Raw genomic sequence first — 144,179 nt, 5'->3', positions numbered from 1 at the left:
GACTAATGGAAAAACACAATGACACAAAAGTTTATTTTAAAAGACATCAATCAGGTCACTTCCAGATTAGCCCAGATTGAATTTTCCTCATATTTTGTGAAAGTCTTCAGTGGATTCTGTGAAGCATTCCACCATTTGCTGCAAAAAAAGCAAAATCTACTGTATAGAGTTTGCATATGCAAAAGCCTGAATGCCTCATTGTAGAAAATACCAACGTACAATAACACATCTTTTTGCTATTCACAAGAGAATCACTGAGTATTGCAAAACTTGATAATTACTGATTCATGTCAGATTTAGGAAAAACATCATCTTAAGTAATCAGGTCAGGGCACTGCTGTTGACCACAGTGTTGGCAAGAGAAGCAGTTTCTTTCCTCATGTCTTTCATTAATGTTTAACATGTCGTAGAATTTAGCGTTTAGCACTTCATTGGTCCAGTCCAATAAACAATTGATAGCTTGAAACTTCCAAATTACCTGTGAGTAAACATCTATATTTGGTATTAGTGATAAATTCAATCACAACATTCAAAGACTCTTGAATTAGAATGATTGCAATTATTGAGAATATCTAATAGTTCTGGGATGAGCTGCTTTTAGAAAATTACTATTGGGAAATTTATAAAATTTGTAACCCTTCAAATGCTCTGTAACACAAGATGCACTGTGTCACATATTAACTAGCGATAAATATTTCGTTCAGGTTTTTAAGATGTTCATATGGCAAATAAAACTACATTCCAGTGAAGGAAATGTGTGTTTGATCTTCATTTTTTTCTGGAAAAGTCAGCAGCTTTCTTCTAGTGAAAGTTATTCCAAATAAATCCAGTTTATACTCTTCCCTGTCCACATGATTTTCTTTGACTGCCTTACTGCCTTTGCATAACAATTTCTTAATGTCAATTAAAGAAGATTCTCCTGACTCTGAGATAAATCTTGTGGTATCTACTCAGCTAGAAGAGTCAGACACTAAGGCCTTGTCTACACTACGGGGGGGGGGGGGGGTAAATCGACCAAAGTTATGCAACTCCAGCTATGTGAATAATGTACCTGGAGTCAACGTACCTTAGGTCAACTTACTGCCGTGTCTACACCATGCTGGGTCGACGAGAGACACTCTCCCGCTGACTTACCTTACACTTCTCATTCCAGTAGAGTACCGGAGTTGACGGGAGAGCAATCTGCGGTCGATTTAGAGGGTGTGACCCGCTAAATCGACCCTCGGTGCATCGATCGCAGCAGCATTGATCCCCAGTAAATGTAGACATGCCCTAAGAATGATCTCCTGAAGTTGAAGTTGGGGCAGTTGTTGATTTGCCCCACATAATTAAGTTGGGGCAGTTGTTGATTTGCCCCACATAATTAATTGTTGTTTTTACCAGGGAGGTAATAATGCACTAGTCATAACCGTAATGTCTGCATTATTCTATTCAAATGTGTCTTATGCCACAAATAAAGTGTGTTTAATTAATTAAATTCAACCTTAGGGATAACTTTTAAGAACCACAAAACCACTATGCACTAGAACTAGAGCTGTACAAATAACTTGGGGGGGAGGTGTTTGTTTGTTTTTTATTTGCTGGCCAAACCAAAAACTTGGGGGGAGGAATTAATTTTGGGTCAACCCAAGACATCAATTTTTTGAATAACCAAAAAAAGTTTAAAAAAAAAAACAGTTTTGGGTCAAACGAAACCTTATGTTTCATTTTCAAGGGGGGGATACCTTTTAAAAAAATAAAGCAAAATTCAGAACAAAAAGTTATGAATCAAAAATCAAAATGTTTCATTTCTAAAATGTTGAAACAAAACATTTTGATATTTTCACATTTTGTTTGTTTGTTTTGATTGGAACAAATTAACAAATGTGACATGAATTCATGAAATGTTTCAATTGACCCAAATCTGCATTTTTTGGAGAAAAAAGATTTGTCCATGGGCACTAACATTTACCTAAGCCAGGAGAAATAATGTTCTTGTATGTAAAATGATATGATATTTACATACATAGGTTTTAACACAAATGCTATGGCACTGTGTTTATAATTTCCATCACTGTTAGCTCTATAGGAATATTTTAAAATTACTCAGCCCTTGTCAGAGGGTTCACTCACCACTAACAGCGCCTCCTCCTGGCCATCCTGTGTATTAGCTCTACCAAGCATTGTGCCCTCCAGTAACTGCAGCCTCCTTTTAGTGACTCGGCCCTCCAGCTTGGTCACCATATATGTTTCCCCCTTCTGGGGTAAGTGTAACATAGTCTTTCCAGGACTCCCAGGCAGGGAGGATAGGATAGGATAGGATAGGCCCTATAGGATAGGATAGGATAGGACTCCTATCCTCCGCCTGGACTGTGCCACTTCCCCAATGGCTGGTAGAGGAACCCGAGTCCACCCACTACTCCAGGTTCCAGCTTAAGATCCCTCTGGTCAGCAGCCAAGGCCTGAATTGGCCTACTTTCCTCTGAGGCTCCTCCTGGCTTCCTCTCCTCTCTGGGTTCACCAGCCTCCCAACTCCCTCCTCTCAGGGACTGACTGCAGCCTACTTCCCTCCAGCTCCTTCTGTTGCCAGTTTCCTGGCTTATAAAAGCCCTGCCTCTTCCTGCCCAGCTGAGCATCCTCTAATTAAATCCCTGCTCCCTGTCTCCTTCTCCAGGTGCAGCCTGGGTAGTTAATTTGTCATTTTAACCCTTCTAGGCCTTGTGTGGGTGGACACCCCATCACAGGTCCATTTCCCTCCCCTAAACTAAGGATTGCCAACTGTCTAATCACAGAAACCCAAACACCCTTGCCCCGCCCCTGCCCCAAGCCCCCATCCCACCCCTTCTCTGAGGCCCCTCCCCCTGCTCACTCCATCCCCCTCTCTCCATCACTCATTCTCCCCTACTCTCACTCACTTTCACTGGTCTGAGATAGGGGATTGATGTGTGGGAGGGGTTGGGGAGTGGGGCTGAGAGGTTCGGAGTGTGGGAGGGGGCTCTGGGCTGGGGCGGGGGTTGGGGTGCTGGAGGGGGTGCAGGCTCTGGGAAGGAGTTTGGGTGAAGGAGGGGGCTCAGGGCTGAGGTAGGGGTTTGGGGTGCAGGAGGGGGTGAGGAGAGTGGGCGGCACTTACCTCGGGCCGCTCCCGGAATCGACCGGCATGTCCCTCAGGCTTCTAGGCTCAGGTGCAGCCAGACAGCTCTGCATGCTGTCCCTGGCTGCAGGCACTGCCCCCACAGCTCCCATTGGCCATGGGTTCCAGCATTCAAGGCGGAGCCAGCATATAGAGACCCCCCTGGCCACCCCTGTGCCTAGGAGCCAGAGGGACATGCCGGTTGCTTCCAGGAGCCGTGCAGAGCCAGGACAGGTAAAGAGCCTGCCTTAGCCCTGCTGTGCCATTGGACTTTTAGTGGCCTATTAAAATCTCCCAGGTTGTTTTTAATAGCTTCCGGGAGATCGAGGCCAATTCTGGGAGACTCCCAGCCAATCCAGGAGGGTTGGCAACCTTACCTAAACTGTAGTCTCAGAGGGATAGATTTATGTATTTTCTTGTTAAAATTTCTAATAGTTAAAGAAAAAGAAAACACGATTTGTGGCTTCAATAGCCCAAACACAGGATGTGGTCTCACTGAGGTGAGCAGGGCTGTGTTTATATGTTAACAGACATGTTCAACCACACAGACCACTTCTCTAGTCTGCCTGCTGACCCAGGTTCTAACATAGGAATATGAGGTTCAGGAAGTGTAGTCCTTTGGTACCTGTGAGGGAATATATTGCCAGCTGAGTTGCTTTGAAGAGGAGTCCAATACCCATCAAGGTTGTGGCCATCATTCCAGGTAGAGGGATTGGATAAACCTTTGCTGTCAGGAAAACATTTCCCTTACAGGAGTGAGTGGTAAGCACATGCCAGAAGGCTGTTCCTGAGATGGAGGAATAAGACTCTGAAGTCCTGCACTCAACACCATCCCAAAGACAGCTTCTCCCAGGGGAGAGGCCTATGGAGCAACCCTGTTGAAAGGTACATGAGAAGGTTTAGAGGAGCTTATCTGGATACAGGAGGAAGAGAAACCCTGGGGAGAGAGAAAAAGAGATAAGTGGGCAAGAATGGGGAGAAACACAAGGAAAAAGGACAGAAAATAATAAACAGGTAATAGATTATAATAAAATGGAGTAAGAACTGTTTCCAGCACGAAAGAGAGATTGGAATGCCTACTATAGTAATGTGTCCCTGGGCAGTGTTTTGAAAGCTTTCTAGTGGTCTGTCTAATTACAGTACTGTTCACTGCAGGAGACACCTTCCGGATTACACTATCCAGAATCCTTCACAGGAAACTGGGCATGTCTGTGAAAAATAAAGCATATGGGATTGTTAGCAGCGAGCGTGCGTTTTTCCTTTCAATAAATACATAAAAACGGCTACACCCACAGATACTGAAACAAAAGCAAGATATGCAAAGAGAAAAAGCAAGAAAGAAGTGCTGGAAATAGGGAAGGGAACGGAAAAATTAAGAATCAGGCAACTCTGGGGAAATAATTGTATTTATTTTTATTTATGTGCCCAAACGTTGCTATATATGATAACAGGGCCTCATGCTGTAACACCTATGTATCCCCATTCTTGCTGAAGAATTGGTCTATGTCTGGTCTAAGGAGGGCCAGAGAGGAATATCCATTTAGCTTTGGGCCAGCGTTAGGCTCTGAATCCATGTCTATGTGGCTGCAGTAGCCCTACTGCCCTGTGCAATCAATATGAAAGGGCTGCAACTTCTCTTCCTCTTCTATGCCAAAAGGCTCATGTTACAGTCATTATGGGGGCTATGCAGCAGACCCATACCCTGGCCCTAGATTGGGAAGGAGGTATTTTCACCTTCCCCACACAGAGTCCAGTCACTTGGGCTTTTTATGGGTGGAGCTGAATTTCACCCTGTGGGAACAAAACTGATGAGTTAAAGAACAAACTCTGTCTAAAGCAAGTGAGGATAATGCTGCATTTGGAAGATGAATAGCAAGGCAAGATTCAAAAAAATTCTTTCCACAATAAGTTGTGGAAGAACTGAGAATGGAATATTTAAATACCTTCTAAAATGTCGCATGATGACTGATACCCCTTGGAAAAACCATTCAGGTATAGTCCTGTGTAGGGTGACCAGATGTCCCGATTTTATAGGGACAGTCCCGATTTTGGGGGCTTTTTGTTACATAGGCACCTATTACCCCCGACCCCATCCCAATTTTTCACATTTGCTATCTGGTCACCCAAGTCCTGTGATGTGATCCTGTGATAGTTATACAGCTCCTTAAGGGACTAATTCTGTAATTTTGACTCATATTTAGTAGTACCTCAACTGGTGACTAGTCACATTGATTTCACTAGAACTATTTGAGGCATAAGTACTACTCAACATATGTAAGAATAGCAGAAGCTGGCTCTAGATGAGGACTCAAATTTGAACATGAGCACATTTGCCCCTAATCAGCAGTCCATCCCTATTCAGCAAAGCCCATAGGGTTTGAGCACATAGAATCATAGAATATCAGGGTTAGAAGGTATCTCAGGAGGTCATCTAGTCCAACCCCCTGCTCAAAGCAGGACCAATCTCCAGCTAAATCATCCCAGCCAGGGCTTTGTCAAGCCTGACCTTAAAAACTTCTAAGGAAGGAGATTCCACCACCTCCCTAGGTAACACATTCCAGTATTTCATCACCCTCCTAGTGAAAAAGTTTTTCCTAATATCCAACCTAAACCTCCCCCACTGCAACTTGAGACCATTACTCCTTCTTCTGTCATCTGCTACCACTGACAACAGGCTAGATCCATCCTCTTTGGAACCCCCTTTCAGGTAGTTGAAAGCAGCTATCAAATCCCCCCTCATTCTTCTCTTCCGCAGACTAAACAATCCCAGTTCCCTCAGCCTCTCCTCATAAGTCGTGTGTTCCAGTCCCCTAATCATTTTTGTTGCCCTCCGCTGGACGTTTTCCAATTTTTCCACATCCTTCTTGCAGTGTGGGGCCCAAAACTGAACACAGTACTCCAGATGAGGCCTCACCAATGTCGAATAAAGGGGAATGATCATGTTCCTCGATCTGCTGGCAATGCCCCTACATATACATCCCAAAATACCATTGGCCTTCTTGGCAACAAGGGCACACTGTTGACTCATATCCAGCTTCTCGTCCACTGTAACCCCTAGGTCCTTTTCTGCAGAACTGCTGCCGAGGCATTCGGTCCCTAGTCTGTAGCGGAGCATGGGATTCTTCCATCCTAAGTGCAGGACTCTGCACTTGTCCTTCTTGAACCTCATCAGATTTCTTTTGGCGCAATCCTCTAATTTGTCTAGGGCCCTCTGTATCCTATCCCTACCCTCCAGTGTATCTACCTCTCCTCCCAGTTTAGTGTCATCTGCAAACTTGCTGAGGGTGCAATTCACACCATCCTCCAGATCATTTATGAAGATATTGAACAAAACCGGCCCCAGGACCGACCCTTGGGGCACTCCACTTGATACCGCCTGCCAACTAGACATGGAGCCATTGATCACTACCCGTTGAGCCCAACAATCTAGCCAACTTTCTATCCACCTTATAGTCCATTCATCCAGCCCATACTTCTTTAACTTACTGGCAAGAATACTGTAGGAGACTGTGCCAAAAGCTTTGCTAAAGACAGGAACAACACGTCCACTGCTTTCCCCTCATCCACAGAGCCAGTTATCTCGTCATAGAAAGCAATTAGATTAGTCAGGCATGACTTGCCCTTGGTGAATCCATGCTGACTGTTCCTGATCACTTTCCTCTCCTCTAAGTGCTTCAGAATTGATTCCTTGAGGACCTGCTCCATGATTTTTCCAGGGACTGAGGTGAGGCTGACTGGCCTATAGTTCCCAGGATCCTCCTTCTTCCCTTTTTTAAAGATGGGTACAACATTAGCCTTTTTCTAGTCATCCGGGACTTCCCCCGATCACCATGAGTTTTCAAAGATAATGGCCAATGGCTCTGCAATCACATCCGCCAACTCCTTTAGCACTCTCAGATGCAGCGCATCCGGCCCCATGGACTTGTGCTCGTCCAGCTTTTCTAAATAGTCCCAAACCACTTCTTTCTCCACAGAGGGCTGATCACCTCCTCCCCATGCGGTGCTGCCCAGTGCAGTAGTCTGGGAGCTGACCTTGTTTGTGAAGACAGAGGCAAAAAAAGCATTGAGTACATTAGCTTTTTCCACATCCTCTGTCACTAGGTTGCCTCCCTCATTCAGTAAGGGCCCCACACTTTCCTTGATTTTCTTCTTGTTGCTAACATACCTGAAGAAACCCTTCTTGTTACTCTTGACATCTCTTGCTAGCTGCAACTCCAGGTGTGATTTGGCCTTCCTGATTTCACTCCTGCATGTCTGAGCAATATTTTTATACTCTTCCCTGGTCATTTGTCCAATCTTCCACTTCTTGTAAGCTTCTTTTTTGTGTTTAAGATCAGCAAGGATTTCACTGTTAAGCCAAGCTGGTTGCATGCTTAACTTTAAGCCTGTGTGTAAGTCCCATTGACTTCAGCACATGATTAAATGTTTTGCTGAATAGGGATTTAAGCTTAAATGTGCTTAAATGTTTTGATGAACTGGGGCCATAAACCTGAGTGTATGTTTCAGATATATGAATCCAGGTCCCCAGATTGTCTGGAATTAATAAAAACAAAATAATAAATTTGAGCTGACTTTTTTGAACAGCAAAAAAATAGTTTGTAATCTGTTAGGTTAGAGTCAGTGCAAAAGTTTGAGCCACTTCACACTGTAATCAAATGGGCTGTACCCCTAGCTCCACATTAGATTCAGACTCCTGTGCTTGATGACAGCTGTGGTTTTCTGGGGAAAGGAAGAATAATGGCTACATTTACTTCACAGCACCTTGCTGTCACCTAAGCCATACAACTGCATTGGTGCAAGTTTCACAAACTGGTGTTTTTCCTACCAACCAGCAGAAAAAAAGCTGAGACAGTGAAAGGATTGTCTGAAGCACAGCTCCATACCTTATGAGGTCACTAATCATTTTAATAACCTGAGATGGACCAGTCTCATGCTAGAAAGCTGCATACGTTTTTCTGTCTTTACAGTTTTGGCGATATCAATGTATAATGCAAGTTGGCAAAGAAGGAACTAAATGGATTTATATGCAGCAGAAGGATAAGTGGCATGATTTAAAGGTTATGCCTAGAAAATGCGCATCTGGAGTGTTTTGCGTCTTTTTATAACAACTGTTTGCATGCTTTATCCCTCTTAGAGAAACGTTTATTTCAAAACTCATCATTTTATGTAGTTCTGTTTCCTAATATTTAGGTATTGCCATCTCAAAACCACTGCTACAAGTGGCACTAATTGCCATCTTTGTTGGCCGTCTCAGTAGAGAGGCCAGATTGGTCATGGAGATTAAACTACCCTTTCACCTGTAGAAGAGTTCCTGAAGACTAGGGTTAGGATCAGGTAGGGTGACCAGATAGCAAGTGTGAAAAATCGGGACCGGGTGGGGGATAATAGGCGCCTATATAAGACAAAGCCCCAAATATCAGCACTATCCCTATAAAATCGGGACATCTGGTCACCCTAGTATCAGGACACATTAACAGGGCAGCAATGGGTACTTAACACCACCAATGTAGCTGCTTGGTAAAAAAATAGAGGACTTTTGTCTACAGATGTGGCTCTAAATTCTCTCTCTCACACACACGCATGTGCACACAAATTATAGTATGTCTTATTTCCAGAGCTAATCAGGACAACATGAGAATAATCCTTGTCAAGGTCAGGAATCTTAGCACTTTCCTAAAAATATTATTTATAAATTATTCTACTAAATTATAGTATAACTCAACAGTCAGCTATTCACTTTGGGCAAATCCTCAGCACCAGTAATGCCACTGGGATATATGTGGGGGAAAGCAGGGGAAGAATCCTTCCCCAAAGGCAGCAGAGCTCTGACTCCAGTCTGGAGAAGACTCTGGTCTCAGGACTGGAGTAACCTCTGTGGCCTTTGTGCCCTACTCTTTACTGTGCACAGGCTGGTGGATCATTCAGCAGCAGGTCCACCTGCCCTACCCTCAAAATCCACTATGTGTAAGGGGACTGTTGTCCCCTTAGTAAAACTCAGTGGGGGTGTTTTGGTTGGCTAGCTCCCAGGACCAAAAGAAAGGGGAACGATCGATGGGAAATCAGGACCCTGAGACTGACAGTCCCCAGGAACAATGGGGAGAGGCCAATGCTCCAGGTCAGCCTGATTGGCAGGGCGGGCAGGCTAATCAGGGAGTCAGGAGGCCAGGGCAGTCCAGTCCTCCGTGTGACCTGGAATTGCCTGGGTCAGACAGAGTGGGGCCGAGCTAAGGAGAAAGCAGGGGCCCAAGCTGAGCTGGGGAGTAGAGCCGTGCCAGCCAGAGAGGCCAGAGAAGCAGCCCAGGAAGCAGGTCAGTGCTGGGAGCAGAGTCACAGAGCAGACCTGTCCTGGGAGGAGAGCAGCAGCCACAGAGCCAGAGGGGCCAGAGAATCAGCCGAGGGAGCTGGAGGCAGAGCAGCAGCAGCAGCTGTGCTGAGGCAGAGTGGAGCTGGAGCTGACGCAGAGTGGTGGAGCTGGAGCTGGAGCAGTCCAGAGCTGGGTGCGGTGAGCAGCTGTGGAGAGCAAGGGGCACCCTGGGCAGCGGGCCCAGCACAGGAAGATGCCCCCGGCCAAGACGCCTGGCAGGCCAGACTTGGAGGGGGATCGTAACCTCGACGGGGCGGGGGCGATGCTGGGAAGAAGGGTCCTGCCACCTAGAGCCTGAGAGTGTATGGCCACCACCAGAGCAAGTGTCTGACCCGCAGCATCCCTGCAGCACAGAGAGGGCCTGAGAAAGAGGTCTGGGACTTGTGAGGAACAGACTGAACTCCTCTTACATTCCAGAGATGCTGGTTGTGATGTCCCCGTGCCACAGAGCGGGGTTATGTGTTTTCCTTTAACCTTTCCTGTTTTTTCATTATTTTTTCAATTGATTGCTGTTTAATAAATTGTATTTACTTTGAACTGTATGTAATGATCAGTGGGTCAGGGAAGCATCCAGTGCAGAGAGAGCACCCTGGAGTGGGGACATCCTAGCCCCTGCCCTAAGTGACCACGACAAGGTTAGGGGGTCGAGTCCCAAGGAATCCTAGGCCCAGCCTTGTTTGGGTTATGAGGACTCTGCCACACAGGAGAGTGGAAGGGGAGCCCTTGAGGTCAGGCAGGCCTCTGGGTAAAGGAAGTGGGAGCGAGGGCTCAGATCCTTTCACTAGCCCACTTCACCAGGGTAGTGTATAAGCCAGGAAAGTTCCCCACAATAGCGGGACCATTCCCCCACTTACATATGTACATTCACCCAGGAAGCTCTCAGACTCACTTAGCCCATTTTACACATTAGTGCCAATGTGTATGGGGTTCCCTGCACCTGGGGAGGACGCGGAGGAGAATTTGACCCTCAGTCCCATAGAAAGAAGAACCAAGGAAAGCCATTATACTACCAAGCAATCTAGCAATTAACATTCTTAATTTCCAAGATGACATGTTTCAAACTGAGTGCACACAGACTTCAGTCAAGAGCTCAAGTAATGAGCTCTTTCCCCCCAAAATTTCATAATTTCCTGTCAGATAATTAATAACTGAGCCACTACTTGCTGACAAAAAGTTGAGCTTTACATTTGAAGAGAGAACAGCCAATCCTAATCAGTAATGCCTCTCTGGCTCTCGTGTTCTCCTTCAGAGGTTGAATTTATATGATGAGGCATGTTCTTTCTTACAGATATGTCTTTAAACAATGATTGATTAATGCAACCCGAGATGGCCAGGGCCTCAAAATCTGACAAGTCAGATTACTCCTTCTAGAGGTCAAATTTCCTGCTGAATATAGTTCACAAATTTAAAATGCCATAAAATAAGATACATTTTGGGAAATGGGGGGCAAAAAGGAGTCGGAAAAATAAATATTCTTTACACAAAAAAGGTTAAAAGGGTTCCTTAAGCAATAAAAAGTTGCAGAGCCGAGCGGAACAGTTGTAAATAAAACACATTCCTCCTTTTGGACCACAACATGCAATTCTTCCGAATGCCCTTTCTGACTTTCTGTTATTTCCTTATAAATCCGGAGAAAGGGGCATAGCTTTGGGATTTGGACTGCATGGAGGATTTGATGACCCATTTATAACCTGTTCTATCCAAAAGGGTTTATATTTTCAAAGGCAAATGACTCTCCTTTATTTATATAAATTGTGTTCATGTACACCAGACAAACTGTTCTACCAGCTTTATGGTGACTTAGAGGAGAAGAAGGCACAACTCCAGCATACAAAACACTCCCTGGCTGACATAAGAAATGGTGGATTTATCAGTGAGGGAAGAACTAACCCTCATGTTAAGTCCTCTTTGAGTATGCTCCATATGGTCACCTGAAATCATTGGGAGTTACCAGATTGCCTTACAAGCAGGGTGGAATCCCTAATGTGCTGTTCTGCAGCCACGAAAAAGGGACATTTTAATATTTTAATCTCCTGAACTGTATTTACGATCTGCAGCTGTGGGGCCAAAGAGGCCCACAGTCCAGCACACACTGAGTCTATTATTGGCAGAGCAGAGCTCTGGGTCTTTTGGAGTGACATCAGCAATTTAACTCAACTATGCTAGGCTGCTCATGGCTGGGGGTTGTTTGTGTTTCTTTGAAGCAATCGGTTTATTTTGGGCCTTTATCTTTTTTGGTATAGCAATAATTTTTTTAAAGTTTTAATGGACCTTAACATGTGCTAACTATTTTCTGGGGTGACCGAATAAGAACTGATCTCTGTATGGCTTCAGGCTTTCATGAAAAGAGCCATTAAATGTTTAAGAAGAATGCCTATATTGAACATAATGAAAAGTTCTAATTCAGCTATAAAAAAGGAATATATATTATACATCAAATGTTATTTACTATTAAAGTACATAGCTTGAAGCAAAGATACTCTACAGGTTTCCTTAGAGTTAAAACTTAGCAAAACATAAAGAATTTTTTGCCTTTTTAAAATTTTGTTCTGTCTTGCACATCACAGTTCTCCAGTGTCATCTTCTACATCAATGTATTTACTAGCATCTGGTAAAACTAAGGAGTACTAGAAAAACAGAACTTTTAGGTTCCTTATGCTAGCAACAGCATCTTATTTGGCAAAGCCTGTTTCAAAAATCAAATTTCTTCAATTTCAAGTATCAATACCATGGGTTTCTTCAAATTTTATCTTCTTATAAAGGAACATCCACTTATCTGATTTTTAAAATCAACCATTGTCTGTTTTATTATTATTTAATAAGGGTGTATTCTTAAAAGCACTCAGTGTTGGCCTCTCTTTGTTTACCCTTGGCAACCAGAATTAGGCTAATGCTGAGTGCTTTTGAAGAGCTCATCCTAAATGTTTTTGGAAAGCAGAAGAGCACAATATAGAACATTGCATAAAAACATTAGCAAACAATGCAATAAATAAAACCAACAGACAAATAAATTAAAAAAGAAAGTTGGTTTTAACGATCCAAGTCTGAAAATGCTCAAATGAATCGGCAGTTTAATGATAGATTTCCACCATAAGGAAACAACATAGGAAAAGGCCTGGTATTCACAACTGGGAATATGGGGAAATGAGAGACACGTCAAAAAAAGGAAGGAGATTCCAAGCAAGTGTATAAACAGAAATTAAGTAATTTTAAATAAGGCAACACACCAGAATGGGCTTGATCCTGCTTTCACTGAAATCAATGGCAAAACTCCCATTGCAGTATCTCTAGGTATTTTCATGGTTCCTATCCTCATAGACTGAGATTTTCAAATAAGCCAAACCATCCAAATTCCACTGATTTTGAATGGGACTTGGACATTTATCTCTGTGAGACACCTTTGAAAATCCCAAATATCTGAGCACTCCCAAATATTTATTAATTTATTCTCACCACACCCTTATGAAGCAGGGATGTATTAGCTGCCACATTTTACACATTGGGAATGCAGGCAGAGAGAGATTAAATGACTTGCCCAAGGTCACATGGGAAGTCAGTGTTAGAGCTGGGAATTGAATCCAAATCTCCTGCGTCCTTCTGGTATTTCTATTTCCTGGACAGAACCGGGCATTGCATAAGAACATAAGAAACATAATATTAAAACAAAACAATATAATAAATTCAAGTAGACTTTATTCAACATCCAAAAATAGTTTGTATTCTGTTAGGTTAGAGTTGTGTGTAAAAATTTGAGCCACTTCACACTGTAATCAAACAGGTTGTACCCTTAGCTCCGCCTTAGATTCAAGTTCCTGTGCTTGCTGACACCTGTGGTTTTCTGGGGGAAAGGACAGGAAGAATAATGGCTACATTTACTTCACAGTACCTTGCTGTCACCTAAGCCATACAACTGCATTGGTGCAGTTTTCACAAACTGGTGTTTTTTTCTACCAGCTACCAAAAAAAAAGCTGAGACAGTGGAAGGAAAAAAGGAATGCAGTAGGCAGTGATAATAGAAAGACCTTCTCAGGAAAAGATAATGAATGAATGGACCAGAAATACCAATATAAATAAAAGTTTTTAAAATACAGAAAAACTGTGAGAATTACAGAGAGACTGATTAGGGAGAAAGAAATATCAGAACAAAAGCAATTTAATTTAGGGCCTGAGAACCTGCCAGTCCTTACTCCTATGTGTAGTCCTTACTAACATGATTGCTATGTGTACTCATATGAGTTAGGATTGTTTATGTGAGTAAGGGTGTGTAAGGTCAGGTCCCAACGTTTTATCCTTTTCAAATGCTGAGAATGCATCTGTAACCCATATCCTCTCTTTCCTCAGAGGCATAAGTAAGCCTGGAATCAGCTTCTTGATATCAATCAGGACCAAGCTATGGTATGGAAAATACAAGCTATACAAGACACAGGCATAGGTGTACTGCACTGGCAGTGGGGGACGGAGGTGAGAAAAGGGAGGAAAGGTGGATATGTCCCATCTACTACCAAACCTTCATTTTGTATGCTGTTTACATGCCCTCCCACCAGCTTTATGACTAATTCCTGCAAGCCCTCCAACATCGTAATTCTTTATGGTTGAACAAATGGACCCAGGCAGAAAGGAAGGCTCATACAGAGGACAGCTAATTTCTGAACTCTCTCTCTCACTCACACACACACACACTCCTGTTGATTGGAGGAGTTCTCCATGGGGGCCCAATCCTGCATTACCATAGCATTCAAAACTCCCACGGGAGCTTTGGGTGCACAAGGACCTTATCCTAAGTAACATTCACATAGAAGAACAAAACGCATGGCTGATGCATCACTTTTGACTTTTAAAGAAGGCCAACATCACTATACTTTATTAACTGGAAAGCATCACTAGTCTTTCACATGCTAAGGTAGCCAGAGGCAAAGCAGGTATCAGCCCAGTAAAATGGGATACCTCAACTCCCATTTAGTTCATATCTTTAGCAAACAGTTAAATTAAAAACCTGCATCTGGCCCGTGCCAGCTGACCGGGCTCACGCTAAGGGGCTGTTTAATTGTAATGTAGATGTTCAGGCTTGGACTGGAGCCCAGGCTTTAGTACCCTGCAAGAGATGGGAGGGTCCCAGAGCCTGGGCTTCAGCCCGAGCCTGAACTTCCACACCACAGTTAAACAGCCCCTTAGCCCGAGCCCCGTGATCCCAAGTCAGCTGGCACCGGCCAGCTGGCACCGGTTTTTAATTGCAGTGTAGACATACCCTGTGGGTAAAATCCTGGCCCCACTGAAGTCAATGGGAATTTTTCCTTTGTCTGTTTTGTCTAGTTAGATTGCAAGGTTCATGGGGCAAGGACTGTTTCTTACTGTGGGTTTGTGCAGTGCCTAGTACAGTGCCTGATTTTGACCTCTAGTAATTACTGTAACACAAATGAATAAATATCAACAACAGTAAAAATATGCAATGCATTTCAACGTGAGGCCAAAAGGAGAAAGAGAGAGAATATCTCTATGTTCCCCACTATCAACTTCCTGATCCTCACTGACTTATTTATAATCCTGGCATCAATGACCAGAAATTTTCTAGAAAAATTCTTCCATTTTACCATTCCCTGGCTTTCTACTGAAATCAAGAGTGATTTGCCATTAAAATTCTTCTTTTTTAAATTTGATTTACAATAAAGCAAGCAATCTGTAATCCTCATGTTGTATGCAATACACTCACAATTCCTCTCTTCAAGATAAACTTGTAATCTCTTACCTGAAATAAAAGTTCAACATTTGTCATGTTTAATCAGCAATAAATTCAGAAATGTAATTCCTCAGAATATATCCTTCATCAACATGCTGTAAATTCCAAGTTGAAATGTGGAAAATGTTTAATATTTCCATTTACTACTGCAAACAAGCAGCATGCCATCTTATCAAATAATTTATGTTCTAAAATTCCTGTGAATCCAACATGAAAATAAAACCTCCATTCCAGCACTTAGTATAGACAACTCTATTGTTACATGATACATGACCAGGAAAAGAAATCCTCCTAAATGGACTCCTAAGCCAGTGTGCTCTGCAGGCATGGATTCGAATCCTATACTCTTCAAAAGATGTTTGGCAGGGGGAGGGATAGCTCAGTGGTTTGAGCATTGGCCTGCTAAACCCAGGGTTGTGAGTTCAATCCTTGAGGGGGCCATTTAGGGATCTGGGGCAAAAATTGGGGATTGGTCCTGCTTTGAGCAGTGGGTTGGACTAGGTGACCTCCTGAGGTCCTCTAATGCTGATATTCTATGACACTGAGAGCCCCCCTGAGCTAATAGTACCGATTACTTACATTCATTGTGTGCTTCATTTTTTGTTCAGATGACCTACATTTGGCTCAGAAAAGGGGAACAGGGAGTGGGAGACAGAGGAGATTAAAACACTATCCTGTTTTTCGTATTCTTGGACCAATCTCTCTAGGGTCAGTCTCAGGGCTACTCTACATTATGCCCGGCTGCCTGTTGCCCCAAGGGGTAATTTCAGCAGCGAGGACTAGCTGCAGTACACATTCCTTCTTCAGCCATTCCCACCTCCTACCTGCCAGGCTTGTGAGGGAGGGTGGCATAGAGCTATTAGCAACATGTACATTGAAAAAAAAAAATTACTCCTCCCCCTTCCCAAAACAAAATATCAAAACAAAATATGCACTGCACACACCATTCTCCCCCGGGGACAGAATAAGAGAAAGAACTAACTATACATAATAAATGTTAGTCATGTTGCTTAATGCACTACTGGAAGGCATTCGAACAGTACAGCTGTGAGGGCAGTGTAAGCACCTATAGAGAACAGAACAGAATTATGCTAGTTCTACACCACCCATGGATCGCACCATGCCAGGGGAACTCTCCAGTGGCTAGATTCGCCTTATTTAATGCCCTTTGAATCAGGAGAGCAGCATAGAGGGGCCATAACACAATGGAGAATCAGGCTCCTTAGATCTATAAGTGACAGGCCTGAGCTGCAGAGTCCAGAACTGAGCCTCAAAGTTTGAGGGTTTGTTCAGATTCATCTCTGATATAATCCAGCATGATTCTGTTAGGTGTCTGTATGCCTTTCACTCCCTTTGATTTAGTTCAATCCCACATGTTGTCAGTGAGATATAATCATAGAATAGAATCATAGAATATCAGGCTTGGAAGGGACCTCAGGAGGTCATCTAGTCCAACCCCCTGCTCAAAGCAGGACCAATCCCCAACTAAATCATCCCAGCCAGAGCTTTGTCAAGCCTGATCTTAAAAACCTCTAAGGAAGGAGATTCTACTACCTCCCTAGGTAACCCATTCCAGTGCTTCGCCACCCTCCTAGTGAAAAAAATTTTCCTAATAGCCAACCTAAACCTCCTCCACTGCAACTTGAGACCATTACTCCTTCTTCTGTCATCTGCTACCACTGACAACAGGCTAGATCCATCCTCTTTGGAACCACCTTTCAGATAGTTGAAAGCAGCTATCAAATCCCCCCTCATTATTCTCTTCTGCAGACTAAATAATCCCAGTTCCCTCAGCCTCTCCTCATAAATCATGTGCTCCAACCCCCTAATCATTTTTGTTGCCCTCCGCTGGACTCTTTCCAATTTTTCCACATCCTTCTTGTAGTGTGAAGCCCCAAACTGGACACAGTACTCCAGATGAGCCTTCACCAATGCCGAATAGAGAGGAACGATCACGTCCCTCGATCTGCTGGCAACGCTCCTAATTATACAGCCCAAAATGCCGTTAGCCTTCTTGGCAACAAGAGCACACTGTGCTTCAAATCCAGCTTCTCATCCACCATAACCCTTGGTCCTTTTCTGCGGAACTGCTGCCTAGCCACTCAGTCCCTAGACTGTAGCGGTGCATGGGATTCTTCCATCCTAAGTGCAGGACTCTGCACCTGTCCTTCTTGAACCTCATCAGATTTCTTTTGGCCCAATCCTCTAATATGTCTACGTTCCTCTGTATCCTATCCCTACCCTCCAGCGTATCTACCACTCCTCCCAGTTTAGTGTCATCTGCAAACTTGCTGAGAGTGCAGTCCACACCATCCTCCAGATCATTAATGAAGATATTGAACAAAACTGGCCCCAGGACCGACCCTTGGGGCACTCCACTTGATACCGCCTGCCAACTAGACATGGAGCCATTGATCACTACCCAAAAAGAAAAGGTGTACTTGTGGCACCTTAGAGACTAACCAATTTATTTGAGCATAAGCTTTCGTGAGCTACAGCTCACTTCATCGGATGCATACTGTGGAAAATACAGAAGATGTTTGTTTTTATACACACAAATCATGAAAAAATGGGTGTTTATCACTACAAAAGGCTTTCTCTCTCCCCACCCCACTCTCCTGCTGGTAATACCCGTTGAGCCCGATGATCTAGCCAGTTTTCTATCCACCTTATAGTCCATTCATCCAGCCCATACTTCTTTAACTTGCTGGCAAGAATACTGTGGGAGACCGTATCAAAAGCTTTGCTAAAGTCAAGGAATAACATGTCATAAATCATAGAATCATAGAATATCAGGGTTGGAAGGGACCTCAGGAGGTCATCTAGTCCAACCCCTTGCTCAAAGCAGGGCCAAACCCCAACTAAATCATCCCAGCCAGGGCGTTGTCAAGCCTGACCTTAAAAATATCTAAGGAAGGAGATTCCACCACCTCCCTAGGTAACCCATTCCAGTGTTTCACCACCCTCCTAGTGAAAAAGTTTTTCCTAATAGCCAACCTAAACCTCCCCCACTGCAACTTGAGACCATTACTCCTTCTTCTGTCATCTGCTACCACTGACAACAGGCTAGATCCATCCTCTTTGGAACCCCCTTTCAGGTAGTTGAAAGCAGCTATCAAATCCCCCCTCATTCTTCTCTTCCGCAGACTAAACAATCCCAGTTCCCTCAGCCTCTCCTCATAACTCATGTGTTCCAGACCCCTAATCATTTTTGTTGCCCTCCGCTGGACTCTTTCCAATCTTTCCACATCCTTCTTGTAGTGTGGGGCCCAAAACTGGACACAGTACTCCAGGTAAGGCCTCACCAATGTCAAATAGAGAGGAACGATCACGTCCCTCAATCTGCTAGCAATGCCCCAACATATATATCCCAAAATGCCATTGGCCTCATTATGGATGAGGGCAAAATGTTCTGAAAAGGCTCATTGCCATTGTGAGAATGCTTGCTACCCAAAACCTAGCACTGCATGGCACTTCAGATCAGCTGTATGTGCCAAACAATGGAAACTTCCTTAGAATTTTGGAGCTGATGGCTGAGTTTGATGTTGTACTCCAGGAGCATCTAAGAAGAGTCACCACTCAAGAAATGCACATACACCACTACCTTGAAAAAACAATTCAAAATGAGATCATACAGTTACTGGCAACAAAAGTCAAACAGAAGATTGTGGCAGATCTGAAGTCAGCAAGATATTACTCTGTTATTCTGAACTGCACACCTTGACATCAGCCATACGGAACAAATTACTTTAATGGTGTGTTTTGTAACAACAGAACCTAGTGAAAATGTCCCTGCAATGGTGACTGTCAGAGAGCATTTTCTAAAATTTATTGACATTGATGGTACTGCGGGAGCTGGTATGACAAATGTGCTTCTTAAAAAGATGGAAGATACGGGAATTGTGATAGCTGACATGAGAGGTCAGGGATACAATAATGGTGCCATCATGAGAGGAAAGAACAGAGGAGTGCAGACACGGATCCTAGAGTTAAACCCTCCATCTTTTTTTGTCCCATGCGGTTCTCATTCATTGAACTTGGTGGTCAGTGATGCAACATCAGCTTCTAGTGAGGCTGCTGAATTTTTTAATGTAATTCAAAGCATCTATGTATTTTTCTCTGCATCAACTCATTGATGGCAAATTTTGAAGCAACATCTAGGAACATCCTCTCTGACACTGAAACCACTGAGTGCCACACGATGGGAAAGTCGAGTGAAGGCGATAAAGCCTATCAAACACCAAATTGGGAAGATAGATGATGCCATAGTTGCCATTATGGAGGATAATGCTATGACAGGAACTGTTCGTGGGAGAACAGTGGCAGAGGGAAATGGAATCACCAGAAACATAGATAACTTCAAATTTCTGTGTGGCTTAGTGTTGTGGCATGACATACTCTTTGAAATAAATGTAGTAAGCAAGAGATATATCTGGAGCAATGGAATAACTGGACAAAGCAAAGTCAGACCTACAGTCTTACCGATCAGATGAGGGATTTCAAAATGTTCTGAAGAGTGCACAGAAGTTGGCAGAGAAACTACACACTGAAGCTATTTTCCCACCCATTCAAGAATACAAGAGTCACCGAAGAAGAAGACATTTTGATTACGAGGCATGGTATAATCCCATAAGAGATCCCAAACAACAATTCAAAGTTGAATTCTTTAACCAGGTGCTAGATTGGGCAATACAATCAGTTGAAGAACGTTTCATGCAGCTCAAGGAACACAGCAGTATATTTGGGATGTTGTATGATATTCCAAAACTCCTCACTATACCTGAAGAAGACCTACACCAGCAATGCAGGGCACTAGAGACAGTGTTGACACATGATGACATGCACAATATTGATGCGAGTGATTTAGGTGATGAACTGAAAACCTTTCAAGATACATTTCAGCAGGATCAACTCCAAAGGGTGTTCTGGAATACATGTGCGCAAATAAGATGACCACCCTCTTTCTAAATGCTTTTGTTGCTCTGCACATACTTCTAACACTTCCTGTAACAGTTGCCAGTGGAGAACGCAGCTTCTCCAAGCTGAAGTTTATAAAAACACATCTACGCTCCACAATGACACAGGAGAAGCTGATCGGCCTTGCAACCATCTCAATAGAGCATGAGCTGGCCCAGATTGTGGACCTTCAGGAAGCAGTTCAAATCTTTGCAACCAAGAAGGCACGGAAAGCACCGCTTTGATTATTCAAACAGATAAAAATGCCAGTGTTTACTATGCAGACAAGAAAAGTTACATTTGCTGTTAAGGCATTTGAAAGTTAAGTGTTACTTAAAATTTTTGAACAAGGCATTTTAAGTTGTTTGTTCTCCTTTATTGGGGTAGGCAGCAGAGCAGTACCATGAGAGAAGTAGAACAGGAAGAAGGCAGAATTGAGACCTTTAAAAGTTTTGGCCCAAACGAGAAGGCATGGGGGCATCATTTGAGCTCCCCGCCTCAGGTACCAAAATGTTGTGGGCCGGCCCTGCCCATACACGCCCTGATGAGGTGTGAACTGCCTCTCAGCTCTTGGAGAGTTTTTGCCTGAGCTTATTTTAAACCATGAGAATACATTTTCAGCCTCATAACTATATACATGAAATTATAACCTATAACATTACTATTACAATTACTGTAACAATTACTATAACATCACTATAACAACAATGCTCAGTGCATCATGAGCCTTCCGAAGACACCCAACATGACAAACTTTGCATTGGATACCACACAATCATTTTATAAAGATGAACATGGGGGTGTAGGGTGTTCTCCCAAGGTGCAGAGCGTCACACCAACACGCTTACTCAGCCCTCTCAAATACTTCTTCAAATTGTCAAGGGTCTGGATCCTGCTGTCCTTTAAAGCCCCACTAAAGTCAGTGGAAACCTCCAGACTACAGGACTATGGTATGGACCTATTATCTCTATTTTTAAAAGATATTATTGTTATTAATATAAAAGGGGAAATAATATTTCTTCGGATATTGTGGAGGTGTATTTCAGTGAATGTATAGCACTGTCTACAGGCTGGTACAGGGTACATACTCTGCCAGTGTTCCTCAATCCCACACTGCAATGTTTTTGTTGTTCTCTTTTTAGGCTTTTCCAGAGCAGGGACTATCTGAGATAGTTTTGTGATACAGATAACATTTTCCTTAAGTGCTAGGTTAAGCCAAACTGTTTTTTTTATTTCTTTTTGACTTAATCTAGGTTTGAATCCAGATCTCCTGAGATGAAAGACTTACACATTCAAAATTCATTGACCCCCTGCTTTTATCACATCTGTATCCTATATATTATTATTTTGCATCCATCGGATTACTGGGAATACTTTTTTTGAGGCAAGGATGAAATTGTTTTCTCCTAATGTCTATGCTGCTGGATATAAGCACTGGCTAGTACATTTCCAAAGCACTGTGTAGGGTGTTAGCCACATGAATCCAATTGACATGAGTCCAATCCAGCAGTCATGCAGTTAAAACCTATGCAGCACTTTGAACTTTTGTTTCTAGGAGCTTTATATATACTTTGAGGAAAAGAAACGGCTTTTATCAAATCATAGCTTGTTAAATTGCCAGTTTCATGACGATATGTGCCAAATGCCCTTAAAAACTTGATTTGAACATACTTTTCTTATACCACACTTTGTTGCTACTGCTATGCTGTAATTATCAATAAACTGTATGAACTGCAAATCCTGAATTTTTAGAGGGAGCCTCACTCACCTGTAATCATAGAAACTGCAGTGAAGAAAGAAACAAGGCAATATACTGTGCTTCTAAAGCCACTTTGGAAGATGCTAACATGGCTCTTCCTAAAGCAAGTGAGAAGAGACTTAAATTTGGTTCACTGAATAAGAATGAATGCAGTATATGGAGGTCAAACAAAGAGTTAATGTTTGGAATAGGCAAGGCATGTTTTAAAACAGGGGAGTTAGTAGATTACTTAAAGAGTCATGCTCTTGACCAGCTGCAGCAGAGTATTTGTTCCCTACCAGGCCGTGCAAATTTCTGAAGGCCTCTACAAGCTCACCTGGAAAGACCAGCCTGCCACGGAAGGTCAAAAAATCCCAGCCTTCTCTGATCTGTGTTAGGGATTCATAAGATACTGCAGAGGAGATGAGAGCTCTTGTTAGTGAAGTGCATGCCTCCACAACTCCCTATGGACTCAGCGGTGGCTAGGGAGCCATGCAGGGCTGCACTACCCCAGCAGGAGGCTCAGGTGGCTTTATGCAACAGGCAGGCACAATCTCTGCAGGAGCACATCTGTTGAGCTATCCATTGGCCCGTACCATCCATATGTAGAGGGGAGTCCTTTTGCATGCGTATCTCCTCCTCCTACATCAACAGGATGCTCAACCACTTCCTCCACATTCCCCCACCCTCCAAGCTCCACAGAGAATTCTCACTGGCTGCATGAGGGGAGGAGGTGAAAAGCAGGACGGATGGGAGAAGAAATGTCTGAGACAGGGATGATGCCCATTGTTCCCACTTCTGCATTATGGGGATTCCCCCTAAACAATAATACAGCCCAGGACAGTATTATCTTTTCCATATATGTAGCCCCAAGCATAGGTGCTGGAATTAGGGTTTGGAGGTGTGGCAACACCCCCGGCTTGATGTGGTTTCCATCATATACAGGGTTTACACTTTGGTTCAATGGCTCTCAGCACCCCCACTATACACATTGTTCCAGCATCCCTGCCTCTAAGGGCAGCCTGGAGGATCCCAGGGAGCAGAGCACCATTAGATTTGAATGGTCCTTGAGTTCAGAGAAGCAGTTGGATTACCAGTGTGCCAGCCCCTGCACAGAGATAAGGAGGAGGAGGAGAGAGAGAGATAAAAAGAGTGCACAGAATCCTGTGAGTTGAACCTATTCCTCTCTCCTCTCATGGGAACCACACAGCCTATGAGAGTTTCTATATATCTGCGGAGACCCCCTAAGAGACTTCCTACTGTCTAAAGGCAAAGCAGCAAGGCATTCATATGTACAGGTGCCCCATGCCTGAAGGCCTCTGAAGGCCTAACACCTCACACACCAGATATCATAAACTAATGATTCCTGAGCTTACCTGGGCACTAAAGGAGTCTTTTGAGCCTCCCCATTAATAGTCTTCTGTTGATACCAAAGAGAGAAAGGGCCTCCCTGTCTTAACTACTGTAACATCTTCCTCTCTGGCCTTGACCACTGCAACCTTGCTCCCCTCAAGTCTGTTCAAAGTGCTGCTGCTAAAATCATCTTCCGGGCTCATCACTTGGACTCTACCATTCCCCTGTTTGAGTCCTCCCACTGTCTCTCCCTTCAGCTCTGCATCAACCACAAGTTTTCTAGATAGGAGTTTCAAAAGCACCTCAGTGACTTTGGAGAACAAGTTCCATTGACTTTCAGAGGGACTTGTGCTCCTAAATTCTTTGGGCCCTTTTGATAATCCCCCCTTTACTTTACCTTTAAGGCCCTTTACAACTTAGCTCTGCTTTACTCATCTGATCTAGTAATGCATTGCAACATCAACCCCTGCCTTCATTCCAATGTTCCCGGCCTTTACCACCCACCAGTCAGCTTCATCCATAAATACCTCTGTGCTTTTTCCCATCTGCCTCTTATGAATGATAAAATCCATATAAACTTCTCCCTTATCCTCCTTCAAATCCCCCTGTAAGACTCATCTCTGTCGTGATGCCTTCTGATCATGGCTGGCAGGTGCTGAGCTGTGAGCATCCTTCTTCACTTCCCTTCCCTTTCTCATGTCCTAACTCTTACTGACTTCTCCATTTCTCACCCTACCAGTACCCCAATTAAACATATTAAAACACAAAACAAAACCACCAACAAAATGTCACTCTGCCAGTTCTTCACCATATACATTGACTTTGTAACATTATATCCCCAAACCCTACGCTCTTCTGTTCTAAATAGGTTCTTTATACTGAGCTCATCACCACATTATCTGAGCACCTTCCAGTTGTGCATTAAGCAATGTGATTATATATCTGTCCTATTTGTCCAGTGGAATGTTTTGTTTGGGAATTTTTATATTTATATATAAAAATACATCTACACACCTTCCTTTGGGTTTATGTTAGAGAAGGCAAGGTCAAAGAAAGGCACCTTGCACTTAAAGCTGAGAATGGTGAGGTGTGTGATGAACCTTAGTTCCTGTGGGAGTACATTCCACAGTCTTGGACTGGCCCCCAAGAAAGCCCCCTATCCTCCATCTCTTTTATCTTTGTACAGCAAAAGCCCTCACTGCACTTATATCTTTGTACAGCACTCTTCACAACTGGACTCCAGTCACAATTAGGGCCTTTGAGTCTTTATCATAATACAAACATTTACAACTACTACTAATAATAATCATGCTCTTCTGGCAGGCTATCCAGCTGGAGGTCTGATATGTTGTTTCACTTTCTTCTTGTTTACTGATTCATGATTGTTTTTTACCCAATTCACCCATGCTTTTTCAAATTCAAAATGGATTGGCTGTAAGGAAAACTACTCAATGCTTGAAGAGTCTTAAACTGGATTAAGTTTTCAAAAGTGAACTAATTTATTTTGTTTAAATATACTTTTGCTTGTTTCACCCAAATCATTTTCCAAAAAGAATTGCACAATGCCCCATGAAAACAAGGGATGGACATTGTAATAATTCTTAAACACATTTTACATTAGAAAAAGTCTTATGAGAAGATTTGAATACATCTGTCTTTTTAGGATTTTTTTTTTAACACTCTAAAAGCTCGGCCCCAATCCTGCAAATACTTAAACTCGTGCTTAACTCTACACATGAGTAGTCCCAATGGAACACCTCAGGTGCATAAAGTTAAGTATATGTACAAGCACTTATCTACAAACAAAAGTTGTACCATTTTAACTACCCCAGTATATTGAAAGCAGTACAATCCCCTAGAGTTGAAAAAATTATACCAATGTAAAGGTTCTTTAGATTGGTGCACTATTCCTGTATTGGAAGGGGAATAAGCTGTACTGGGGAGTATAAGGCACTTTTATCCCAGTTTAACTGCATCCACACTAGGGACTGTATGAATATACGTATTTGGTTTAAAAAATAATAATAATAGCCCTAACTAAAATAGTTATACCAGTATTAAACTGTGTTTGTGGGATAGAGGCCCTTGTCCCTATTTCAATTCTATAAAATATAATGTGATATAAAGCCTCATCCTGCAAGGCTCTGAACACCTCTTGTAATGTACTGAACACGCTCGAGCCCCATTAAATTCAGGCATAGTGCATATTAGTGTACATGTAGCCCCAGTGAGTTCACTGATGTAGCCCCAATGAGTCCAATGAGTTCACAGTAGTAAGCTCTATCCCTGGTATAAGAGTCTGCAAAGTCAGGCCCTAGATTTCCTAGTTATATTTCATGACATTGAATGCCTGCACTGATGAAGCTGTGAATGCAGGGAAGGGTTTATTTTTTCTTATTTCTAAATGTTCCTGTTACTTGCTTTCATCTATACCAACTCCGTCATACATATATAGCAATGTCCACTGACACATAGAACCCTGCTTGTCACCGTCCTGTGGTTTCACCTTAAGCTTAAGCATGAAACATGCAGTGTTAGGACTCAGATGTGTTGAGGGGCTACACCTTCTGTGATAGCAAAAACTATTGTGATGGTTGCAAGGCATCTCGTTCTCTCTCTCTCTCATCTCATCTCTATCAAGCATTCTTACAACTACAATACCCACCTGCGGAAGTGAAGAAACAGATTGATAGAGCCAGAAGAGTTCCCAGAAGTCACCTACTACAGGACAGGCCTAACAAAGAAAATAACAGAACGCCACTAGCCGTCACCTTCAGCCCCCAACTAAAACCCCTCCAATGCATTATTAAGGATCTACAACCTATCCTGAAGGATGACCCAACACTCTCACAAATCTTGGGAGACAGGCCAGTCCTTGCCTACTGACAGCCCCCCAACCTGAAGCAAATACTCACCAGCAACCACATACCACACAACAGAACCACTAACCCAGGAACCTATCCTTGCAACAAAGCCCGTTGCCAACTGTGCCCACATATCTATTCAGGGGACACCATCACAGGGCCTAATAACATCAGCCACACTATCAGAGGCTCGTTCACCTGCACATCCACCAATGTGATATATGCCATCATGTGCCAGCAATGCCCCTCTGCCATGTACATTGGTCAAACTGGACAGTCTCTACGTAAAAGAATAAATGGACACAAATCAGATGTCAAGAATTATAACATTCATAAACCAGTCGGAGAACACTTCAATCTCTCTGGTCACGCGATTACAGACATGAAAGTTGCGATATTACAACAAAAAAACTTCAGAACCAGACTCCAGCGAGAGACTGTTGAATTGGAATTCATTTGCAAATTGGATACAATTAACTTAGGCTTGAATAGAGACTGGGAGTGGCTAAGTCATTATGCAAGGTAACTTATTTCCCCTTGTTTTTTCCTACCCCCCCCCCCCCCAGACGTTCTTGTTAAACCCTGGATTTGTGCTGGAAATGGCCCAACTTGATTATCATACACATTGTAAGGAGAGTGGTCACTTGAGATAAGCTATTACCAGCAGGAGAGTGGGGTGGGGGGAGAGAAAACCTTTTGAAGTGGTAAACACCCATTTTTTCATGCTTTGTGTGTATAAAAAGATCTTGTGTACTTTCCACAGTATGCATCCGATGAAGTGAGCTGTAGCTCACGAAAGCTTATGCTCAAATAAATTGGTTAGTCTCTAAGGTGCCACAAGTACTCCTTTTCTTTTTGCGAATACAGACTAACACGGCTGTTACTCTGAAACCTCTCATTCTAATGTTGTCTTCATTCACAGCTATCCAAAAAATCTCCTTTCCATGTTTGGCCTCAACCCAATGGTGTATTTTAAAAAACAAGGCTGAGGAAAATCTCTTCATCTCTTTTTTCTTATTTGTTCAGAAATGCAAATATAATTTTTCCATTAATTTGGACCCCAATGTTGCAGTGGGTTCAGCATGGATGGATCCTGGTGGTTGGGCAGTTCCCTTGAAGTCAGTTACAAAGATCCACCCATGCTGAACTCATGGCAGGATCAGGTCCAAGCCCAGAAAACCTCACATAGTAGTTCCATTGGCCTCAGTGGGTGGTTAAGGTATTCACACAGGAAACAAAAATTGCCATGATCCATCAAGTCCAATACCATGTCTCTGACAGTGGTCAACACCAGATGCTTCAAAGGAGAGTGCAAGCAACTTTAGACAAATGTAGTTTAATCTGCCCCCCACATTATGTCTCCTCCTAATCCCTAATAATTAGACTTTATCTTAAACCCTGAATTATAAGGTTTACTACATCTTCCAAAATGCATATTAGCATTCACTATAGCAATGCTGGTTGTTACTGTTAGCCATATCAATATCCAATCCAGTGTTAAATCTTGCTGAGTTTTTGACCTCAACAGCATCCTGTGGCAATGAGTTCCACAGTTCAATTATACATTGTGTGAAAAAAAAAGTATCTTGACTGGTTTGAATTTGCCACCTCTCAATTCATTAAACACCCTCTTGTTCTTGTGTTCTGAGACAGAGAGAATGGAAACTTCTGATCTACCTTCTCTAGATCATTCATAGTGTTATATACTTTTATCATGTTCCCTTTGATTCATCTCCTTTCTAAAGTAAATAACCTTAAACTTTTCAGCCTTCATATGAGTTTTCCCAAGCCCTTCATCATTCTCATCACACTATTCTTCATTCCCTCTAATTCTGCATTTTTTTCTGTTAACTAGGATAACCAGTACAGCACACCGTATTCCAGGTGAGGCTGCACCATTTATTTATATAATGGCATTATAATGTTTTCCATATTAATCTCCATCCTAGACACAATGCACCCTGTGTCCTTTTGACCACAGCAGCTAATGCAGATGTGCCTGACTTCCAATGACAAACTCTCTGGGGCAAGGACCTGCCTTTTATAGCCCCCAACTCCGGGAAGCACTTACATTTGTGAGGAACTTTACACACAGTGGTCTGACTCCTGAAGGCACTCCGGCACATGCTCAACTTGAACAGCAAGAGCAGTCCCACTGCCACCAAATTGGCCCACTGAGTGCTGAAGTCTCTGGCTCTTCACATTTTGCCTGGAAGGGGACAGCCCGCCCCCCGGAGCTACCGAAATAACGACGCGTTCACATTATTCTCGCTTAGCCTCGGAACAGCCCCGTGCAGCCTGGTGCAAGGGGCGGAGGGGCAGCGGCTGGGGTTTCTTAACAAAGGTGACACGCTCCCCTGTGGGTGGCACCGCTGGGCATGGGGAGACCGCTCCCTAACCCCCTGTCTGTCTCTCCTCCCCCGCAGCGTGCGCCCTAGCCGAAGGGGTTAACTCACTGAGCACGGGGCCGGGAGGGGGCGTTCAATAGACACCACCGGAGCGGGCCCTTGTCACTGAATGCCAGGCCGGCGGGGGGAGCAGGAGCGCCAGGCAGCCTTGCGAGCGCTACCCCGGCGGCGAGCGGAGAGGACGGGCTGGGAGCCGAGCGCGGGGCCAACCTGCTGCGGAAACTCGCTCTCCTCCCCGGCGGCGCTTGCCAGGCTAGCCCAGCTCCTAGGTGCCCTCAGAGGAGCCCTGCTCTGCGCTCAGGTAAGGCGCCACCTGAGCAGCCCACGCGGGAGACGAGGAGCTGGGGGCGCACTGCGCACGGCTCGCCGGGGGCTGGTGGGGTGAGTGCGTGCGTGGGGCACAGTCCTGCGGGGGCTGCTGGTGAATTGCTCTGTGGGCGCCAGAGGCCGGGCAGACCGGGAGAGGGGATGGGATCACTGGGCTCAGGGCAGAACACGACTCTCGCGGGTTCGGGGCGCTGGGTTTCCCCGCTCCCCCTCTTCCGTGCGCAGGACATGGGGGACTGCTTCAGTCTACCTGTTTTGCTTGGAAGCTGTCCGACGTTGGCAACGTTAATCAGAGCATGGGGGGAAGGTTGAGCAGAGAACTTTTCTGAGTTAATTGAAATACGAAGTAACCCGAACTGAAGTTGACTAGATGGGTTTATTTTTAAAAACCTTCTGAGAATGGAATACATTGGAACTTCCCACGCTTAGTTTATAAACTGGTTCTGCCAGGGGCTTGGGGAAAAGTTGAATCCTGCCATATTTTGGCCCCAGGCACATCATGGCACAACAGTGTCACCAACGCTGGATCCGAAGCCTGGATCCTGCCGGATCTCCCATTTTTTGACCCAAATCTGAACACCCAGAGAACATGTTTAGCTGCTCCTAGCTACCTTAAAAACTCTGACCCTGTTGCACCCCAGTGCAGCAGCACCACAAAAGCATTTTTGTGGCCACAATATGTTGGTAAACATAAATGAATTCCTTGCAATGAAGGGTCAAATACAGTTGGGTGGTAATAGTGTGATTGGGAAGTTCATGGCCAAAACTCAGCCAGCTTTAGTCACTGGATACATGTTTTTGCAGCACTGTTGCACTATGATACATTGGGATCCGGATGATTGTGGTGGACTAAGAGAAACTGCATACACTTAGATGGTAAATTGGGGGGAGTAGGCAGCCAGCAGTTAGCCAGATCCAGCAGAGTACATATGAGTTGTTGGTAGCTTCCTTGTACCTGCGTGAGTGAAGGTCCAGATTGTTTTGGTGGAATAATGGAAGGTGGTACAGTTTCTGGGTTTGTGGAAAAATTGGGCCAGACCCAGCAGCATCCAGATTTCAGATCAGAGTTTTTGTGGGACTGTTGCATTCGGATACATCAGGTCTGGATTTTTAAGTTGCAGTCAGAACAGCTTCACCTGTTATCTGTTTAGATGATGCGGTTTGGGGGACTAGGGCCAAAAATTGTCAGGATGCAGGTGCTAGGTCTGTCATTTTGCAGTGCTGTTTCATCAGGGTCTGAGATTTTTTGGTGCGGTAGATAGGGCTACACTTAGTCTCTATTTTGATAATACAATATGGGGGTTGTTTACAAAAACTGGCAGGATCCAGGTAAATCCCATTTTTATCTTTTTTCCCTGGTTCTTTTACCTGTTAGATCTCTCTCACAGATATTTCTGGTGGGACATGAAGTCATTTGAAAATTAATTTTAAAACCAAATCAGATAATTGCAAGAATGTTGGTACTTGGGCTATGTTATTTTAGAGAACAGACGCTTGAGTGTGATGCAGTGTTAATTGTTACATTATTTTAATGTCTGTTACTTCAGCTGGGGAAAGATAAAACTGATTAAGACATTGCTAAATCTCAGCCACTTCCTCATAATCTAACAAGGGCTCCATCTTGCCTTCCTTATTCTTCAGTGGAAGTCTTACCCTAGTAAGGAGTGTGGGATATGCCCCCATAGCTGGTTATTCTTAGCTTTTTAACAGTAAAAGGTGCTAAACATTGGGTTTCTTTATTTCTTTCAAGATTCATGATGTTGACAGTTATGTTCTTGGCTGCTTTCACTCTTACTACAATAAATTCACAGGAAACTGAAGAAACTATAACATACACGGTAAGGTTTAATAGACTTTGAGATATTTATTGCTTAGCAGGGATTCTTTTCTAAATAACCCTCAACAGAGAAACCATAGTTCTTTGCCAATATAGAATGTTCAGTTCAAAGTTCTTTGACTTTGTATTTTAATTTTAGACTAAGGTGCTTCTCAAGTGAAACCAAGTTTCAGACTTTGAACTTGTTGGTGATACCTTCTGTTTTGAAAGGTTTATTTAGGTACTGAATTAGACGAATTGAACAAAATTATAAGATGAGGCTTTTTCCCTACCTTTCAGAAAGATTTGAACCCTCCGGAAGCATTTTTGTTTTGTTTTATGGATGCAAAAAATAGACTGGAAAATCATAAATGTACAAAGTAAATGTTATCCATAACAGAAAAGGGTATGACATATTGTTATATGCAATTCCAAGTTCTGTGAAATAAGATGCCCAAGCATCTTCAAAATTACAGAAATACTGTATATGACTTATTTAAAACAAATGTATTACATTAATTATAAATATATGAAACATCATATATGTCAGCTACTAGTCAAAATGTGTTGCTCCATTTCTTCTAGGAGATTTCAAGGTGTTTTAACAAAATATAAGTATTTTGTAACTGTAGTCTTAAAATTTAATGCTGTGTGTAAATTATGACATTTTCTAGCTGGTAAATCGTCAGTGTCAAGAATAGTTTTGAACAATTATTTGTGTGGCTATGACCAGCTGCTAATAAAATATTGGAAATATGTTCTACTCACACCCTAAAATGGATGTGATAAGAATAGAGGGGCAGGGCTGTCTCCTTTATGTAAGTTACTTTTTCATCTATGTTTGCTCATTTACTTTTGTAATGAATATCACTGGCAGAGTAATGTTTACATTGGCTTGGATCATGAAAAAAAAAAACATTTTCATATTTGACCCCTATTACAAACACAGGCTCTGATCCTGAAACTTGTTTTATGTAGGTGGACTGCTGTTCCTGCACCTAGCCCCACTGAAATCAGTGGGATTCCACACAAGCAAAGAAGGTTGTCCTTGTGGGACAAATTGTAGGATTTTGGCCAAAGGGCCTGATATGCAATTGTTGCTCACATAAGTAGTCTCACTGAAGTCAAGGGACTGCTCACTTGAGTAAGTGCTGCAGAATCAGTCTATATGTTATAATTACTTATGTTACAGCAAAAAGCAATTTATAAAATGTTTTAACATAGGGCCTTAAAAGTGAGATTATGCCTAGTACACAGGCTCATTTTCCATTTTTTATTATGTATTCCCTAAAAAAAAAAATCTAGCATTCTTCCAGTAACTTGCCTAGTTTCGTTTAGACCTACCATAAAATTTTCAAAAGCCTCTAAGTGATGTAGGCTGCTAAGTGCTATTTTCCAAAGTGGCTTTAGAACTTAGAAGCCCAAACCTCATAGAATGTCAGTGGAACTTAGGCTTTAAGTGCCTAACTCACTTTTAAAAACAGGATTTAGTTGCTTTTGAAAATTGTACCCCTATTACACTAATATTTTTGATACATGTACTATATGCATTTAGGGCCAAATCTTGGTTCCACTGAAGTCAATGGCAAAATTCCCATTGACTTTGATGGGAGCGGATTTGGCTCATTAGTATTAAGTGCACATTACTTCTGTTGTGCATTAGCAGGAATTGGGTGATTCAGTAAATACATGAATTTGCTTGTTTTCCTTTGGGCTTGGGTTTTCATAGCTACAGTAACTTTTGTGGTGTCAACTCAGCATGCAGTCATTCCTTTAGAGAGCTAGAATTATATTACAATTAGCTGTCCTCTTACCCCCTCCTAACACTAGAGGCTTTTCCCTCCAGCTCACTGCTACATTTGGCAGATCACTGATGTCACCTGTGAATAAACAAAATGTTGTTGTTTCTACTGCTGATTCAATCTCTATTAGTAACAAGTTTCTCAGAACAACTTCAGCATAATACATTGAGCAATATGGATATCAACACTCTGGGTCAAATTTATCCCTGATGTAGCTCCACTAAAGCCAAGGAGATACAGCAAGAACTAATTTGGCTCACTGTGACTAGCTGATTTATTGAGTCAACTCCTTTTCTGCAACACTATGAGAAATAATATATCAAACAGGACAGACAACACGTACTATATCTTAGTTTATCTATTGATGTTTTACATCTGTATTCTTGTGCACTTCAACAGCACTATGGTGCTCAGTCAGTTTCCACTAATTGTCATTTGAGATGATAATTAAGCCTCTCAAAAATTAGATCGTGTGTTCTAGAAAATGAATACTTTGGGGCAGAGGGAAGGTGAAGATGCCCTTCTAAAAAGTCTGGAACCTTATCCCTCAAACGCTTTCTCACTTTTGTGGTCCATACTGATGTGAATAGATACATGGATTTCATGTTTTGTCTCATTTGAACCCTGCAAAGTCTTACTCACATGAGTAGTCCCAGTGTTGCAACTCACAATTTTATCATGAGTCTCACAATACCTGCTGTTTTTCCTAAAGCCCAAGCTCCTGGATTCATATGATTATGTGAGAATCTCAACTTTCTTCTTTAAAAAAAGAAAGTAAGTTTCTAGCCCTCCTGGCTGTAGAGAAAAGCTTAAGAATGTAAACCTTAATGGCTTAAAAATCAAGAAGGCAAATAAAAAAGAGCCCACAATTTATTATTTTTTAAAATCTCATGATTTGGGGCATGACTCATTATTTTTAAGATGGCAATACTCTAGTGACATTGACATCCACAGGACTACTCATGTGAATAAGGCTTGGCAGGATCAGGGTCTTGAACTGGAGTGTCATCTACACCAGTGCTTTTCAAGCTATCTGATGTGGGGAACCAGCAATTTTTGTTTCCAATGTGCGCACAGACAATGTGGCTTGCAGACCAGCACCAGTCCACGGACCACCACTTTGAGTAGCACTGATCTACACTTTATGAGTCAAAGAACTTAGGGTCTGGTCCTGCGAGATCTTGAGAGCCTTCTGCAATTATTGACTTCTCTGGGAACAGAGGATGCTCATCTCTCTGGAGGCACTGAGCGCCTTAAAAGATCAGGCCCTAAATTTGTCAATTTAGAATAGACATTAGGCCAACATTTAGGAAAGGATTATTCATTTCCTGTTATAAACTACTTCTTAGTTTTGTTACACAGTAGTATTGCACTGAGATCTATTTTCCTGATATTATGAAAATTATATAACCACCCTGGTTATTGTTTGTTCAGAACACAATTTTCCGTAGCAACAACAAATGCATGAAGTATTTAAAAATATTAATTCATCAGTCATTTTTCTGCATCTCTTTTCTACATAGCAATGTACAGATGGCTATGAATGGGATCCTGTCAGGCAACGGTGCAAAGGTATAGTAAATCTTTATAAGTGAAAGACTTATTAATGGTATTTTTAGTCCTTTCTCTTAAGTTATCTTCTACATCCGTGTTTTGATGTTTTGGACAATACATGTGTACTTGCATGCCTTGTTACATTACTTGTGTTAATGTCTGTTAAGGTCCCATTTTAAAACATGACTTGTGTTGTTGCTAACCACAGATATTGATGAATGTGAAATTGTCCCAGATGCATGCAAAGGTGGGATGAAATGTGTTAACCACTATGGAGGATACCTCTGTCTACCTAGAACAGCTCAAATTATTGTAAATAATGGACGAGAAGACACAGCTGCTGAATCCACTGGTGGACGAAACAATGTCATTCGACGGACCCCTGCTGATCCACATCGACCACCTCCAAATCCAACTCACCAAATACAGTGTGCAACTGGGTATGAGCAAAGCGAGCAAAATGTATGCCAAGGTAAGCAACTGCCTTCTGTTAAGCTTTACAATCATGCTCAAAGTGAATGACAGAAAATCATACGTATGCAGAATGACAGCAGGGGAGTTTTGTCCTTGCCAGCAATTCCATTGCTGCATCCTAGTATAGTACACATATATAAATGACAAATTTTAAAGAACATCCTAAGGAAATATATTTCACTGTCATAGCTCAAGGTAACAATATTTGTGATTTCCTGCAGCTTTACCAACTCTGGTCCTGCTTCTGCTCCCACTGATGTGAATGAGCAGAATCAGTCCTACTGTTTATACATCTTCATGTAAAACTTAGATAAATTCAGTTGTATTAAGCATTTGGGGTTACATTAAATGTGTCTGAGATACACTGCATTGAAGAAAGTAGGAAACATAGTACCTGAAAAAGTAAGGGGTATTCTTCCAGTTTCAGAGATAACCTTAAACTATATATTTTCTCTAATTAAAATTTGAATGCATGAAAGATTAATTGCACTATGAACTTTACCTTAGACTCAAACTATAATATAGAATGTTTAGATCACATATATTTAGATCACATTTGCATACAGTCTCTATCTGAAAGACTAGGAAACAAACAGCTGAACAACTTGTGCTCTTCTGATTTTAGAGGAGTAGATCTGCTGAGAGTCTGCCAGCTTACTTCCAATATGAAGGTTATCTAGCCTGTGAAACTATGGCAATGAACAAAATCCATATGAGTGCACATACACCATGCACAGTGCCACAATTCTCAGAGTATTAGCAATGTTAATGTTAATTCAAGAGTCAGACTTGCAACACTATTCTAAACTGAGATGGCTTCTCATTTGTTATTTGTTTAAATAGTTTACTTGAACATCTGTTATTTTTAGAAAGTATACGTTTATGAAAGAAAAGATGTTGGGATAAATTCTGCCCTTGATTCATAAGCATGGTTTTCAAGCAAGTCAATAGGAAACTTGTGGAGAACTCAAAGTGCCCACTGAAACTTGGCCTGTTCATTTTTTCCATCCTCTGGCTTCAAAATCAATGTAATCATATAAAATAGTAGTAAAGTGGCTATAATCAGGGCAAGCTGTGTTACACAGCTTAGTTCCTTTCTTCTTAGTATTCATTTATACAGTACCAATATCATTTACTTACTAATAAGCAGAAGCATAGTTATTGTAATGGAAACTGGTTTTAGTTAGTACCATAAATCAGTATTTCAACAATCATGCTTCATCTGCCTGACCACTGTATTTTATGTCTTTAATTTCAGAATTATGGTACATGGCACTGAACTTAATGTGACATTTGTTAACATTCATTTTGTTGAATTTCAATAAGTTATTTCAATTTAATGGATTATTTAATATATTTTATATATTATAGTGTTCATAAGTAACTCTAAAATGTTTTAAATAGAAGTGTGTTTCCTGCTACATTCTTTTTAGGTTTACAATTATTTAAGGTGCCAGTAGGGAAGTGCTTAATTTTATGTAGTATTAATGCCTTACTGTGTTCTGAATATTTTGAATTTTGAACTGAATTTATAAAATTCATGGTATAATGAAGGATTAATTTCCTAGGGTTGAACAAAACATTCTAATTTCTTATACCAGCATTTTTTGAGAGGAAGGGTGCTTGTGGTATTAAAGCTTCTTTGGCTTCCAGAAAGCTTTTCAATTAAAGATAAAATCAGTTTTGTAAAGGCTTTGGTTAACTATAACAATAATTAACTAACTGTGGCTAAAATCTTAACTTTGGCTAATCATGTTGGAGAAGCAGAATGTATGAACTAAGGATGAAATCTTAGCTCCATTAAAGTCAGTGGATGAATGAATGAATGAATCCCAGTTGCAAAATGGTTAATAGTCACTATGTTTGAAAGAAAGGTTAAGAGGTTTTGGAGGATTTAAAGTACACACACAACTTGGATACTTTCATGCATTGCAATGCTGAAAAGATCTTATAAATGATATTGTTGATCACCAGTGGCCCCATTGAAGATTTACTTGTTGTTAAAAGTTCTTATTTCATATGACAACCGCAGGAAGGGGAATCTGACTTCCGTACATACAGGGCTTGTCTACATGGCATAGAAAAGTGCTCTACGGGGCAGGACATTAACTTGAATGCAGTACCTTTTAGAGCACACCAGCAGGGTCTACATGGGGAAGTTAGAGAACAACCCATTAGAGCTTTCTACAAAAAGTACCCTTGTAGCGTGCTTTGCCACACTGTGTAGATAAGCCCACAGTCACACTTAAGGATGTTTTATTGTTTAATTAATAAAAAAAATAGTCCAACTCCTTCTAATTGTTTGCAGATGTATGACATTTTCCTTCCAGTCCAACAACACTAAATAATATTTTACAACCAATGTGAAAGTTTGGGGACCTCTGTTTAAAACAATAGCATGCTCTGAGGAGCTGTATTACTGACATCATGTTGGAGTAAGAAGGGCCTTCTGTTTTAATACAAATGTCCACTCCCTTTTTAAACATTGCATAGCTATGGTATGATCATCCAAATACATTCACTTTGGTCTATAAATTTGGAATAAATGAGTATCTAAAGATTAATCACATTTGCATTCAATTTACTTCAATTTTCAACAAATCTTAGTCAACGGGTAAAGTTTAAAGATACACAATGGGCCCAGATTCTGTTTCTACTGACATGAAAGGCAAAAGTTTCATTGACTTCAAGCTCTTCCTACAATAATGCTGCGACTAATGTGACTTGCAAAAAAGAGAAATTTAGCTATTCATCTGTAATATTTCAGCCATTTTTGTTATTTAAAAGAAAAGACATGAAAATTATTAAGATATTTCACTTTGATTAGTATCTACTGTCCATATATGGTATAGTAAGTACTTCTCAGGTGGTTTTTGCAACATACAATCTACCATATTTATCCAAAAACCAAATCTCTATTCATAATGCATCCTACATCAGATACATAATACAAAATTGAAAAATAGTATGAATATATACTTATATGATAGGAAAGATTAGTCTTTTGCCTTAAGTCATATATTGCAAAGCAAAGACCTTTATATAAAATGCATACAGTAAAATTAGGTGTCTGATTTAAATTCAAAAACTCAGAAAATTCAGTTTAAAAATAATCAATTAGGTTTAAAATATGCCCTTAATTTGCTCCATTTTGTCTGATTCATATAGACAACTTCCACTGACAAAACTGAGTTCACATTACTTCTAAAACAGCTCTCCCTGTTGCATTCAAATTGTTACTGAATTCCTGAGCTAAGTAGACAAACCTTTATTTAGCACGATGACTGGTTTCTAAACTGCTCAGCTCTTCTCACACTGGTAAATGTGAGGGTTAGTGGGAGAACATCACCCAAAGAGGGAAGAAGCAGCAAGATTACTGAACAGAAATAGCAGAGGAAATAAATTTTTAAATAAACTTTGAGTTAACTAACGGCCACCGACATTTATTTATGATACGGGGGGAGAAACACATTAAAGTTTTCCCATTGATGTCAATGGGAGTTTTGCCATTAACTTTAGTAGGGCCAGGATTTCACCTCTACTGTATACAAGGAGTATACATATTTTACTTTTACTATATTGTTCAGATCACTGAGGACCTGATCTCATTGAATTCAATGGCAAAACTCCCAATGACTTTGATGGTGCAGGATCTGGCCTATACATAACTACTAGTTTTGGCTGGAATGGCGTGATGATCAAAATGTACCTTAACGCACAAATGCACTGCTATGTTTGAGAAGGAAAAAATACATTTTGTACCATCCTATCATGAAAGCTCCACAAGCAGCTCAGTAAACAAACTATTATTTTGCTCTCCAACCTGCCTGTAACCTTTGGTATTATGTACAAAATGTGTTTTTGTAGTAGTGTGGAACAAGCCCTGATTATATGAAAGAGTACCGTGTGTGTTCAAAATACTTATATTTCATCGCTAAAAGTATCCTCTATAGCATGCAAGTATTTTATGTGTTCCATCATTATTTGCAGCCTAGTATACAATTGGTCTTGTAAAAGGTGCATTTGAGTTTGTGCATTTTGTTTTTTTCTAAACTGATACAGTTAGCTTCTATTTTCTGCATAGCCTCTTTTTGTGTTTTTTCTGGTAACAGCCTACACAATTATCTACCACATTCAATCCAGGATTTTACCTAGAGAAGTAGAATTAGTGCTAATTAATGTCACAATCCCTGGGCCAATTTGTTTGTTGTTTTTTCCACACAGAGATTAGTTTACATTATGGACATTAATTACACATTATGGTCTTGACTCAGCAAAGCACTTAACCAGTTGCTTAGCTTTGGCTTCAGTGGAACTTAAGCATGTGTTTACTGAATTAGGGCCTATGTTAAGACACCTTTGTGATGCTCTGGTGTTCAAGCCAGACCAGTAAGGGGTTGTGTCACTGCCTGTGCTACTGTGGCTTACAACCCTAACACCAACAGCCAGCATATAAACATGCAGGTCACACCCTGGCTTCCACCCCCCAGTTACTCTTTGCAGGGTGACCCCAACGCCCACATAGTCCCAAATTTCCCCAAACCATCTGCCCTGTAGTGTCCAGCCCTCTTGCTGAACACTTACGGATGTTATTAGGTTCGCTGCTTCTTTAAAGAGACAGTGCCCAGCAGCTTATTACCTTAACTGGAGTTAACAAACACTCCATTTTAATCAAAGTATTGGATTGTTTTCTAGTAAAAGTAAAACAAGTTTATTAAACAAAAAGTCATTGGTTTAAGTGATACCAAGTATAAGGAATAAAGGTAGAAAGGGTTACAAGCAAACAAAAATAAAAATATGCTTCTAAGTCTCTAAAACCTAATTTAACAAACTACAGTCTCTTTTTTCAAAGTGTTTCTCACCAAGTGTCTTCTCCAGAATCTCTGGCCAGGACCCTTCCCAGAGCTCAAAGTGGTCAGTCCCTTGTCTTCTCAGGTGAAGGGGTTCTGTCCCCCTCTCTCTATAGTAGTAAATTTTCAAAATGTATTCTTCTGAAGGGTATCCCCAGATAAAGTTCTGTTTCCCTCCTGGTTGTAGACACCATGTTGTCTGGTGTAGACTCTATGCTGGTTCCTCCCCTTCTGGTGCTTTTTCCAATGCAAATGATGTCTTCCTGCAACCTCCAATACAAATGAGTATCACATAGACTTTGGTCATACCTGGTTTGAGGTGTTGGCCTCTTTCTTCTGTCTGGGGAAAAACAGTTTATCAAAGTCCCTGACACTCCTGGTTTAAACACACACATTTTAGTCTCATGTTTCCAACACCGCTATAAAGTTCTTTGTGGGTTTGCCATACATACGTGACACAAGAATATTAATGATCAGTGAGTTACTAGTTTTCTAATGGTATATTACATGCCACTTTTGAGGTAAATATCATGACAACCGTGTGCCAGCTGGCAATGGGGTGGATCTAGGAGTCATAAACTTCTTGTTCCCCTTAGCCCATCCTCTGGGGTCGGGTCATCCTGCAAGCATCTTGCTATCTTTGTCTGCCCAAGGCAGACCTAAGGTCCATCCATTGCTTCCTAGGCTTTCTTCAGGGTCTCTTTCCTGCCAACATCTCCTTCCATGCTGTCTTCACCAGGCCCTCTTCATTCATCCTCAGTATGTGTCTGAACCAGCGAAATCACACTTCCTGGATTTTGTCAGTCACGGAATGACTTTGACTTCTATCCTAATGCTTTCATTTCAAAACCTGTCTCTTTGTGTAACTTGCATTGTGTGAAGATATCTTGAACACCTGTAGGCCATCTCTCTACCAGCCATGCTTTTACACCATACAGCATTTTGGGGTGCACCATTGTATTATACGGTTGGGCTTTCAGTGTCATACACAACACCTGAGGTGTTATTCAGCACTATTCCAGCACTCCCCAGTCTGGACTGTCTCACATTCAAGCTCACTATCTTCCATAAACCAGCCACCAGAGTACTTGAACAGATCAGTTTGGTGTAGACATGCTCCATTAATCTCTACATCCAGCTTCCCTGTGGAACTTCTGCTGACCCACATTACCTCACTCTTAGTCATGTTCATCCCATGCCTGTTTAGCTGGCCATACCACTGGTATAATTTTTCCTATATTAAGAAGCCATTTATGAAATATTTTATTATTTATTAAAGGGGCACTATCAAGCAGTTAAAGATTAACATTTGACCATTGTTACATGAATAAAGCATTCATACTGACCTCTTAATTGGAAAAGTTGACAACCTTAACTGTAATGCTGTTGTTGTTCTAGTAAGAGTTATTACACTTTTCTGCTGACATCAGTAAAAGACTATACTTGCTCACTTACATGGTGAAAAGGTAATAAAAATTGTTGTAATACCCTTTTATTGACATCAGTGAACAGGGATGGCCTTTTAATGACAGTAGAGATCTAGCATTTCTAAAGCATGTTCAAAGCATCTTTGGAGAATCCTCCTCCCTTTGCTGTGAAATTAATATACCATCATGGTATAATCTTCTACCCTCCAGCAAGGAACTACAATAACTTCTTCATAGAGCCAAAACAAATATTTTTATTTGGTTCACTTCAAATGGTTCCTTTTTGCCTCCATTTCTATAAAAGCTCTACATGCGGAACTCCCAATTGACTAAACTGAGTTCCAGCTGAAGGAGGGCTTGCAGATTTAGACCACTGATTATTTTGAAATACTAAACAAATTATACTTTTTCGTATTTATAGATACAGGGTAACATTTTCAAAAGTGCTTAAGATACTTAAGATACTAAATCCCATTTTCAGAAGTGACTTGAGTGCATGGAAGCCTAAGTCTCACTGGAAGCCAAAGCTATGTCAGTATGGGCCAATCTTCCAGCTGTAATTGGCCTGTCACAACAGCCTCTTGTAAGGATTACTTCTGCTAAGGGCAGGAATAATCTTGCAAGAAATGAGGTAACTTGAGAAATGGGGCCAAGAGGCCCATATTTTAAAAAGAACTGACTATGGTCAAGCTCAGTTCTAAAGTCCTTCCAACCAACAAAGACCTTTTTTGGTAAAGAAAAAAACTTTTTAGAAAAAAGGCCTGGTTATTGATTTTAGAGACACAGTACAAAGTAAAGTCCCTTCATAAATGCCTTCAGTTCCTCAAACTGCTTATTCAGTCAAATTCATGATTAAAAATAAGCAAACAAAAGTACAGGAATTCGTAGCAATCCATTAGGGAGAGGAAAAGTAGTTTTCCCCTAGCAGCAGATTTCCTAAGAGGCTGTGTGCCTTCATTATATGTGACAGTTGAAAATCAGATGTATGGAAAACCTGCAAATCAGGAACTGTGCAGACCTGAGAGAATCCACAGAAGGGTGCAACATTTTTGCCCCACTTGGACACATCTTCCCCCTTCCCACCAAGTACACATACATGACATAGGTGGCCTGAATTTGGGGCAGCAATATACAGCCCACACATAGGATGAATAGTCATGAAGTTATTGTTGTCAAGAAGAGCTTAAGTGGCTGTCGTATAGTCACTCTGAGATCATCTATTATATATTTTCTTTCCCTATTAACCAGAAAATCATTGCTTTGGAAAGAAAACAAAGAAAAATATTTGCCATAATTTGGTAATAAATGTCAACCTGAGCAAACACCTTACATGCTTAAGAGTCATGCTGTACCTTTTAGTTTATATTTTAACCTAACTAAAAATACAGTAGGGATTTTCAAATTATGGAGTTAAAAAATAATTAAGTATACCTGTAGTTATTATAAAATAGCTTTTGTACTCATTCATAGTTTTGTGTTTTGTTGCCATGTTGTTGATCTCAACTCATGTTAAAGGTGGTTCTGTTGTAAGTATAGTGGGGAAGTGTTTAATTTTTGTTATGTATGATTATATGGTAAAATGTGTACATTTGAAGCTGAAAAAAGATACTAAAAAAAATGTGTTACAGATTTATCTTGTAAAGTTATAGTGCCAACGAAAGAAAAGATTCTTGAGACATACAAGAGAATTAGGCCTTCCCTGGCATAATGCATTCCAAGGAGCTTTTAATTAAGTATTTTTTAGTACTAAAAGTTCACTAGAGCTGTTTTTATTGCTGTTTTGAATAAGTAACCTTACCCCATAGGAAATGTCATCATATTCAGCAAACTACAAGTACTTGGAAATATGGTCTGATAACTAAGTTTTGTGGCTGGAAATTAGCTGTTTGGCATTCTCTTCTTTTACATTTATTTTTCCTCATTTTCAAATCTATATAGGGTTTTTGGAAGGGACATCCAGTATTTGTTTGCCCAAGTATGACAGTGTGGCCATAGACTGCCCTCAGTATACACCGAAAATTCTCATTAATAATGGGAATTAAATGTGGGAGTAAGAAAAGTGTGTGCCCCTTAGACAAAAAATGTTAAAACAGTTGCTTTGCATTTCAGGGCTTCCCAAAGTTATCTGTATTACAGCAGAAGGCTCCCTGAATGAGTGAAATTCAGCCTGTACAGCGATACCATCTGAGCCTTTTGCACTACTTAAGACACATATAATGCAGGTCTCAAGTGCAAAGGACCTTGCAGGGGCCTTCTTTAGTAGGTGAATTTCATGTCTAATTCATGGCGTGGTAATATATGATTTTAGCATGTCTGACACTACACTTGATGGTGTTATCCAGTGACTGAACAGATGCTGTTTGCAGTATCCTGAATACAGACTGAGCTTATTCAAGGTTTTTTGTGTGGGTGATGTGCATGCCTGGGTCAGAGGAGAATTCCTGTTAAAACTAGTTAACTGTTAATGTGTTCAGTCAAGTTTCAATGGATAGTAGCAGCAGTGAGGAGTATCTTGAAGTGAAAGTTGTAAGCTTGGATGATCTCAGGAATGTGCACTGTAGTCTGTAACCAAAGTCTTTAATCTGCGTTTTCAAAAGTAGTCAACAAGTGACCACCCGTACATTTATTGAAGGCCACCTCCTCAAAAACAGGAACTGAACTGTCTGTTTATTATATTTGAATAAACAAATTAGTCCTTAATACACAGTGATACAATTTATTTTTTAAATTAATTAACATATTTCTTTTGCCTGTCAGCAGCTATAAATCAGATTCATACAAAAAAGCTCAATAAGATTGATGGAAACACTATTGCAGAACAACTGGTGTTAATATAAAGAGCATTTTAGCCCCATTTGCAGGTTCCAGTCCAATAGTTCAAAACTAGAAGACTTACAGAAGTCTAAAAAAATTGGAGGGGAGAAATGGAAGGCACAATGCCAAAAAACTAAGCGGCAGAATGAATAGCTAATTGCTGCAGATTCCATACCACTAACAATTAACATGCCGTAGAGTCATTAGTGAGTCAATCTCATATTGGTCTATACTGACAGCAGTAGCATAACCTTAGAATGGAAAAGTTGATAGTTTTTTTTAAACTAATCTTTTTTTTTAGATGTTCTCAAATAAGCCAATATTTAATAAAGGACACATGGAGGGAAAAGAAGACAGAGTGAGTGGACGCTATTAAGTGGGGTTTTCAATTGAGATAAAATAGCTCAAGCAAGCTAATTTGATGGGAAAAGGCACCTTTTCCCTAGTCTAAACAAGTCTTTGGGGGCAATTTGAACCTCTGGATGCTAAGAAGAAGCAATCAGAATGGAATATATTGATAGAAAGTAAATTATAGTTCATACACTAGATTTTTTTCTGCAACTCCTTTGATATGGTATCTTCCTGTGTTTAACTGCCTGAAAACAGTAAATAGGATGATAAAGCTACCATATCTTGGCACATTTTATCCACCACATTTTTAAAAAATTGATAAGCATTTATTTTCACCAAGTGTCTTAAAATACAGTGTGGCAAATTGCCAGCACTACTATGATGGGTCTTGCTCTTTGTCTTCTTGTGGGTGGGGTTCAGGGCACCGTTTCTTGCCCCTGAACTGGGGTATTAACTGCCCCACTAGTGTCCTGGAGGAGGGGAGTGGAGAGGGAGGGACCCGGGCCCGCCCTGTACTCCGGGTCCCAGCCCAGGGGCCCTAGGGATAGCAGTAAACTGCTTGAACTAGCGGTTCCTTCCCCTGGACTATTTCCCTCTCCTGCCCTTCAGCTTGCGGGGCTTCCTGCCCTCCCTCTGCACAAACCAGGTGTCCCTTTACCTAGGGTCTTGGTCTTCTTAGCCCACCGCAGCACTTATCCAAACTCTCCTCTGCTTCCCTCCAAACTGCTCTCTGCTCCAACACCAAACCACTCTGCTTCAACTCCTCCTCTTATCTGATTGAAGCAGGGGGGTTTTATCAGGTGACTGGCTTCAGGTGCTCTAATTGGCTTCAGGTGCTTTAATTAAGCTATAGCAAACTTTCTTACCTCTACAGGGAACAAGGCTCCCTTCTGACACTCTCCTGTTGCCCTCTGGCCATGCTGTATCACATATCTTCCCCCCCTCCCCCCACCCCCGCTCAACACCATGGGGTTGGGCTACTTGGGACGAGAGGCAGTGCTGTTGTGATAGGTCATCAGCATTGCCATGTTGGCTTCCGGGCCTATGCTGTACCCGGAAATGGAAGAGCTGCAGGGATAGGAACCACCTAGTCACGCTTGTGTTCTTCTCCTTGTTTCTGTGCATCCACTGGAGAGGGGTGTGGTCTGTCACGAGGGTAAACCACCTCCCCAGTAGGTAGTAGCAGAGAGTCTCCATAGCCTATTTTACTACCAGACATTCCTTTTCAACGACGGCGTACTTTTGTTCCCTGGGGAGGAGTTTCAGGCTGAGGTACAAGATTGGGTGTTCCTCCTCCCTTACCATCTGCGAAAGGATGGCTCCTAGCCCTACCTCCAAGGCATCTGTTTGTCGGACGAATTCCTTCTCGAAGTCTGGGGCTATGAGAACTGGATGGCAGCAAAGGGCTGTCTTTAAATCTGCAAATGCTCCTTCTGCCGCATCAGTCCACTTTATTATCTCGGGGCCCCGAGCCTTTATCAAATCCATCAATGGCCCTGCTCTTGTGGCTAAATGAGGGATGAATCTCTGATAGTATCCTGCTATCACTTGACATGCTCTGACCTGCTTTTTGCGGACTGGTCGAGGCCAACCTTGTATTGCCTCCACTTTGTTCCATTGGGGTTTCACCAAACCCCTCCCAACTACATACCCGAGGTATCTGGCCTCAGCTAGTCCTATCACGCACTTGAGAGGGTTGGCAGTGAGGGTGGCCTTCCGCAGGGCATCTAGCACTGCTTCTACTTTTCCTAGGTGCATTTCCCAGTCAGGGGTATGGATGACTATGTCATCTAGATAGGCGGCAGCATACTTGGCATGGGGTGGCAGCAATTTGTCCATAAGTCATTGGAATATTGCAGGGGGCCATGGAGTCCAAAAGGGAGGACAGTGTATTGGAACAGGCCATCGGATGTAGAGAAGGCAGTCTTTTCCTTGGCATTCTTGGCCAGGGGAATTTGCCAATATCCTTTGGTCAGGTCCAGAGTGGTTAGGTATCGGGCCTTGCCTAACTGATCAACTAGCTCGTCAATGCATGGTATCAGATAGGCATCGAATTGGGATACTTCATTCAACTTCCCGAAGTCATTGCACAACCTCAGAGTGCTGTCAGGCTTGGGGACTCGGACAATAGGCCTGGACCATTGGCTGTGGGATTCTTAAATAACCCCAAGTTCCAGCATCTTCTTCACTTCTGTCCTAATTTCTTCCCTTTTAGCTTCCAGTATTCGGTACGGTCTTATCATCACCCTTACTCCGGGACTGGTGACAATATGATGTTGGACCAGTGTCGTACGGCCCAGCTGTGTACAGAACACGTCCTGGTTCCATTAGATCATATCAATGACTTCTGTTCATTGTTCTGGAGTTAACTCAGGAGATATCTTCACCTGCCCCTGTGGGTCGTCTGTCTGGGGTGGAGCTCCCCGAATGACCAGGCACGTCTCTCGGTCACACCAGGGCTTCAGTAGGTTGATGTGGTAGATTTGCTCTGGCCTTCGGTGGTCTGGTTGTCTGACCTTATAGTCCACCTCCCCAATGGCTTCAACTATCTCATATGGTCCATGCCAGCTAGTTAGGAGTTTGCTTTCTGCTATCAGCACTAGCACCATCACCCATTCCCCCGGCTGAAATCTCCATACTTTCGCCCGACGGTTGTAATATGGGCCTCTTGTGCTTTTTCCAAATGTTCTCATACTATAGGGGTTACTCGAGTTATTCACTCTCTCATCTGTGTCACATGCTCAATGACATTCTTTCTTGGGTTGGGTTGTTCTTCCCAAACTTCCTTGGCAATATCTAACATTCCGTGTGGGTGGCATCCGTATAGTAGTTCAAAGGGAGAGAAACCAGTGGACACCTGCGGGACTTCCCATATAGCAAACATTAGATATGGTAGAAGGGTATCCCAGTCTTTTCCGTCCTGTGCTACCACCTTCCGGATCATACTTTTAAGGGTACGGTTAAACCGCTCAACCAGTCCATCTGTTTGTGGATGGTAAACTGAGGTCCGTATGGGCCTGGGTCCCTCTCTCTCCACTCCCCTCCTCTAGGACACTAGTGGGGCAGTTAATACCCCAGTTCAGGGGCAAGAAACAGTGCCCTGAACCCCCCACCCCCAAGAAGAGAAAGCACGAGACCCATCATAGTAGTGTCGGCAGTTTGCCACACATGGTGTCAACGGTGGGATCTATGAGCTGAGACTTAAACCAGGGTTAGCCAAAACCCTCCCATCCCTAAGATGGACGACATGGTCAAGGCCCTAATACAAGCTACCGCAGCCCAGCAGGAGGCTACCCGGATCCAAGCAACCGCCCAACAGGAGGTGACTCGGATACAGCAGGAGACTAATCGTCTGTTGATGAGTCAGGCTGCCCAGGACCGAGCCCTGCTGCAAGAGCTGGTGAACCAGATGAAGGCCCTTAGGGAGCTGAACCACAACTGCGATGGGACCCGGACCGTACAGGCCAGCCACTGCCTACAGAAAATGACATGGGAGGATGATGTGGAGGCATACCTCCTGGCTTTTGAAACAGCAGCCCTGAGGGAGGCTGGCCCTTAGATCAGTGGTCTGGTATCCTCGCCCCGTTCCTGTGTGGGGAGGCCCAGAAGGTCTATTACAATATGGCCGCGGAGACTGCAGCAAATTACCCACAGCTGAAGGCAGAGATCCTGGCCAGATCTGGAATAACAACAGCATTGCGAGCCCACAGGTTCCATGAGTGACAGTACACAGAGGACAAGACACCCCGATCGCAATTGTTTGAACTGATCCACCTGACCCGGAAATGGCTGCGCCCTGAGGCCCTCAGCTCTGAGAAGATGATGGAGCTTCTGGTACTGGACCGGTATATGAGGGGGCTACCAACAGGCCTCAGGGCTTGGGTTGGCCAGAATGACCCCTCCACGTAGGATGAGTTGGTCTCCCTCGTGGAAAGACAGCTGGCAGCCCGCGAACTGTTCCAGACCCCAGGGGGTGAGACATGGCAAACCAGGAAGCTAGTCCCAAACCCAAGGCCCCGGAGTGTTGAGAACTCCAGGAGAACCATAACTGGGAGGAAAGACACCGAGGAATGGCCCGAGGCCAAGAAGGGACCTGGGGGTTTGGAAAGAGAGGGCTGGGGGGGCTGGCCAAATAGCCCCAGGCAGAGGGCGGCAACCAGAATAAGGGGCGGTGTTATGAGTGTGGGGAATTGGGGCATACATCAGTCCAGTGCCCCAACAGGGAAGAGCCTATACAATGTAATCTGTGGGATCACGGGGAGCAATGTAGCCTAATCAGCCTGGTAGGGTCACAATGACCTCGCATGGGTATACAAGATCAGTAAAAATGAATGGTATTCAGATCATAGCATTAGTAGATTCTGGGAGTGCTGTCACGCTGGTCTCGGGGAAGTTGGTGGGGCAAGACCAGCTAACCCAGGCCAAAAACACAGGGGTAACGTGCGTACATAGTACCATAAATTTCTACCCCACAATCCCGGTACAGATTGAGATCCAGGGGAATACTCCCAGGGTGACTGCAGGCAGGTCCCCAGGCTCCCCTACCCTGTCTTAATTGGTAGGGACTTCCCCAGGTTTAAGAGCTTACTCCCCGCAATAGAACCACGGGAGGGTAGCAACCCCTGGGCTGAGACAGAGGCACCTACAGATAGCTTCACCGCAATGATTGCCGAATTTGCCCCAGAGTTATTCTCATCCCCTGGAAAACCCCGAAAGTCTAGGTGGGAAAGGAGGGCAGATGAAAGATTAGGGACCAGAATTCTAGCAGAGAACCAGAAAACCTCCCTTGTTGGTAGGCAAACCTGTTCAGGAGGCCAGGAGATAATTCAGGCCAGTGAGGACTGGGAGGCGGTTCCTAGCCGAAATAGGGGCAACACAGAGGGCGGAGTAGAAACAGGCCCCCTGGAATTAGGTCAGATCAGTACCGCACATGAGAATTTCGGGCATGTCAAGGTTCCTTCCCCACTCTGAACTCTAGGGTACAGATGTGGGGACCTGCATGAAAGACCCTCTAAGCTTATTCTTACCAGCTTAGGTTAAAAACTTCCCCAAGGTACAAACTTTGCCTTATCCTTGAACCGTATGCTGCAACCACCAAGCGTTTTAAACAAAGAACAGGGAAAGAGACCACTTGGAGATGTCTTCCCCCAAAATAGCCCTCCAAGCCCTACACCCCCTTTCCTGGGGAAGGCTTGATAATAATCCTCACCAATTGGTACAGGTGAACACAGACCCAAACCCTTAGCTCTTAAGAACAATGAAAAATCAATCAGGTTCTTAAAAGAAGAGTTTTAATTAAAGAAAAGGTAAAAGAATCACCTCTGTAAAATCAGGATGATAAATACCTTACAGGGTAATCAGATTCAAAACATAGAGAATCCCTCTAGGCAAAAACCTTAAGTTACAAAAAGACACAAAAACAGGAATATACATTCTATCCAGCACAGCTTATTTTACCAGCCATTAAACAAAAGGAAATCTAACGCATGTTCTAGCTAGATTATTTAGTATCTTAACAGGAGTTGTAAGGCTACATTCCTGATCTGTTCCCAGCAAAAGCATCACACAGACAGACAGAGCCCTTTGTTCCCCTACCCATCCAGATTTGAAAGTATTTTGTCCCCTCGTTGGTCATTTTGGGTCAGGTGTCAGCAAGGTTACCTTAGCTTCTTAACCCTTTACAGGTGAAAGGGTTTTGCCTCTGGCCAGGAGGGATTTTATAGCACTGTATACAGAAAGGTGGTTACCCTTCCCTTTGTATTTATGACAGGGCAGGACCAAGCCAATGACCCGCTATATGTGAATGTGAGGAAGGAGGTAGTGGAAGTAAATAGCGTACCTGTGGAAGGAAAGACCCAAGGCCATATTATGTGCTCAAACGTGATCTGTTGTACAGGATAGCGCAAATACAAGGGGAAGAAGTAGAGCAACTCTTAGTCCCATGGAAACACACAAGGGAAGTACTAGAGTTAGCTCACAGTCATCTATTTAGGGGACATCTAGGAGTAGACAAGACGCTGGATAGAGTCCTAAGAAGGTTTTATTAGCCAGGAATATGTGCAGAGGTCCAGCGCTATTGTGCCTCCTGCCCTAAATACCAGTTGCATAGCCCCCGACCTCACTTGTGGGCCCATAAGTACCTTTGCCTATTATTGAAGTCCCTTTCGAGAGGATAGCCATGGACATAGTGGGCCCACTGGAAAGATCGGCACAGGGCCACCGAAACGTACTAGTCATCCTTGACTACGCCGTGCGGTATCCAGAAGCCATTCCTTTAAGAAACCCCACATCCAAGGCAATAGCAAAAGAACTACTTCAGGTTTTTGCCAGAGTGGGCATCCCTAAGGAGATCCTGACAGACCAAGGAACCCCTTTCATGTCAAAATTAATGAAAGACTTATGTACCTGTCATAAATATAAAGGGAAGGGTAAACACCTTTAAAATCCCTCCTGGCCAGAGGAAAAACCCTTTCACCTGTAAGGGGTTAAGAAGCTAGGATAACCTCGCTGGCACCTGACCAAAATGACCAATGAGGAGACAAGATACTTTCAAAAGCTGGGGGGAGGGAGAAACAAAGCCTCTCTCTCTCTGTCTGTGTGATGCCTTTGCCGGAGACAGAACAGGAATGGAGTCTTAGAACTTAGTAAGTAATCTAGCTAGATATGCGTTAGATTCTGATTTCTTTAAATGGCTGAGAAAATAAGCTGTGCTGAACGGAATGGATATTCCTGTTTTTGTGTCTTTTTGTAACTTAAGGTTTTGCCTAGAGGGATTCTCTATGTTTGAATCTAATTACCCTGTAAGGTATTTACCATCCTGATTTTACAGAGGTGATTCTTTTTACTTTTTCTTCTATTAAAATTCTTCTTTTAAGAAACTGAATGTTTTTTTATTGTTCTTAAGATCCAAGGGTTTGGGTCTGGGGTCACCTATGTAAATTGGTGAGGATTTTTATCAAACCTTCCACAGGAAAGGGGGTGTAAGATTTGGGAGGATTTTGGGGGGAAAGACATTTTCAGACGGACTCGTTCCCAGTGACCAGTGTTAGACGTTTGGTGGTGGCAGCAAAAGTCCAAGGGCAAAAGGTAAAATAGTTTGTATCTTGGGGAAGTTTTAACCTAAGCTGGTAAAAGTAAGCTTAGGAGGTTTTCATGCAGGTCCCCACATCTGTACCCTAGAGTTCAGAGTGGGGAAGGAACCTTGACAGTACCCTACTCTGCATCCAAGCCAAACTGCTCTCTGCTCCAACACCAATCCACTCTGTTTCAACTCCTCCAAACTGCTCTTTGCTCCAACGCCAATCCACTCTGTTTCAACTCCTCCTCTTGTCTGATTGAAGCAGGGGGGTTTTATCAGGTGACTGGCTTCAGGTGCTCTAATTGGCTTCAGGTGCTTTAATTAAGCTATAGCAAACTTTCTTCCCTCTACAGGGAATAAGGCTCCCTTCTAACACTCTCCTGTTGCCCTCTGGCCATGCTGTATCACAAAAGCAATCTATTGCAACTTACTTAATACACCACTGCTTTGAAACATTTGATTATTTAGGACCTGCATTGCTAGGTTTTTATTTGTACTTCCATTATATTTTACCCATATTTCTGGCTTCTTCCCAATACTGAAAAACTGGTCTGAGCAACTTTATCAAGTGCAAGTTCTCAGTGAAGATTTGTCGAAGGTATAGGTGAGCCACCTTAAATAACAAATAGGCTTAACCCTCTGCTGTGTTGTCACATTTGGAGGGTGTCAGAATTGCAAACAATGATCTTGCAATTGACCTGTTGAGACCTGTATATAGTTACAAAAGGAAGAGACAAACAACAATGTAGATCATCCAGTGCTTCTGAAGATACAAGTTCTTGTATTCTTAATCTCTTCAGTAATTTTCTGGAGTAAAGAAAATTGAGAAGAGAATGTGTCACTGTCCCTTTTTCTCAAAGGGTGAAGAGCCCAAAGCATTGATTCACTTTTCTAAGGGGTCAAGGAGACCTCATTCTACCTTTTCCCCTGAGATAAGGGCATATGTTTAGTGATACATTTAGTGACGTAGCCTACATAATTCTTGGGCCCAGATCTTGCCCAGCCCTCACTGGGTTGATTTGAAGACTCAGACACAGATTTTCTGCCCCACCTCATACCCTTTGCACCACTCATGCAGCACAAGTAGAGACTGACTGCAAAATCTCTGGTGAGGATCTCCCCAGTAGTTGTGGGGCCAGCTCCTACACCTCCCTCTCCAGAGCCCCTAGTGTGGAGGCCCTGGTGGGAGCGTGAAGGAAGAGTGGCCACAGCATGATGCACTCCAGCAATCCCATGCTGGCAGATGGTCCCTTAGAGGCCATTGTCCACTGGTGTATGTTAGAACAGCAACCAGACTTCTCAGATCTACACCTAGTATGGGGCAGCAAATTGGGAAGTTAGAAGCATCTCCCTGATGTCTCCCATCTCTTCTGCAAAGGCTAGATGCAGCAGTGAATCTGGTCCTCCATCTTCAAGAGTATTCTCTTCCAGTGCTTTAGCAATTCAGCTGCAATCCAAAGGATCCTGAAAAGGCGTTTATAAATTTGGTCCATGTACTGAACAGATTTTTTTTTAAATGTCAACTGTAACCATCAAATATCAGAAGTACAGTGAAAGCTATGTTATCTGGCACTTTACCAACTGGAAATCTCTAGAAACTGGCATTTCTGATATCCATTAATCGGAAGGACAGAACAAGTCATGTGGGGGGAGGAGTGACACTATATGTGAAAGAAAATGTAGAATCAAATGAAATAAAAATCTTAAATTAATCCACATGTTCCATAGAATCTCTATGGATAGTAATTCCATGCTCTAATAAGAATATAACAGTAGAGATCTAGTATCGACCACCTGACCAGGACAGTGATAGTGACGATGAAATGCTAAGGAAGATTAGAGAGGCTATCAAAATAAAAAACTCAATAATAGTGGGGGGTTTCAATTATTCCCATATTGACTGGGTACATGTCACCTCAGGATGAAATGCAGAGACAAAATTTCTCAATACTTTAAATGACTGCTTCTTAGAGCAGCTGGTACAGGAACCCACAAGAGGGGACGCAACTCTCGATCTAGTCCTGAGTGGAGTGCAGGATCTGGTCCAAGAAGTAACTATAACAGGACCACTTGGAAATAGTGACCATAATATAATAACATTTAACATTCCTGTAGTGGGAAGAACACCTCAGCAGCCCAACGCTGTGGCATTTAATTTCAGAAAGGGGACCTATGCAAAAATGAGGAGGTTAGTTAAACAGAAATTAAAAGGTACAGTGACTAGAGTGAAATCCCTGCAAGCTGCATGGACACTTTTCAAAGACACCATAATAGAGGCTCAAGTTAAATGTATACCCCAAATTAAAAAACACAGTAAAAGAACTAAAAGAGCGCCACCGTGGCTTAGCAACCATGTAAAAGAAGCAGTGAGAGATAAAAAGGCATCTTTTAAAAAGTGGAAGTCAAATCCTAGTGAGGTAAATAGAAAGGAGCATAAACACTGCCAAATTAAATGTAAAAATGTAATAAGAAAAGCTAAAAAGGAGTTTGAAGAACAGTTAGCCAAAAACTCAGAAGTTAATAACAAAATGTTTTTTAAGTACATCAGAAGCAGTAAGCCTGCTAAATAACCAGTGGGGCCCCTGGACGATCAAGATACAAAAGGAGCACTTAAAGACGATAACTTTATCGCAGAGAAACTAAATGAATACTTTGCTTCAGTCTTCACGGCTGAGGATGTTAGGGAGATTCCCAAACCTGAGCCGTCTTTTGTAGGTGACAAATCTGAGGAATTGTCACAGATTGAAGTGTCACTAGAGGAGGTTTTGGAATTAATTAAGAAACATAACAGTAACAAGTCACCGGGACCAGATGGCATTCACCCAAGAGTTCTGAAGGAACTCAAATGTGAAATTGCAGAACTATTAACTATAGTTTGTAACCTGTCCTTTAAATCAGCTATTGTACCCAATGACTGGGAGATAGCTAATGTAACGCCAGTATTTAAGAAGGGCTCTAGAGGTGATCCTGGCAATTACAGACTGGTAAGTCTAATGTCAGTACTGGCAAATTAGTTGAAACAATAGTAAAGAATAGAATTGTCAGACACATAGAACAACATAAATTGTTGTGCAAAAGTCAACATGGTTTCTGTAAAGGGAGATCATGTTTTACTAATCCATTAGGGTTCTTTGAGGGGGTCAACAAACATGTGGACAAGGGGGATCCAGTGGACATAGTGTACTTAGATTTCAAAAAAGCCTTTGACAAGGTCCCTCACCAAAGCCTCTTACGTAAATTAAGTTGTCATGGGATAAGAGGGAAGATCCTTTCACGGATTGAGAACTGGTTAAAAGAGAGGGAACAAAGGGTAGGAATAAATGGTAAATTTTCAGAATGGAGATGGGTAACTAGTGGTGTTCCCCAAGGGTCAGTCCTAGGACCAATCCTATTCAACCTACTCATAAATGATCTGGAGAAAGGGGTAAACAGGCTGTGCTGCCCAGTGCAGTAGTGTGGGAGCTGACCTTGTTCCTGAAGACAGAGGCAAAAAAAGCATTGAGTACATTAGCTTTTTCCACATCCTCTGTCACTAGGTTGCCTCCCTCATTCAGTAAGGGGCCCACACTTTCCTTGACTTTCTTCTTGTTGCTAACATACCTGAAGAAACCCTTCTTGTTACTCTTAACATCTCTTGCTAGCTGCAACTCCAGGTGTGATTTGGCCTTCCTGATTTCACTCCTGCATGCCTGAGCAATATTTTTATTTGCCTCCCTGGTCATTTGTCCAGTCTTCCACTTCTTGTTAGCTTCTTTTTTGTATTTAAGATCAGCAAGGATTTCACTGTTAAGCCAAGCTGGTCACCTGCCATATTTACTATTCTTTCTAGACATCAGGATGGTTTGTTCCTGTAACCTCAATAAGGATTCTTTAAAATATAGCCAGCTCTCCTGGACTCCCTTCTCTCTCATGTTATTCTCCCAGGGGATCCTTCCCATCAGTTCCCTGAGGGAGTCAAAGTCTGCTTTTCTGAAGTCCAGGGTCCATATTCTGCTGCTCTCCTTTCTTCCTTGTGTCAGGATCCTGAACTCTACCATCTCATGGTCACTGCCAGGTTCCCATCCACTTTTGCTTCCCCTACCAATTCTTCCTGGTTTGTGAGCAGCAGGTCAAAAAGAGCTCTGCCCCTAGTTGGTTCCTCCAGCACTTGCACCAGGAAATTGTCCCCTACACTTTCCAAAAACTTCTTGGATTGTCAGTGCACTGCTGTATTGCCCAGCAGATATCAGGGTGATTGAAGTCTCCCATGAGAACCAGGGCCTGCGATCTAGTAACTTCCGTTAGTTGCCGGAAGAAAGCCTCGTCCACCTCATCCCCCTGGTCTGGTGGTCTACAGTAGACTCCCATCACGACATCACCTTTGTTGCTCACACTTCTAAACTTAATCCAGAGACTCTCCGGTTTTTCTGCAGTTTCATACTGGAGCTCTGAGCAGTCATACTGCTCTCTTACATACAATGCAACTCCCCCACCTTTTCTGCCCTGCCTGTCCTTCCTGAAGAGTTTATATCCATCCATGACAGTACTCCAGTCATGTGAGTTATCCCACCAAGTCTCTGTTATTCCAATCACATCATAATTCCTTGACTGTGCCAGGACTTCCAGTTCTCCCTGCTTGTTTCCCAGGCTTCTTGCATTTGCATATAGGCACTTAAGATAACTCGCTGATCATCCCGCTTTCTCAGTATGAGGCAGGAGCCCTCCCCTCTTGCGCTCTCCTGCTCGTGCTTCCTCCCGGTATCCCACTTCCCCAGTTACCTCAGGGCTTTGGTCTCCTTCCCCCGGTGAACCTAGTTTAAAGCCCTCCTCACTAGGTTAGCCAGCCTGCTTGCAAAGATGCTCTTCCCTCTCTTCATTAGGTGGAACCCGTCTCTGCCTAGCACTCCTCCTTCTTGGAACACCATCCCATGGTCAAAGAATCCAAAGTCTTCTCTCCAATACCACCTGCATAGCCATTCATTGACTTCCACGATTAGACAGTATCTACCCGGGCCTTTTTCTTCCACAGGGAGGATGGACGAGAACACCACTTGCACCTCAAACTCCTTTATCCTTCTTCCCAGAGCCACATAGTCTGCAGTGATCCTCTCCACCTCTCTGTGCACTGGATCTCAGATCAGTAAACCTAGTGAAGAACTGGTTTGTGTATTCATATGGGAGTCCTATCCCCATTCTGCCACATGAACAAAGACCAGGATTCGATTTTCAGCTTCACTGTCAGCAAACCAGTATATTTTTGTCATAAAACTAATATGCCATGAAGAAATCAGGGAAAAAAGAGTAAAATACAGACATTTTTCTGTAACATTGTTACGCTTATGTACAAATAATCACATATAAATCAGTACATTAGCTACCTAACAGAATGTAATGTGTTTCCGTATCAATAAACAGAAATCAGATAGGAATATCAGAATGCTTTCAGCAAAAGAGCCAGAGTCCTAATGTAAGGAAATATGCACAATACTGAAATATGTTAGTTTAGTCATTTATATATTTAATGCCTGGAATTCAGCTCTCAGACTAAAACTATAATTTTTTGTTCTGCAGTAGCACCTACAGACACTAATGAGGGTTCCATCGTTCTAGGCAACGTACACATATAGAATGAACAGATGGCCCCTGCCTTACAATCTAAGACCCTGATGCTGCAAGCACTTACACATGTGAAAATGAATAATCAAGTGCTTTACACATGTTTAATATTACACATGGGGACTAAAGTGATTTCTTCCTCAATTGCTTTTCTTTGGATTCGATTCTTTAAAGTTTTAATGAATATCTCTTGTATCCAGTGTAGCCAAAACATGGTCTCAGCAACTGATGGTTCTCAGAAGCTGCGTGGGCCTCTTGGGTTCCATATGCATTCCTCATCTGTGACCACATGGTGCCAGATGGGCCATTGCATATTGACCCCACCCTGAGGAAGAGGCAAACTCATGACAGTTTTGAACAGTAGGCTGAGAGAAAAAAAAAATTAAAGAGACCAATGGGACAATCTGGGGTTTTCCCAGACTGAGTACTCCATTCTGGGGGTTCAGCCAGGCAGAAAAATATATCTTCATTGCCTGAAAATAAAACAAATGGCAATGGAGAGGAGGTTTTATCCATAACGTTCCAAGCTGAATAGCCATGGGCGCGGGATCTATCACAGGCTGACCTATTCAGAATACTGCAGAAACTTACGTAACACACCAAACAAAAACACACTCCTGCTCCACGCAGAACCTCCTTTACTCTACAACTTCAGATTCAAGACGGTATTAGTATCCCCAGGAGATACAAGGATGTGGATGGAGAGACTGATGGCCCTTAGAATCTTAAGTGAAAATAGGCAGTTTTGCCCATGCCTCTGTCACTGTGTTTTCAGAGCATGTTAAGAGTAAACCAGGCTTGTTAACACATTTTTAAATGTTCCAGTTCCATCTGCAGTATTTCCTGCATAGGCTTTATAGTTTATATTAAAAATAATTTACCAAAGAAGTCTAAGAAAATAGTAATGCATGATTTTGATTCTAAGATATACAGATAATCTATGATTGAAAATTACTACATGGCTTGTATAAGTGAGCCTATCAGCATTTATATTAATTTGAAAAAGAAAATCTCTCTGTTCAGTTCTTGAGATTAAGTCTACTTTTTGTCCCATCAACTAGGGTTGGCAGCTCTTGTTCTTCATCTCCAAGCATTCTTGGAAAAATGTGTCTTCCAAGCTGACATCACCCTTCTTTATTTCCCCCTGCAGCATCTTGAACCAGGGGGATGCTAGCTCATGTACTCTTTGGCCATCATATAGAATATCAGGGTTAGAAGGAACCTCAGGAGATCATCTAGTCCAACTCCCTGCTCAAAGCAGGACCAAACCCCAATTTTTGCCCCAAATGGCCCCCTCAAGGATTGAACTCACAACCCTAGGTTTAGCAGGCTGTCAAGGTTCCTCCCCCACTCTGAACTCTAGGGTACAGATGTGGGGACCTGCATGAAAAACCTCCTAAGCTTATCTTTACCAGCTTAGGTCACAATTTCCCCAAGGTACAAAATATTCCACCCTTTGTCCTTGGATTGGCCGCTACCACCACCAAACAAATACTGGTTACTGGGGAAGAGCTGTTTGGACACGTCTTTCCCCCCAAAATACTTCCCAAAACCTTGCACCCCACTTTCTGGACAAGGTTTGGTAAAAAGCCTCACCAATTTGCCTAGGTGACTACAGACCCAGACCCTTGGATCCTAAGAACAATGAACAATCCTCCCAACACTTGCACCCCCCCTTTCCTGGGAAATGTTGGATAAAAAGCCTCACCAATTTGCATAGGTGACCACAGACCCAAACCCTTGGATCTGAGAACAATGAAAAAGCATTCAGTTTTCTTACAAGAAGACTTTTAATAAAAATAGAAGTAATTAGAAATAAGAAATCCCCCCTGTAAAATCAGGATGGTAGATACCTTACAGGGTAATTAGATTCAAAACATAGAGAACCCCTCTAGGCAAAACCTTAAGTTACAAAGAAGATACAGACAGAAATAGTTATTCTATTCAGCACAATTCTTTTCTCAGCCATTTAAAGAAATCATAATCTAACACATATCTAGCTAGATTACTTACTAAAAGTTCTAAGACTCCATTCCTGGTCTATCCCCGGCAAAGACAGAATATAGACAGACACACAGACCCTTTGTTTCTCTCCCTCCTCCCAGCTTTTGAAAGTATCTTGTCTCCTCATTGGTCATTTTGGTCAGGTGCCAGCGAGGTTACCTTTAGCTTCTTAACCCTTTACAGGTGAGAGGAGATTTCCTCTGGCCAGGAGGGATTTTAAAGGGGTTTACCCTTCCCTTTATATTTATGACACAGGCCAATGCTCAAACCACTGAGCTATCCCTCCCCACCACATATTATCTCACATGACCCACCCATCTCAGTTGGAACGCCTTCAGCTTTTCTGTGATGCGGGCCACTTGCATCATAGCTTATATGGTTTCTTTGTGCAGTTCTTGTCTGACCCAGCATCCACCTGAGCATTCTCCTTTCGGTAGTGTGAAGTAGCTGCTCTTCTCTCTTCCTCATTGGCCAGCATGCGAACCCATACATTATGGCTGGCCTAATCATGATCTTATACACACTGCTCTTTAGTTTACTTGGCATATTCTTATCACAGAGAAATCCTGTCACCTCCCTCCATTTACACCAAAGCACTTTTCATGAAGCCTATAATATCCACATCATGGCGGTACACTGAAGTATTTAGATTGTTATACAGACTTTAATTCTATACCATCTAGCTTTACTGGCTGCTTCTAATCCCTCTTAAAATATCAGAGACCATGGGTCTTGAACACAGGTCCGCAGGGTTTTTAAGAGGTAGTAAGTTCCGAACGATCACCCAGTGATCTGCTAACAGTTGCCAGAACTAAAAGCTCAACTCTGACAGAGGACTTTAGTCCTGGGATCTGACTGGCAGAATTCTGGGGGTCTCGACTGGTTCCCTGCTTCTATTAAACCAAGTACAGGAACAGGAAGCAGTCCATGCAACTGGGTTTCTCCGGCTTAGGACTATCTCCCCTGCACTGCCTGCTCCTACTGCCTGACTCTGATCTCCTGTTAACCTGATCCTGCCTGCCTCCTGACACCTGACTCTCAGTCTGTCCTCTGGCATATTTCAGAGTCTAATCTCCTTATACCTGATGCAGCCTGGCTCCCAAAAGACCTCTTGGTCAGACTGTCCACATCCTGGTCATGACACAACAAAGCATTGCTCCTGTTCCGTCTTTTCACAGATGATTTGTAAGCCATTTTCTCATAGCTTACAATGTAAGCCATAGTTCCATGTCCCTTTCCAGTTTGGATTTATCTTCACATCACCATATAGTGTCATCAGCGAAAAGCATGCTCCATGGAGTCTTTCCTCTAATCTCCTGCCTCAAGGTGTCCATTACAATCAAATAGGAATGGGCTTAAGGCTGATCCTTGATGAATACTTACTGTCACAATGAATGACTCACTGTAGCTGCAGCTACAATACTGTTTTGCTACCCTTGTAAATGTCCATGATAGTCTGAATAGACATCTCTGGCAGATGGTATGACCACAGACACCACAATAACAGTTCTCTAGGAACTCTGTCATAAGCCTTCTTTAAATCAAGAAACACTAAGTGCAGTTCCTTGCATTTCCCCCTGTACTTCTCCTAAAATATTCAGGCTGCAAACAGTGCATCCATTGTTGACCTTCTTGGCATAAATCCGAATTGGTTGTCACTTACTCGATGCTCCAGTTCCTCCTAGTCTTTTCTTGATAATTCTTCCCAGCCATTTCATCATGTGACTCATTAACTTGATGGGCTGTTAATTACTACATTCTTGCACATCTCCTTTATGCTTGAAGATAGGGACTAATGTACTCAGGCATTTTTCCAGGGCAGAGAACTCAGTTTTAAAAGTTTGTCATCATCACCGCTCCCTCATGGCCTAATGCTTTAAATGCCTCCGTGAGCACACTCACTGCCTTCCCCGTGTTTCATCATCTTTAGCACCATCTTTAGCTCCATGATGGAGATGGGCCTTGAGACTGTTGCTTGCTCATACTCCCTCCATGGTTTCTGTGCATTCTCTTTACAGGGCAGTATTTCCTAAAACCACTGCCACCTGCTAGTGATTTCATTGTCTTCAACCAGCACTCTTCCATTTTCATCTTTGACACACTTCACAGCTCCCAAGTCCTCTGTGCTTCTGTGCCTAATCTTTTCCCTTTCCTTCATTAGCAGTCCTGCATATAAGACCCTTAGCTTAACACTATTTTTACTATTTAGCATAATGGCAAGCAAATTGTTTCTTTTAAGATTTTTATTGGCCTCTATTTCACAGCTGTCCTAATCTTCTTTAGTTTAGTGCTTAGTTTGCATAAAGATTAGATTTATGACTCAGTCTTCATACATTTATTATTGCAGAAATCTCACTAGTATCAAATATTGCTTACAGAACACTGTATTTCTGTAAGAAATCTGGAACTTGTACTTTAGCCAAGTACATAAAAGATACTCTATATATTCTGTTACTATTAACAGATGAGGACATGTATACCATTCATTATTCAGTTACAATAATAGACAAAAGAAGCTGCTGAATAGGGAAAGACCATTTGGACCAATAAGTCTAAATTTCTCTGTCTCCCCAACACTATTATGTCACTACATTTTACTCCCCTGTCTCTCTCGATAATTTAAATCAGTGGGAGTTAGGTATCTAGGCACTTTTGAAAATCCCTCAGGCACCTATCTGCATCTTTAGGCACCTAAAAATACCTTTAAAAACAGGTCCCATTGTGAACTTTACCTGGATTGTGTTCAGTCAGGTTCGCAAAATAACCATCTCCCTACTACTCCACACCCATTTTTAGAAGTGAAATCTAGTCACGACGTGAAACATTCGGATAAGTTCCTTACACTACCATTTGCTAGCCAGGATCAGAACTAGAAATGACAGAACACTGCAAGGACAGTTCCTCTGGCATTACTCCTGGCAGGGAATGCAAGTGAGTATCAGAAAGCTTACAAGAGAGTTGTTTTCTTTATCTTTTCTGACTAATTTTTCAGACTCAAGAGACCTGATTCTCCACTGCCTGGCACCTCGTGCAGAAACTTACACATGTTCAGAATAGGAGTGAAGTCTTAAGATTTTAACTACAGGAGTCAGTGACTACACAAGGTGAAAATGAGTGGAGATTCAGGCCCAGGAGGTTCAGATAAGCATCCAAAACAGCCTCAAACCCTACACTTTTTGCCATATGCCCATTACCAGATTGTTGCTTATTTTTACCCCAAAGAGCCTTCAACTTTTCTCTTATAGTATTTGTTTACTTCCTACCCATCTGTTACACTTTAGCCTCTTTTTTCATTTCCCTCCCCTCCCCCATTTAAAAAAATGAAACCATTCTACATGTGGTCTTCTTAGAAGTCACTTAAATATGGACTTGGACCTGAAAGACACTGAGCATTTTCCACTGCCAATGAAATCCATGGGACTAGAAGACACTTGGGACGTCTCAGGATGGGGCCTTAGCTTCCGCTGCTCTGAAGTATATTTGAAACCTAGAAATTAGGGCTGTCGATTAATCACAGTTTACTCACATGATTAACTCAAAACAATTAATCGTGATTAAAAAATTAATCATGATTAATCTCAGTTTTAATTGCACTATTAAACAATAGAATACCAACTGAAATGTATTAAATATTTTGACTGTTTTTCTACATTTTTAAATATATTGATTTTAATTACAACACAGAATACAAAGCGTACAGTGTTTACTTTATATTACTTTTATTACAAATATTTGCACTGTAAAAATGCTAAACAAAAGAAACAGTATTTTTCAATTCTCCTCATACAAGTACTGTAGTGCAATCTCTTTATCATGAAAAAAGAAAAAAGAAAAGGAGTACTTGTGGCACCTTAGAGACTAACCAGTCTCTAAGGTGCCACAAGTACTCCTTTTCTTTTTTCTTTTTACGAATACAGACTAACACGGCTGTTACTCTGAAATTTATCATGAAAGTGCAACTTACAAAAGTAGATTTTTTTTGTTATAACTCAAAAACAAAACAATGTAAAACTTTAGAGCCTACAAGTCCATTTAGTCCTACTTCTTGTTCAGCCAATCGCTAAGACAAACAAGCTTATTTACATTTACGGGAGATAATGCTGCCTGCTTCTTATTTACAATGTCACCTGAAAGTGAGGACAGGCATTCACATGGCACTTTTGCAGCCAGCGTAGCAAGATATTTACGTGCCAGATGCACTAAAGATTCATATTCTCCTTCATGCTTCAGCCACCATTCCAGAGGACATGCCTCCATGCTGATTGCGCTTGTTAAAAAAATAATACATTGATTAAATTTTTGACTGAACTCCTTGCGGGAGAACAGTATATCTTCTGCTCTGTTTTACCCGCATTCTGCCATATATTTCATGTTATGGCAGTCTCGGATGATGACCCAGCACATGTTATTCATTTTAAGAACACTTTCACTGCAGATTTGACAAAATGCAAAGAAGATACCAATGTGAGATTTCTAAAAATAGCTACACCACTCAACCCAAAGTTTAAGAATCTGAAGTGCCTTCCAAAATCTGAGAGGGATGAGGTGTGGAGCATGCTTTCACAAGTCTTAAAAGAGCAACACTCCAGTGCGGAAACTACAGAACCCAAACCACCAAAAAACCTTCTGCTAGTGGCATCTGACTCAGATGATGAAAATGAACATGCGTCAGTCCACTCTGCTTTGGTTTTTATCGAGCAGAACCCGTCATCAGCATGGACTCATGTCCTCTGTAATGGTGATTGAAGCATGAAGGGACATATGAATCTTTATTGCATCTGGCACATAAATGCTACAACAATGGCATGTGAATGCCTGTTCTCACTTTCAGATGACATTGTAAACAAGAATCAGGCAGCATTATCTCCTGCAAATGTAAACAAACTTGTTTGTCTGAGAGATTGGCTGAACAAGAAGTAGGACTGAGTGGACTTGCAGACTCTAAAGTTTTACATTGTGTTATTTTATAATGCAGTTATTTTTGTACATAATAGTTCAACATTCGTGATAAAGAAAGTACTACAGTACTTGTATTAGGTGAATTGAAAAATACTATTTCTTTTGTTTTTTACAATGCAAATATTTGTTATAAAAAATAAATATAAAGTACACTTTGTGCACTTTGTATTCCTTGTTGTAATTGAAAGCAATATATTTGAGAAGTAGAAAACGTCCAAAAATAATAAATATTATTGTTTAACAGCACGATTAATTGCGATTAATTATTTTAATCACATGATTAATCACAATTAATTTTTTAATTGCTCGACAGCCCTACCAGAAATCCATTCAGAAGTTCTTATTAAAGACTAGCTCATCTGTTGCTTCCTCTGGTACTTTCTCATGAGGGTTTCAAAGCAAATAAAGATATTTATTGTAGATTCTAGATCAGAGGTGGGCAAAATACGGCCTGTGGGCCACATCCGGCCTGTAGGACCGTCCTGCCCGGCCCCTAAGCTCCCAGCTGGGCAGGACGGTCCCAGCCCCTCCCCTGCTGTCCCCCCTCCCCCGCAGCCACGCCGCCACCCAGGCAGCACAGCTTGCGCCCCCCCCCACCCCCCAGGCTTTCCAATAAGCCTGTCCTGCCGCTCTGAGCAGCATGGTAAGGGGGCAGGGGGAGGGAGGGGTTGGATAAGGGGCAGGAGGTCCCGGGGGGCAGTCAGGGGACAGGGGGTGGTTGGATGGGGTGGAGGTTCGGGGGGGGGGTCAGGAGACAGGGAGCAGTGGGGGTTGGATGGGACTGGGGTCCTGGGGGGGGGCAGTTAGGGACAGGGGTCCCGGGATGTGGTGGTCAGGGGACAAGGAGTGGGGGGTAGTGATGGGTCAGGAGTCCCGGGGGGCGTGTCGGGGGCAGGGGTGTGGATAGGGGTTGGGGCAGTCAGGGGACAAGGAGCGGGGGTGGTTGGATGGGTCGGAGGTTCTGAGCGGGGCAGTCAGGAGGCGGGAAGTGGGAGGGGGCGGATAGGGGTCGGGGGCTGTTTGCTGAGGCACAGCCTTCCCTACCCAGCCCTCCATACCGTTTTGCAGCCCCAACGTGGCCCTCGGGCCAAAAAGTTTGCCCACCCCTGTTCTAGATGCTCTCATCAATTGGGCTCTTTGATAAGATTAGGTCTAGATAAGCTCTATCCATGTAGGATGTTCAACAAATTGATGGAACTCAATCTTGCAATTGTTCTCTCACCTGTGTTTTGCAGTTATTGACTGAGCTAACATCTGAGTAATTAAAACAGTCCTATAAGCAATGTTCCAGCCTTCTTACAACTGTAGAAACAATTCCCAATCCACTTTCTTTAACTGCCATTGATATCTGATATGACCTGGAAGAAGAGTATAGAGCTCAAAAGCGTGTCTCTTTCACAAGCAGAAGTTGGTCCAATAAAAGATATTACCGCGGCCATCTTGTCTCAGTGATATCTACAATTCAAGAAGAGCCAACACTCACCTGACTAGTTTATTGTTTTTGCTGTTTCATTTTTACAGGCTCAACATTGTACCTAACCTGTATTTACTTTCCTTATCTCTTTTGGTAAACTTTTTAAAATTCCATAGGAAAGGTTTTCCATTTCCATATTCCTGCAGTGTTTGAAATTCAAGTACTGCAGCATTTGGTTCAATCATGAGAATCTGAAAGTGAAATTGATAACAAAACATGAAAATGACTAGTCTGTTTTTGTTGTCCTTCCAGATAGAGATTTAGAAAGCAAAGAGCACAGTGAGGAGCAGTGTTCTCTCTAATTTTTCCCACGCATGTGCGGAATTTTGTTATGTGCACCAATATGGAGGCAATGTGTAACATCACCTCCATATTGGTGCACATAACTAAATTCATATGGTGGGGGTGGGGCTGAGGGGTACGGCGTGTGGGAGGGGGCTAAGGGCTGGGGCAGAGAGTTGGAGTGTGGGGGTGAAGGCTCCGGCTGGGGGAGTGGGCTTTGGGGTGGGGCTGGGGATGAAGGGCTCAGAGCTGGGGCAGAGGGTTGGGGATGGGGGTGAGGGCTCTGGCTAGGAGTGTGGGCTCTGGGGAGGGGCTGCATATGAGGAGTTTGGGGTGCAGTCTATGATGGGGGTAGAGGACTCCCCTCAGCCCTCTCTCACTGCAGCAGTACCGGGGCTGGGGGGGGAGGGAAAGAGGCGCCTCTCCCCCGGCCGTGGCAGGTCCGGGGCTGGGCTGGGTGGGGTTTCTCTCCCGCATCCACGGCAGAGCCAGGACTGGGTTGGGGGAGGGGCACCTCTTCCCGCCATGGCAGATCCAGGTAGGGTTGCCAACTTTCTAATCACACAAACGGAACACCCTAGCCCCACCCCTTCACTGAGGCCATGTCCCCTGCCCTACCTCTTCCCCGAGGCCCTGCCCCCACTCACTACATTCCCCCTGCCTTGGTGGCTCGTTCTCTCCCATCCCTCACTCACTTTCACTGGGCTGGGGCAGGGAGTTGGGGTGTGAGAGGGGGTGAGGGCTCTAACTGGGGGTGTGGGCTCCAGGGTGGGGCCAGAAATTAGGGGTTCAGGGTGTGAGGGGGGGCTCCAGACTGAGGCAGAGGGTTGGGGTGTGGGAGGGGGTGAAGGCTCCAGCTGAGGGTGCAGGCTCTGGGGTGGGGTTTGGAGTGCAGGAGGGGGCTCAGGGCTGGGGCAGGGTGTTGGGGCTCAGGATTGGGGTGTGGGCTTACCTCTGGCGGCTCCCAGTCAGCGGCGCAGAGGTGGGGGGCTAAGGCAGGCTTCCTGCTTTTCCTGACTCTGTGCTGTGCCCTGGAAGTGACCAGCAGCAGGTCCGGCTCCTAGGCAGAGGTGCAGCAGGTGGCTCTGTGCACTGCTCTCACCCTCAGGCACCACCCCCGCAGCTCCCATTGGCTGCAGTTCCCAGCCAATGGGAGTGTGGAGCCGGTGCTCGGGGTGGTGGCAGTGTGCAGAGCCTAGTGGCCCCCCTCCTAGGAGCGGGTCCTGCTGGACACTTCCGGGGCGCAGCACGGTGCCAGGACAGGTAGGGACTAGCGTGCCTTAGCCCCACAGCACCACCTACTGGACTTTTAACAATTCGGTCGGCAGTGCTGACTGGAGCCTCCAGGGTCCCTTTTTGACTGGAACACCCAGTCACCCTAGGTCCGGGGCTAGGAGAGAGGCATCTCTCCTCACCACAGCCCTGAGCGCCTGCATGGTGCTTAATAGGCTGCTGTGTGGCCGTGCAGCTTAGAGAGAGTTTAGGTGATGAGTAAATCTGATTATTCATGAGTTAGTAATAATAATAGGCATTATTAGTTTAAAATATATGATTTTTAACTTGTCTTTTTATGCAGTTCTGCTATTATTCTGTTATTTGTAAATAAAGTTGATATACTTCTAGCAGTTTTACAGAAGATACTTGGATTTCCTTTCCTCTGTTAGTCATTTATAAAGATCAATAACTACTGTTTAGACATCTTTCCCTGCTCTTCATTTTAATTATTTCCTGTTCTTTTTTGGATATGTTCATTGGACATAAGCAATCGCTCCTCTTAATTGTTCTCTTCTCCCATCACTTACTGGAAAAATCCTTTTGACATTTTTTGCCATCGAGCATTGGAATCAGCATGATGTAGGCTCTTCAGCTGGACTGAACAGCTGCAGCTGTGGCCAGTCACTCACCTTGGGTCTAATCCATTTGGAAAGCATTTGAAAAAAACTTCAGTGACTCTGACAGTCTTTTCCAATCATTTTGTAAACCTAAAATTGGGTGAAAAATCCCTCCTCCTTATTGAACACATTTTTACATGAGAAAAAAATTTAAACTGGCCAGCACTGGCCTGTATCCAGCAGAACACAGCCTCCTTGTGCCTACCCTTTTCAGAGAGGCTAGTTCATCTCAGTGGCTTGCAGGTGGTGATCAGGTTAGGTATTAAACATTCATTTCTGACTGTCTCCAAGAATTAGTGGCTGTGGCTTCTATGGCAATTGGATGAAGAAGCAATTATGCTGGGGGATGTACTGAGCATGCTTAGCTGATCCCTCAAAAGTGCTAAGTTGTAGGCAGGTTCATCCCTGGCTAAGTATATGCAGTTAGCCAGAGAAGAATTTTTAGGGGGTTGTGTTATGGCCTAGAAATGTTGCTTCTGGAAGATGAGGGTGTACCAGACCAAACATCATGCCCAACCCCAGAAAAAAGTTCAATGGGGGAAAGGGGCATCACCACTAGCTATACGCCTTTTTGATGTGGGCAGATCATCCCTGTCCACCACCATCCCCTGGAATCAGGAGTGGGAAAAGCATCCCTTGCCACACAATTAAAAAAACTTGCCCAGTAGATCAGCCAGGATCTGCCCTCTTTCCTGTTTGTACAAGGGAGTTTATTAATAATTCCTGTGGGGGTCTCAGGAGCTACCAGTACTAGTGACCCCTTCTAGTACTTAGAGGGTTAATTCCTAACTATTCCCTGCAATACTACATATTTAATTTTAGTATGCTTTCTCGAATACCTACATTTTCTGTCACAACAATAAATATTTTCAAAAACAACAATTTTCTCTCAGTCACTTATAAACTACTCTTTCTGGGATTTCATTAACTTGTGCCGAGTGGAATAGACTGTCAGAGAAACTTCCCATCCTTTCTTGGCCATCTTGCAGGGCTCACTTTCCCACAGAACTGCATTTTGCCAAAATATGTTCTCTTTCAGTTCTCACTTACCTGAGTCCCATGGGTATCAAGATCATTTTGAGACTAGCACAATGATGTATCTATTTTAGTTTATGTTTGTTGACAGCTAATTTATTTTACCATGCACCCACGTGAACAACATTATAGATCCTGGACTTTTTTACAGAATTTCTTTGGCTACAAGCTCTCTGTGGATTTCACTTGCCAGAAGTGATATCAAGCAGAAGTCTCTCCCTCAGTCTCTAATGTAAACTGAAATATACCTTAGAATTAGAAAATACAGCTAATGACAGTAATGCCGCTGGGCATACGGACACTTCTGGGCTATGAGAAAAATTCAGTTAGATATGATTAATAAATATAATTAATAGGATGCCATAAGCACTTTACAAACAGAGGAAGACAAATTCCCTGCCCTGCAGTATTTTGAAGGGCAGAACCAGGGAGAATAATATACAGAGAAAAATAAGAGGAAAAGGAAAGTGGGAGGTCAGAGGTGAAGGAAACAAACAAGGAGAAAATTTTGATTTGTCATAGTTGGAAATACAGTTTTAAAGCTCTTTAGACAATTTACCTACGGTGGACTTAAATGAAATGTTAACTAGATTTAGATTTAGTGCAATGTCACCTATGTGTCTCGTGACCTGTTGAACAACTTCACAAGTAATTTGGCAAAACTCAGAGTAAAACATTCAGGATTTTTAAAAGAAGCTGGTTTATCCTGTTAAAACTCAGTCCAACTGAAGTCAACAGAAGACTCTCATTGACTTCAGCTAAAGCTGAACCAAGCTCAGATCGACCAAGTCTCCTTTGTAAAATCTCTCATTAGTGACAGGTTTCTCATTCAAGAGATATGATGATCTGCTTAGATGATATGACAGTAATTTACACAGACACTTCTTGGGGTTTTCGCTTATAGAAGCTTCAGATCCTAAATCCTACCATGTTTACATTTGTGTTTTATTATGTTTGGAGGAATTATATGAGAAATATAAAATTACAAAGCTCTAGTATAGCTTAACCAATCCATTATTGCTCTGCTCCAATTGACAAGTGTATAAAACTTCAGAAGCACCTTATTTAGTATGTTTAAACATTTTGCAAACAAATGTGCTATTTACCATGCTCCCCACTGTTCTCTACTGTGGAAGGGGGGGGCAAAGAAGTCCCCCAAATATGAGCTGAAAAGTCACAATACCAGGGAATCATCAGCACATTGCACCTTCTTCCTAGCCCTTCTGAGGGAGCCTGCCAAAATAACTCCATGTTAAAACTCTGCAAGTGTTGATCCTTGAACTTGTGGTTGGTACAGAGATGGAGCTATACTGCAGGTGCTTTCCATGGCAGGCTACCTTGGGGATCCAGCAGATTTCCCAAAGGGCACATGGTGTGCCCAGCTCTCTTTCCTGATCCTCAAAGGTTGTGGGGTTTTCTGAAGAGCAGGGCTTCAATGCTGTGTTTTGTGGTCTCACCACTAAGGCCTGGTCTACACTTAAAATTTACATCAATTTGGCTGTGTTGCTCAAGGGTATGAAAAATCACATCTCAGAGTGCCGTAGTTAAGCCAACTGAACCCCTGGTGTGGACGCAGCTACGTCAACACAATAATTCTTCCATCAAGCTAATTACTAGTGCTTGGGGAGGTGGATTACATAAATTGACAGAAAAACCCCTTCCGTCGCTGTCTGAAGCATCTACACTGTGGTGCTACAGTGGCATAGCTGCTGCGTTGCACTTGAGCTTTGGTAGAACCCATAGAGTAGACATGGCCTAAGCTTAAAAGCCCTCCTCCCCCTTGAAAATCCCATTCCCTCTCAGTTTTCTGAGTACTTTTTCTCTTCCTGAAGAAAAACCAAAGGAAGGAGAACATTTAGCACTTACTTAGATTCTAAATGTATTTACATGCTTCTTTAAATGCTATGTAAATACAGGGAAGTAAAACAAGGATCTTATGAAACAAAATCCTTCGAGCTTAAAAGCAAATGTAGAACACAGAAATAGGCTTAATAGCAAAGAGAGAATTGCCGTTGCTACTGGCAAGTCAGTGAGAGATTACGTGACCTGACCTGAAGTCACAACCTAAATGTGTAGCACTATCTACTGCATCTCATCCCTTCAGTCCAGTAATGTCGCATTTTTATCTTTAATAAACTGCAATTTTTACTGGTATTTACCCTTTCTATTTTATTCTGCTTATTTTCTAAAAAATATCAAAGCCACTCTTTTTACTTTAAACTTGGAACAGGTTAATAAAGATTCCCTAAAATCAACACTATCATTAATTGAGAGGCTAAATCAAACAACTAGGAGCGAGGAGAACGTGGATTTATCCACAGCTCTGCCACATATTGTAACCTTGAGCAAATCATTTAGCCTCTAATTTTCACGTGTCTACTAATTTTGAGTGCCTCCATTTTTATTTCCAATTTGAGACACACAGGGCCTGATGTTTATAGGTGCTAGGCACCCACAATTCAGCTGAAGCCGAGGGGATCTGTGGGGGCTTTGCACCATGCTGGAAGATCAACACATCTTGACTATTTCAGCCCACAGGTAGGGGAGTGAATTTCAAAGCAGGGGGACCCTTACAGAGAACACCTGGTCAGCAGTTCTCTTTCACATATACCAAGGGAGCTCTAGCCCTAGTGACACTGATAGAGAGGCAGTAGGGTGACCAGACAGCAAATGTGAAAAATCAGGATGGGGGTGAGGGTGGGGGTAATAGGAGCCTATATAAGAAAAAGACCCCAAAATCGGTACTGTCCCTATAAAATTGGGACATCTGGTCACCCTAAGAGGAAGTGTCATAGGTAGGATAGTCCTAGGCCATTTAGGGCTTTTTTACAGGTCAGAGTCAACATCTTAAACTCCACCAGAAGCCAACAGACAGCCAGTGAAGATCATGAAGCATTGGTGTCATATGCTCACAGCATGACATTTAACAAAGCGACTGCATTCTGCCCTGTCTTCAGTCTCCAAGTGGTATAAGAGGTAGCCCTGTAGGGCATATTGTAGTAATCTAATATCAAGGTGGCAAAGGTCTGGATCCTGGAAGCAGCATGTTCAATATTTGAGAGAAAAGGATGCAACCTCCTGGCCAGACAATGGCAGAAGAAAAACTGTCATGATCACTACAGCTATTTGATCTTCTAAAACCATCAGGGAGTTAAACCAGAGCCCAAGCCTGTGAAAAGAGCCGGTCGAATTTTTTTAATTCGAAATATTTTTAGATGGAATATGGCTTTTTCATTAAAATAGAAATTTCTGTGGGAAATATGAATTTTCAGAGATTTTTTTCTGGTTTTCATCAAAAAAACAAAGTCCCAAATTTTTTCAGTTACCAAACAGTAAAAAGTGTGGCTAAAATCCAGAAAATTTCAGTTTTTAGCCAAACTTTTTGGTTTTCAGTTGTCAGAAACAAGGAAAAAAATCAATCTGTTTTTGGATTTTCATCTAAATTTTTCATAGGAATAGAAAACATTTCCTAACTGGCTCTAGTTATAAACTTTAGTAACAAATGTAGAGTGAACACCATGTCAAAGGTGTTCCTATCTAATTTCAGCCACGCCTTCCCCTTGCTCCCCCACCCCAACCCACCATACTCACTTTCATCTTATCTAGCTTGTTCTCATCCATGTACCAGTCTTGCACAGCCACTGGGAGACACCCTCACCTGCACTCTCCAAGACAGACAAGATGGAGATATAAAACTGTATGTTATCAACACTTCAGCCCAACCCCCCTAACTAACACTCCTGACAGCCTCATATACACAGTGAATAGGAGTATGATGTTCACATTTTGACAAGTACCTATAAACCTTTCAGACAAAATGTGAACATCCAAAGCATCAGCCAGGCCATTATTATGGCGTATCTTATATGGGAAGCCATACTAGATTATCATAACCGTCCCTGCTAACCTTAAAATCTATGAAAGTATTTAATAAAGCAAACTTTTGATAAACTTTTTATCTATTAGGGCCTCTTAGAGCTTAGTTATAATCCATTTTTCTTGCTAAAGAACAAGGACATTAAATGAAAAAAACTTTGTTAATGAACATTCAAGTTGCACAATTCACATTTAAAAAAATCAGGAAATGCAGATATATGGTTCCTGTGGCAACACTACTTTGTCAATATAGGAGTATATAATATTCCTCTTGTTCTTGTTAAATGATACCTTATAATGTTGCATGCCTGTGGCATGGCTGAAACAACATTGCTATAGAAACTTTAACTTACGCATTTCCTAACATATTACTTGAACTCTGCAACCGGATCATTGTCTTTTGTCCCCCATCTCCAGAAAGTCTGGGCTCTGGACCAAATCTACTGAAATTTTTCCTTATAAAAAGAATAATTTCCATAATTTGGTGTTATAAATTAGTCATTTAAAACTGGCAGAGAGCAGAAGAATTAGCAGAAGTATTCATCCCATCTTAACTGTTAGATAAGTTCATAAATGGGACAGTGTTTTCCAAATAATCCAGTTTAGAAGTAAATATTTCTTACAAAACAGCATACCTCTGTACACACAGAAGCACATTAAAGTATTACACAAGCATGTAGAAAAAATTCATGGCTAGCTGAAAGGCATTTTTTGACGCTGGAACAGCATCAGGAATCTGCTTATTTACATAGGGAGTTGTAGAGATTTAGAATGTTGGTACTGCCAACAGATAGGATGATTAGTGCTCAAAAAAATATCATCTTTTAGATAAGGCTTCTACTTCTGATAGTTGCTACTGAACTCAACTTGAACTTAAATGTTCCCAGGGAGTTATAGGTACAGATTCTAAAAGAGCTCATTCACCAAAGGGAATTAATTTGGGGGAAGAAAATACACACAGATACTCTGGTGTATGTTTCTGATAATTTTAAATGGTTTCTCACATGAGTTATCTTTTAAAAAAATTATTAAGCGATTATGCACTGTGGGGATCTTCCTGCCAAATCTTAAGAACATGAGTAACTTTATTCACATGAGTTGTCCTTATAGCAGTACATACCTATAACATCTATTTAGTAAAAGGAAAGAAATTCACTGACTGTTAAGTTATGCCTTGCCTGAGACATCACTGCTAGAAAAATTAGGTCACTATAATTCAGAGTAGGCTCAGATTTTAAATTATTTTCTCTCAACACATCTACTCCCTGTTGTGTTAACTATTATTCTTTTGTAACTACTTTTAATAATCAACATATGAGTAAGGGATTCTGCCAATAAAAGTATGATTAGACCCCAGCCAACCAACATCTCTTATTAGGAACCATGGCCAGGGACAAATACAAATGCAGATACCTCCCCTCCACCACATGGTACATAATGGGAAACGTAGTCCAAGCCCAGCCCATGGAGGAGAATGGAAACATGAGGCACCAGCATTTTGATTTTTTTGCCAAAAATTTGAAGTTCTCTGTAGGAAAACAGCCTGTTTTCTGACCATTGCTACTGAATGTGCAGTTAATTAGCTTCTAGCATATACATTAAGGTATGATTTGTGACTTTTAGTACTACATGGGACCACTTCATACATTCACTGCAAAAAGATATGTAAACTAATAAAGGGATTGCTGTGTAGGAACACTGAAAACTAATTTTTAAACCATTGTTTTTGTCTTTTGGGGATGTTGATTGTTGAACAGAATAATTGATAGTTATCTATAGTGTAATTAGATGCAGGGGCTAGGAAAGAAAGGATGGACTTGTAGGAGATCTAAGTTCTATTCCCAGCTTTGCCATAGACTTGCTGTGTGACCTATAGCAAGTCAGTTGATCTCTCTGCCACAGTTCACCATCTATGAAATGAGGATAATAATACTCTTTGTCTATCTTGTCTATTTATATTGTAATTTCTTTAGGGCAGGGACTATTTTTTCCTATACGTTTGTACAGTAGCACAGTGGGGTCCCAATCTAGACTGGGTCCTCTAGGTGCAACTGTAATACAAATAATAATACATTCACAAGAATTTTAAATGCTTGATGTTTTATATGCATGTAATATTTTCTTAACAGAATGTTGTAATATAATATCCATTTCTGTTATTCTCCATGAGAATAACATCTATATGCTTTTCAGTACCACTCTTTCATCCAGTTTGGGAAATGTTCCCAAATCCCATCCTTTTCTTTCCATTCCTACCAGTAAAACTTTTTTATCTAATTATTTTATCTTATATTAACTAATTGAACCCTTTTCTTCAGGCTCCCTCTTTCCTCATTCACCCGCTCGAGTCTATCCAAAATAGTCACTCTGTGTCCAAGCCCTGCTCCTCTCCAAGAATGGCTCTCGCTCCTTCTTCATGAGATTCAGTATCCTTGTCCTCATTTTCCTCTAACTACAAATGCATTCATGCCTATATTGGCTCTTATATTACTCCTCTTCCTCCATAAAACACACTTTTCCTTGAAGCCTCTCAATCATTTTCCACTCAACAAAGTGTTATTTTTATTTAAAAATCTCTTTTCACTGCCCTGTTATTCCCACAGCTTCTTACTACCCAATGCTAAATGCATTGTTTTCTTTGTCTACTTTAAGTTCTGATTGAAGAAAGTATCCCTATTGAGCCAGAGAGCCTAATCATATGCTTAAAGTTAAGCTCATCCATCAGCACCCTTCCTGCGCAAAGATACCTTCCTGAATGGAAGTGTGTGCTTAAGTCCTTTGGACTTAAAGTTTGAATAGGGATGGACTTAAACACATGCTTAAATATTTTTCTGAATTAGGGACATAAATTGTGAAGATTAGATTGTAAACTCCTTGGGGCAGGGACCATATTTTTGTTCTGTGTTTGTATAGTGCAGTGGTGCCCAAACTTTTTCTGTCACACACAACCTTACCAGCAATGGAATCTGTCCCCACCCCCACTCCATTACTGCACAGTTGGCTCAGCTAGGGTTGCCAACTTCCTAATTGCAGAAAACCAAACACCCTTGCCCCACTCCTTCCCCGAGGTCCTGCCCCTGTCCCACTCCTTCTCCAAGGCCCCACCTCCCACTCACTCCATCCCCCCCTCCCTCCATCACTCTCTCTCCCCCACCCGCATTCACTCGCTCATTTTCAATGGACTGGGGCAGGAGGTTGGGGTGCGAGAGGGGGTGAGGGCTCTGGCTGGGGGTGTGTTCTTTGGGGGGGAAGGGATGAGGCGTTTGGGGTGCAGCAGGGGGCTCTGGGCTAGGGGTTGGGGCCAAGGGGTTTGGAGTGTGGAAGGGGGTACAGCCTCTGGGCTGGGGGTGTGCGCTCTGGGGTGGGACCAGAAATTAGGGGTTCAGGGCGCAGGAGGGGGATCAGGGCTCAGGCAGAGGGTTGGAGTGCAGGGGGGATGCGGGCTTGGGATGCGGGCTCTGGGATGGGGACAGGGATGAGGGGTTTGGAGTGCAGGAGGGGGCTCAGGGCTGGGGATGCAGGCTCCAGGAGGGAGTTTTGCTGGAGGAGAGGGTTCTGAGCTGGAGAAGGAGGTTGGGGCGTGGGAGGGGATGCAGGCTCCAGACAGCAGTGACCTCAAGCGGCTCCCAAGAAGTGTCCGGCATGTCCCTCCAGCTCCTAGGCAGCGGTGTGGCCAGGGGGTTCAATGGGAGCTGCAGAGCTGGCACTCAGGGCAGTGTCTGAGGGTGGGGGCAGTGCATGGAGTCCTCCTGGCTGCCCCTCTGCCTAGGAGCTAGCGGGACATGCCGGACACTTCCTGGGATCCATGAGGATCCGGGCATGGAACCGGCCTGCCCCAACCAGACTTTTAGTGGCCCAATCAGCTGTGCAGACCGGAACCGCCAGGGTCTCTTTTCAACCGGGTATTCTGGTCAAAAAACGGATGCCTGGCAACCCTAGGCTCAGCAGAGGAGTTTGAACTGCAGACAGAGTTGCGGGCAGACCTGGGGATGGGGGAGGAGCTGGGGCTAGAGGCCAAACTGGCCTTGGGGTGGAGAGGGAATGAAAGCAGAGCAGGGGGCAGGGCAGGATGGGGCTGCGGCTGGGAACAGGGCTGTGGCCGGGTCCTGAGCTGGGCTGGGAGCGGAGTGGAGCTGCAGCTGGGGATGAATCTGGTCAGGGTGGCACTCTCTCCCCACCCTTCTTGGGGGCTGGCCCTGGCCCTGCTGTGCACGCCCTCCCTCCGAATGTTGCACCCCACAGTTTGGGGACCACTGGTATAGTGCCTAGTCCTGGTCCATGACAAGGGATCCCAGGCACTATGATAAAACAAATAATAATACAGGTGAAATTTTTCAAAACTTGAGTACCTCAAGTCCAGCATCTAAGAAGAGTTATTTAATTTTGAAAAATGCCAAGCACCTACAGGTCTCTTTGAAGTCAATATAGAATGAGTGGAAGTCAGTGGGAGCTCATTATCTCTGAATAAAATCAAATTACTATTATGTAGGTGCCTATTTTTAAGCATCTGGGTTTGAAATTGTTGGCCTTGCAGGAGGAGGTGTCTGTTTTTTGTTCTGTAGAGCACTGAGCACACTGTATTGTGTTTGACAGAGAGCAATAATAGAAAGCACTGCCTGGGGGTGGAGAGGGAGGGGATGGTTTTCCCTGAGCTCCCTATTTCAGAGGGCCCCCAAAACAAGTGGCATAGCAGCCCTGTGTGCTAGGTTGCAATGCCACTCACTGAAATTTGGCCTGTCAGCCCCTCTGTCATGACTAAACTGGGGTGGCACAGTGACCTTCTTTACCAGGTTGTCCTGCAGGGAACCAGGCCCTGCCCTGCAGGACAGGAGTTGAGCCACCACTGTGCGTGAGTGTGATGTGGGATCACTCTCCAAACTTCCCCGTCTTCACCGGAGCTCCCCTCAGTGGTAGTTTTTTGGAAGGGGGGTTCTCAGTTTCAGATTTTGCTCTGGGCCCCCATAAACCTCTGTGGGGCCCTGGTAATAGCGAAGTTATAGTATAACAAATGGAAAATTATCAATTACTGGTGCCACACAAACATTTGTACTAACAAGATGTTAATGCTTCAAATGAGAAACTTTCTTTTAAAGTATAATAATGAATAGAACCCTGGGAAATTGTAATGCTTTTTATGTCAGATGCTGCTAAATTGGTAGTGTTTAATTTATTTACATGAAAATAAAAAAGATGTTTGCAGAATTGATAACCTACAATCACGAGGGATCTAGAGTCTGTCTTTCTAGCATGCTCTTTTCACATTTTTCACCCATGCAGATGGGATGCCGTGCAGCTGGGGAAGGCATGAGGGCCAAAATACCAAACAGTAAACAGAGATTATGTATGTAGTTTCTTCAGCAGCCTAGATGCTGAATTTTATTTTAAAAGACTTTAAAAGTAGGCCTCAAGTTCCCCCAAAGCTATATCGTTTCACTCCTTAAAGCATTCCAGGGATTGTTTCAGACATTTTGGACTGTTGTAGCAAACAGTTCATTTGGCATTTTCTTGTCATCATAGCCTAACAGCTGGCCATCCATTGACCTGTTTTAGCTACAAGACAAGTAGATCACTCCTAGGTGGGTGACTGGGACAGCTGATAGCCAGAAGGTTGAAACAAAAGAAGCCTCCCTTCGACTTTCCTCTTAGTCTGCTGCAGAATGGATTTTTCACCCACTTAGGTCTTTAAGGTGGAGGATTTGTTGAAGGATCTAAATTGGTCAGAGGTAGGACTTTTGTTATGATGATAATGAGCCATTATTATTATTATAGAAAAACTTCATTATCTATTTTATCAATTTCAATTATGATGCAACATCTAGAGCTAAAGAAATTGAAACCAACAATTCCTGTGGTATATTCTAAAATTTTATTACAGCTACCTCAAGGGATAGATTTCCATAGCATATCTTTGATTAGTGGGGAGAAGAAAGAGGGCCTACATTATTATCTGCTGGTGAAGGTACAGTACACTCAGTACGTTTATCCAAACGGCCCAGGGGTTCTCAGGACAAATTATTCAGTGGCCTCAGAGTGTGGCCACCAACTCTTGTTGGTGGCTGCTCTCGCACTTTTTCCTAAAATATTTAATTAGCTTTAGGAAAAACAAATAAATATGCAAATCTACACATCCAAATCATTGTAATTTATTTATTGCTAGCTAGTAAGTCTGTTGTGAAAAGTGGTATTAACAAACATACAAGTATCACTTTTCACAGCAGACCTACTCAGCCCCAGAAAGCCTGGGGACAAATTAAGTTGTGGATGGGGGGTCGGGTGGAGGCAGCGGGGACCAGGGGAGATGGGGGTGGGTGGGTGACTGGGGGAGGCAGCAGGGGGCTGGAACCTGAAGCCCAGTGGACGAGGTCCAGGGATGGACCCCGAAGCCCCACGGACGGAGCCTGGTGCCTGCTGCCGCACAGCCGGAGCCCAGGGCTGGAGACTGAAGCCCCACGGCCAGAGCCTGCCATCCGACCACCGAGGGCTGAAGCCCAAAGCCTGAACCCCACCACCCCTGGCAAAGTGGGGAACTCACCAGCTGCTTGCTCCTCCAGTGTTGTGCCCTTGATATCTCCAGAGTGGGGCAGTGTCCAACCCCTGTTTACAGCCCCAGCAGCCAACACTAAGGTGGTGCATTCAGGAGCACCAAGGAGGGGCCACTGCTTCTCCCCCCCATCACAGCCCAGGAGGCTGTGACTGCAAGAAAAGCCCCTGGTGGCCACATGCAGCCAAGGTGGCTGCATTTGAGAAATGCTGGCTTAGGGGACAGCCATTTATCTGAATACCTGGTTATCTCAAAGTTTCAGAAGTGCTATTTTGAGCTACAGTTTCACTGATGCAAGCTGCTGTTGCAGCTGAAATGGAATTAGGTCTCAGTAACTACAGATAACCACTCAGAACCACTATATAAATACAAACTCATTGATTAGCTCTAACAGGCGCTAAGCTGCTAATTGAGAAGTTATTAGTGGGTGGTTAACTAACACAGTACTACATGGGAGACACACTGTGGATTCAGATAACTAGGAATTTTGGATAATTGGAATTATACTGTATATTACATTGCCATAGTATACAGCTGGAGAAGATTTATCGCTGAAAAGTGATGCTTCCCAGTGTATTTTTTTAAATGTCATTATTTACAGCAGTGGTTCTCAACCAAAGATGCATGTACCCCTGGGGATATGCAGAGGTTTTCCCGGGGGTACATCAACTCATCTAGATATTTGCCTAGTTTTACAACAGGCTACATAAAAAGCACTAGTGAAGTCAGTACAAACTAAATTTCATACAGACAACAACTTGTTTATGCTGCTTTATATACTATACACTGAAATGTAAGTACAATATTTATATTCCAAATGATTTGATTTATAATTATACGGTAAAAATGAGAAAGTAACCAATTTTTCAGTAATAGTGTGTTGTGACACTTTTGTATTTTTATGCCTGATTGTGTAAGAATGTAGTTTTTAAATAAGGTGAAACTTGGAGGTACGCAAGACAAATGAGATTCCTAAAAAGGGTACAGTAGTCCGGAAAGGTTGAGAGCCATTGGTTCACAGCATGTGCAGTTTTTCATACAGACCAAATTGTTCTATACACTGATAAACTACCATTTATTTCAGTTTAAAATACCATTCTGAGCTAGTTGCCAAAAAGGCAACTTCTGGAGTAACTGTTTCCTGTGGGATTCTTTATGCTTTTTTCCCCAAATAATACATAGATTTTCATTTTAAAAGTATACTATGCAGACTTTCCTTTGTGGGGAGATTGTGCAGTGGTAGTGTTGTGAAAAGCCCAGCAAAAATGTAATGTGATTCTCCAACATCCTAGTTAAAAAACACAAAGAACATTCACACTTTTACTTCCCAATATTGCAGGTTGTAACAGTAGTATTTTGTCCAGTCAAGCCTAGTAAAAGAAGATGCTTACGAGGTTTCCAAGGAGAGAAATAAACAAAAACTAAATGAACAGGGAACTTGGAATTTAAAACGATGTCATTAAGAAAAAATACATACTTCAGATAATTCTGGAAACTATTAGATGATATTCATAATAAATAACTAGTTGGTTTTCTTTCATGCAAGGGTGACAGCTTTACATCAAACACTGGATAGCTTTTCCATTAACTTAAGTAAACAAAACATCATGCCTCAAGGAAATGGTCATCTTTTTTCATAACTGTGTGTTTTAGTTAGAGAATGAGAACTAGAAGCTTAATTTTCAGATGTGAAATTGGGTTTGTATGCTATTACTTCATATTAAAAAATACTTTGAAACACTGGTGAAGACAATGGTAAGCTGAATTTATGGAAATGTTTCATATTAGTTTTGAAAATGACATGCCAGATGTAGGGGAAAACTCTTTCATCTGCAATAATACAATTTTTTTATCCACCCTTGTTGTTTTTGAATATAGTCCAATTGTATTGGTCATCATGGGTGGGTAATCCTTACTTGTCCTTTTTAGTTCGTGCCTGCCTAAACTGTTAGTTCTCTACTATAAGATCATAAGGCGGTAACAGCAGGAAATACTCCACTAAATGTAAAAATAAGCTATTACAGTGTAAATCAGTCAGATTACTATTTTGACAGCTAGTATTAACATACCAGTCAGTGAGGCTTTCTGCAGCTTACTGATATATTGCATTCAACTGTTAGATTACAACATAAAAGTAAATATATCTCAATTTACAATCCCACTAGAACCAGGAAAGCCAAAAATACAGCCCTTAAAGTAAATGTAGATCAATTTTACAATGTGGAATGTTTGTCTTGTTGAATAACGATGAAGATAATAGTTCATTTTACATTCTTGCATTAGGGGAAACTCTACTCTTTCCTCTGAGAGGCTTTTTCTTTTTTAATGTAACAACCATGTGCTTATTTTAAGAACAGGACCTTAAATTTTTGCATTATCTTAATAAAAAGAACCTCAAATTGAAAACACTCATATGAAAAGTCTTTATGGAACAACTTTTATGCCCCTATATTGGATTAATATATTGGTTGCCTACATACATATGGTCAACTGCTTAAATGTTCTATTATTTCAGGGATATTTTGCAGGTAGGATTCTTTGTAAGTGGTTAAGAATTCTGACCAGCTCTAAAGTACTCAATCACATGCTTGATATTCAGCACATGCTTAAATACTTTGCTGAATCACAGACTTGTGTTGCTAGAGATCTGCTGAAGTATAAAACACCACGCTAAGTGTAAAATGCTATTACATAGCAATAAAAGCTTCTAACTAACCTAATATGGTATTACTAATATGGACAGCTGTCGACAATTCACAGTAAGACAGTTAGATCCCATCCCTGTCATACTTTGAAGAGCTACCATGGGACACAGCTATAACATGTTGGTGTCTACTATGGTTACAATATCATTCCACTCTTACTGTACTTCCAAGGTTTTAGCACAATCTGTGCTTCAGCACACTTACATTTTAATAATATGGTTAAATCACTGTTTGGTCTGGTCTGCACTGTAAGACCAAATTATGTTTTAACCTGTGTTTGGCACTGCTTGGTTGTAACTGGGGTCCACAATACGTTAGCTGGTAGTGGGTCAACCTAGGGTTAAATAATCACAGTTTGTCCATGTTTGGAACTAATTGGTGTTTTAAAATGATTATTTAACACATTAACTAACACCTATTTTCCCAATCTAGACATGTGGAGAGTATAGTAGATCCCAGGACTGATTAATTCCAGGATTTGTCTCAACTTCAATTTAAAGGTTTGTTGTTAGAAGGTGTTTAGCTAACAAGTTCTAACTACTACAAGTGTAGTGCAGCCAGTGCTAAGCTTGTAGAATTGAAGCCCAGGAACAAGTAGCTTTGAATTCAACATGATCAGCTTTGCATTTGTTAAAAGTATATAATACCCTTGTCTACTGGAGAGTTTTAGAACATATTAGCTAAAACCTTCTAAACAACACAACTTTAAATCCCACTCAAGACAAATCCCCAAGTAAAGTAAGAAAAGGAATATTGTTTCAAACTTACATTTTAGAAAAGATGTTAGGTAGGTTAGAAAATATAAACCTCAATGGAGTTGTAGAGGCAGAATATGCACTGAGGCACCAATTCAAGAAAATGTTCCTATTTAGGACATCCTTGAACGTCTGTCCATGAATTTAAGCAAATGATTAAGTATTTTCCTTAATCAGGGCCTAGGGGAGGAGTGAAGCATGTAGTACACGTTCAGTTGTCTAGGGCTTGCATTAGTCTTGTACCAGGTCATATAAAAATAGTATCTGAATCAAAAGCACTTTACCTTATCTACTCTTCTAACGAAGAAAGATGGTACCACGGATGCAGGCAGAGGGAAGCAGAAAGGAAGTCATGCATTGGTTGACAGCTTCATTCACTGCTTTCCTTTCAGCTGCCTACCACTCCCAAACAAACATGTGGTAGATGTTTCAGTGCTGAAAACTATGGCTCACTTCTTTATTTAGTTAATCTGCAAGTTAAATTAATTCAATTTGGACATACGAAAGACAATGCATAATTGTGACAAAGTACTCTAGATCAACCTTAACTGTTACAGCTCACTCCTTTGTTTAACAAATGGACACTTTTGCTATGTCTTCCTCTTCATAAATTCATTGTAGTGGGTAGTTTTCTGTACTATATGCTCACTTTATTGGAGACTGTATACAGGAATCTCATCTGATGGTTATGGTTCACCTCTACTGTGCTTATCATCCTGAAAGGGTTACTTGTACTCTGCTAGGAATGTCTGTAGCACTGAGAAACAATTATGAGGGCCCTCCTTAGCTCTGCCCAGAAAATTTGAGAGTTCATATATTTACGCATGCAAAAAAATTGCATCTCTGCATGAAAATCAGATGAAAACCTGTGTTTCCATTTGCTCACAATTACTTGAGGTGTGTGCACAAATACAGGTTTTGGCTCACACAAATACAGGTGTCTTGCCCATGTAAACAGATGTTTGTGCAAACTGCTCTTAAATATCTGAAAACTACCATTGCTAGGGCTGTCAGTCTGACATACACATAACCTAAAAAGCAAAAAGAAATAGCAAGGGAATTTATTAACTTATGCTGAATGAACTAAAGCAGCACTGAAATATTAATAGGCTCCATCATTCCAGAACTGATAGGCAACTAGAACTATTAACCCTTTGGGTATCTATTTATCTGATGTTATATAACAGTTTTCCCATTGGTGCTTGCCTTGGAGAATTCAGTCTCCCATCACCAATGAGTTAAAAGTTGTCTGGGCACCATGCCCAGATGAATAACATCCCAAATGTTGAAGGAAATAGCAAGGGAAATAGAAAAGCTTTTGACAGAATTTTTTGATAGCTTGCTAAGGCTGGGGAGGGAACCAGAGAGTTTGGAAAGTTACTAATGTTGTTCTTGTGTGTAAGAAAGGATCAAGGGAAGATCCAGGAAGCTACATAGCAGTGAGCTTGGCTTCAGTTGTAAGAATGATATGAGACATTTAAGTAAGGGATAGAATACTTAATTTGTGAGCATAAATTAATGGAAGGATTATGGCTATTGTATTTCCTTACGTTCTTTGAATACTCTTCCCTAAACTGTTAGGCAATGCAAATATAATTTGCCAGTATTTCAAAGTGATACTATACATTCCAAAGCCAGTAAACATTCAGAAAGGCTAGAAGAGAACACTGTGATAATCTAATCTGACCTCCTCAATAACACAGGCCATAGACTTTCCCTGAATTAATTCCCATTTGAAATAGAGCATTTCTTTTAGAAAAATATCCAGTCTTGGTTTAAAAAATACCAGTGAATCCACCACAATCTTTGGTAAAGTGCACCATATTTTGAATCTGAATTTGTCAAGCATCAACTTCCAACCACTGGGTATTATTTTACCTTTGTCTTCTAGATTGACAAGCCCTCTATGATCATATTTCTGTTTCCCATATAAGTTCTTATAAACTGTTTCCCATATAGGTTCTTATAAACTGTGCTCAAGTCACCCCTTAACCTTCTTTGTTAAGCTGAATCGATTGAGCTCCTTGAGTTTATCACTATTAATAGGTTTGGTAAGATTCAAGTTTTTTATTCAGTAAATGTCATTAAATGTCAATTTCACCATGCACATATAAACCAACAAAAATATTTTCATTGATAATAATTGAAGGTTACAGATAGGCAAAGGAAGAAAAATTCAGAACTTATTAGAGTTCAGAATACTTCTGGGTATTTATTTTGTATATTTTGCCATGTGATACTGACTGCCCTTCGATCCCCCCAAAAAAATTTTTTTCACAGTTGTGCAAAATTATAAGTCAATAAAAATAAAAAAAACTGCCTAAAAATAAACATTGATATTATCCATCAAAATTGTTTAAAAAAATATCTAATTCTGCCAAGCCTAACTAAAAGGCATGTTTTCCAATGCTTTAATCATTCTCTTGGCCCTTCTCAGAATCCTCTCCAATTTACCACCATCCTTCTTGAATTGTGGACACCAGAACTGGACACAGTATTCCACTTGCAGTCATACTAATTCCAAATACAGAGGTGATATAACCTCTCTACTCCTACTCGATATTCCCCTGTTCATTCATCCAAGGATTGCATTAACCCTTTTGGCCACACCATCACACTGGAAGCTCACATTCAGCTAATTACCCACCATCACTCTTTTTCAGAGTCACTGCTTCCCAGTATAGAGTCCCCCATCCTGCAAGTAAGGCCTACATTCTGTGTTCCTAGATGTATAACTTTACATTTGGCAATATTAAAATGCATATTGTTTGCTTACGCCCAGCTTTGCTTACACTCTGCTCTGGATCAGGGACATGTCTCCTTCATTATTTACCACCACCTCCCATCTGTGTCATGTGCAAACTATATTAGTAATGGACTGTCCTAAATGTAGCATATATCTGGGTTGATAGTGGATATTGTTCTCTAGACATGGCCTCAATACTTGGTAGTAGTTAAAAGAGAAGAAGGAGCTTTGATCGGTTAGATAAAGGTGCAAAGTAGCTATGAACTGAATTCATTTTTCCACAGAAGTGTAAAGTACTGGTGAAATACACACTGAAATACTGTGTGCAGTTCTGATTCCAAGTTATAGAAAGAAAGCTGCAGAGATTAAAAAGTTGCATAAATGAGCAAGCAGCATGAGTCAGGGGCTTGGGAGGAATGAGTCACAGCATGGAAAGAATAGAGCCAGGCTTGTAATTCAGAAAGAGAGAGACTAAGAGAGGATTTTGTGGATTACAGATACGAAATTTACAGGATAGATATAGTAGGGATTTTGAAAAACTAACTATCTCTACAGCAAGGAGCTATGGATTAGATTTAGGGGGAACTATAGCTAAAAGCAGGTCAGGCAAAATTTCTGTACACAACTAGCAGCTGAAATATGGAGCAGGCTGCCAAAGTCAGCAATGGAAGGACATAATTGTGTAAATCACTTCAAGAGGGAGCGTGGGTACATTTTTGGAAAGTGAGGGAATCAGTGGGTCTAGCTATTAGCGAAGCTTGTGGAATTAAAACTATGAAACACAAGTTGATTTATATTTCGCAAGAATGCAAGGGGCAAGCTCTGCTGCCCTTAATGGTTCTCACATTATTTTTGCAGCATCCTACAAACTTCAAACAGTAGCAATGCAAATCAATGAGCACTTTCTGAATCTATAGATATTTACATATATGAAAGCCTTCCACAATAGATTTTTAAATGTCTTGGAGATTATTGCAAAAGGCAGTATTTGTATTATGATGAATGATTGGGGTCTGGTGGCAATACCATAGTATACCATCATAAACATTTCTGAAAGAGATATTGAAATGCATTTTTACTCAGAGCCCATTACCCTAAATTTTAATGTAGGTAATTTCAGTTACTTTTTTCCCCACCATCATTTTGACCCATAACATCTAACTAAGAACTTTATATACCATTAATCTTTTGTAGCATCTGGGTACATTCTACCTGAATAGAGAAAGCCATGCCACCTGATCCCACTCTGGGAATGGGAATGGAATTTGATTGAGTGCAAGTCTGTGGAAAAAATGGTATGTGCACACGCACAAGTGGGCTGAATTAAAGTTGAACACATTGCATTTCCTAACTTCTGAGTGTTTGACTTTGCAACCTTAACATTCTTTTAAGGTAGTTTTTTGTAATAATTACAAACAGTACATGGTAAACAAACTACTCAATTCCAATGCAAGTTATAGTAAAATAAAAACTACCAAACACTATAACTATGTAAAGGAAGTACAAAAAAATCTAGCAACACAACTTAGCTCTCATGCAACCCTCTTAAATTGTTTAAGGCATTGCAAATAAAGAAAGTGGCTTAACTCAAAATGAATTTTAAAATAAATAAGTGTATATCTATTGCTAGAGAAAATACAGCTATTCAAAAGAAATTGTGTAGGGTTAGTGTACGTGTTGGGGGGGGGGGGGAAACTGGGTTTAAAACAAGATAAAAAATGGAGGCCCAGAATGTTGAGTTGTGACATGATAAAAAGCTTACTGGCTCTATTTGGGATAGACTAGATAGCCCTGAAGAACTGAGAGTCTCCTTGGAACACATTCTTATATAGGAGGGGAAAATACACGAGGAGTCCCTATCACAAAAAAAGATGAAAATTTAAATAAAGGCATATATTAGACACTGCCATGCGCTTCATGATGGCTGACATTAACCACTGTGCTTTCAGTAACAGCTCCTAGATATTTATGCTTGAGGACTGGAGACAGAGTAATCTCAGTAGAGGGTCCCTTACTATGAAGCTTACTTCCTCTGGCAATTTGTCAGCATTTATTATCCTTCCGAGAATGATGCAGAGCTCAGCTATTCAGCCAAGCATTTGCTGGATGTGTTTTGGCTATGATATTGTCTTATATGTTCTCATTTTTCTGCTATCATTTCTGGTGAGCGAGTGGCTAGTTGCCACAAAGTTAGTATCGCTGCCCAAACTTCTGTTTGTTTTTGTGAGTGATTTGCTATGATGAGACTGCAATAGGTTCCTTAAGTTATAAAATACTAAATACAATGTGTACACTGCATGCTTCCACTATCAAACATGATACAAGACATTTAACAATTTGGCACAGGCATGCAGTTGTTCATTTATATACACCGTCATCAGCTACAATGATAGGTGAGATTAGAAAATATAAAGGAATAAAGAAAGGATATTGGCAAAGTACAAGACAGTGTTAACTATGGGTTACTGATCTAATCTGAAGTGGCTATCAGAGTATAGATATAGATATATATGCTTAGCATACGGAAAGGGAATAGAAAAATACAGTCCCCAGTCACTAAGGAAGTGGTAGGGGTCGGGGCACCAGAACACAGGGGGCCAAGGGACCATGGCCCTCCCAGTTTTTAAAGTAAACGGGCCTGGTCAGTCCACTCTTCGCCACGGGCCCAGCCCCTTGCCCCTTCTCTTCCCCCCGAGGCCTTGCCCCCTGACCAGGCCGGAAGCTGGAGCCCGGCCCAGGTAAGAGTGGCCCTGGGTCCAGGAGCCCAGGCAGCTGTGGGGAGCCGTGGACCCTCCACCTGCCGAGGGTGGGGGGGGCCCAAGAGCAGCTCCCCATGTCCCCACCTCTCAGACTCCCCACCCAGGGCAGGTGGAGGGTCCACAGCACCCCACAGCTGCTCAGGCGGCTCTTACCATGGCCCGGCTGTGGCTCTTCAGCCCCTGAGGCCCCATCCCCCGGCCAGAAGCAGGAGCCAGGTCAGTATAAGAGTCACGCGGAAAGCTGTGGGAAGCCATGGACACTCCACTTGCCCTGGGCCGGGGACCTGGGGATGGGGACATGGGCCAAGGGCTGCTCTCTGGACCTTCTTGCCCGCCCCTGCTCCCTGACCCGGTTCCAGGGGACTTCTGGGGAAGAAGAGGAGGGGCAGGGCCACAGAATGGGTGGGGCCTTGTGGCCTCCCCACTTCTAGGAAGAATCTGTCACCCCTGATGGGGATAGATTTAGGCTTTTCCCAAGATAAATTTATATAAGATAGCAGCTATTTCTGAAACACTCAAGAAAACAAACATTAGTATGATGATGACACTGAGGGGGTTGGTTTTTTGGGGGGAGGGGGGGTTGCAGAGGGAGTAGAGAGATGCCCAAGAATGAGGTCATAAAAGCACATTCTTTTCTATTCTAATCAGGTTCTTATACCATACTCATCATCATAGTATATGAGCACCTTCCAGTAGTGCACTAAATAATGTGACTAACATCCATCATGTGTTTGTTCTCTCATCACCTTCCCAAAGAGAGAAGTGTGTGTGCAGTTGGGTGTTTTGTTTTGGAAAATACAGTTTATTTATACACACAAATGTACACTCGCATTGCTATATGTCTATGTTAGAGAAGGCAAGGTCAAAGAAACATGCCTTGCACTTAGAGCAGAAGGTTTCTGATGATCCTTATTTCCTGCGGGAGTTCATTCCACAGCCATGGGCCAACCCCCGAGAAAATCCTGTCTTCTGCAAACTGCATTCCCTCAGTGGTAACAAATAAGCTCCAGTCATAGGTGTCTGCTTTAGATAGAGGCCAAAAGGCATGGATACCCCATAGCCTCATTGCTATTCATATTCTGCTGGGGAGGGTTTGTCCTGAAAGATCAAGGGGAACAAAGAGGTGTGATCCGGGGAATAGCATGTGTAAACTGCTATTTTTTAGCATGCTAACTCAATTAAAGCATATATACATCTACCCGAGCTAGAAGTTGCTCCTCTAACCCTAAGTTTCAATGCAGACATACACAATGAGTGAGCTAGTACTAAATGAAATACGTGGTTCATTTAATGTAAAGAAGCAGAAGTGAAATAAAAATTACTGGAAACATGACTGATTTGTCAGATTTAATGACACTCTCGGATCAGACACTCTTGTTTCTGTGTTTGATTCTGAGCTGGATTTCTATACCATTTATCCAAATAAAAGTTTTCCGTTTAAAGAAAAATAGTGATCAGAGAAGATTGATGGTAAAAAACAGTGTGAGTGAAATAGTCTTGGAACAGAAAACTCTTAGCTTATATTAGATATATATAGAATTGAGGTGTATGATCTATTGCCATCACCAACCAAAGGACAGATGGCAGTAGGAGGATCCTTGTACCATATACAAAGGAACAACCCGCATCATCAGATTGACACAAGGCCCTATATTTGAGGGCTATTATCACTTAAATGAACTATTGATAGCTCTGTCAAGTTGTCTTTAGTTAAGAGCTTAGGAAATGCACATATCAAGTTTAATCATAGAGGGTAAAAAGCCAATGGAGAAGTCCACACAATGGTGTTTGCAATAGCAATGGACTAAAAAATTACCTTGTAACAGAGTCCTTGGTGATTCCTCCCTCAGAAAGTGGGGGAACCTGACCACATCCATTTATCTACATGGGATGGTCACAATATAGGCCCACTTCCCTATTTACAAGGGGAGCTCTTCCCTTTATAGTTAGTTGGTTAGTTAGTTCCCATTACACCTCTGGTGTTTAGGGCAGCGATGAAGCTCCTCCACACCTGTCTGTTTCTGGCAAGTCTTTCAATGGTTCCCAACTGTGCCCCAGGTTTTTCAGCTCAGCTTCCACAGCTCTTCACCATGTTATTTTCGGGCAGCCTCATTTTCACTTGCCTTCAGGTGTCCATCTTATCGCTATTCTGGTGATGGAATCAGTTTCCATCTGAAACACATGCCTAATCCATCTCCAACGCCTCCTGGCAATGATGGTGCTCATATCTTCTTGGCTGCACTGTGTGAATAGGTCTTGGTTTGAAATTACTCTAGGCCAAAAGATATGGAGGATTTTTCTGAGGCAGGTTGTGTGGAATGAAGACTGTTTGGACATGTCATACTTTGTCATTCCCCAGCATTCTACACTATAAAATAGTGTTGAAAGTACTCAGCTCTGATAAATCTTGAGCTTGGTTTTGGTGTTGTATTCTGATGATTTCCAGACTGTATTTAAGCTCCTGAAGGTGTTCCTGGCTTTATTGATTCTGTTCCGGATGTCCTGGCTTGTTCCACTGTCCTTGCTGATGGTGCTGCCCAAGTATGTGAATGTTTCTGCACTGGTGAGAACATGATCCTCTATCCGCACTGGTGATGGTGAGGCAATATTAAAGGTTATGATATTTATCTTATTGCGGTCGATTTTCAGTCCAATTTGCTGGCTGAATGTGTTGAGTCAGGTTGTTTATTCTTGTATATGATGTTGGGTATGTGATAGGAGAGTGAGATCATCTGCAAAGTCCAGGTCTTCAAGGGATGAGAAGGGTGTCCATCTAATGCCTCTTTGCATGTCTTCAGTTATACGTAGCATTACCCAGTCAATGGGAATGCTGAAGAGGATCGCAAACATGACAGACCCCTGACATACTCCTGTTTCTGGTGTCTGTGCCTTGTCGTGGCAGGACAGCATGCATGCTCCAAAGATCCCCAGAGTCTGTGTCGGTGGGGGCTTTCTGCTCCTGGCACATTCAGTCATGCCAGCTTGGTCTGTGAGGGAGGAGCCAGACAATACAGACACTCTGGTCCTACAGGTTGGGGGTTAGGCAGAGGGCTAACAACCCTGTCCCATAAAAAAACAAAATATGTTACAGAGACAGCAGCGGAGAAATCGACCATTACTGTGTGTGATGGCTTCAGGAGTCTGCCCTGTATGGTCCTCCTTAAATCTCTCCAGCTGAGGGATCAAAATAAAAGTCACAAACCCCATGCATTCAGGGATACTCCCTCCCTGTAGTACCTGAAAAAAGGGTTGGGGAGGAACTGGCTAGTCTATAGTGCTGCCAATGATCCAGCCCCAGTGTAATGGGTTTGGGGAAATTGCTCTGACTGGGTCTGTCTGTCTTACCTTAAGAGTCCGCTGTATTCTAGGCAGGAAACCTTCACCCGGACCCTGAGGAAGAGTTCCCTGTACAGCTTCAGGAGTCACTCCTGCAGTCTGCTGTTTAGGGCTCTCCTCTCTCCTCCCACTCCTGCCCCTGCCCCTGCCTGCTTTTTCCTCCCTTTTAAAGGCCTCCTCCCTATCATGCATAATTGAAAAGGCCGGAAGAGTGGGGCTAGCCCTGCTGCCAGGACCTTTCTGGCCCCTTACTTGTCCATGTGGGCCTATACACCCCAGCACAGATCTACTTGTTAGAGCTGAAGCTAAGTTTTCCAGCAAAGGTAGCCACTACTTACAAGACTAGTCTACTTCACAATCCGATAAAGCAAGCATTCATGACAAACCTAACTCTCCATTAGTGAGATAGTGTTAAAGTGGCCCAGTCATTTAAAAACTGAACTCTGAGAAAGCAACAATAGCACTGGATGTGATGGAGTAGGTGTAAAAGCCTTTAACAAAAGTGAGTTGTACCAAGTTTCTCATGACAGACTGATGAGTTCATAAAGAAGAAATAAAATTAACATTTATTTACACTATCTTATTGCAGAATGCTTTACTGTTACTGAGAAGCCTCTGTCCCTCTGGCAAGGCTGTTTGTCCAGACCATTGCTTGCTCTGGAGCAGTGACACTTCTACCCATTTACTTATAATCAGAGGTTAAATGTGCCTCGTTCCAGGAATATTATCAAAAAGGTGAAAGTATAAACAGCTTTCCTCCATTTTTATGCAAAGACTAGGAGTCTCATACAAAGCACATTGAAGTCAATGCAAAGAGTCATATTGATTTCACTGCACTTTGGATCAAGCCCTTAATGGCCTGTCTGCTCTGTTACAGCCTGGGCAGCCTGGTCTAGTGCGTGAAAAACCTGCTCTGCATCTGAGCACGAGCTTCTCAACTGTCAGTCCAGGACAGTGGAGCCAGCTACTTCTGTATTAGTATGCTGACTTCAGAACTGGTAACATGCAGAAATGAAAAGGACAGCACAAGAGTTAGACCTTTATTTGAGCTGTCAGATTGAGAGGAAGTATTCAGCAAATATTTGGACATTTGAGAAAAGGGCAAATACTGAGAATTAATTCAAACTGTTGATAGTTTATTTTTTATTGAATTTTGTGATCAAAATTATTTTCATTTGATATGTGAAAGAATCCATCACTTTTTCCAAGGCATCACCCAGAATCTTCCACAGGTGATGTTCTAAGATCCCCAGTGCCTGTACAAATAGAGAGTATCAGAGGAGTAGCCATGTTAGTCTGGATCTGTAAAAGTGGCAAAGAGTCCTGTGGCACTTTATAGACTAACAGACGTTTTGGAGCATAAGCTTTTATCGGTGATAGTCTATAAGGTGCCACAGGACTCTTTGCCACTTTTACAAAGAGAGAGTTCAGCTGAGATTTGTAAACTAGAGATCATGAGTTATAAGGAAGTTGTTTATTCAGCCTACAGCCACCAGTTTGTGTAGAATGCCAACATTACAAAGTCATAGAATATCAGGGTTGGAAGGGACCTCAGGAGGTCATCTAGTCCAATCCCCTGCTCAAAGCAGGACCAATCCCCCATTTTTGCCCCAGATCCCAAAATGGCCCCCTCAAGGATTGAGCTCACAATCCTGGATTTAGCAGGCCAATGCTCAAACCACTGAGCTATCCCGCTCCCTCCAGTTCTTTCACTGTTCTATGTCAGGTTACAATAAGAAACTCTAAGAAACAAGTCGGCTGATCAACGATAAAGCAAATTGTAATTTAGTTTTATACAATCCTTATCAACACACACAGTGTAATTACAACTAAGTATACCAAGATATTATGAAGAAAACAAATCAGAATATCAGAAAAACACAAGAGTTACTCTTTTGTATACTTTTATATATCTGCATGCAGTCTGATTTAGAAACTGCATTGAATCATACATATAAATTACATACACAAAAGACTACATTAAAAGAACATTGTTAAGATTGCAAAGTCAGTCATTTAAAAGTTAGAAAATGCCAGAATTCAGTTGCCTGTGCAAACTTTATTCAGCCCCTTTGTGTGTGAGAGAGTACTATTATTTCTGCTTTAAAGATTGGGAACTGAGGCACACAAAATAAGGTCAAAACCATTCACTAATTCTGGGTGCCCAATTTGAAATTCCTACAACCTGATTTTTCAGAGTACTGAACATTATATAGCATTTATATGTTCAAACCACAGCTTCCATTGGCTTCAGTTGCAGCTGTGAGTGCTCAGAACTTCTCAAGTCATGGTCTGAAGTCAGGCAATCAGAAAATGAGGAAAATAATTAGTGGCCACCCACTTGTGAAAAGTTTGGTTTAAGTGATTTGAGTAGCATCATGTAGGTTCTCTCTGCCAGAAGCAGGGGTAGAATCAATGTCTCTAGGGTAGGGATTCTCAAACTTCATTGCACCGCAACCCCTTTTTGACAACAAAAATTACTACACGACCCCAGGAGAGAGAACTGAGCCCTGAGGCCGCCCAAGCCCCGCCTTGGGCCAGGGAAAGGGGGTTGTCAAAGCTGAAGCCTGAGCTCCACCACAGTGGGCGGGGGCTCCAAAGCCAAAGTCCAAGGACCTCAGCCTTGGGCAGAGGGCCTGTAGCCTGAGTCCCATCACCCAGGGCTGAAGCCAAAACCCAAGCCCCACCACCAGGGCTGAAGCAGTGGGGGCTCGGACTTTGTCTTCGGCCCCAGGTCCCAGCAAGTCTAATGCCAGCCCTGGTGACCCCATTAAAATGGGGTTGTGTCCCACTTTGGGGTCCTGACCCACAGTTTGAGAACTGCTGCTCTAGGGCAGCATTCAGCTGCCTTAACCATGAGACCCTCCTTTCTCTTCATGCAATACCCTGCCTCATTTGCTACACATTTTCCATCCCTGTTCCTCCTGATCTATGCATACCCCATCCCTGGCCCCACCAAGTCAAAGGACCTCATCGTCAGCCTCCTCCTAGAACTAGCCAAGATGGCCATCCATCACTCCAAGAGGAGGAAGCTGGGCACAACCGTGACTGTGGGGCCTATTTCCTGTACCTTGTCTGCTCACGTCTCCAGGCAGTTCCTCTGGGCAGCATCCACAGATTCCTTGGACACTTTAGAGAAGCAGTGGGCACTGTCCAGGGTTCCCTGCTTGGGGTTCTTCTCTGGATCCCTCATTTTTAAACTCTCACCTCACACCCACTCCTGTTTTTTTCATTCGTTGTCTCAATAACTCATTTGGAGCCTGGGCTTTGTGGTCCCTTCTCCTTATCTGAAGGGCAAGCCTTTACTTATGGGCAGGCCTAGACCCACCTGCCCCAGTGGTACAAATAGTACACACTTTCCAGCTTCTGCAAGAAATGAGGCAGGGATTCTACATATAACATATAACAGCCTTCTTTGGACACTAACCGGATCATCCCCAGAGCAGATCCATCCTCTGTACGGAATGTGGCCAGGGTTCTGTGAAAAAATAGAATAATAGAATCATAGGACTGGAAGGGACCTCGAGAGGTCATCTAGTCCAGTCCCCTGCACTCATGGCAGGACTAAGTATTATCTAGACCATCCCTGACAGGTGTTTGTCTAACCTGCTCTTTAAAATCTCCAATGATGGAGATTCCACAACCTCCCTAGGCAATTTATTCCAGCACTTAACCACCCTGACAGTTAGAAAGTTTTTCCTAAAGTCCAACCTAAACCACCCTTGCTTCAATTTAAGACCATTGCTTCTTCTCCTATCCTCAGAGGTTAATGAGAATAATTTTTCCCCTCCTCCTTGTAAAAACCTTTTATGTACTTGAAAACTGTTATCATGTCCCCTCTCAGTCTTCTCTTCTCCAGACTAAACAAACCCAATTTTTTCAATCTTCCCTCATAGGTCATGTTTTATAGACCTTTAATCATTTTTGTTACTGTTCTCTGGACTTTTTCCAATTTGTCCACATCTTTCCTGAAATGTGGCACCCAAAACTGGACACAATACTCCAGTTGAGGCCATATCAGTAGGGCCGCACCAAATTTACGGCCATGAAAAAAAAAGACCGTGAAATCTGGTCTTTTGTGTGCTTTTACCCTATACTATACAGATTTAATGGGGGAGACCAGCGCTTCTTAAATTGGGGTTCCTGACCCAAAAGGCAATTGCAGGTGGGTCACAAGGTTATTTTAGGGGGGTTGCAGTATTGCCACCCTTAGTTCTCTGCTGCCTTCAGAGCTGGGCAGCTGGAGAGTGGTGGTCATTGGCTGGGCACCCAGCTCTGAAGGCAGCACCATACCATGCCACCCTTTACTTCTGCACTGATGCCTTCAGAGCTGGGCTGCCAGACAGTGGCAGCTGCTGACTGAGGGCCCAGCTCTATAGGCAGCAGCACAGAAGTCAGGGTGACAATACCATACCATGCCATCCTGACTTCTGCACTGCTGCTGGTGGTGGCTCTGCCTTCAGAGCTGAACTCACAGCCAGAAGTCACCGCTCTCCAGCTGCCCAGCTCTGAAGGCAGCGCCGCTGCCAGCAGCAATACAGAAGTAAGGGTAGCAGTACCGCAACGCCCCCTACAATAACCTTGTGACCCACCTGCATCTCCCTTTTGGGTTTTGTTCATAACGGTTTTGTTCAATATCTTCATTAATGATCTGGAGGATGGCGTGGACTGCACCCTCAGCAAGTTTGCAGATGACACTAAACTGGGAGGAGTGGTAGATATGCTGGAGGGTAGGGATAGGATACAGAGGGACCTAGACAAATTAGAGGATTGGACCAAAAGAAATCTGATGAGGTTTAACAAGGACAAGTGCACAGTCCTGCGCTTAGGAAGAAAGAATCCCATGCACTGCTACAGACTAGGGACCGAGTGGCTAGGCAGCGGTTCTGCAGAAAAGGACCTAGCGGTTACAGTGGACGAGAAGCTGGATATGAGTCAACAGTGTGCCCTTGTTGCCAAGAAGGCCAATGGTATTTTGGGATGTATACGTAGGGGCATTGCCAGCAGATCGAGGGACGTGATCATTCCCCTCTATTCGGCATTGGTGAGGCCTCATCTGGAGTACTGTGTCAAGTTTGGGGCCCCGCAGTACAAGAATGGTGTGGAAAAATTGGAAAGAGTCCAGCGGAGGGCAACAAAAATGATTAGGGGGCTGGAGCACATGACTTATGAGGAGAGGCTGAGGGGACTGGAATTATTTAGTCTGCAGAAGAGAAGAATGAGGAGGGATTTGATAGCTGCTTTCAGCTACGTGAAAGGGGGTTCCAAAGAGGATGGATCTAGACTGTTCTCAGTGGTAGCAGATGACAGAACAAGGAGTAATGGTCTCAAGTTGCAATGGGGGAGGTTTAGGTTGGCTATTAGGAAAAACTTTTTCACTAGGAGGGTGGTGAAGCACTGGAATGGGTTACCTAGGGAGGTGGTGGAATCTCCTTCCTTTGAAGTTTTTAAGGTCAGGCTTGACAAAGCCCTGACTGGGATGATTTAGTTGGGGATTAGTCCTGCTTTGAGCAGGGGGTTGGACTAGATGACCTCCTGAGATACCTTCCAACCCTGATATTCTATGATTCTATGATATTCTATTCTATGAACCTTGCGACCCTCCCACAACTCCTTTTTGGGTCAGGACCCCTACAATTACAACACTGTATAATTTCAGATTTAAATAGCTGATATCATGAAGTTTATTATTTTTAAAAGCATATGACCGTGAAATTGACCAAAATGGACCTTGAATTTGGTAGGGCCCTAATTATCAGAGCAGAGTGGAAAAATTACTTCTTCTGTCTGATCGCAGTACTCCTGCTAATACATCCCAGAATGATATTTGCTTTTTTTTTTTTTTTTTGTGCAACAGTGTTACACTGTTGACTCATATTTAGCTTGTGATCCATTTTGATCCCTTTCTGCAGCACTCTTGCCAAGGTAGTCATTTCCCATTTTGTATGTGTGCAACTGATTGTTCCATCCTAAGTGGAGTCCTGTGCATTTGTCCTTATTGAATTTCATCCTATTTACTGCAGACCATTTCTCCAGATTGTCCAGATCATTTTGAATTTTAATCCTAACTTCCAAAGCACTTTGAACCCTCCCAACTTGGTATCAACCCCAAACTTCATAAGTATGCTCTTGATGCCATTATCTAAACCACTATAATAATGTGTATGTAGAAGGAGGGCAGATTCAGGTGTACGAACAACCTTAATTCTGTCATTTCCTAGCTTTAAGTGCTTTAACTTTGCAAACTTAATAATGTTCTCTTGATGTCATTTTGTGTGTGTAATTTCCTAACTTAAAAAAAAATTCATTGTGTGGCCTTATAGTGACATTCACCTGGTTCATCAGCAGGGTTGGAATCTTTAGATGTGCTACACAGACCTCTGCCACTTGAGCTAACAAGTAACTGATAGTAGTAGTTTGTTTAGTCCTGTACATAGACCAGCACTACAGAAGGATGAGACATTTTGCCAATGGATTTGTGATGGGGGACACTCACCGCTCGTGAGTGCCTCCTCTCAGTTGGGTGTAAATCTGCACTCTCTCTCTTTCTGCTCCCGGCACCCCCTGTCAGCTGTTAACCTCGTCAGGTGGGTCTTCAGTGGCCCAGCCCTCCAGCCAGTTCACACACTGTCGATATGTGAACAAACAAGCATGTCCCTTCCGGGGTAACAAAAGTACAACAGGGCCTATCACTATGCCCTTGGTACCTGCAGCACTGTCTCTGGGCTCAGTTCTCAGCACCTTCTGAGCTAGCTTTAAGTCTGTCCCTGCCCTGGTATGGAACAATGCCCCCAGGGCTTTCTCCCTGAAGACTCTTCGCCTTTAGGGTCCTGTGATGTACCCAGCTCTCCAGCCAGGTCACTCCTTCACTTCAGTTGCCTTCCCAGGATAACAAAGTTCAACAAATGGTTAGCCCACTGCCAGGTCTTCAGCCCCATCCTAGAGCCCTTTAAACTCCAGCCCTGCACTTGGGCTTCTAAATGAAACTTGTCTCCTTCTCAGGACAAAAAGAGGTCACCAGAATTTTTTTTAACATGCACAGAACAACATATTTTTCACTAGTCTCATTCTTGGAAACAGTTGAAGCATTATAGCTGAAATTTTCCAAAATATGCAACCTACAAAAGATATCCAGCAGTGATAGTTTCATCCCAAATAGTTAATATTTGGCAAAGTTGTAAGCAATTGAAAACAGGTCTTATAATGGGGAGCATCCAGCAACATTAATAAGTGGTGCTACCAGCCCCACATAGAATAAATTCCTATGGAGAAAAAAATTAATACTGGAAATATTTTAAGACACAATAAGTCAGACTTAAGAACTGTTAGAAATCTTTGTTTTGTGACCCAAAGGAATAAGACAGTTGTGATGCTCTGTACCTCGGCGAAACACCCAGCACCCCCATGTTCATCCTTGTAAAATGATTGTGTGGTATCCAATGCAAAGTTTGTCATGTCAGGTGTCTTTGGAAGGCTCATGATGCACTGAGCATTGTTGTTCAAGTAATGTTATAAGTTATAATTTCATCTACGTAGTTATGAGGCTGAAAATGTATCCTCATGGCGTAAAATAAGCCCAGTGAAAAACTCTCCAAAAGAAGAGAGGCAGTTCAAACCTCATCAGGGCAGGTATGGGACAAACCCAGCCCAGCCTCACAGGAACAAAGGATGCTGGCCTAGGCAGCAACAAAAGGATTTGTTGGACTCTTGAGTGAGTCACCCCCCCTTCCTTTGGCCAGTTTGGGACCGTGATGAGGTAATGCTCATCTGACTCTGAAGGCAGGAGGGCAAAGCCAAGAGGGAAGAAAGAATATTATAAAAGGGAGAGACTTTGCCATGCTCTTCCTCTCTTTTCCACCTACATCTACAGACACCACACCAAATGACTGAAGCGCTGATCAAAGGGGAGAGCCTGGCTGAAGAGCAACCAGCCAGCCTGTGGTGAGAAGCATCTAAGTTCGTAACACTTTCAGTGCCCTTACAATCAGCTTAGAATGCATTTTGCTTTTATTTCATTTGACCAAACCTGACTTGTTATGCTTTGATTCATAGTCACTTAACATTTATCTTTGTAGTAATAAATCTGTTTGTTTATTCTGCCTGAAGCAGTGCATTTGGTTTGAAGCATGTCAGAGACTTCCCTTAGGATAACAAGCCTGGTACATATTAATTTTTTTGTTAAATTGACAAACTCATATAAGCTTGCAGCATCCAGTGGGCAAAACTGGGCACTGCAAGATGGAGGTTCCTAGGGTTGTGTCTGAGATCGGAGGTATTGGCTAGTGTCATTCAGTTGCACAATCCAAGGAGCAGCTTACCAGAGGCTGTGCGTGAACAGCCCATGAGTGGGGGTTCTCACAGCAGAGCAGGGTAAGGCTGGCTCCCAGAGTCAAGGATTGGAGTGACCTAGCAGATCACCAGTCCAGATAACACCAGAGGGGAATGTCACAACAGTGTTGTGTGTTCTGTAAATAGAATAAACCCTGGCATAAAAATCTTTTGAATGGATTTGAAACTTGCTATCTTCATTTAAAGCATGGTTTGGAGATGGGTAAAATTTTTTAAATTTGAACCAAAGTTTCTGACTAATGTTGTGTTTGCTTTTTTATGAAGATATAGATGAATGTGCAACAGGAACCCATAACTGCAGGGCAGATCAAGTATGCGTCAATTTAAGAGGGTCTTTCAGCTGCCAGTGTCCCTCAGGTTACCAGAAACGAGGGGAACAGTGTGTTGGTAAGTTCTGAACTAGCATAAGCGATGTTCATTGGCTATCAAGGTTCATTTTCAAACTTTATGTGGAATTATAAAGTAACTCCACATAGTTTAGAAACAGGCCTGCCAACGGGGTGGGCAAAGGGGGCAATTGCCCAGGGGCCAGGGTAATTTAAAAGGGCCAGGGGGGCCCATATTTCACCGCTGTAGCTCAGGGCTCAGAGGTGACACCGGGGGCGGGGGGCAGGAAGGGTCGGCCACCCACTCTCCCCAGACACCTGCTCAGGGCACTCGACCCAGCAGCCAGCCTTGGCTGGGGAGAGAAAGGGGTGGGGCCAGAGCCGGAAGGGAAAAGGAGGGGACAGAACCTCTCCTCTTCTGGCCACGCTGCCTGGTGCAGCGCAGCAGCTGCCCTGGGGTTCAGCTTCTCTAGTGACAGTGGCCGAGCGAGCCAGAACTCTCCCTGGCATGCTCAGAGTCAGCTCCCATCCCCAGAAGCTAGGCCTGGGCAAGGCAGGGAGCGGCAACAGCGGCAGCCCTCTCCCTGCCCAGGCTCAGCTCCTGGGGACAGGAGCTGACTCTGAGCATGCCAGGGAGGGCAGGGGACTCCGGCTCACTTGGCCACTATCACCAGAAGCAGAGCCTGAGGGGAGTGGCCTGCTGCTGCCGCAGCCAGACACTCTCCCAGGCAGCTGCTGTGCTGCACCATGCAGCATTTGGGAATGGCTCCAGGGCCTGGTGGCCAGAAGAGCAGCTGAACAGCAGGGCTGGCACAGCAGGAGAACAGAGCCCCCCCACTCAGGTAATGTGGGCTGGGGAGAGCGTGGGGGGCCCAGGCTGGGCTTAGGGTGGGGAGGAGTAACGTGGGAGGGGTCTTGTGGGGGTGTCACATGTCCTCCCCTTAGCTGGTGCCCCTCTTTGAGTCCCTCCCACTAGTCATCTCTGTCAGGGCTCCTAGGCACACGCAGGATGGTCCCAGCAGCGGCGAAGGCAGCCAGGTGGGTGCGTAGAAGCCATGGCCATGCCAGAAGAGCATGCCCAGCAGCACAGCTGGCAGCAGCTTGCTGGGCACCAGCCAGCGCAGGCGGCATCACCACCTAAATGTCAGGCGGACACATCCGCGCAGGCTGGGGGCCCATTGACTGTTCTGCCCTGGGGCCCAGAATTGCTGTCAGAGGGCCTGTTTAGAAAGATGATGGATGAAAAGTAAATAGTTTCTAAAGGATGTAGCTGCAAACTATTTTAAGCATTTTCAATACTTTTAATTGAAGTTAGCTGTTACTATATTTATTACTTGTATGGGGGTAGTGCCCGATTGCCCTCGGCACAATTGTGAGCCAAGTGCAACTCCCATTAATATCAGTGGGAGTCTTTCCATTGACTTTAGTAAGAGTTAGATCCAGCGTTACAGGCCTAGGCACTGTGTAGACACACAAGACAACACAGTCCCTGCCTTGAAGAACTTATACTCAGAGGAAATTTTGGGTCCAGATGTCTTATCTTTGTGACATATCAGCCACTGTTCTGAATCCCTGAGAGCCAAGAGCAGGGGCTGTAAACTCTGAACTACTCGCATAATAATAAGCCCTAATTCATGAAGGAACTGGATTCAAATCTTGACTTCACTGGAAGTTTTGCCTTCACAAGGGCCACAAGGTTAGGCCATACATTTGTCACATGTAAGAAAAGTGTGAAATAGTAGAATAAAAGGCATATCATTAGCTGATGTCTAATAGTACCTCTGCAATATACACTGGATCAGACAAGGTGATGGCATAGGTGCTGGAACTAGGGTGCTGGGGATGCTGTCACACCCCCTGGCTTGAAGTCGATGGAAAGATTCTCAATGACTTATATTTGCCAGTTTTCTGTGCAGGACCAGGATGGGTAGTTTGGCATATAGATAGGGGAATCATTTTGACAAGTTGTTGATTCTTATAAAAAAAAGTTATGCTTTCACTAGAAGGTATATTCCCATTGTACAGTAACTCCTTTTCATTTCAACAGAATTAGGGTTCAGCTTGTACATAAAGGTCTAATGTAACATTGAAAGTAAAGAACCATCATGATAAATTACTAAAAGTCAAAGTTTTATATGTATGTTTAAATTAAAATATACATACGCTCTCTAGAAGGGAAAGTTTCCCTTCTCCTACTTCCCCCTGTGACTTAGGTCAGAGTATAAAACAGCGCAAAAACAATGCTACAGTTAAGTACTGTCAGCACTTCATAATAAAACCACTCCTAAGTGAGCCAGAAAAAATCATTTGGGGCAAAACCTTGATAAAGTCTCTTATCCTGGGAGGAAATTATCCTTTAAAGTTTGAACAAAATTGTTCCAGACTTTTTCTGGCTTGAAGACAGAAAAAGACCCTTTTCTAACTTTAATTTATTTTTAATTTACTCAAAAAATGTGTCTGGTTGAGGTTTTTTTTTTTATTATTTGATTTAAGGGTTTGATTTTTTTATAAAGTTTGTTCAGATGCAATAAAGATATTATTTTCTGAAACATGGAGACTGCAGATACAAGGAAACTTTTTTTGGCAACATTCTTTCAAACAGAAAATTTGGTTCTCTGATTGAATCCTGCCTAGCTAAGGTTTCCCATAGTCTTTCATAGAATCATGCACACAAATGGTATAGCCAAGTCCTTCACACTAAACTCACACTGACTTAGGGTCTGAGCTTGCAAATATATACACACAGAGGAGTAACTTTAAGCACAAGCATAGTCTTATGGAACTGAAAAGATTCAATGGGACTACTGTTTCTCTGAAATACAAGAGCTGTAGTGAGCACCCCCTGTAGTTAAGATTGCCAAACCCTGTCCAATTGAAGCCCTGTTTCCCATCACTCATAACTGTCTAAAATTCTCAGCTTTTGGACATGAGACTACTAAGTTTTTGAAAAAAGGGGTAAAGTCATTTTTGAATATTAAAGTGAAAAAATGAACACTTTCCCCATTGTAAAAAAATACATCTTTAAAAACATATCTACAACAGAAACAGCTGGGGGTAGGAAACTCTAAATTTGGCATGAAAATGAGAACTGCCTTTCACTGTGTTCCAGTGAAAACTGGGATTTATTTGACTGAGTGCTGAGCCTTTTAGAGATCACATTCTCTACATGCATAGGACTTTGCATGGATTTCTTTTGCTAAGCTAAAGAAGATTCTCCCGTGCATGCATGGCCAACTTAGCTATTAGTCATAGAAACTGTTCTGCAGATGCACATGAGCTGAGGCAGAGGCCCATCAGTGCCTGTGGCTTGACCCATGCATAGCTTGCAACGTGCCAAGAGGTCAAGGTAGGGCTGTTGAACACTTTATACAGTTTGTAGGTGGAATACCCGCTCGGCTGCACTTTAGGAATGCTGAAACTGGGAAAGGCAGCATGCTCCACCCCAGAGTTATGGCCAGTCTGCAGGGAAAGTTAATACTGCCTGAGATAGCATTGGCTTCAATCATGCAATCTTATTTCCTCCACAGAGTCAGAGAGCACAGCCAGGGGCCGGCAGCCAGTGGCTATAGGGAACTGCTGTGCTGTCTTGCCTAGGAAGAGATGGTGGGGAGTGAGGGGAGTCTTCTGAGTAGCTGGCCAAGTCCTGTGGGGGGATGGAGCCCACATTCCCCTGAAATCCCAGCTCTCCGCTTCTTTCCCTGCTCACTTCAGACCCCTGTCACTCCCATGGACTGGGGACAGAGAGAGTGCTTGGATTCTGAATTGCTAATGGAGCTACAGAGGTTTAGCATTAAGTTGCTGCTATGTGTACTTTTGTACAGGAAAGGATCATGAGAGCCACTCTGCTCGTCCACTTTATGTCTGGTCAAGATCTGGTCAGGAAGCATGTTCTAAGTTTACAGAACAAATACAGAGATCAATACTACAGTAAGGGTGTAATTTAAACACTGAATAAAGGATAATGTTTATGTGTATTGACATCATTGGCTGAGCAAACACACTCAGTGTAAAGCTGATTTTAACGAAACTTAAGACATGAAGACAAGAGAAAACACAATGCTGCTCCCATTGAAGTAAAGGAGGGAACTTAAGTTGGAGCAGAATTGAGTTGCAAATTAGCTTCTCTCTTTTCATTTAATCAGATCACTTTACACTATTTATTTGGGCACAAGATGGCAACAGTGAACTTTTGTTATTACATCTGAGCTAACATTTTTACTGTTTTGCTCTTGTTATGGTAACAGACATAGATGAATGCAATCTCCCTCCATACTGCCACCATAGATGTGTGAACACTCCAGGTTCCTATTACTGCCAGTGCAACTCTGGGTTCCAGTTAGCAGCCAACAATCACACTTGTGTAGGTAAGCACTTTTCTGTATATCCATATGAACCAGCCAATGTGGTTACAAAAGACAACTACTGACTCATTGCTAGCTTTCATCAGCTCAAGTCACCGGACAGAATACTTTAAAGTATGTCATGCTTTCCTAGGCTTACAGACTCTTGGAACTAATTAAAGTAATAATCTTGAGGAACACAGAATCCTTGGACACAAAAATGGAGACTCACTTTGAAAATGGATTATTTTGTTGGCAGACTGGTTTCTGTGGGCCATGAGTTTGGCAATCTGGTCATCAGGGTACTGAATTCATTATTAAATCTTGGGCCTGACTCTCCTCTCAGTTACGCTGGTTTTACACTAGTGCTCCATTGACTTTAATGGAGTTACTTCTGATTTACAGCAGCTTGAGATCAGAATCAGGCAGAACTGGAAACTGGGGAAAGAAATGCCAAGTTCTTACAGCTAAGGTTAATTCACTGCAGCACATGATAAAAGAAAACACGACTTGGCATTTCAAATATGAATCCTTGGGAAATAGTATTAAAAATTAAAATGAGTGATTTGGGGCATGCTGAGGACTAGTGTGATTGTAAATAAAATGCTAAAGGGATCCTTGCAACAATTGGGAAAAGGCAAAAAGTGTCCATATTTTAAAAAGGGACCAGTCAGCCTCACTTCAGTCCCCGGCAAAATCATGGAGCAGGTCCTCAAGGAATCCATTTTGAAGCACTTGGAGGAGAGGAAGGTGATCAGGAACAGTCAACATGGATTCACCAAGGGCAAGTCATGCCTGACCAACCAGATTGCCTTCTATGATGAGATAACTGGCTCTGTGGATATGGGGAAAGCAGTGGATGTGATATATCTTGACTTTAGCAAAGCTTTTGATACGGTCTCCCACAGTATTCTTGCTAGCAAGTTAAAAAAGTATGGATTGGATGAATGGACTAAAGGGTGGATAGAAAGCTGGCTAGATTGTCGGGCTCAATGGGTAGTGATCAATGACTTCATGTCTAGTTGGCAGCTAGTATCAAGCAGAGTGCCCCAGGAGTCGGTCCTGGGGCTGGTTTTATTCAAGATCTTTATTAATGATCTGGATGGTGGGATTAATTGCACCCTCAGCAAGTTTGCAGATGACACTAAATTGTGGGGAGAGGTAGATATGATGGAGGGTAGGGATAGGGTCCAGAGTGACCTAGACAAATTGGAGGATTGGGCCAAAAGAAATCTGATGAGGTTCAACAAGGACAAGTGCAGAGTTCTGCACTCGGAAGGAAGAATCCCATGCACCGCTACAGGCTGGGGATCAACTGTCTAAACAGCAGTTCTTCAGAAAAGGACCTGGGGATTACAGTGGATGAGAAGCTGGATATGAAACAGCAGTGTGCCCTTGTTACCAAGAAGGCCAACAGTATATTGGGCTGTATTAGTAGGAGCATTGCCAGCAAATCAAGGGAAGTGATTATTCCCCTCTATTCGACACTGGTGAGGCTACACCTGGAGTATTGTGTCCAGTTTTGGTCCCCCCACTACAAAAGGGATGTGGATAAATTGGAGAGAGTCCAGCCGAAGACAACGAAAATGATTAGAGGGCTTTGGGCACATGACTTACGAGGAGAAGCTGAGGGAACTGGGGTTATTTAGTCTGCAGAAGAGAAGAGTGAGGGGGGATTTGATAGCAGCCTTCAATTACCTACAGGGGGGTTCCAAAAGATGGAGCTCGGCTGTTCTCAGTGGCGGCAGATGACAGAACAAGAAGCAATCATTTCAAGTTTCAGTGGGGGAGGTCTAGATTGGATATTGGGAAACACTATTTCACTAGGAGGGTGGTGAAGCACTGGAATGGGTTACCTAGGGAGGTGGTGGAATCTCCATCCTTAGAATATTTTAAGGCCCAGCTTGATAAAGCCTTGGCTGGGATGATTTTGTTGGTGTTGGTCCTGCTTTGAGCAGGGGATTGGACTAGATGACCTCCTGAGGTCTCTTCCAACCCTAATATTATATGATTCTATGAGCCAATAGACCGTTACTGAGTTTGATGGAATCTACAGGATTTTTTATTGGAAGACTTAGAGTTAAGAAGAAGAAAGGAGGACATTGGGCTGCAAGCAGATTTGCCTAATGAGGTGCAAAATACTAAAAGAAATAGTCATGTTGAATGTAACTTTTTGGTAGAGGGCTGTTATTTCGAAAGTGAAGCAGATAAAAAAGGTGATTTTCCAGGAGCCAAGAATAGATTTATTTCCATATGTGGCAAAAACTACTCAGTCACACCAATGAAGATACATGCAGTCCATGAAAGAATTTATGAAGAAGGGAACTAATGTTTCCATTTCATCCACTGCTATTGTGTGGGTTCAAATTAATGAGTAAGTGGGCAGGGGGAGATCTGTTTTGACTGAATATGACTAAGCTAAATGGTTATATGATACATAAAGCTAAATCCTCCCCCACTTTGAGGTTGAAATGACCATCAGGGGAAAACAGATCTTCAGGCCCCAAGAGAGGATGTTGCAGAAGTCCTGGCCCCACTGAAATCTGTGGAGTTTTTGCCATTGACATGAGTGGAGCTGAGATTTTACTCAGGGTATGATGATTTGGGAAGGGAATTGGCCATTGAAACGTATGGATGTTGTGTCTGGCAGGGAACAAGCCCACCAATCACTGGGCTTCTCCAGGGGTTTCACAGCTGCCACCACTGCTCCAAAGCATTGCCATGCGATATGCCATATACATACATAGACCTTCTCCATGGTGTTGAAATGCCACAGAAGGCAAGCTACTTCTACTTTTACAGTGGTTTAGTTATAATTTCAGATTGTCTTGAGGTGGTATACATCACACAGAGCTGCTATTCCCCCTGGCTGCTTCCTATCCCCTCGCTCCACTCCACTGTTGCTGAGTGGAACACGCCCACAGTGCAACGGGAGAGGCAGCTTCCTGGGGTGGCTGTGAAAAGGAAGACACCCTCCACACACTTTCCCATCCCCAGATCCCTTCACAGGTACTGAACCATTCAATTCTCTCCAAGCTGTGTGAGCAGAGGGGAACCCATAGCTTACAAGGAATATTTCTTCAGGTATTTGTATTACTATAGCACCAAGAAATGTGAAAGATCCTTTACAGCACATCCTTCTCCTGTTACCAGCCTCGAAGCTCAACATGTCTCATCTCAAAAGGAAACTTTACAAATGGCTGATTGCAATTTTTGCTATATTATGTGGCGAACTGTTGTTTGCAATGGGTATCTCTGTTAGCTGTAATATTCGTATGACACCTCAGAAATCCAGAGTGGATACATTCATGTAACAACTTTTGTATCTCTTGAGAGTGGATAAACTTTAGAGAAGCATGTACATAAGTTTGTTTTTTCTGTCTTTTTGTTTAGTGTTTCTGATAACATTGTTCTCACAAATGTCACTGCACTTTTATCAAAAACTATTTAACAGAAAAAATGCTTCACAGACATTCCTCCCTATCCACTTTTTAAACATATATGGGCTAAATGTTTTACTCTCCAGTTGAATTTTTGATGAATGGTTGATTTTAATAGACATTTTGATAGAGAAGTGAATTTTGTCAGTTGTATTAGTTATATCTGCGCCTGAATGTTTATATATTAAAACTGTAAAAGTTCAATAATGGTTGCATCTGACAAAACACATTAGGATGTGAATGAAAAGTATTTTCTCTTGTATTCCTCTTCTGTGTACACTAAAAATCTATATTCAAGTTGGTACACATAAATAAATTAAAGAAAAGGAGTACTTGTGGCACCTTAGAGACTAACCAATTTATTTGAGCATAAGCTTTCGTGAGCTACCATCCGATGAAGTGAGCTGTAGCTCACGAAAGCTTATGCTCAAATAAATTGGTTAGTCTCTAAGGTGCCACAAGTACTCCTTTTCTTTTTGCGAATACAGACTAACACAGCTGTTAGTCTGAAACCTATAAATAAATTAGTCAACGGTGTATGGAAAATAAGTGTTAAAGACTCCAGAGAGGGGTATTGCAGGTTCCTGTGCATAACTTTCCATTGAAAATGCCCCCTTTTTCAGATTGCAGTATCCTCACACATGTTCTTAAGATGGGCACATCATGGAAAGAATCTAGCATCAAAAAAATGCCTTCCCCCAATATGGTCTATGCCTTAGAGCTCTGCAAAACTCTCTACTGGTCTAAACGGCTCATGTTATAATTGTAATGGAATTTAAAGGAACAGATTTTAAGAGTAATAAATATCTCAGATAAAATCTTAACCACTGCATGCTGAGAGGTCTTATCAGTATGTGTTCCTTATATCAATTATTTATAGACTTGGCATTTCATACCTGGAAAAAAAGATGCTGGAATGTGGAGTTTAATAGCTGTACTAAACATTTTTGGAAGAGTTCATTACATGTTAGAATAACTCTCATTCCTGGAAAAATATTCCAGTTTTTCTACAAGGAATGAAGAGCACAGATCTGACACTGTTCCAGCAACTGCAAAATCTTTATTGATATATTCTTCTAACTTTTGCAAAGTGGTGGACCCAATCTAAGGACTAATAATTTGATCATCTTAATTATCAGATACAAAGAACAAGATGTGCATGAAGATATGTAACCTTTCCTTTCAGATATAAACGAATGTGATGCCAACAACCCATGTGCACAACAATGCTACAATATACTTGGTTCTTTTATCTGTCAGTGTAATCCGGGATTTGAGTTAAGCAGTGACAGAATCAACTGTGAAGGTAAACTACGCTTTATACATAATGTCATAATAGAAAGATGATAGTACATGATAACTGCCATTTTTCTGAGAAGTTATTCTGTGAATTAAGAGGTATGGGGTGGTTCTAGTCAGACTGAGGTCTGGCATCCCTATTAGTGGCCATAAAATTTGCAGCCATAAAATTTGACATATTTTTGCACCTGCCAGAATGAATTGCAGGCACAAGTGTGAGTAATTGTACCTATATTCAGGTAGGTAGAGATGCTGCTACTCAGATGTGTACTCACAATTCAGTTGCAAACACAAAATTGCATACACACATTTTTCAGGCAACACCTGGGTTGGGGGACACACTTCTGAAAACTTACTCCTGAAACTAACTTGAATGGTGTTTGATCTAATACAGATGATCATGACAAACTAGAAATGAAGGCAAACCTAAACAAGGATAACTTTGTGTGGTGTAAAATTGCTCTAAACAAATCCTCTTACATTTGTCATTCTAAAGAAGAGACAGTTGTGCCTTTGAGTTGCTTTTATGCAAGTGGATGTCCAAACAGCATACATCTCCTGACGATTATACAATCAGCACTTAATTTTCTCTGTCCGAGCCCCACTGGATCATAGGGAGCAGGAGCAAGCCTTAGACATGATGTCTCCAAAGAGCTCCCAGTCCAAGAGTAAAAGACTAAGCTCAGGTCTCCAATATGATAAAACACATTATGCTAATGTCAAGACACCCCCTAATTCTATTGATTCATCTATTTTTTCAGAAATATCACATAAGTTGTTAAATAAAATTAAATTCCATCCTAAATTGCTTTTACTGACAGCTAATCAGTTAGGGAAAGCTACGGAAGCCAAAAGAGAATAGGATGCAGCCAATACTATTTGAAGGGAGAAAATGATCCTTATCCTCTTCTCAAGAGCAGTTCACCTTGATTACACTGGGAGTTGCATACATATGTCAGGGCAAAATATTTTCCCTGAACTAATAACCAAAGTGGTCAATGCTTTGATCAAGGGTTGGGGGGGGGGGGGAACCACCCACATTTTGGAACACTAAAAAATGACTTTCTAAAATTATTTTCCCAAACCTGTTCTGAACACTTTGTCATTTAATCTCTGTTTCCTAGAGTATATTTCTTAAAAATCTGATCTTTAGAAAGAGTTACATATACCCAGTAGAATTAGCTTTTTTGGTGACAACTTTAAGTTGCTTAAGCATAGCGCATTCATTTCAGATTATGGAGAACTTCCTTCTTTCAGACTGGATATATTTTACTTCTGTTAAAGCTAATGTGTAGTAATTATAAATTAATATATTAATACTTTCTGTGAGAAGACAGGTTTTTAAGACAATAAGTTCAAGCTATTTTGCTGTTCTCCAGATATTGATGAATGCAGAACTTCAAGTTACATATGCCAGTATCAGTGTGTCAATGAGCCTGGGAAATTTTCATGCATCTGCCCTGAGGGATACCAGGTAGTAGGAGCTAGAACATGTCAAGGTAAGTGAACTGATTTTAACATTTTAAAGTACTGCAATAGTGTATGTGTGTATCTTTTGTAACAGGATTACCCATATACTAGAGTAAGAAAGGGTACGACATTGCTTGACAATTGCCACATAACTTACATGAGTTACATTTTTTTAAAAATTCTGATCTCTCTCTTGGAATTTTTATGATTTCAGAACAAAATTTTCAAACATGGGTGTGTAGTAAATTTAGACCCCTACATCCATAGTTAGGCACTTAAACAAGCAGCCTGATACAGAGAGAGATGAGTACCTCTAAAAATCAAGCAAGTTGTTCAGGTATTGTGACGGGGCAAGGCCAGATGGCTATAGAAAAGTAGTGGGAGATAGATATATTAGCTCCTGGCTAAACAAATCCCTGGTACCAGGATAAGTGAAATGGCAGCTGCTCCAGGTCAATTAAGACCCCTGGGGCCAATTAAGAACTTTCCAGAAGGCAGGGAGAAGGCTAGGTTGACTGGGACACCTGAAGCCAATCAGGGGCTGGCTGAAACTAGTTAAAAGCCTCCCAGTCAGTCAGGTGGGTGTGCATGTCAGGAGCTGTGGAAGGAAGTTGCACTGTTGGAGAGGCTGAGTAGTACACACCATATCAGACACAAGGAAGGAGGCCCTGAGGTAAAGGTGAAGTGGAGCTTGAGGAAGTGAGGGCTGCTGTGGGGGAAGTAGCCCAGGGAATTGTACATGTCATGTTTCTAAAAGGTCAGCTACCATAGCTGATACTATTAGGATCCCTGGGCTGGACCTTGGAGTAGAGGGTGGGCCCGGGCTCCCCCCCCCCGCTTTGCCCCCGATTAATCACTGAGACTGGGAGACAACAGAGACTGTGCAAGGAAGGATAGCTTCTCCTCACCTCCCTCGCTGGCTTATGATGAAAATGGCTCAATAGACTGTGACCCTTGTCTCTACAGAGAGAAGGGTTACGTAGAGCCTCTGAGGCTAGCGAAATCTGCCAGGAAACGCGGGACCCACGGAGGCAAGGACAGAGCTTTTCACAACTGGTGTCAGGAGTGGGATTTCGTTCACAGCGTGGTGGAAGAAAGAGGTTTTTTTACAAAAACAAAAAAGTGCGCTGGGGTTTTGGATTGTTTGTTTGTTTGTTTGTTTGCTTTGTACCACAGTGGAGGAGGTGGTAAGAGCTCTGGTACAAGCCATGGCAGCCCAACAGGAGGCCACCCGGGTTCAGGCAATGGCACAGCAGGAGTCTATGCAGCTACAGCAGGAAACCAATCAATTATTGATGAGCCAGGTGCCCCAAGATCGTGCCCTCTTGAGAGAGGTGGTGGACTAGCTGAAGATCCTCACCACCCAGGCCCGGGGGTCTGACGGGACGCGAACCCTGAGGGCCACTGGTTGTCTGCCAAAGATGACGTCAAGAGATAACATAGAGGCATATCTCCTCTCATTTGAAAGGACTGCTCAGCATGAGGCGTGGCCCCAGGAGCAGTGGGCCAGCATTCTCACCCCTTTTTTGTGTTGAGAGGCCCAGAAGGCCTACTTTGACTTGCCTGCCACGGATGCCACTGACTATACCCGTCTGAAGGCAGAGATCCTAGCACGATCAGGGTAACGGCAGCGGTAAGGGCCCAGAGGTTCCATGAGTGGAAATACCAGGAGAACAAACCCGCGAGGTCCCAGCTATTCGACCTCATATACCTCGCGCGGAAGTGGTTACAGCCCGAGGTGTGCAGGCTGGAGGAGATTTTGGAGACCCTGGTCATAGACCATTACATGTGGGGACTGCCGCCAGATCTCCGCAAATGTGTAGGCCAGAACAATCCGTCCACGTACGACGAGATGATCACACTGGTAGAAAGACGGATGACAGCCAGGGAACTGACCCGACTACCCAAGGAAGGCCCCTTTCGAAGCAAGCACCCGACCCCAACCCTGGAAGGTTGGGCAGCCAAACCCCCGGGGAGTCCTAGGTGGAAGAAGGGGGGGAGGGGCGAAAACCAGCAGGGACCCCAGAAGGAAGGGATTGGCCTGAGCCGGGGGAACCCCGGGACTAAACCCGAACCCCCGGGATAGGGGAGTGATTAAAGGCAATTATAGATGTTATGCATGTGGGGAGTGGGGACACATAGCAGCACAGTGTCCCAGCACCGAGGAGCCTATGCAATGTAACTTGGGGGATTGGGAGGGGGGTTGCATTAGCCCCACATAATTACACCAGGCCAGTGAGGATAAATGGAGCAGAGACTACAGCGCTTGTGGACTCTGGGAGTGCTATCACCCTCATATCGGGTAAGCTGGTAAAAAGTAGTCAGCTGCTACAAGCCAAACGCGTAGCAGTGACGTGTGTGCATGGGGCCATGAGCCATTACCCCACCATCCCAGTGGAGATAGAGGTTCAGGGAAACCACATTGAGGTGACGGTGGGCATAGTTCCTAAACTCCCATATCCTGTAGTCATTGGGAGGAACTATCCAGGATTTGATCATTTACTCCCCCCGGAGAGGCTGGAGGGAGGTGGGGACCCTGAGGACAGCGACTCGTCACCGGGGGAATGTCAACCCCCGATGTTCGCTGAGATTTCTCAGGATCTGTTCTCAGCCCCCCGAAAGACCCGGAAGACAAATAAAGAGAGGAAGGTCGCGAAGGCCTTGGGAACCCGGATCCTGACCCAGGGCCAGGAGACCTCCCTAGTAGGCAGATGGACACGAGCAGCCAACAGAGAAACTTCCACCACAGAAGGTGAGCCAGAGGCTGCCCCCAGCCATGATGGCGGCAAGCCGTTGGAAGAAGCAGAAGCCGGCCCCTGGGAGCTTGGGCAGGTTAGTCCCGGGAGAGAGACTTTTGGGCGGGACCAGGCGGAGGACCCCAGGTATGATAACGCCAGGAAAGAGGTGGCCGAGATCAATGGGATACCCATGGATGGGAAGGTCCAGGGTCCCGGACCTTACTTTATAGCGAAGAAAGATCTCCTGTACCGTGTGGTGCAAATGCAGGAGCAAGAGATACAACAACTTCTGGTGCCACAAAAACATCAAAAAGCCATATTGAGTCTCGCCCACAGTCACCTGTTTGGAGGACACCTAGGGGTAGAGAAAACCCAGGCACAGATCCTGCGGAGGTTCTTCTGGCCAGGAGTACATGAAGATGTCCGGCGATACTGCACCTCTTGTCCGGAGTGTCAGTTACATAGCCCTCCCCCGCACTTGTGGGCTCCTTTGATAGCTCTTCCAATAATAGAGGTTCCTTTCGAACGGATAGCCATGGATCTGGTAGGGCCCCTAGAGAAGACAGCTCGGGGCCACCAACATGTGCTTGTTGTACTGGACTATGCAACCCGGAAGCTATTCCCCTACGCAACACAGCTTCCAAGACCATAGCTAAGGAGCTAGTACAGATCTTTGCCCGGGTTGGGCTACCCAAGGAGATATTGACTGATCAAGGGACACCTTTCATGTCCAAGTTGATGAAAGATCTCTGTTCATTGCTCCACGTACAAACCCTACGGACCTCTGTATACCACCCGCAAACAGATGACCTTGTGGAAAGGTTCAATAGGACCCTCAAGGCCATGATCAGGAAAGTGGTGAGCCGGGATGGGAAAGATTGGGATACCCTATTGCCTTACCTCATGTTCGCCATCCGGGAGGTTCCACAAGCCTCCACGGGTTTCTCTCCATTCGAACTACTATATAGGTTCCACCCTCGGGGCTTCTTGGATATAGCCAGAGAAGCCTAGGAAGAGGAGCCAAATCCCGGAAGGAATATAGTTGAGCATGTACTGCAGATGAGAGATCGGAAAGCCCGAGTTACGCCCGTTGTACAGGAACACTTGGAGAGAGCACAGGAGACCCAACAAACCCATTATAATCACCAGGCGAAGCTTTGACGGTTCCAACCAGCAGATCGGGTGAATTTACTGGTGCCCACAGCAGAAAGTAAACTGTTGGCCCAGTGGCAGGGACCCTATGAAGTAATCGAAGCTGTGGGAGAGGTGAACTATAAGGTGCGGCAGCCAGGCCGCCGGAAATCAGAGCAAATTTACCACATCAATCTTCTAAAACCTTGGCACAATTGAGAGGCATGCTTAGTCATGCAGGAGACCCTTCCCCAGGAGGATAACTTACACGAGCAAGTAAGGATATCATCTGACTTGACGCCGATCCAAAAGATTGAGGCAGCCGACATGATTAATCGCAACCGAGATGCGTTCTCTACAAAACCAGGACGGACGACTGAGACCTATCACCATATCCGCACGATCCCCGGAGCCAAGGTAACATTGAGACCCTACCGAATCCCATCAGCCAAAAGAGAAGAAATCAAGGCTGAAGTAAAGAAAATGTTAGAATTAGGGGTTATTGAAGAATCTTACAGTCCGTGGCCCAGTCCAATTGTTCTAGTGCCTAAACCTGATGGTGCCATGAGATTCTGTAATGACTTTCGCCAACTGAATGAAATATCCCAGTTTGATGCATACCCCATACCACGCATCGACGAACTGGTTGATCGACTGGGTAGTGCCCGATTCTTGACTACACTGGATCTGACAAAAGGGTACTGGCAGATTCCTCTGACCAAAGAAGTTAAAGAAAAGACAGCAGTCTCCACCCTGGATGGCTATTCCAGTACACCGTCCTCCCTTTTGGGCTACATGGGGCCCCAGCCACATTCCAGCACCTCATGGATAAGCTGCTGTGCCCCCATACTAGTTATGCAGCTGCATACCTGGATGATGTCATCATCCAGATGCCAGACTGGGGAACCCACTTGGAGAAAGTTGAGGCAGTACTGCGCACCTTAAGGCGGGCTGGCCTCATTGCTAATCCCGCTAAATGTGCCATAGGGCTAGCAGAGGCTAGGTATCTGGGATATATTGTGGTAAGGGGCATAGTGAAGCCCCAAACGAATAAGCTAGAGGCAATTCAAAACTGGCCCCGGCCGACCCGAAAGAAGCAGGTCCGTGCGTTCCTAGGCGTGGTAGGTTACTACTGATGTTTTATTCCCCACTTCGCCACTAGGGCAAGTCCCCTAATGGACCTGGTGAAGGCCCGAGGTCCAGACATGGTAAAGTGGACCGACGCAGGAGAGGGGGCATTCACAGACCTTTGGACGGCCCTCTGTAATGACCCCGTACTCATAGCCCCGGACTTCAACAGGGAATTTATTTTACAAACAGACGCTTCCGAGGTGGGGTTGGGGGCAGTTCTGTCACAAATGGTGGGAGAAGAGTAACACCCGATCCTCTGCCTAAGCAGAAAGCTTCTCCCAAGAGAACAGGAATATGTAGTAGTCGAGAGAGAATGCCTTGCTGTCAAATGGGCTATGGAGACACTGCGTTATTACCTCTTAGGCTGGCGATTTACTCTTGTGACGGACCATGCACCCCTCCAGTGGATGGAGTGGAATAAGGAAAAGAATGCAAGGGTCACCAGGTGGTTCTTATCCCTCCAACCATTCCAGTTCCGCATACGGCACAGGGCTGGATGCCACCATGGCAAAGCTGATGGTCTGTCACGAGCATGCTGCCTGGCGTCCCAAGTTGCCCAACTCTATGGTGTTGAGCAGAGGGGGGCGATATGTGACGGGGCAAGGCCAGATGGCTATAGAAAAGTAGTGGGAGATAGATATATTAGCTCCCGGCTAAACAAATCCCTGGTACCAGGATAAGTGAAATGGCAGCTGCTCCAGGTCAATTAAGACCCCTGGGGCCAATTAAGAACTTTCCAGAAGGCAGGGAGAAGGCTAGGTTGACTGGGACACCTGAAGCCAATCAGGGGCTGGCTGAAACTAGTTAAAAGCCTCCCAGTCAGTCAGGTGGGTGTGCATGTCAGGAGCTGTGGAAGGAAGTTGTGCTGTTGGAGAGGCTGAGTAGTACACACCATATCAGACACAAGGAAGGAGGCCCTGAGGTAAGGGTGAAGTGGAGCTTGAGGAAGTGAGGGCTGCTGTGGGGGAAGTAGCCCAGGGAATTGTACATGTCATGTTTCTAAAAGGTCAGCTACCATAGCTGATACTATTAGGGTCCCTGTGCTGGAGGTTGGGCCCGGGCTCCCCCCCAGCTTTGCCCCCGATTAATCACTGAGACTGGGAGACAACAGAGACTGTGCAAGGAAGGATAGCTTCTCCTCACCTCCCTCGCTGGCTTATGATGAAAATGGCTCAATAGACTGTGACCCTTGTCTCTAGAGAGAAGGGTTACGTAGAGGGTCACAGTGAGCCTCTGAGGCTAGCGAAATCCACCAGGAAACTTGGGACCCATGGAGGCAAGGACAGAGCTTTGTCTCCATATCTAAATATGGATTTACATCAACTGTTTCATTTTACATAGACTCCTAAGTCTCATCACACCACAAGTGAAAGACAACTGTTCTTTCCAATAACAGAAAAAAGGTGTGACAATTTTTCAAAAGCATATTGACTGTATGGTATATTTATAAAACAAATGTACTCATATCAACATTCAAATCAGTTTTCTTTCCCTTCCTCTACTACAGGCCAGATGGGGCTTATGTTAAATACAAGAAGTGATCTCTCACCTCGGCAAGTAGTCTGTATTGTGAAATCAAACAAACAGCACAGTATACTAATTACAAGAGCTGTACTTTATATAAGCCATAAAATTGTTGAAGCAGTCTTGATTTTTAGAATTTAATAATTTTACAAATTATTCTCAATAAAGAACAAGGAAGTAACACACATGGATTCTGTCACTATTTTGGAGGTTCCGCAGTAACTCCATAACTGAAGTTGTAACTAAGCTTCCGTTCTAAATCTGAATATAACAATTCTTATCTACAAGCTGCCCTCCACCATAAATTTCTCATGCATACTGTCGTCTTAGACTAAGTTGGTTTTGTTTGTTTTTAACTAGAGCTTAAGTTGACAAAATAACTTTTCAGTTTTGTAAGAGTGGGGTTTTTTTAGAAACTCATCTCCTTTAAGAGATTTGGTCTAGAAACTTCAAACATTTCATTCAGTTCTTCTCAAGGATAATGAGTGGTTTTGAGTATTTTGAGGATGGATTGGTGATTAATTTTAGAGGGTTATTTGTTATTATTATTTGGTGTTTTGAAAACTTTGGTATGTCTTGGCAGAAATTATAGATTCAGCTAACCCTTCAGACTTGTTTGATCTCATTTTTGCCACTTTTTAAGAAAAGTCTTGAACATTAATACTGACTACATGAGCAGAAAGTGCACTAGTCATTATTTCCTTAACATCCCCACCTCCTCATAGCCCAGCGTTCCCCTTACCTGCACTTTTTCTGCTCCAGACACTCTCAGCTGCACTCACAGCTGTTCTCCCCTAACTGCAAGCACTCATAGCTCCAATCAGGAGGGTCAGAGAGTGGTGAAATCTTCACAAACCCACTCACTCCCCTCAAATCCTTGCTCTTTGACATACCAGCTCCTTCAGCACCACTCTTAGAAGATTCTCCCTGCTTCTCCCAACTCCTCTCTGGTGAGATAGAGCAGGTACTGCTGTGCTTTGCCTTCTGGGACAGGACCTTCACCTTCTGCAAGAGGTGAAAGTATAAGAGGCAGGTGGACACACCCAACCCCATCAGAAAGGTAGAATCTCCATTCCTGTCTCTGATTATTTGAAGCCTTGTGGCATATTTAGTTCCCTACCAGTCATGCAAGACAAAGATGACTTGATGTTTAGAACAGGCTGCAATCTACAGATAAATGGGGTTGGCATGGCATACACTGAATGCAAAACATCACAGGAGCCCAGCACAGGGCAGCTGGGCTCCAACGACATTTAGAGAATAAGCTCTGGGCTTGTAGGTATGGGTACAGTGGGGCACAAAGGCTGGGAGAGAAGAAACGGCAGGCACAGCAAACTGGCAGAACCACTAGAAGGCATATGGGTAGGGGCAAGAGACTAGAAAGTCAAGAAGATAGGTGAGGCTCACTGAGCCAGTTGTGGCCCTGGATGGGTAAAGGGAATGTCAAAACCCCAGTACACCCCCTGTAAGTCACCCTATCAGGGCTGGAGCACAGGAACCGTCTCTTCCCCAGAATCAATCTACTACCTTCCTTACTGTCAATCTACAGAATGTAAGTGCTCTACCAGCTTCAGGTTCAAGAAACCTATGAAAGGAAGGTGGTGGGAGGGAAACCCTGGGTCAGATTTGCACCCATCTGTATTTTAAACGCTTTCTAAAAAACCAAAGGGTATTCTCAGACAAAAAACTTTAAGAGTTAAAGATGAAAAATATATCAGTTAAATAAAACCTAATTGACAGAATGTTCTATGTATATAAAAATTAAAATAAGCCTTTGAAAGCCAGGCAATGCATAAATGAGGCCCCACAAACTAAGCCTGATCCTCTTCCTTTATTGATGCCCACCCTTTACCTGTCCACCAGAAATCTTCTAACAACAAATATCTCAACAAACTCTTAATACATCAGTACATTTGTACTATATAGTATAATTTAATATATTTCTTTAGTCTATTGCAGTGATTCTCAAACTTTTTTTTCCACGGACCACTTGAAAATTGCTGAGGGTCTCGGCGGACCACTTAATGATCTTTCCAAATGTTGCTTGTACTATTACCTAACTATTGTAAAGGGCTTTGGATAAAAGCACTACCTAAAAAAGAACTTAACTTTTTTTGTTCTACAAATAAAAGCACACAACTCATATTTTAATATCAGTAGTCTTACCTTTCTAATGCAATGGATGTGCCCTCTCTCCCCTGCTGTGGCAGCCCCCGAGCTGGGGCTGGGAAGGAGTGGGGTCTCTCCCTCTCTCCCCCGCCGTGGTAGCCCCTGAGCTGGGGCTGGGAAGGAGGGCCCTCTCTCCCCAGCAGCCTCAGTCCTGGGGCAGGGGAAAGTCATCACTTTCTCTGGCCGCCACAGCCCTACACATCCCAAATTACCCCCACTCCCTCTTCTCATCCCACTGCCTGCTCTCACCTACCTCTTATTCCCCTCCCCCCCCCCACCATCTCACCTTACAAGTGCATCTTCTCCAGGGTCCAGGCACCTAATTAGTTGATCCAGACCTGCTTGTCTCCACTAACTAGGTGGGTGGCCCTTCATTCTCTCGTGTGCAGCTGCCCAGGCACACACCTTAGAGGGAACTATCCACGGACCACCTGAATGGAGCTCGCGGACCACTGGTGGTCCACAGACCACAGTTTAAGAACCTCTGGTCTACTGGATGTGTTCAGTCAATTTAAACCAAGAGTCAACTCGATAAATACATTCAGTTTCTGCATAGAAGAATCCTACTTCAGAAGGCCTTAGAAGAGAGGTGGGGAGCAGAGGTGTTGGGTTTCCTCAGTGCAGAAGCAGGAGGCATTTTGTTTGTTTTTAAACTAAAACACTCCCTACAGGTTTTTTCATACCAACTTTGCATTCCATCTACATTTACTTAGACTGGAAATTGATATGGTTCCTTCCTTCCTATCTAGATATAAATGAATGTGAGACTGCTAATGAATGCAGAGAGGATGAAATGTGCTGGAATTATCATGGTGGATTTCGTTGTTACCCAAGAAATCCTTGTCAAGAACCTTATGTCCTGACATCTGAGAAGTAAGAAAAACCACACATAGTTTGTAGGATTATCCTTAATAGGCAGCATTGCTAATTACAACTGAAAGAGCATCTTGCTAATTTGCACATGAATGAAGTTTGATCCATTTTTGTTTGTTTTTCAGTCGCTGTGTTTGCCCAGTTTCCAATGCCATTTGTCGAGAGCTGCCATACTCTATTGTGTACAAATACATGAGCATCCGTTCAGACAGAACAGTGCCCTCTGATATCTTCCAAATTCAGGCAACCACTATTTATCCCAATACTATAAACACTTTCCGGATTAAGTCTGGAAATGAAAATGGAGAGTTCTACCTGCGAGTAAGTATTGTAGGGAGGCAGACCAGTGCAAGGGTGCAAAGAGAATTGGGAGATGTGTTGGTACAGCCAAGTGCTACAGTGCTTTGGCTGTTTTTCATAGCCATAAAAACAATTCTGCTCTGTAAAAAATGGTATTTTGGCATCCTAAATTTATTGTCTCTCTATAATTTCCCTATTAAATGTGCTCACTTTACAAGTAAAAAGATGTTCTCTTCTATTAGCCCTGCAAACTCAATCTCCGATCTGAGAATCAAGTTGGGTTCTTTTCATCCAGTGCATCATCACTGATAATAAGATTCAGCAAGACAGATTAAGACCTCAGTTATTCCCATGTAAACCCATTGTCTTCAAATTATGTTCCCTTTCGTAAGAGGAAGTATTCACTATAATCACCTGGAAAATAAATACAGAGGCAAGTCCTTGATGAAAAAGGAGAGCTATAAAGACTGCTGTGGTCTTCTGAGCTGTAGATGCCCAAATGACCATATGACAACCAAACGGCTAGGAGAAGAATTCTTTGGTACCAGAAAATGAACTATTAGACTGCTGGTTTGGGGAAACTGAGATGTGATTTAGTGACAGTCTATCCTTGGGGCTGAAAGATGCCCTCAGTGTAACGGGTCAAAGCTGATGTTCAATTATGACTCTTATAAGGCAGAGCCATGCTGAGATTGGCAAGGAGGAGGTTCTGCTCTGTGCACAGCATGGTGTCTGTAGGCATTAAGTCCCTGAAAGGGGGAATGAGGGGAGGGCTTCCCCCTTTTGCTTCAGCTGCTTAAATATACCCACCATAGATATCCTAGCATGCAGAGAGGGGTTGCTATCCCTGCCAGAGGTCCAGATGGCACCCCTCTACATCTTGCATTCCCAAGGTCAGCATCCAGGTTATGGCTGTCCTGCATTTGGAGGGGAGAGTTATGAAAGGATTCCTTATGCCTCACTCTGTTCTCCAGTGTATCTGTACTATAGTGGTCACCATTGGCTCTTAGCTTTTAATATATTTTATTTGTATGACATTTCTTTTCTCTATTGTAAAAAGTAAAAATGGCCATAGTCTGGGATCTAATGCTCTAACCTCAGACCAGAGCTGGATTAAGACATTTGCACTATAAATCCATGCCTATTGCCCCAGCTCCTTCAGTCATATGATGAGATCAGAATCTCAGCTTTCATTAAAATATACATAACATATTATGATGGAGTGGTAGCAACGCCGCAGCTAAGGTTGCAGCAAAGGTTTCATTTTGATGGGGTTTGAAGACCTTTATTTTTCAGGAGGATTATAAAAGTTTCAGGAAACAAACCACAGAAATTAGAATTCACGTGTCATTTGACCATTTTGTGATGGTTCTCTGTAGACTGGGCTGATGCAAATGGAATAAGATGTCAAAAACAACTACTTTTATAAATGTTTGAAAGAGATCTCACCTTTCTTTGGTTCCTTTTGGAAAATTATTTATAAGCTCCTGAAATCCAATTTTTGCCTCACATATTACCTTGCATCTGCTATGTACAATCATCAAACAATCCGGTTTAATATTGTCATGGTTATTTTAGAATGTTAAAATAATGCTTGAGTTATGCATCTGATGATGTCAGAGATGAACCATTTTACAGTGAAGCAGTGTCTGGAGGTAACTAAAGAATGATTTCAGATTTGCCTGAATGAAACAGTTTTATCTTTGCTATTTTTTTTTTCAGCAAACAAGTGCAATAAGTGCAATGCTTGTACTGGTGAAATCACTATCAGGACCAAGAGAACATATTGTCGATCTGGAGATGCTGACGGTCAACAGTTTGAACTATCGTACAAGTTCAGTGCTAAGATTAACAATAATAGTGGGACCTTACGCATTTTAGTTATTAACCCTTCACAGGCACCTAAAGCAGCCAAAGAATATTATCTTAAAGAAAGCACTTACTATTTTATTTATAGATTTTGCTTTTTTTAAAAAGATTTATTTAGTAAATCAATATCTATAATTCACACAATATACCTGTAATTCAAAATTAATACATGTGTTCCATATTATAATGTGGATATTGTCACTTTCTGTAAAAAGACTAAAGTCTTGCCTTAATTACTGTACTTGGATTAGACATCTACATATTACACTTTTGTACAAGAAATATATGCTTACAGTATTTTGTAAAACTTCACTTTTCCTAGCCAAGTAGGTCATACAATTAAAAGGTGATCTCCTGTGTTGTTTATAATAGATTTTAAGTTCTAGCACAGTTACACTGAATCTCAGAGATAATATAGCATTAATGAAATACAAAATAAAAGCTTTCTGATAGGTTAAAATGTATTTCTTCTTTTTAATTGCCTTGTAAGAAAGGATAAAGGTCAATAAAAAATTATTTCTTTAGACACTTATGCACTATCAAGTTGGTTTTTTAATCTGGTTTGGCATAAATATTTTGCATTAGATGTTTCTTAAGGACCTGATAAATGTAAAGACTTTTAAAACATACCATACAGTAACATGTGATCTTTCCAAGAAAAATGGGATATGATAGAAAAACTTCAACAGTAAGTGAAACTCTCAAAGGAAAATCATCAAACTGAGAAATATTTCTGAATGAATATCAGTACTTGTTTATCAGAATGGTACTACTAGTTTTTGTGTAGAGGGATATTGCATTTCTAGACAGAATTTAAATGCTACTCTTCCAGAAATACAAAACTGTATACCTAGAATTCAGCACATTTGCTTGATTATTATGTTTTATGCCATATTTTCAAGCAATTGGTCCTAATTCTGTTTTCTATAACTTGGATTTTTGTTTCTCATGTACAGTGTTCATAGTAATTCAAGAATTAATACATTTTCCTTGTAATATGTAAGACCTTCTCTTATTTCTGGTTTAAAATGTAATAGTTTATACTTTGGTGTACAAAGTTTTTTAATAAATAAATCTCTCTCCTATAGTGAGTTATTTAGTCTTTTAAGATATTTTATACTGAATAACTGGAAATTGGCCAGATCCTCAGCTGGTGTGAATCAGCATAGATCCATTGACTTCCATAGTGGTATTTCAATTTACATGCGATTGGCCCAGAAAGTCTTGACCCATGTATTATTTCAATTCATAGAAAACTGAAAGGGGACTATTTATTGTCATGAACAAGAGTAAAAAACAAGCTTCCTAACTGCGGTGCAATGTTTTGTATAGATTAAAATATTATGCAAAAGTTGCAACACACTAACACCCAGGGCTAGTTAAATCAAAAAGTCAGAATTACCACAGTATTTCATCTGTAAAATGATTAACAGTAACAGGATGGTATGTGTGCAGCACAGGCTAAAGAATAAGGGGGACATATTCAAGAAGAGGACAGAATATCAGCTGGGATAACATATTTGTCTGGGGGGCCCCAAAGCTTTGGGATGGGATACCTAATACATACTGAGTTAGATTCTCCCATCCAGCGGAGCTGCACGTGGTGCAAGACCAGAGTTTAAGGTGACTGAAGCAACCTTTACACTCCACCAGTCCTGGGGCTGAAAGAGAGCAAGTCTGTTCGCCATCATAAATTAAACAGTCTCGGGGTTGCTCTAATTTATGCCCAGCTGCCCACAGTTCCAATGGGCCATTCTGGCAGCCAGAATATACATATAGGTTGCCCTCTTCACCCATTTCCTCACTGACACTCACTGTCAGAAAGCATAGGCTCATTATGGCAAAATTATACCAGTCAGACAGTCCCCAAGGCTGAAGGAGTACTCTAATGCACAGGTAAGCACAGAGCCAAGAAGCCACATTGGACCCTAGGATTGAAACCATTATATCTAGCTCATGTAAATTCCACAAAGCTGTGTATAGTCTGTTAATTAACGTATGGATCCAGAATCCCTTGTGGATGTCACCAATCCACCTGTTGTCTGCATGATGGATTTTCATTTGGGTCTCTGGATTAACAGAAAGAGTCAAAGGTCCATGTAGGTAAATAGATCCCTAATGATTATGCGTCTAATAAGGTTCATGTTTATTGACGGTACTGTATGAAATATACTGCACTCATTTTCACATGCTATTTTCACATATAAACATGAAAATAAATGGTGCAGAAGACTATAACCTCCTACTTTTGACCTGACCGTACCCCATCTGGTAGATCTCCAAGTCTCAGCATACTCATATATTTGGCTTAATACACTGCAAGGCAAGATGGAACAACTTTTTGGCACAAAGCATACTCTTAGCCATCACACACGCTAACTATGATTCACATGTATTATATGAGTCCTCCATGTGGTTGGCCTTTTGGTATGTAAAACCAGATAAGAATTTTACTGAGGCTAAAATACAGCTCACTAGTGTGGAGTAGGCTGCTTGCAGCATACCTCTATAGCTTGAGTAATCAGATATGCACAAGCAATTCTCTCTAGGTCTAGGTTCTCTCTTACAAAGCTATAGTAATACCTAAAATGCATTTCAGTGAAAAATCCAATGCAAATTTCTTTTTTTCCTTCGTGAGCACAGTGCTAAATGCTTCATGTCTTCTCAGAAATATTGATATTTTCTGTCAAACAGAACTTTAAGTAAACAAGACATAAGGAAATAGAAACCAAGTTCATTCACTTATCCTAGACCACCTGAATGTAATGCAATGGGATTATTTTGTTTGGAAGACTCAAAATAAGAGTTTATTGTTGAATCCTGTTTCCATGACTGCAAGCAGTTGCTTATGTTTTGAATGGCTATACATGTTGCTAACTTTATAATTCTCCTATTAAAATATAGAGCAGCTGCTGCCCTGGTCATATGCTAGGCACATGGAGCCCACCAGGGACAAAGCCCACTGTTAACATGTAGAATTATTTTTAACACGCTCACATTTCTAACACAAATCCTCATCTCAGCAAAATGGCAAGTGTCCATACTTTCCAGCTGGGGGAACACCTGCATAATAGACACTTCAACTGTGTTACATCTGGTATTTAAACCAATTTTATTTCATCTGGCTAGCAGAATAACTTATCAGCACTAGTGAACAGAAACAGGGCAAAAAGTTAACTGCCTTTTATATTTAGGTAAAGACAGATGTCTAGTTAAGCTGTTTATACTGCATGCATTTCTGTATACGTTAGGAAAAGACAGACCTGTTTAATAAAATGGAGTTGGCATATAGTTGCAAGAGGAAATTTAAAAGCAGAATACAACAGTTCCGTTGTTTTCATCTTTGCATGGAAGAAAAATGAGAACCTGTTTTATCCTGGACATGTATATGTAATGAATAACTTTTAAAAGCGAATTAGCAGTCACAAAAGTGCTCCTTTCCTTAAAACTTCCTATTAATTATCTGAAAATGCATCTCTGTTTGGCAAGAAGAGCCTTTTCCCTATGGTTTTAAACATATAATGGTCTCTGAAAATCAAGCAATAGGCTTACTCTGGCTCATACCAATACGTCCAAAAATGTAAAAATCGTATTTTAATTTATCCCTACTGTCTAGATGCTGTAGGTGAGATAACCCTCCTGTAGGTACCCACAGACTGGTGAGCTCTGTAGATCAAAATAGTGGATTTAGACTTCCAGTTTTGTTTATAAATGTGTTTATCTTGTGTCGACTGCTTCCTCTTCACATCCTTTTGGTAAGCCATTGGGGTAACCTAACATTCTGAGCCTGCACTTGATTGCTGTGAGTATCCATAACTCCTCCTGTCTTCAGTGCTCAACACCTCTCATTGCTTCCAGAATCAAGCCCTTTGATAGTAGATTCAGTTCATGGAAGTGTTACTGTAGTCTATCATTTTTCATTGTTTAACCGCTGGGTTAGCAGGAAAGTATAATGTTCTCCATGAAGTTGTGTGTGTTACTGACTGAAGGCAAAAGCCCTAGACCCTAATCCTAAACCTGCTCTAGAATGTTTCACTAAAGATGAATGTTTATAAACTGATTATTATTACATACCTTTAATAATAAACAACAGGTTAGAAATTTAGGGCTCCTCTATACGTAGGGTTTATACTGCTTTAACTAAGAACCTGACATAAAGTGGTACAACCTCCTATCATGGATACAGTTATACTAGTATAAAGGTGCTTACCGTTGGTATAGTATATTTCTGTGATGATTCATACCTATTAATAACACCAATAATTAAAACCTGTTTAATTAGTACTGTAAGGCTCTCAGATCACTGGACACAGGTTGTAAGAGAAGTGAAGAGTACATATTCTTAGCTTTATTTTTGTCATTCAGAGTTTATACAGAGTAGCATTTTGGAAAACACCCTCTGCCAACTGGTCTATATAATGTGTGCCTGCTTGCAACCCTAAGACTGCCAGTTATTAACTGCAATGATCCAAAAATACTGGGACAAATTTGTAAATCAGCCTCAAGCACTCTCAATTTCTGTGCATCCAGTCACAGCAGCAATCAGCTGCATGTGCAAAGGAAATGTACAAAACAGAGATGGGCTGGAAATTTGGCCCATTATTATGTTTACCCTAATTTATCTGTGAGCTAGTAAGAGATTGATCCTGGCCTCAGATATGCAGACATATATTACCACATATAGTCTCTTTTGAGATCAACTGCACTTGAGCAGCTGAGCATACATGAAAGGAAGGGTCTCAACTCATCATTCTAGAAATTTAACAGATAAATACAGTTGGCATCTACAAAGCTGGCTGTCCTTGCAGAACTGACTGACTTTTGCTGTTTAGTCTTGGGATCTTCTCCCTCAACTGCTAGCACACATCAATAATATAAATCAGAAACCATCCTGGGGACTCTCTCCATTATATTAGCTCTGTACACTTCCAGCATACTTGCTTGTGCCCAGGAATCTGTCCCTCACACAGAGGTTAACTTGTTCACCCAAGTTATAGTAAACCTAGAGGTTTGAAGTTGAACTGTTAGATGGGAATGTGCCATCTACTCTGGAATTAGAAAAGGAAAACACAACAGAAGCTAAGTATGGTGGCAGAGTAATGCAGGGAGCAGCAGCCTGTTACAAACTGTTCATTTTAGATTGCAGTTTTTTGCCTCTGGCCAATTTCAAGGAACAGCCCACAGAAAGACATGCTAAGAAGAGCTAGTAAGGACCAGACAATTCAAAGAATGGTGCTCCTGGGTAACACAGGCAGTGTCTGTACCAGTCCCATATCACACATTAATACACCCTGAAACTAGAGATGGCAGGGAATCTAAACTGCGGGGGGGGGAGGGGTGTCCAAGTATGTAGCTTAGTCTCTCTCCATATTAACTCTGGGAAACTTGAAATTCAGATCTGTAGTTTGAAACACCATGCTGAAAAAGCACCCAGATTCTGGGTTTTGGTTTATCTCCTTATCTAAACAAAGTCCAGATCTGGTGGAATAAGGATCCTTATCCTAAATCTAATCCTGCAAGATGCATTTTCAGTGGGCCCTAGGAGCCTTTCAGAATCAGGCCCTTAAGCCATAGCAGGCTGACAAGCACAACTAAAAGAACAAAGCCAATACTAAAAAGGTGTTAGCTAATACACAGCAACTTGTTGAGGGCTGATTCATTGAAAGGATCACAAAATGACTAAAATGTCTATTGAACCATCACATTTTACATCTGTGTACAAAAGATTAATGTATTAATCAGGACCTCCTGCTTTTCAGCTGCCCAAACTTGTTAGAGAAAACCAAACAAAACAGTAAGCACTGAAAACCAAAATATTTTAATTAGAGAAATACCACTGGAGTGTATCATGGGAATTGTTCAATTTCCTCATGTTCCCATTCTCTTCAATGGGCTAGGGTTCCAAACCAGTTCTGTATCTCCCAGGATGCACCTCGTCCCCTTACCTGTATAGGAGATCATGTTGTATTATGGGAGACGTAGTCTGACCATTTAACACCTAATTAGTCATAAGGGCAAACTAAAATCCTAGTTTTGAATACACTTGCATTTTGAAGGGGATAGAAATGTGAACATGGATACGGATCTAACTTTCATAGCTGGTCCCATTTCTATAATGAGTAAAACCAAAAACCCTGGACTCAAACAACCCTCCTCCTGAACTGTGGGGTGTCTGAAAGCCCAATCTGTATTTTGCAACTCAGACCCCATCCTACCCTAATCCTTAATGAGGCTATTTTGTTTCATGAGCTGTTTAAAAGAACTGGCAAAGGTAGATAGTGGAAAACATGAAGCAACATGCTGAGCAGTCATTGTGAGGCAAGCTATTCTCTGCTTAAAATCAAGTCATGAGGATCAAAATAGTAACATGAAACCTTAATGGGATAGGAAGAATTCTGCATTTGCTCTGGTATGCTGAAAGGGGAAGCCCTAAATTATACAGTGAACATCTTTAATCAAGCACTAACATTTCACGGAATTCAGGCTAGGCTATCAAAGTGGGGTTTGTTTGTTTTAAGACCGTATTGTGTAAATGCCACAACAGGTCCCTTTCCTTCTCTTTTAATAAATGCACAGCAGAGCTCAGTGTCTCTCCAAACTGACCCGTGTACCATTTCTCCACGGATGCAAATAAATGCTATCTGATTGGAACTGTAGTGAAAACTTTTATAAAAGAATACACTGTTTTAGGGGACAGCCCAGATTACCTCCAAATGTATTGGGTACAATTCTGCTTCCCATTTTTATTTGAAGGGTATTTCTAACAAGCAACTGATTAGTGTCAATCCCTTAATGCAGGCTTTGCTGTATTATTATTCACAGCATACCTATGCTAAATTTTGTTCTTGGTTCTATCACAAACAAGCAGTTTAATTATTCATGATTATCTTATTTCACTCAGTTTAAGGCTTCTTAAAATTTATTTTGGGGAGTGGCAAATACTAAAATGCATAATTGGAAAATTACCAGACAGGAGTAAATGGTGTACAAGGACTATTCACATACAGATGCGAACATAAGTTGGAAAACAGGCAACACATATTTTTATAGGAATCAAAGGACAACAGTGTTTCCGGCTTTGAGATAAATACACTGTATTAGATTCAGTAAAGAATAACAAACAGTGCCAACATAGCAAGATAATATATGTATTTTTAATTATTGTAAGTGAGGAAGTTTTTTCGCTGCAGGACATTCCATGCTTTATTAAACAAGACACTCCTAGAAGAAACATGGGGATTATGCCATTGGGCAGCAATAGAACGTCTCCTAACTACCAAAAGAAAACAGAGGAAAGAATCAATTTTCCTAGTAGGAACTTAATTAACCACCAAGGCTGATTTGTGATACAAATTTTATGGTCTCCACTTTATGTAAATTGCTGCTCCTATTTTCACTAAGATTTTTTATTTTTGCTACAACAGCCACCAGAGGACTTGAGTTTGTGAAATTACTTCTGCAGCTTAATTAACACCATCAAGCACCTGCTCCTGTTTTGGCTGACTGTTTTGGTGGGTACGTGAGAATCTGGTAGAATATGCTGTTCAGGCACAATACAGACTTTCTTGCACACTCAAACCTCCCATTGACTTTTGGTGGGAGGAAGCTGAGGGAAGAAAGAATTTAAGAGCAAACATGTAGGGAGGACTTGTCCCTGGAAAGTAAATATTCACTTGTCTACCTCTACAGGAGTTTTTTTTTATTTTTTATTTCAGAACTCACTGCACTGCGTAAAATCAGACCAGTTTATGGGAGGGAGGGGCTAATGAGCATTAGGAGAAATACTGTTACTTTGGATCCAAGAAGAATTGTGTGAAATGTATATATAAAGTAGAAAAGACTAACCTGGCCTTTTCTCATATTACACAGAAAGTTTCTTTAACAATCCACCTTTGCTAATTCAGTTTTGTTCCTTTACCTCACAAATAAAACTCTTCTAAAAGATATCACATTGTTCAGAAAAGAAAAGAAGACTCAAAACTGTTAGTGTTCATGTTCACATCAAATAAAATTGATATTAATATTCCAAGCAAATACATTCACCTGCAAGGCACCTACATAATTAGAATACAATTTCTAAAATGACAGGTTTCAGAGTAACAGCCGTGTTAGTCTGTATTCGCAAAAAGAAAAGGAGGACTTGTGGCACCTTAGAGACTAACCAATTTATTTGAGCATGAGCTTTCGTGAGCTGATGAAGTGAGCTGTAGCTCACGAAAGCTCATGCTCAAATAAATTGGTTAGTCTCTAAGGTGCCACAAGTCCTCCTTTTCTTTTTGCGAATTTCTAAAATGGCAATTTATAGGCATAGCCTTTTGCTATCATAAAAATAGCTGTTAAGTAACCATTCAACTTGTAATAATTTGATGCTTGTTACTAAGTCCAAAAAGTCATTAAAACAAGATTCTTTAAAAATGTAAATCTAGTAATGTTGTCTGTTTTTTTATTTCCTGTGCTCCTTTCGCTGGAGGGGTGTGACATGGTAGAAGATTAACAGCTATAACAAAAAATTCTTTGTAAAATCTCCTGTTGCTGGCCTAACTGCCAACATTTTCATCTAGTATGCAATTCCACATAATATTCTTGGCATTTATTAGCAATGCGATATACAAGGGAAACCCAATTTGTACTGTATTGTATATGTTTGGGGATTATTCTAGATGAAATGCACTAGATTATAGACATGTAAAAGATTTTAATTATTTGCTTCCAATGCCCTTGTACTTAAGTGGTACTTTAAAAGAACCCCACAAATCTAATTATGGCCCTGATTATGATCCCATTTGCTTCAATGGGATTATTCATGTGGCATAAAGTTATATAAACACTCAAGTTCTTTGCTGTGTCAGGGCCCAGTGAGCATTCAGGGCTTGCATGCAAAGGTTAGCCATATACTTAGGCTGCCTTTGGAACCCTCCCTCAAATTGAGGAAGGACTGGTTCAAGACCACTTCGCCAGCTGATGATGATGATATAAGTCTGACTCAGTCTCAAGTTCAGGTAGCTTCTATACCGTGCAAAAGTTTGTGTCTTCTGCAACTCAGAGCTCAGGACCAGAGGATTGTGATTTGTTTCTATTGCATTAGAACTGTAAATGAAGTTTCAAATTTACAATCACTAATTATAAGTATCTTGTGCCAACTCACCCACAGTCACTATGTATGGCATACTGGAAACTCCGTAATAGATTCTTCAAGATATTCAGTCACAGGTATTAAGCTGCTCTGAGGAATATAGTGGATGAGGATAGAGTATTTGCAATCCAATGTTATGGCAGCTCTGAACTGCCTCTTGTCGATAGGACTCCAGATTAATCCTAGTATTATTCATTGCAGATTTTTCCTGCCTTTGAAGTTCAATTCCTCTATCCCAGCTCTCTGGATACTGCTAAACCATCCCTGCCAGGCATGATTTTTACCCCAGAGGTATAAAGATAATTCAGAAGAGCTTTTTCCCCCATTTGGAATACACCACATATGCTGTGATGAAGTTGGAGATTTTTGTAGTGTTTTACATTAATAGTGTGTGCGATCCTCAGTTTCCCTGTGTGCTGCATGTTTAACAAGGTGGTGGGAGAAGGTTTGTTTTTGCAGAGGACCAGGTGTGACCTCGCCTAGCAGCTGGGACCCCCAGACAATGGCCTGGAGATGGGGAACCCTAACAACTGGTGACCTGGTGACTAAGAGGCCCACCCCAGCATGGCAGTCAGCCGGTTCTGGCCCGTGGGAGGACAAAGGGCTGAAGAGAAAGGACCCTGGTGACCTGACCAACCAGTTCCAGCCAGAGGGGAACAAAGGATGGAAGTAAGAGGGCCCCAGAGACCTTTTTACCTGGGATGGAAGACAAAGGACAGGGGAGGAGCTGTTGGGGCCTGTGCTATAGGATGCCTTGGCTGAAAGGAGGGGGTCTCTGGGCTGAGAGGAGAGCGCAGCCAGAGCCCACCTGGAGGCTGGAGAGACCTAGATGTACTATTCTGAGGGTTGCTAGGCCTGAGGCCCTGAGAGTTTCCTGTGCTGTGTTCAGACACTCAATAAACTCTTACCCTCCTGTTTTACAGAGGCTCCTCCTGTTTTATGCTGGCTAAGAGTCACCTCGGTCTGGAGATCAGGGTGGCATTATTCCCTTTGGGTGTGGAGGCCCCAGGGGTCCAGAGCGAGTGGACTCCCTGAGGGGGCCCATGGCGAGAGACAGGAGTGCTAAGGGCTCAGAGAAGTGCGGTTCCAGGAGGCGACGGGACTTACAGCTTAAACCCCGAGAGAGAGTGGACCCCGAGAGGGGCTGTCGCACTGAAGGGGGTTCCTCCCAGGGATGGTACGGAGCGGGGAGAGAACACGAGTCATAGAATCATAGAATATCAGGGTTGGAAGGGACCTCAGGAGGTCATCTAGTCCAACCCCCTGCTCAAAGCAGGACCAATCCCCAATCAAATCATCCCAGCCAAGGCTTTGTCAAGCCTGACCTTAAAAACTTCCGAGGAAGGAGATTCTACCACCTCCCTAGGTAACGCATTCCAGTGTTTCACCACCCTCCTGGTGAAAAAGTTTTTCCTAATATCCAACCTAAACCTCCCCCACTGCAACTTGAGACCATTACTCCTTGTCCTGTCCTCTTCTAGCACTGAGAATAGTCTAGAACCATCCTCTTTGGAACCACCTCTCAGGTAGTTGAAAGCAGCTATCAAATCCCCCCTCATTCTTCTCTTCTGCAGACTAAACAATCCCAGCTCCCTCAGCCTCTCCTCATAAGTCATGTGTTCCAGACCCCTAATCATTTTTGTTGCCCTTTGCTGGACTCTCTCCAATTTATCTACATCCTTCTTGTAGTGTGGGGCCCAAAACTTGACACAGTACTCCAGATGAGGCCTCACCAATGTCGAATAGAGGGGAACGATCACGTCCCTCGATCTGCTCGCTATGCTCCTACTTATACATCCCAAAATGCCATTGGCCTTCTTGGCAACAAGGGCTGACTCATATCCAGCTTCTCGTCCACTGTAACCCCTAGGTCCTTTTCCGCAGAACTGCTGCCTAGCCATTTGGTCCCTAGTCTGTAGCTGTGCATTGGGTTCTTCCGTCTTAAGTGCAGGACCCTGCACTTATCCTTATTGAACCTCATCAGGTTTCTTTTGGCCCAATCCTCCAATTTGTCTAGGTCCCTCTGTATCCTATCTCTGCCCTCCAGCATATCTACCACTCCTCCCAGTTTAGTATCATCCGCAAATTTGCTAAGAGTGCAATCCACACCATCCTCCAGATCATTTATGAAGATATTGAACAAAACCGGCCCCAGGACCGACCCCTGGGGCACTCCACTTGACACCGGCTGCCAACTAGACATGGAGCCATTGATCACTACCCGTTGAGCCCGACAATCTAGCCAACTTTCTACCCACCTTATAGTACATTCATCCAGCCCATACTTCTTTAACTTGCTGACAAGAATACTGTGGGAGACCGTGTCAAAAGCTTTGCTAAAGTCAAGAAACAATACATCCACTGCTTTCCCTTCATCCACAGAATCAGTAATCTCATCATAGAAGGCGATTAGATTAGTCAGGCATGACCTTCCCTTGGTGAATCCATGCTGACTGTTCCTGATCACTTTCCTCTCGTGTAAGTGCTTCAGGATTGATTCCTTGAGGACCTGCTCCATGATTTTTCCGGGGACCGAGGTGAGGCTGACTGGCCTGTAGTTCCCAGGATCCTCCTTCTTCCCTTTTTTAAAGATTGGCACTACATTAGCCTTTTTCCAGTCATCTGGGACTTCCCCCGTTTGCCACGAGTTTTCAAAGATAATGGCCAATGGCTCTGCAATCACATCCGCCAATTCCTTTAGCACTCTCGGATGCAACTCGTCCGGCCCCATGGACTTGTGCACGTCCAGCTTTTCTAAATAGTCCCTAACCACCTCTTTCTCCATGGAGGGCTGGCCATCTACTCCCCATGTTGCGATGCCCAGCGCAGCAGTTTGGGAGCTGTCCTTGTTAGTGAAGACAGAGGCAAAAAAAGCATTGAGCACATTAGCTTTTTCCACATCCTCTGTCACTAGGTTGCCTCCCTCATTCAGTAAGGGGCCCACACTTTCCTTGGCTTTCTTCTTGTTGCCAACATACCTGAAGAAACCCTTCTTGTTACTCTTGACATCTCTTGCTAGCTGCAGCTCCAGGTGCGATTTGGCCCTCCTGATTTCATTCCTACATGCCCGAGCAATATTTTTATACTCTTCCCTGATCATATGTCCAAACTTCCACTTCTTGTAAGCTTCTTTTTTATGTTTAATATCTGCTAGGATTTCACCATTAAGCCAAGCTGGTCGCCTGCCATATTTACTATTCTTTCGACTCATCGGAATGGTTTGTCCCTGTAACCTCAACAGGGATTCCTTGAAATACAGCCAGCTCTCCTGGACTCCTTTCCCCTTCATGTTAGTCCCCCAGGGGATCCTACCCATCCGCTCCCTGAGGGAGTCAAAGTCTGCTTTCCTGAAGTCCAGAGTCGTATCCTGCTGCTTACCTTTCTTCCCTGTGTCAGGATCCTGAACTCGACCATCTCATGGTCACTGCCTCCCAGATTCCCATCCACTTTTGCTTCCCCCACTAATTCTTCCCTGTTTGTGAGCAGCAGGTCAAGAAAAGCTCCCCCCCTAGTTGGCTCGTCTAGCACTTGCACCAGGAAATTGTCCCCTACGCTTTCCAAAAACTTCCTGGATTGTCTATGCACCGCTGTATTGCTCTCCCAGCAAATATCAGGAAAATTAAAGTCACCCATGAGAACCAGGGCGTGCGATCTAGTAGCTAGTAGTAGAGTCCTGTGAGTCTGTGACATATGCATGCATTTTTTAAAAATTCCCAACGTAAGGTTAGCCCCAGTTAGTCAACCACCACCAAAGGGATTCCCAACCAGCACCATTCTCCTCCACATTGTCTAACTAACTCACATCCTCGTGGAAGGCCCTCCTTAAACTCTTCTGTCAGGATCCCTACAAAAAACTTGACAATGGTTTCACTGCTAGTGTGCTGAAACCACAGCCCAGCATGCTGACCAATATTGTCTCATTATTTCTTTGCACGCTCCTGTCTATATCAATCTGTTATTCCTTGTCATATACTTACATTGTAAGGTCTACAGGGCAGGTCTTTTTGTTCTGTGCTTGTACAGCACCTATCAAAGTGAGGTCCTGGTCCATTACTAGGGTTCCTAGGCACTATGATAATACAAAGAATAATAATACCACCACCCTGCTAGATTTGTGAGATGTTTAGAAAATATCAACTAGGCAGCTCATACCTACCAGTCTAGCCATCAAAATAAAGGATTGTTTGTTGTCAAAATGTGATATTCCACATTCTTACGGGATTCTTGAGGTAGCCCTGAATCAGCCTGCAATCTGGGAGATCTCTATCACTATCTCTATCACTCATAAAGGCAGGAGGTGGAAAGAGCTCCTTGAGATTGTCTACAATCCCAGCAAGATTTTTAAATCTGCACTGCCTAATTCCTTGAACCAACCCAGGAGGCTTCCTTGAAGTAGAGTCCTCGGCTCTGTTGACTTGTGTTTTAAAAGGTAATATCAATTCCACTGACATTGGTTTGTTTTGATGTTGTAAATTGGTCTCCATAGATATGGCTGAAATCATGCCCTAAAAGCACTGGTGCTGAAGCCAATAACCATGTATTCATTAGTCTGTACAAACATTAAAAAGATTTTAAGGTGTTAATGCCTACCCATCTAATTTAACAGTGAAAGGCACTGAGGAAGAGATTAACATGAGGTACAACAATAGGGCTATAGTAGGCACCAGGAGGTCCCCTATGGTACAGAAAAGTAACAGCTGAGCATGTGTGTCCTACTAAATGACAATCAGGGGAGGAATGTTGTCATAGCTGTATGATCCCAGAGACAAGCTTTCAAACTACACAGAGCTCTTCTTCAAGTTTGGGAAAAGAAGAGCTCTGTGTGGCTTGAAAGGGTGTCTCTCTCACCAACAGAACTGCATCCAATAAAAGATATTACCTCACCACCTTGTCTCCCTAATCAGGGGAGGATATCTACAGTACTATACCTAGTCTGCAGTTCAGGTGACTTTCAGGGTGTTTAAGCTCACACTGTAGATGTTTAGTTGATCTGGGTGGATCACAGATTTCCTCAAATAAAAATTGAAGCAAGAAAAGTGCAGCTGGCCTGGCACTATTGATAAGGAACTAACCTACCTACAGGTTTTTAAAAGTAGATTTCTGCAACAGGCTATGGCAGCTCTCTTGATGACTATATAAATCGTGGGCTACTGTAACACCTGCAAAAAAATTCAGGTCAGCATGCTTGTATATAATGTAACATTTGTATCTGTCACAAGCTTTTTAATATCTCAGGGAGGTATGTCTGGAGCCAAACTTAGAACTGTTGCTTCTATGGTGTTTCAGTTCTGCAGGACTGACCCCCTAGATCTTTTTAAATCTTCAAGAAGTAAACAAAAAATAAATCAGGATCCAATTCTCTTCTGACTTGCACTGTTGCAAGTCATCAATGTAAAACCACGGTGAGAATAGAACCAGGCCCAATAATGCCAAAATATTCAGGTTCAGCTATCAAGATGCTTGGCTTGTGCAGACTGTCATGCAAAGTCCCTGTGGAAACACATGGGAATGGCACATGATGCTTCTTGAGATGCATACCACCACTTTTATCATCAACTCACTTCAAGTTCCAAAGGCTAGTAGCAATTTAAGACATTTAATGAAATTAACATTTTTGCATGTGAATCAGAGAGGTACCCTCTGTCACTACATCATGCACAGAAACCATTTGATTTCAGGGTACCACATGGCACAGCAATCGCAACACAATCTATTCTTGATTATGTCTTTTATGATGTGCTGAAAGAGCTGCTGCATCCATATCCATTGCCAAAGGCGTAAAGAAAAAAAGAAAGAAAAGGACAAAGTGCAACTCAGACTTGAATAAGGGGTGAGATTATCCCATTCTGCTCAGTGTCAATAGGAGGTATGACATGAAGACATTACCCAATTCAAAAGAAAAGCAAGTTTGCTCTTAACACACATGATAAAATGTTCAAGAACAATTTGTCCTAGTGAAGCTATTATTCCTGTAAAATTGCCAAGGTCAGTTTCTGCTTGGTTTATACGTGATGTAAATTTCACTCACATGAGTTGCCTTGGGGCAACTTAAACTTGAATATCTGATATTTCAAACCCATTCAGTGCTTTACATTTAGAAATCATCATAACATAGCTCTTTGTGGCTAGTCTCCTTTTTCCATGTCTCCCTTGAAACTGTTCACCAGGCTTTCCTAGGACTTTGAAATGAAATATCCAAGATTATACAGATTAATGGCATTTCCTAGAAGAGCAAAGCTGAGCAACTTGTGTAACTAACATGACAAGTCGGGCTTCGCAAGAGCATAAGTTCTTTGAGAAGAATATAGGGATAGGGTGACCATATGTCCCATTTTGGCTGGGACAGTCCCTTTTTTAAGCCCTGTCCCAGCTGTCCCGACTTTTTTGGCAAAAGTGGGCATTTGTCTCATTTGCTGTCGCCTACTTGATCAGTTGGCAAAAGCAAATGGGACAAATGCCCACTTTCGTCAAAAAGTGGGGTGCGGGGAGGGAGAGCAGCGATGCCAGCCCGTGCGAAGGGGGGAAGGGAGGCAGGGGTCCGGCAGGCGGAAGGCAGGGCTCGAGCCAGCAGCCAGCCCCAGCCTTTGGGAAATATGGTCACCCTATCTAGTGTGTGTGTTGCTACTTGCCCGAGTCCTGCCTGCCCCCAATGTGGGAAGCAGGGCTTGGACAAGTGGCTTGGGCCAGCCCCATAAGGGGGGCCTCAGGTGAGCGGCTCGGGCCAGCCTGCATGGGGGGCCTCAGGTGGGCAACTTGGACCAGCCCCGCGCAGTGTCCTATTTTCCCTTTGGAAAATGTAGTCACCCTGTAGAGGAACCTATTTATTTAAATGTACTACCATATTGCATGAAAGTTCCATCTGTGTGGTATTTCCTCCCAGTCATGAAGCTTGCATACCATGCTTGAACCTATTAAGTCCTGCTAGTTTATTACAAAGATGAACAACACTGGTAATGACCTAGAAACAAATAAATGAATATATTTATCATCTAGGATAGCTCTATAGATTAAAAAGCAGGTCTATAGATAGGTGTGTGGGTGTGAGAGAGATAGAGAATTTAAAAGTTTCCTAAATTCCTTATTTGTTTACTTATCTAATTGCATATGAACAATTTGAATCCAGCACAGGCCTGTTGAGATGCCAGATCTTGTTCGCAAGCATGTTCCATCAAAGTCAGGTACACAGTTCAAGTTATATGCTATGCAAATCTAAACTGGCTAATATAGTTATCTAACTTTTTGCAGAATTAAATAACATAAAAGATAAAGATCTTAGCTTTCAATCTTCACTTGTGACACTCAAAAAACAACTGTTTTGCTAATATATTACTAGTTAGACAAGTTATGAATAAAATTAATTGATAAACGTAGCTAACTAGAAACTAATATAATTCATTAAAATTATTGAACTTTTTGCACCAAAGGTGAAATTCAATTAAAGTTGTGCCATGGGCTGTGATGGGGCCAGGATTTAAGCCAGGTTTTCCAACTTCATTATGCATGACTACATACATACATTTATGTGAACCTTATGTATGCAGCTACCTGATGTGTGTGCATTGAAATAAGGTACTTGTGTGCACAGTCAAAGTGACAATTAAAATTCAGTGCACATTATATTGCAAAATTCAGTATCTTGCTTTACTTTTCAAAAAAAATTACATGACACTATTCAATCAAAAATCTAACTATATAACAACGTTACAAACAAGGCAAGAAAAAAATGAAAAAATAAATGAAATATATAAAATAAATGGAAAAATCTGTCCTCCTGAGGGTTGAGCATTGTTCTCATTAGTGATGGGTGAACTCATTTTGCCTGATTTCAAACCCACTCAAACATTCAAATATTCAGTCTCAACTTGAATGTTGTTGGTTCTGCATCCTTCTTAAGAAAGGCTATTAAAACAAACCACAAGAGAGAATGAGAGAGGCAAAAATTATGAAGAAAAAATAGATCTGATGTAAATTATGTCCAGGTTATCCATTCGTGCCTCTCTAAATTTTGGAGGCATGGGGAAGGATGGTCTCCATCTCTAATAATACAGGTTTCCCTTTAGAAAAACATTTTTAATTGAATCTAAACTTGGGATAGACAGTATATTTACCAGATAGCTTAGTTACTGCAAATTAATTTTGTAAACCCTAAGATAAGCTTTGAGACTCACAAAACATCAGTCTCTGAAAGGACCACCTTAGCTCTGATGCAAACCTGAAATTCCTCTATAGTCACAAAGCATAGGTCCCTGGTTTTGTTTTTAACTCAAACATAGTTGTGTAATCGATCACGCAGCAAAATATTCACAAGGCAATTTGTGGAGTGATTTGTGATACATTGTCTTATTTTTAACCTAACCAGAACGTTCTTTACAAAACATAAAAATAATTGAACGTTCAAATTCTCTTCCAAAATCCTCAGTAATGCATAACCACCTATCTGAGTTTATAAATTAAGTCTACATGTTGTAGTACAGGATAAACTAATTTTCATGCATTAAATGTGTTAATGTAAACTCATAAAATAACGTACTTTAAGCAACAGTGAATTTCAATATGACACAACACTTGAGAGTTCTGCATAATTAAATTAACTAAATAAAACACATTGAACTAGACAAACCACAATAGAATCTCATTCAGGTGTTCAGGATTAATCTTCTCATATGACTAATTTTATTCTCAGTCACATGACTCAAACCAAACTCTCCTCCAGTCTACATAAGAGTATGTTGCATTCTGCACATCTCTTGCAACTAATGTGTTATGAACAAGACACTCATTGTCACTTAACAAGTTCCCTGAATATTTATTTGATCTGAGCCTATGTTTTAAATGACAAAACTGAATGTAAAAGACTTATTTTCATTAGTACTTATAGACAAATCTGCTTTGTGTATTACCTCACACTAAATTGTTTTTTTAATTTTGCACATGCCGAATGTACACAGATAAAGATTTTCACAAGCAGGTAATCTGCAGCAAGACTCTCTCTCTCTTGGCATAGCTACAGCAGCACAAAGGAGCCATTAAAGAAGTTCAACCAACCTCCTGAAAAGTCCACCTGTGTAGGTCTGGAATCTCCACATGCTGTAGAACCATACCTCCCTCCACTTCCACCCAGGCTGGGAGGTAAACTCTGCAGATGAACTTCTGAACTCTGGGGGGCTGCACTGACCTAGGACAGAAACTGCATCGGGCGGGGGGCCTATTGGGTTGCTGGACTTAAGACCCTGAGGAGAAAAGGACACTGCCAAACTTACTTGGGGGTGGGTCTTTTGCTCATGGTTGGTGTTATGAATCCTGTTTGTGGTGTTTCCCCAACATAATGCTGCATTGTTTCCCTCCTTTATTAAAAGGCTTTTGCTACACTCAGACTCTGTGCTTGCGAAAGGGGAAGTATTGCCTCTTAGAGGCACCCAGGGGGGTGGTATGTAATTGTCCCAGGTCACTGGGTGGGGGCTCGAGCCAGTTTTGAATTGTGTTATTGAAATGTAACCCCCAGATATTGAACCCAGCCCTTGTTGCTGCCAACTCTGATAGGCAGAAGGGTTACATACATATAAAATATTATAGGCCAGGATGAAACCCACTGACAATTTATCTTTTTTTTCCCGCCAAATATAATATGCCAAATATATTTCTTGATGCCCTTTTGCCGAGTGGTAACAGATCTGGGATCTTCATATGTCTTTTACCCCTTTGGATCAGAAATCAGTGATACAGAACCAGGTTATTTCCTTAGTGTGATTTATTTACTAGGGGTTCCACACTTTGTGTGTGTGTGCGTGCGTGCAGCAAAAGCAACACACACACACACACACACACACTCTGTGTACCCCCTGCCCTCCCTTTCTCCATGCCAGGTGCTGTGTGTATCCCCCATCTTCCCCAAGCCAGAATACCCCATTCTCCCCCCATGCCAGAGGCTCTGTACCCCCCATTTCAAATTTCACTCATGCCCCCTTCCCTTTCATACCAGATCTCTGTATATGTCCTAGTCCCCCTTTTCCCCAAATACCAGTGTCCCACCATTTTCCTCCCCAGCAGGCGTTTGGTGTGCCCCCCATGGCAGGAGCTCTGTAAGAAATCCATTCCCCTCACCCTTTTTATTCTCCTTTCTTCCTCTTTCAGGGCGTCAACATTTTTAAAATTATATTAGGAGGATGGACAGAGCTAAGATGAGGGGTATTGTTATGCTGGAATGTGTTAATAGTTGCCATTAGCCAGCAATTACAGAGATGGTTGAAGTGACTAACTCTGCTAAACAGTTTCTGTGGGCTTTCTTCACGTACAGTGCTACAGTAGCTGTAGCACGTTAGTGAAGACACTACTACGCCTATGGGAAAAGCTCTCCCATCAGCATAAGCGCCGACTCTGCAGGTGCTCTGGGGCTGAAGCACCCACAGGGAAGATATGGTGGGTGCTGAGCATCCACCGACAGCCCCACTATCAGCACTTCTCCCTCCCCCCGCAGCGCCGCCCGCCCCCTGGTGGTCTCCACGGATCAGCACTTCCCCCTCTCCCTCCACAATCAGCTGTTTCGTGGCATGCAGGAGGCTTGGGTGGAGGAGGGAGGATGTAGCATGTTCCAGGTAGGGGGTTGGAAGAGGCAAGGTGGGGGTCGACTGGGGGTGAGAAGAGGTGGGGAGGGGTGTGGCCTTGAGGGAAGGGGTGGATTGGGGCAGAGCCAGGGGTCAAGCACCCCCCTGCACAATGGAAAGTTGATGCCTGTGCCCGTTAGGATAGTTAATCCACCTCCCTGAGAGGCATTAGCTATGTCGATGGGAGAAGCTCTCCTTTCGACATAGCATTATCTACACAAGGGGCTAGGTCAGTATAACTGCATTACTCAGGGGTGCAGCTTTTTCACACTCCCTGAGTGATGTAGTTATACTAATATAGATCTGTAGTGTAGACCTGGCCTATGTGTCTCCCCATTTTCCCCTTTTGCTTTTCCAATTTTCATCAGAATCAATGGGATGGTAGCCATTGATGCCTAGAACATTCCCTGAAATTTTGGAAGGGATCAGAAATGGTGTTTAAAAATTGTTACATTTCATACAAACAGAGGAATGCCATCAAGTTGAATATCGGGCTTTGCAAGGTCAGCCAATGTACACACATCCTGATCCCTTGAATACTGGTAGTCACAAACTGCACACAGACATCTCCCTGTCACAAAAACCTCAGCTACCACAGCACTACCCTGCCTTAAGAAGTAGCTGTCTTAAGTCTCTGCCTCACTTTTGGACTCTTACTCATATCTTAATGCGTAACTAATAGTTCCCTCTTCCTGCTTCAGCCCCTGAGATTTTCACCTGGGGAAACTCCATCCTGCTCATGGCTTTTTACCTGGGACCATATGGCCCGAAAAGATGAGCTTTGGGCTTAACCCTTCTAAGTGAAGCCACCTTGCAATACAAAGGTACCTCAGAGGTTTAACCTTCAGCCAAAGAAAAGTACTGTAACCTATACAATCTCCTCAAAGGAGATCTGGACTATTACATCAGTGACCCCTCAGCATACAAGCCATGAGCACCTTTCACCATAATGCTGTGTTCGACTTAATCAGTAGTATGTTGTGTGAGCATGGAGAACTGGGAAATAGTTGTATTATTTTTTTTATAAATACCATATGCCCCTCTGCTGCAGTTCATAGCTAGATCAAAAGGATTTGTTAAAAGAAACCAGGCAGGAAAGGTAAAACAATGGCCTAGATCAGAATCATAGAATATCAGGGTTGGATATCAGCATTCCCTCAAACAATAGTCAGGGCACGGCTACACTAGAGAGGTGCGCCGCTGTAAACTCTCTAATGTAGCCACGCTAAGCCGACGGGAGGGAGCTCTCCCATGGGCTTAACTACTCCAGCCCCCACGAGAGGTGGTAGCTATGTCGGCGGGAGAAGCTCTATCACTGACACAGTGCTGTCCACACTACAGCTTATGTTGGTGTAACTTATGTCGCTCAGGGGGGTGATTTATTCATAAATTATGCCAACATAAACTGTAGTGTAGCCTCAGATTTATAACTGTGAAGAGGGGCTTCTCAGCCCCAGTTCTGATGGCAGAGCTGTATGCCAAGACTGAGAATCTGGAGATCAAAAGACACTAACCTGTAAAAAGGATCTGCCCTAGAGAAAGGAATGGAGGTGGGGAGAATTGTCAGCTGCTGCAGACTGACACAGGTGGATTGAAAGCTAGGATCTACAGCTAGCAGGCTATAATTTGGAGCCCAGGGGGAACAAAGGAGCACCAGGGCTAAGTCACATCTACTTAGGGGCTCCAAGGGAATGCCAAGTATTGGCAGATGTGTCTATATCTGTGTTGTTTTAAGTCCACTTCTCTAAGCACTGTGGTGTACCTTTTGGAAAAATAAATCCCACTGTTTTGGAGAAGCTGCTTCTGTGTCACTGCAAACTGTTATAGGCCACAGGCTCCCACAGGGAAACTTTTGCAGTACCAAGCCCATTGAGCCTTCTAAGTGACACAGTTGGCAACTGGGGGGTGGGGGAGAAGGTGTAACCCAGAGACCCAGTCGATGAGTGATTCATCCGTGAGGCCCCACTGCAAAGAGAAGTGGAGGCACAGGACTGTCGCTTGAAAGGGGTGCACTCACAGGACTGGAAAAGGGGTCTCAGCCAGGGCAATCTGCGCAGGGACCATGAGAGTGAGCACAGTTTACTGTGTACTTCTGATATAGACAGCATTCATGAGCTCGGTCTGGCATGCACTGAGAAACACAGATGTAAAAGATGCTACACATAGGATCACAGAATCATAGAATATCAGGGGTGGAAGGGACCTCAGGAGGTCATCTAGTCCAACCCCCTGCTCAAAGCAGGACCAATCCCCAACTAAATCATCCCAGTCAGGGCTTTGTCAAGCCTGACCTTAAAAACTTCAAAGGAAGGAGATTCCACCATCTCCCTAGGTAACCCATTCCAGTGCTTCACCACCCTCCTAGTGAAAAAGTTTTTTCCTAATAGCCAACCTAAACCTCCCACACTGCAACTTGAGACAATTACTCCTCATTCTGTCATCTGCTACCACTGAGAATAGTCTAGATCCATCCTCTTTGGAACCCCCTTTCAGGTAGTTGAAAGCAGC

General features: G+C 42.7%; 1 protein-coding gene across 2 annotated transcripts; it reads left to right on the top strand.

The window, feature by feature from the left end:
* The first annotated feature begins 28,688 nt into the window (after nucleotides 1–28,688).
* On the top strand, nucleotides 28,689–122,938 carry EFEMP1 (EGF containing fibulin extracellular matrix protein 1). Of its 2 annotated transcripts, none has more exons than XM_074949487.1 (11): nucleotides 28,689–28,827; nucleotides 30,604–30,691; nucleotides 33,995–34,043; nucleotides 34,234–34,497; nucleotides 99,592–99,714; nucleotides 103,898–104,017; nucleotides 108,620–108,739; nucleotides 110,112–110,231; nucleotides 119,645–119,768; nucleotides 119,894–120,089; nucleotides 121,791–122,938. In XM_074949487.1, the coding sequence occupies exons 2-11, from the start codon at nucleotides 30,608–30,610 to the stop codon at nucleotides 121,947–121,949; spliced, it is 1,359 nt and encodes a 452-aa protein (XP_074805588.1). In that variant the 5' UTR covers nucleotides 28,689–28,827; nucleotides 30,604–30,607; the 3' UTR covers nucleotides 121,950–122,938. The 2 variants fall into 2 exon arrangements, with proteins under 2 accessions (XP_074805588.1, XP_074805587.1); XM_074949486.1 differs by lacking the exon at nucleotides 28,689–28,827 and adding an exon at nucleotides 28,886–28,907.
* Nucleotides 122,939–144,179: the final 21,241 nt, after the last annotated feature.

Source organism: Natator depressus, chromosome 3 (assembly GCF_965152275.1).
Source record: "Natator depressus isolate rNatDep1 chromosome 3, rNatDep2.hap1, whole genome shotgun sequence".
NCBI lineage: Eukaryota > Metazoa > Chordata > Testudines > Cheloniidae > Natator > Natator depressus.
This window is presented reverse-complemented; position numbering and strand designations above follow the sequence as displayed.

Bases quoted from the DNA above. Each gene is read 5' to 3' on its own strand.
- EFEMP1 (XM_074949487.1), top strand. From the start codon at position 30,608: ATGATGTTGACAGTTATGTTCTTGGCTGCTTTCACTCTTACTACAATA. The intron at 34,044-34,233 runs GTATAGTAAATC...TGCTAACCACAG, and splicing joins TGTCAGGCAACGGTGCAAAG to ATATTGATGAATGTGAAATT. The intron at 108,740-110,111 runs GTAAACTACGCT...GCTGTTCTCCAG, and splicing joins TGACAGAATCAACTGTGAAG to ATATTGATGAATGCAGAACT.